This window comes from Ylistrum balloti, unplaced genomic scaffold (genome assembly GCF_031769215.1).
Source record: "Ylistrum balloti isolate Yb309-2 unplaced genomic scaffold, AGI_CSIRO_Ybal_v1 Utg369652, whole genome shotgun sequence".
NCBI classification, from domain to species: domain Eukaryota; kingdom Metazoa; phylum Mollusca; class Bivalvia; order Pectinida; family Pectinidae; genus Ylistrum; species Ylistrum balloti.
In genome coordinates this window covers 1427965-1547021 of record NW_026781907.1, presented here as the reverse complement: position 1 = coordinate 1547021, position 119057 = coordinate 1427965, and the positions used below count along the sequence as shown (strand labels likewise).

The 119057-nt window shown below is 36.6% G+C and overlaps 7 protein-coding genes across 7 annotated transcripts; 2 read left to right on the top strand and 5 right to left on the bottom strand.

The window, feature by feature from the left end:
• Positions 1–8993: 8993 nt before the first annotated feature.
• Positions 8994–15128, bottom strand: LOC132556832 (growth/differentiation factor 8-like). Its single transcript, XM_060221272.1, has 3 exons — positions 14361–15128; positions 10001–10558; positions 8994–9736 (listed from the first exon to the last, which is right to left on the bottom strand). The coding sequence occupies exons 1-3, from the start codon at positions 15079–15081 to the stop codon at positions 9534–9536; spliced, it is 1482 nt and encodes a 493-aa protein (XP_060077255.1). The 5' UTR covers positions 15082–15128; the 3' UTR covers positions 8994–9533.
• Positions 15129–29726: 14598 nt separating this feature from the next.
• LOC132557284 (beta-1,3-galactosyltransferase 1-like) lies at positions 29727–32589 on the bottom strand. The gene is made up of 2 exons (XM_060221775.1): positions 31111–32589; positions 29727–29934 (listed from the first exon to the last, which is right to left on the bottom strand). The coding sequence occupies exon 1, from the start codon at positions 32388–32390 to the stop codon at positions 31122–31124; it is 1269 nt and encodes a 422-aa protein (XP_060077758.1). The 5' UTR covers positions 32391–32589; the 3' UTR covers positions 29727–29934; positions 31111–31121.
• Positions 32590–39403: 6814 nt separating this feature from the next.
• LOC132557129 (uncharacterized) lies at positions 39404–47141 on the top strand. Its single transcript, XM_060221622.1, has 7 exons — positions 39404–39668; positions 40708–40865; positions 41212–41300; positions 41731–41828; positions 45074–45182; positions 45477–45579; positions 46962–47141. The coding sequence occupies exons 1-7, from the start codon at positions 39404–39406 to the stop codon at positions 47139–47141; spliced, it is 1002 nt and encodes a 333-aa protein (XP_060077605.1).
• Positions 47142–49136: 1995 nt separating this feature from the next.
• Positions 49137–54988, bottom strand: LOC132556843 (eukaryotic translation initiation factor 3 subunit H-like). The gene is made up of 6 exons (XM_060221282.1): positions 54929–54988; positions 53070–53226; positions 52154–52321; positions 50988–51237; positions 50421–50556; positions 49137–49532 (listed from the first exon to the last, which is right to left on the bottom strand). The coding sequence occupies exons 1-6, from the start codon at positions 54986–54988 to the stop codon at positions 49311–49313; spliced, it is 993 nt and encodes a 330-aa protein (XP_060077265.1). The 3' UTR covers positions 49137–49310.
• Positions 54989–55094: 106 nt separating this feature from the next.
• Positions 55095–61896, top strand: LOC132556853 (rRNA-processing protein UTP23 homolog). The gene is made up of 4 exons (XM_060221294.1): positions 55095–55129; positions 59770–60003; positions 60875–61017; positions 61444–61896. Exons 2-4 carry the CDS (start codon positions 59790–59792, stop codon positions 61849–61851), a joined length of 765 nt encoding a protein of 254 aa, XP_060077277.1. The 5' UTR covers positions 55095–55129; positions 59770–59789; the 3' UTR covers positions 61852–61896.
• Positions 61897–62644: 748 nt separating this feature from the next.
• LOC132556941 (DNA-directed RNA polymerase I subunit RPA1-like) lies at positions 62645–96299 on the bottom strand. Its single transcript, XM_060221407.1, has 33 exons — positions 96140–96299; positions 95870–95997; positions 95365–95587; positions 94714–94909; positions 90998–91313; positions 89854–90006; positions 89275–89415; positions 88226–88446; positions 87292–87424; positions 86365–86448; positions 81911–82049; positions 81022–81136; positions 80702–80810; positions 80229–80312; positions 79885–80046; positions 79203–79322; positions 78550–78761; positions 78249–78333; positions 77111–77311; positions 76551–76679; positions 75740–75895; positions 75227–75417; positions 73863–73992; positions 72980–73090; positions 72021–72245; positions 71663–71718; positions 71265–71435; positions 68449–68675; positions 67813–67928; positions 66579–66656; positions 65037–65201; positions 63781–63891; positions 62645–63551 (listed from the first exon to the last, which is right to left on the bottom strand). The coding sequence occupies exons 1-33, from the start codon at positions 96297–96299 to the stop codon at positions 63258–63260; spliced, it is 5142 nt and encodes a 1713-aa protein (XP_060077390.1). The 3' UTR covers positions 62645–63257.
• Positions 96300–104035: 7736 nt separating this feature from the next.
• On the bottom strand, positions 104036–108487 carry LOC132557227 (uncharacterized). The gene is made up of 3 exons (XM_060221727.1): positions 108417–108487; positions 107947–108032; positions 104036–107254 (listed from the first exon to the last, which is right to left on the bottom strand). Exons 1-3 carry the CDS (start codon positions 108434–108436, stop codon positions 106395–106397), a joined length of 966 nt encoding a protein of 321 aa, XP_060077710.1. The 5' UTR covers positions 108437–108487; the 3' UTR covers positions 104036–106394.
• Between the last annotated feature and the right edge of the window lie 10570 nt (positions 108488–119057).

Below are 119057 nucleotides of genomic sequence, written 5' to 3'. Positions count from 1 at the left end.
AGGTCCCAGTGTAATGTACACGTGGCTGTGAATCTTCCTGCAATCGTTTTAGATCCCAGTGTAATGTACACGTGACTGTGAATCTTTCTACCATCGTTTTAGGTCCCAGTGTAATGTACACGTGACTATGAATCTTTCTACCATCGTTTTAGGTCCCAGTGTAATGTACACGTGGCTGTGAATCTTCCTGCAATCGTTTTAGATCCCAGTGTAATGTACACGTGACTGTGAATCTTTCTACCATCGTTTTAGGTCCCAGTGTAATGCACACGTGACTATGAATCTTTCTACCATCGTTTTGGGCCCCAGTGTAATGTACACGTGACTATGAATCTTTCTACCATCGTTTTAGGTCCCAGTGTAATGTACACGTACCATCGTTTTGGGCCCCAGTGTAATGCACACGTGACTGTGAATCTTCCTACTATCGTTTTGGGGCCCAGTGTAATGTACACGTACCATCGTTTTAGGTCCCAGTGTAATGTACACGTGGCTGTGAATCTTCCTGCAATCGTTTTAGATCCCAGTGTAATGTACACGTGACTGTGAATCTTTCTACCATCGTTTTAGGTCCCAGTGTAATGTACACGTGACTATGAATCTTTCTACCATCGTTTTAGGTCCCAGTGTAATGTACACGTGGCTGTGAATCTTCCTGCAATCGTTTTAGATCCCAGTGTAATGTACACGTGACTGTGAATCTTTCTACCATCGTTTTAGGTCCCAGTGTAATGTACACGTGACTATGAATCTTTCTACCATCGTTTTAGGTCCCAGTGTAATGTACACGTACCATCGTTTTGGGCCCCAGTGTAATGCACACGTGACTGTGAATCTTCCTACTATCGTTTTGGGGCCCAGTGTAATGTACACGTACCATCGTTTTAGGTCCCAGTGTAATGTACACGTGGCTGTGAATCTTCCTGCAATCGTTTTAGATCCCAGTGTAATGTACACGTGACTGTGAATCTTTCTACCATCGTTTTAGGTCCCAGTGTAATGTACACGTGACTATGAATCTTTCTACCATCGTTTTAGGTCCCAGTGTAATGTACACGTGACTGTGAATCTTCCTGCAATCGTTTTAGGTCCCAGTGTAATGTACACGTACCATCGTTTTAGGTCCCAGTGTAATGTACACGTGACTATGAATCTTTCTACCATCATTTTAGGTCCCAGTGTAATGTACACGTGACTGTGAATCTTTCTACCATCGTTTTGGTTCCCAGTGTAATGCACACGTGACTATGAATCTTCCTACTATCGTTTTGGGCCCCAGTGTAATGCACACGTGACTAAATCTTCCTACCATCGTTTTGGGCCCCAGTGTAATGTACACGTGACTGTGAATCTTTCTACCATCGTTTTGGGCCCCAGTGTAATGTACACGTGACTGTGAATCTTTCTACCATCGTTTTGGGCCCCAGTGTAATGTACACGTGACTGTGAATCTTTCTACCATCGTTTTGGGCCCCAGTGTAATGCACACGTGACTAAATCTTCCTACCATCGTTTTGGGCCCCAGTGTAATGCACACGTGACTAAATCTTCCTACCATCGTTTTGGGCCCCAGTGTAATGTACACGTGACTGTGAATCTTCCTACCATCGTTTTGGGCCCCAGTGTAATGTACACGTGACTGTGAATCTTCCTACCATCGTTTTGGGCCCCAGTGTAATGTACACGTGACTATGAATCTTTCTACCATCGTTTTGGGCCCCAGTGTAATGTACACGTGACTGTGAATCTTCCTACCATCGTTTTTGGCCCCAGTGTAATGTACACGTGACTGTGAATCTTCCTACCATCGTTTTTGGCCCCAGTGTAATGTACACGTGACTATGAATCTTTCTACCATCGTTTTGGGCCCCAGTGTAATGTACACGTGACTGTGAATCTTTCTACCATCGTTTTGGGCCCCAGTGTAATGTACACGTGACTATGAATCTTTCTACCATCGTTTTGGGCCCCAGTGTAATGTACACGTGACTGTGAATCTTCCTACCATCGTTTTGGGCCCCAGTGTAATGTACACGTGACTGTGAATCTTTCTACCATCGTTTTGGGTCCCAGTGTAATGTACACGTGACTATGAATCTTTCTACCATCGTTTTGGGCCCCAGTGTAATGTACACGTGACTGTGAATCTTTCTACCATCGTTTTGGGCCCCAGTGTAATGTACACGTGACTGTGAATCTTCCTACCATCGTTTTTGGCCCCAGTGTAATGTACACGTGACTGTGAATCTTTCTACCATCGTTTTGGGCCCCAGTGTAATGTACACGTGACTATGAATCTTCCTACCATCGTTTTGGGCCCCAGTGTAATGTACACGTGACTGTGAATCTTCCTACCATCGTTTTGGGCCCCAGTGTAATGTACACGTGACTGTGAATCTTTCTACCATCGTTTTGGGCCCCAGTGTAATGTACACGTGACTGTGAATCTTCCTACCATCGTTTTGGGCCCCAGTGTAATGTACACGTGACTGTGAATCTTCCTACCATCGTTTTGGGCCCCAGTGTAATGCACACGTGACTATGAATCTTCCTACCATCGTTTTGGGCCCCAGTGTAATGTACACGTGACTGTGAATCTTTCTACCATCGTTTTGGGCCCCAGTGTAATGTACACGTGACTGTGAATCTTTCTACCATCGTTTTGGGCCCCAGTGTAATGTACACGTGACTAAATCTTTCTACCATCGTTTTTGGCCCCAGTGTAATGTACACGTGACTGTGAATCTTCCTACTATCGTTTTTGGCCCCAGTGTAATGTACACGTGACTGTGAATCTTCCTACCATCGTTTTTGGCCCCAGTGTAATGTACACGTGACTGTGAATCTTCCTACTATCGTTTTAGGTCCCAGTGTAATGTACACGTGACTGTGAATTTTTCTACCATCGTTTTAGGTCCCAGTGTAATGTACACGTACCATCGTTTTGGGCCCCAGTGTAATGCACACGTGACTATGAATCTTTCTACCATCGTTTTGGGCCCCAGTGTAATGTACACGTGACTGTGAATTTTTCTACCATCGTTTTAGGTCCCAGTGTAATGTAAACGTGACTATGAATCTTTCTACCATCGTTTTAGATCCCAGTGTAATGCACACGTGACTGTGAATCTTTCTACCATCGTTTTGGTTCCCAGTGTAATGTACACGTGACTGTGAATCTTCCTACTATCGTTTTAGGTCCCAGTGTAATGTACACGTGACTGTGAATCTTCCTACCATCGTTTTGGGCCCCAGTGTAATTTACACGTGACTGTGAATCTTCCTACTATCGTTTTAGGTCCCAGTGTAATGTACACGTACCATCGTTTTAGGTCCCAGTGTAATGTACACGTGACTATGAATCTTCCTACGATCGTTTTGGGCCCCAGTGTAATGTACACGTGACTGTGAATCTTCCTACCATCGTTTTGGGCCCCAGTGTAATGCACACGTGACTGTGAATCTTCCTACTATCGTTTTAGGTCCCAGTGTAATGCACACGTGACTGTGAATCTTTCTACCATCGTTTTGGGCCCCAGTGTAATGTACACGTGACTGTGAATCTTTCTACTATCGTTTTAGGTCCCAGTGTAATGCACACGTGACTATGAATCTTCCTACCATCGTTTTGGGCCCCAGTGTAACGTACAATAATAAACAGGACGAACAACAAAAGAAAAAATCACATTCAATGGAAACAGAAACGCCACATCACAGCCTCAATTCCTTACATTAAGTGGGTGACGGAGGCAATATCGAGCGAAAACATCAAATCAGACCTTATTACGACCATAACACCATCAAACAACTGTTATTACACTGCAAGGACACACTTGAAAAGTAGACAAAAGGGGCGTGGTTAACCAACTTCACAGTTACACCAGTGAAACTGGACTAAGATTTGGGACACGCCTCAAGGAACATCAGAAAGTTGTAGTTAGGTATACAAAAGATATTTTTCAACCACATCAAAGACTGGAGTAACTCGGGGTGCTAAAAATAGGGCATAATTGGAAACTGAAAGTGGTCAAGGACTCTGTCTGGTTAAGGTAGGAAGAACTGATAAACAGGGATGAAAGGAGGAGCTGAGTCATCTCTTTGGTCCATATCAACAGCCAATAAGGGGCGGAATGGATGAGACAGTCCCTTGGATTGCCTACATGCAGTATAAAATTGTGATACAGGGGCAAAAATGTGTCCTGACAATTTGACAGCTGACTTTCGTCCAATTCGCTGAGTAATAGTGAATAGTTCAGACTTAGTCAAACAGGCGTTTTCGAAAACAAGCAGAGAATGTTTGAATTGCTGTTTGTGCTAAAGATTGAAATGTAGAATAAATTTGTATCATATTAATAAAACAAAAATGATAAAAACAAAAAAAGGGGGAAGGGGAGGGGGTTATAGAAAAAGTCAACACCAGAAAGTGAATCTTCCTACAATTGTGTTAGACCCCAGTGTAATGTAAAAATGTACTTGACACGAGAATGTCAATATTCCTACAATAGTTTTAGACCCCAGTGTAATGTAAAAATGTGCTTAACACGAGAATGTGAACCTTCCGAGGATCATTGTAGGCACCAGTGTAATGCAAAAATGAGTTAACACGAGAATGTGAACCTTCCGAGGATCATTGTAGGCACCAGTGTAATGCAAAAATGAGTTAACACGAGAATGTGAATCTTCCAATGATCAATGTAGGCACAAACTCACGAACTTAGGTATATCTTTATTCAATGTTGTGACATACCTATTTTTTCTTGCAGCAATCTTGTATAAATTCAAGAAAATATTAGATCAGGGAATCACACAAGTCTACAAGGATACATAGTTATGACAAAAGAAAAAATATCAAAAGGAAACATGCTGTTTTATTAAACGACGAACATATCTAGAATGCAAGTTGTGATTTATCAAAAAATGTTCATTTCAAAACAAACAAAAAACCTAGAAGATATATGATTTATTGAGCAAAGGTACTCTCCTTTACAAACCTTTACAAAATAAACAAAATATAACAATAGACAAGAGTGATTACAAATTGCATTGATAGTCATCTCTGTTTACACTTCTCTGAGTCACATATCAGACGTGCATTGGTTGTGCGTGTAAATACCACTGAGACAAACACAAAGAAACGTGCATCTGTTTACACTTCTCTGAGTCACCTATCAGACGTGCACTGCGCGTGTAAATACCACAGAGACAAACACAAAGGAACTTGTGTCTAACAACACTGTTCTGAGTCACCTATCAGACGTGCATTGGTTGTGCGTGTAAATACCACAGAGACAAACACAAAGAAACGTGCATCTGTTTACACTTCTCTGAGTCACCTATCAGACGTGCACTGCGCGTGTAAATACCAAAGACAAACACAAAGGAACCTGTGTCTAATTACACTTCTCTAAGTCACCTATCAGACGTGCACTGCGCGTGTAAATACCAAAGACAAACACAAAGGAACCTGTGTCTAATTACACTTCTCTGAGTCACCTATCAGACGTGCACTGCGCGTGTAAATACGACAGAGACAAACACAAAGGAACTTGTGTCTAATTACACTGTTCTGAGTCACCTATCAGACGTGCACTGCGCGTGTATATACCACTGAGACAAACACAAAGGAACCTGTGTCTTATTACACTGTTTTGAGTCACCTATCACCTGTACCTGCTTACACTTCTCTGAGTCACCTTCCAGACGTGCATTGGTTGTGCGTGTAGATACGACAGAGACAAACACAAAGGAACTTGTGTCTAACATTACACTGATCATTTCCACTATTTCATAGGCATTGAATGAGGTAAAATGTCAGAGACAAACACAAAGGAACTTGTGTAAATATACAGGCAACACTGTTACAAAGTCACATTTGTAGACGTTACACTACACGATGCAATCCGTGAGACAAACACAAAGGAACTTGTGTCTAACACACTGTTTATCTTAAATATCTATTACACGATTGGTTGTGCTGTAAATATCTATTACACGAAATTATCTTAACACAAAGGAAATTGTCTCTAATTACACTTTCTGACACGAAATTATCCGTGCATATTTTTGCTTGAAATTATCTTAAATATCTATTAAAGGATTACCTGTGTATTATTACACTGTTTTGAAATATCTTTTACCTAAATTATCACCTATTTTACCTGCTTAAATTCTCTTAAATATCTATTACACGAAATTATCTTAAATATCTATTACACAAATTATCTTAAATATCTTTTATTATCCGAAATATTTTTGCTTGAAATTATCTTAAATATCTATTACACGAAATTATCTTACATTATTACGAAATTATCTTAAATATCTTCACAGGCATTGAATTTTTGTAAAATGTCTTAAATATCTATTACACGAAATTATCTTAAATATACCAAATTATCAAATATCTTTTACACGAAATTACAAATATTTTTGTAAATTATCATTAAATATCTATTAAACAAAATTATCTAAAATATCTATTACACGAAATTATCTTAAATATCTTTTACACGAAATTATCCGAAATATTTTTGCTTGAAATTATCTTAAATATCTATTACACGAAATTATCTTAAATATCTATTACACGAAATTATCTTAAATATCTATTACACGAAATTATCTTAAATATCTTTTACACGAAATTATCTTAAATATCTATTACACGAAATTATCTGAAATATCTATTACACGAAATTATCTTAAATAGTTTTGCTTGAAATTATCTAAAATATCTTTTACACGAAATTATCTGAAATATCTATTACACGAAATTATCTTAAATATCTACTACACAATGAAAGCTGTGACATCTATTACGTAATAAAACCTGATAACACAATATTGATCAGACATAAATATTACATGATGTCATCTGACCCCGAGACACCAGTTATATTTTATCGGAGTATTAATCGCCATTTTATCGTCGACATACAACATCACACATAACTACAGTTGAAAACAGTCCTTGATATTCACCTAGAACCATCTCGGTCATTCTCAATTTAATGTGAAATTATGAAATAAGAGATATTTTCATTGAGCCTGTAATGTTTGTCATACAAATAATTTCGCTTTGACCCACCTTACGCCTTACAGAATTTGAATGAATTCTTGTCACTTTCAAGTCATGTCCGCAAACAAAATGTGCATTGCACTACCAAAAAAAAAAATACATCGTCATTTCATTACAGTATACAGAGAGCATTGAAATCACTTACTTTGTCATTATGATAGTTTTTTCAATGTCAATTGGTAACTTGGTAACCCAAAGCAACAAACTAACTTTGATCACTGTGCCCTTGGCAGGACGTCAAGCCATTTACATAGTACCATAAAGACATTCATTGTTGTAGGCCTTTGGGCTATGAGGAAGGAGGTTAAAACAAAGCAATTTATCTTAACACAATTGCATTCATAGAAAATAATTAGTCAGGTAGACACCTACCTGCTACTGTAGTACAAGCTAAATTGCCCTATTGATTTCTAATAGATGTAGGAATGTAGTGAAAATCTACTGTCCATAACGACACAGAACCTAACCCTACCATAAGTGTTTAAACAATCGTGTTGAAATTATATAATGTTCGCTTACACACGTGATTCCGTAATCATTATGTCAAATAGTGACAACATGCTAATATACTTTGATCGCTTCCTACAGACACATACGATGGCAGTTACACAGAGCCACATACGGTGGTCGTTACAGACAAATACATACGGTGGTCGCTACACACAGCTACATACGGTGGTCTATACACACAGCCAAATACGGTGGTCGCTAAACACAGACACATACGATGGTCGATACACACAGCTACATACGGTGGCATCTACACACAGTCACATACGGTGGTCGTTACAGACAAATACATACGGTGGTCGCTACACACAGCTACATACGGTGGTCTATACACACAGCCAAATACGGTGGTCGCTAAACACAGACACATACATGGTCGATACACACAGCTACATACGGTGGCATCTACACACAGTCACATACACACAAATACATACGGTGGTCGCTACACACAGCTACATACGGTGGTCTATACACACAGCCAAATACGGTGGTCGCTAAACACAGACACATACGATGGTCGATACACACAGCTACATACGGTGGCATCTACACACAGTCACATACGGTGGTCGCTGCACACAAATACATATGGTGGTCGCTACACACAGTTACATTAGGTGGTCGATACACACAGCCACGTACGATGGTCGCTACACAGCCACATACGATGGTCGCTACACGCAGACACATACGGTGGTCGATACACACAGCAACATACGGTGGCAGCTACACACAATCACATACGGTGGCAGCTAAACACAACCACATACGGTGACCGCTACACACAGTAACATAAGGTGGCCGCTACACACAGCCACATACGGTGGTCGATACACAGTCACATACGGTGGTCGATACACAAACATACATACGGTGGTCGCTACACACAGACACATACGGTGGTCGCTACACACAGACACATACGGTGGTCGATGCACACAGCTACATACGGTGGCCGATACACACAGCCACATACGGTGACCGCTACACACAGTCACACACGGTGACAGTCACATACGGTGGTCGCTACACACAGCTACATACCCAGGTCGCTACACACAGACACATACGGTGGTCGATACACACAGCTACATACCCAGGTCGCTACACACAGACATAAGGTGGTCGATACACACAGCTACATACGGTGGCAGCTACACACAGCCACATACGGTGACCGCTACACACAGTCACATACGGTGACCGCTACACACAGTCACATACGGTGACAGTCACATACGGTGGTCGCTACACACAGCTACATACCCAGGTCGCTACACACAGACACATACGGTGGTCGATACACACAGCTACATATCCACACACAGACATAAGGTGGTCGCACAGCTACACACAGACATAACCGGTCACATACGGTGGTCGATACACACATACGGGTGGTCGATACACACAGCTACATACGGTGGCAGCTACACACAGCCACATACGGTGACCGCTACACACAGTCACATACGGTGGCCGCTACACAGAGCTACATACGGTGGTCGCTACACAAAGACACACACGATGTCTGCTAAACACAGCCAAATACACATCCCGTATCATACATTCAGCCAAACATCGCAATTAAAATCAGCACATGGACGGCTGTCGCTGCTAACCATAACCATTCATCGTAGTGAATATGCAACATGTGCAATTGTCACTACTAGACATGCAAGCATAGGAGCAACTGGTACATAGCCACAAATGACAGACACCTGCGCATTCTCCACCACCCCTACACACATCCATTTACTGAAGCCACCTGCACCTAGACGACCACCAATATGTCACACAGCTACAAAAATAGTTACTTGCACATTAAAGCATTAGAGCAACAACTAGGACACAGTTATACATCGTAGTCACTGTACCTGACTACCCCTACTCAAAAGTAACCAATCAAAGCCAGTCTATAAGGCAGCAAGCACTTGTTTGTTCACACACATCCACATGCCGTGGCCACCAGGTTGGGGACGAAATCTACCTGTAAGTCATTGTTTACGATGTACATGATGGACATCGAGCTGTACGAAATTGGAGCACAACATGGCCTCAACTGTCTCATCGTGTTCCATTCTTCTTGGTTCCACCGATGGTCCTGTATCATCTGGGTGTGGTTATAGTGAGCCTGGTGCTGGCCTGCAATATACAATAAATGTTGTATCATACTCCTGTGGCAATAGATAACTAAAAGATAAACAAGTCACTACAAACACAACAGGCAATTCAATGTGAATTAAAGGCGGCCTTTCGGCCTTTCAGTGAACGATCAGCAAACAAGACCTGGCATTAAAATGCATTTTGTCAGACCTCAAATTGTTTTTATACGAGTGTAGTCGACACAAGAAATAATCAGTACTGAGTTAAATTTTCTACATGAATACACGTTTTATATATCATTACCTTCGCATGAACCGTAACAGTAGTTTGCTTGGAACGACACGGGGCTGATTACGCTGTCCCAGCCGATATCGTTGAAGTTGATGGTAAGGGGTTTCATACAACACTCTGTCGACCTCTCCGTACAAATGCGTGGCGTGCTTCTTGTATGTCGAACATTGTGTCCTTTCTTGGTCGTTATTACCAAAAATGGCCTGGTATCACTTTTAAAACTGAATATTGTCCTTGGATTCTTTCGTATACAACTTCTACAGACAATGGCGATCCCGTGATTTTGTCGTGGCTTCTGGAGCCAGCGAATGACCGACCTTTTCACTTTTATTTTGAGCCAGCCGTATTTTACAGAGGTTTCGACCCTATTTACCATGTTTTTAGGGCGGCGCCTACCCTGATTGTCTTGTTTCAGTTCGGATACAATGAATGTTTGGATATGGGGATCATGATGGTGGAAAAGCTTGTAAATCCAGATCTCCGCTGAAAAGATGTCGTTAGGGTTTACCTTTCCATCCACGTCAAAATGGTAGCATCCGGCACCCTTCTTGTTTGTACATTCGACTGTCACTGGAACCACAAATAGCCATATATAAACAATCAATCACAGCTTTAGCAATGAGAGAAACATCTGGCAATGAATTTGAAATATTCTAACAAAAACAAAGAACAATGACTTTTCGGTTATTCTAGTCACGTGGTTAATAGTGTATGTACTAGAAGCCTAAGACAACGAGTCTCTAAAATAATGTTCCGGTGAACAAACAAACAAGGTTACGATAAATATTCTTCTCGAAAACAAATAAAACCTAACCATACACAACAAATGTGTAATGTATATGATATCACATAACAATAATTGGGTATAGGAAACATTACGAACCCGAACAGAGTAGAATTCCATACTATCGGATTTCAGAATTTCCCTTAAGTATGAGATCGTACTCGAACGCGTTATGGACGAACTGCATTCTTTCCAATGGCCCCAAATATTTAATATTGGAGGCCCTAAATATTGAATATTGCAGGAACTAGGACGTTTCCAATATTTATTATTGCTGAATTTCAATCTAAACTACATTATCAAAATGAATCAGCGCTTCATATTAATCTTTGATAAACATAGACGCGTACATATAACTGCATGTTAATCAACATTTGTCAATGACCTCTTGGCTCGATAACCTTTCACATATGGGCTAGAACTCAGAAACGTGTTACTCCAAATATAGGATTTTAAAATCATCATACAGCGTTTCTGATTAAAAAGGGGAGAAGTATTAATTTTTCCAGTAGCGTTGGATGATTGTAGTATCACAAACTTGTTTCTACAGACAGCGAGTCAACAGCCTTAACAGCATGTCGGTGGCACCCGACTACTCCTTATGATTAATGTCTTATTTGTCCTTGAAAACAAGGATCGACAAAGCATGTGTGCTGTCATCTTTCCCACAGATGTTTAGCAATAAAACCTGTCGACAAGTTGATAGCAATCACAAAAATTTGGGGTAAACGGTGCGTGCTCAGCTGTATCGTGTTTCATAACGGACGCGTTAACATTTACAGGGTACAAAGTCCTGTTCAGCGAGACAAATATAATAGGAGAGCACACCATTCACGTCCTATAGGGTCCTCCCATGTTCGCTTCATGGAAGCGTGGTAGCGATGCGGGATCGGAAAAATTAACCGGTTCTCTCCGCCGGCCTCTGGAGCTCTTTAAGGTTGGAACATAAAGTCTTACACACGTGCCAAAAAGAGCTTTCACATCTGACCTCGATTTTGCGCACCGGTGTCCAGTATGCGGCTCAAAATCCATAATATTTGGATTATAATATATAGGATTAAAACAACGTGATATTGTCTCTAGCATACCTATGTTGGCGTATGACGAGTCGACCTTAGCAGTATTGTATATCCTACCATTCACATCGAACAATTCGTTTATATTTTAAAACCAGCGTTTTTTATCATATTTTTGTTGATTAAATATTGTAAAACTGGTATTTGTGTCGTTAATTTTGTGTTTTATGTGTTAAAGTTGTGTTTTCTATAATTGATATTGAGATTAACGTGCCGTTTATTTTAATTTGAATTGTAATTCAGGTAGAATCGTCACAACTGTTATGCAATGCTTTGGTTTTGCATTATTTGTGACCTCCAACCCTATACCATGCCTTGAATTTTGGTTCACAGTGTAAAAGGTCTCGAACTCCCTAGTGTGGAACATCTATACAAAACTACAATTTTATTGTAATATCGATCACAAAAATTAAAAACTTTTGAATATGAATTACAATGACAGTGTTGAATACATATCATGAGATTTAGCATTCAAACAATAAAACATTCAATCTGCTTTTAAAATATCAAACAATACAACGTTCCTACCCATTTGTTTTGTCATTTCGTTATACACTACTTTTGAATGGAAATTGTTGATACATTTTTTTTCAACCTACACCATAATCGGTTGAGCCAAAACATACCAACAGGCAATACCATAACTACCAAATACAAGTAATTATTCAATAAAAACTGATTGAGTGTCGTCATGGTTACCCATCGACGTATCTCTTCTTGTGTTGAACATTTCGGCCTCATTGTCTAATGCCTCGTACAAAATCACCTATAAACCCCATTTCACTTTTTACTACGTTTTTTTCTTTTTATCACTTTTTTCGTCGCTTCCACTCTAATATAGTTCAGTATTTTGTCACGTTTGTTGTTTTGACCTTGAATGAAGGTCAATATGGGTAATATATATGAAGTGAATAGTCACACTTGGATCATCCCCTACGTACATTTCAATATTTCCTCATATTGATTTCGACCTCCAGGATTCCAATAATCTGGTCTTTAGTAATACAAGACAAGATGTATTTAAAACAAGAGATAAACTTAAAGAAAATAAATAGATTTTGATAGCTCATATCAAAGTTCATGCAAAATTATTCCTGAAAAACTTTCATGTTTGATAAAGTAATAACCGTTGGCGTTATGTTTCAATAAGATAATGGCGGTGTAACATTTATCTTTTTTCACCGTAACCCAGGTAATTTGTCAGTGAGGTCATCATTTCTAAAATTGCCTTATTTTGTATCTTTGATTCTTGTAGTTTTAACAGTTTGTCTACGTTTCAATGTCTAAATCCGTTATCATGAAGGTCATGACGCAAGTCCTAGTGTTGATCACAATAAAATACTAGTTCGTGCGGTGCGTGCATGAAACACTGCACCACGGCATATCCTGATCACATGCTGTTTAAAGGACCGAGTCCAACGGTCAGCTTTGCGACGCTGTGTTGATTTGGCGCGTGCAAACTCAGAGTTTTAGCAAGTTTTTTTCCGCCACACATTTTGACGCTGGAACATTACATCGTTCTATTTATACATCAGCCACGCCCCAAATTTCGTTAATTACCTAGAAATCATGGTCGTTGTTCATGAACAACGCGTGCTCTTGTCGTGAAGAAACACGATATCACAGCAAACAAGCCGAGTGTTCTTCATAGGGTTTACTAACCAAATCAATCAATTTCAACTGAAAATTTCAAAGTGATTAATGCGGTTGACAATCTGGTTTCCCCCGCTTACAATATATACAAGAGGGCATATTTTTAATTTTAAAGCATTTGTCTACATAAACCAAGGAATATGTTTTATAAATTATTAACAAAACTACATGTTTAATGAATAACACAGCTGTCACAGATGTCGGATCCTTAATTGACAATTTTTTCTAATTTGTCAAATTCCTATTAAATATACACATATTGTATATTCCACACACAAACCAAAAATTGTGAAAGAATTTGAACATTGTGTTGCGTTAATTTGGACAATGACAATGAAAGGGGTGAGAGACACCATGTGTATTCCGGTAACATCACGACTGACATCAGTCTTTTCATCAGAAACTTCGCATGAATAGATTGACTGGGCAGCACAGTTTTGTCAACGCCTGTGCATGTTTACGTCACGCACCCCACAAAGTAAAGGACAGTCGAACCTGACGGAACAAAACTTAGATAATCCGTTTATTGAAGTGTAAATCTAGTTTATAAATCCGCTAGACTTTAATTCTTCTTGAATATCAGTAAACCGCAAAGGCAAGGTCAAGGTCATACTAGTTTTAAGTCTACCCTTTGAGCGGAAAACTTCCAAAATGTCGTTTTAGATATTTGTGTACAGGGTTTGCTTACAGACAACTACTAAATACTGCCGAATTTATTTTATATTAATTTGTTATATACTATCAAACATGTTGTATGATATTAACATGTAATATTTTGATGATAGTAATGAATAAAATATAAGGAACACACAGAAAAATAACAAACTTTTAGATATTTAACCATACGTTTTTCACCTACCGTCTGATCCCGTTACAAGCACTTGTTTTTTCCTTGCGTAAAAGTTCGGATGTGCTCTTCGCCGTTTTCTCGCATCCGACCCATCGTTCATATACTCGTGCTGCAGGTATTTGAAAGGAAGTGCAGGTCGGGGACCGTGGAGTTGTGGAGGAGAGTCCATACGAAGCTTTTCTAAAACACGGCGCTTTATTTGCTCAATATGTTCCTGTTCCCGGAGTTTCATCACATCTACCGATTTTTCTGGGTTCGAATCCGTTCCCGTTTTCAGGTCCGCTTCAGCCAATACATTTTCATCACGTAGCGTTCTTATTCTCGGCTTGTGGCCATTTTTAAGAGCAGCACGTGCTTCGTTTTCTGAAAATGTTCTTTCTGTCGAATTCAATTTTGTATCGTTAATATCATCTAAAGTCTTACTTTGTGTGTAAACTTCTGTTTTGTTGATAACAGCGGTATTTGTTGAATCATAAGTACTTTTCTGATTGAGATTTCCTTCATCATCCACAAAAGTCTTTCTCCGTGTCTCATCCTCCGCGCCTGTATTGATTAAAGCCACTTTGTGGGTACCATGGTGTCGATTGGAGTCCGTTTGAGAATTGGCCTTGGAGCCAATAAATCTTATTTCAAATTGTTGTTTTTCTGAAGATCTTTCTGGAGCCGAGAGTATAAACCCGACAAAGGTTGAAAAATATAGAAATGTCACGAATACAGCCGCCTGTTCCATGGTCAATTAATGAAGGAGCGAAAAATCTGACCGACCAAAGCTAACGGTTCCTAGACAGTGTATGGTCTAACATGTGTGCCTGTGGGATAATTATACCAACAAACAGGGGTGTGTGGTGAATTGTCCAATCGAAACGGTTAGATTTAATCCTAGGGGACCATCAAAGGGTATCTACAAACGATGAAAGAATGTATTTACATTTTAATTTCAGACTGGTGTACGACGGTTTTTCTCCATACGACAGCAGTGGTAATTGTAGAATTACCGGATTACGAGATAGCAACACAATGAAAAGATTTCGCCGGCTCATGAAGAAACAGAATGTAAAGGGACGTTTTACCCATAGGTTTAGAGATATGCTCAATGGACCGGCGATTTGACCGATACGATCTATTTAGCGGTTGATTAAACTTTCTCATAAATCGCCTCGGATGTTCCTGTCAACTTACTACACTGTAATATATATCCTGAAAAAAAAAACAAATTATAGTCAAAGATTTTTTTTATTATTAATTTCTTCAACTCATAACTTTCATCGGTTCAATTATTATTTGATCTTTTTACACTGCAAAAAAATGAGAAGCTCTGCCTGTTGGTTTGAAAGCATTGGGTGAGAAAATCGGTCAACTCTGGAGTAGAGTTAATAAAGATGAAACTGGAACCCACTATATCATTACAGGAAACACAAGTGGTGACCTTGAACAGCACAGATTGAGTAGTACAGCGCTGTCAAGGATGATACTATTAAGACGTGATTTCTTACATATGTGCTTCCCATTTAGACGTCTGAGTATACACCAATTTGGCGGACTCTTTTGTAACAGACATCTTTGATATCGTCAGAGACATTTATATAATGATTCACGAGTTTCACCAGACATAGTCTTGTACAGTGCTGTCCATAGATTCCATGTAATATTACTGTTTAACGAGTTTCACCAGACATAGACTTGTACAGTGCTGTCCATAGTGTCCCTGTAATATCACTGTTTAACGAGTTTCACCAGACATAGACTTGTACAGTGCTGTCCATAGTGTCCATGTAATATTACTGTTTAACGAGTTTCACCAGACATAGACTTGTACAGTGCTGTCCATAGTGTCCCTGTAATATCACTGTTTAACGAGTTTCACCAGACATAGACTTGTACAGTGCTGTCCATAGTGTCCCTGTAATATCACTGTTTAACGAGTTTCACCAGACATAGACTTGTACAGTGCTGTCCATAGTGTCCATGTAATATTACTGTTTAACGAGTTTCACCAGACATAGACTTGTACAGTGCTGTCCATAGTGTCCATGTAATATTACTGTTTAACGAGTTTCACCAGACATAGACTTGTACAGTGCTGTCCATAGTGTCCCTGTAATATCACTGTTTAACGAGTTTCACCAGACATAGACTTGTACAGTGCTGTCCATAGTGTCCCTGTAATATCACTGTTTAACGAGTTTCACCAGACATAGACTTGTACAGTGCTGTCCATAGTGTCCATGTAATATTACTGTTTAACGAGTTTCACCAGATATAGACTTGTACAGTGCTGTCCATAGTGTCCTTGTAATATTACTGTTTAACGAGTTTCACCAGACATACAATACCACTGTCTAGTAACAAAGTGAACATTATACGTCATGTGTTCTTATGTCTAAACATTTGAAATTCAATAAAAGACTGCATAATAAAAAAATATATAGATAAATCATATTAGTCGATGAACAATATTGTTTTGTGACGTCATTACCATGTTGTAAGAGTATTTTTGATATCTAATGTTTAAGGGAAAATGTACGAAAATGGTGTCTGGCAGGTGAGTCACGAAATCAAATTTATCTGTGATTGATTTTATTAGCAGATCGATTCCGTCGTATTTGATATGCACATAAGTATGTAGATTCGTGTAAAGAGAAATGTGTTTGCATTTCAATAATGTTATGTAATCACCTTCATAGCTGGAGCTCCCTGTCTAGAGACAAACACGGCACTGGTTATTTTTTCAGAAATTACGTGTGATTACTGTACGTATAAAACGGACTGTGTGTATGTGAAGTCAAAAACCAGATGACATCTGTCTTAATACACCCCTCTAACACTTCATCCCCGACATACCTGTTGAATTATGTCACTTTAAGACTGTCTATACTGATAAACACATCATGTCCTACCACTTTAACGCCACCTCCTCTCGTGCACTCCTCATATCCTGACACTTTAACGCTGCTGATACACCCCTAAAATCTTATCACTTTAACACCACCTCCTCTCGTGCACTCCCCATATCCTGACACTTTAACGCTGCTGATACACCCCTAAAGTCTTATCACTTTTACACCGAATCACCGTATCCTGACACTGTAGCATTGATTCTTTTAATACAGTTCTCATATCCTGTTACTTTAATACCGCCTCTACTAACCCGCAGATACACCTTGACATCCGGTCACTTTAACACTGCCTTCGAATAAACCCTGATATCATGTTACTTTAGCACCGCCTCCACTGACATGTTCATCATACATGGATCATATCATTTTAGCACTGTTTTTACTGACAAACATCTTATATCCTGTCACTTTAATACCGCTCCTTCTGAGACACGTCACATACCCTGTCACTTTAACCAACCCCCACTCTCCCGATACACGTCACAAATCCTGTCACTTTAACCAACCCCCACTCTCCCGATACACGTCACAAATCCTGTCATTTTAACCAACCCCCACTCTCCCGATACACGTCACAAATCCTGTCACTTTAACCAACCCCCACTCTCCCGATACACGTCACATACCCTGTCACTTTAACCAACCCCCACCCTCCCGATACACGTCACATATCCTGTCACTTTAACCAACCCCCACCCTCCCGATACACGTCACAAATCCTGTCACTTTAACCAACCCCCACCCTCCCGATACACGTCACATATCCTGTCACTTTAACAGCTCCTCCCGGATACAGAATCAACCCACTCACTATGTTCTGATATTCGGTCACTTTAACGCTTGTCTCCCCTGATAAACCCTTCATATCTGGTCATTTAAAGACTACTTCCCGAAATACACCCCGCGTGTCCAGTTATTTTAGACTGATATTACTGTATTACTACCCCACTATGACTTCCTTCATATCCAGACACCTTAACACTGCATTCCGAGTTTTATTATGCCAGTTATCGACACCTTGTGCAAAGTTGTGATACCATTGAATATCGAATGAACAGACGTGTCAGCACGACATATTAGAGCAGCAGGAATATAACTATCTATAAATGGGAAATTCACAGTATGGAAGTCGAAATCATCACGCTTATCATAGATCTTTTTTGGAAAGTTGTCTCGGTTTTTTTTGTAGAAGGCAGAGACCGAGTTAAGGGGCTAATAAAGAAAAGTCCCGTGTCAGCGATTTCCGTTTCATTCCATGAATGAACATGGTCAACACTTTGTTTACATTAGTTAAAACGACACCAAGACATGCCGGGAAAATCTGAGCCGCAGCATGATGAAACTGTGGGCACTTGATAACCCTCAGAGCCCAAAGGTCAAGTACACCAAAATGTGGCGTTCAGAAGAAAGCTAAATATGTATTGTTATTTTATGTCACGTGTCATACGAACCGTAGACGCGTGGAAGGGGAGGTCTTGCATCAGTCAGGAGTCAAAAGTGCATTCTCACCCGAGTTCACGGATTTGCTTCTCTTTATTAAGCAACTGATAAACACATCATGTCATATCACTTTAACACCGCCTACCCTCGTGCACTCCCCATATCCTGACACTTTAACATCGCCTCTTCTGAAACATCCTTCGAGTCTTATCACTTTTACACCGAATCGATTCTTTTAATACAGTTCTCATATCCTGTTACTTTAATACCGCCTCTACTAACCCACAGATACACATTGATATCCGGTCACTGGTTTTACTGATAACACCCGATATCCTGTCACTTTAACACCGCTCACTCTGACACCTCCCTCTCCCCCTTCTCTGCCTTCCGATACACGTCACTAACCCTGTCACTTTAACACTGCTCCCTCTGACACCCCTCCCCCTTCTCTGCCTTCCGATACACGTCACTAACCCTGTCACTTTAACACCCCCTCCCCGATACAGAATCAAACCCACTCGCTATATCATTATACCCTGATAGTCGATCCTGCTGTACTACATAATAATGACCTTATATCCGGACACTTTCACACCGTGTTCCGAATTCTATATGTCTAGTTTTCGACACCTTGCACAAAATAGTGATATCATAAACAGTTTAGCCCTTGATATCGAATGAACTGGCGTGTCAGCACGACAGGTTCGGAAAGCAGGAGTATGACTATCTATAAATGGGAGATTCACAGTGGAGAAGTCGAAATCATCACGCTTATCATAGATCTTTCTAGAGAGTTGTCTTGGTTTGTTTTGTAGTAGGTAAAAGCCGAGTTAAGGGGCTAATGTAGAAAAGTCTCGTGTCAGCGATTTCCGTTAAATCAAACTGTATTACAGCATTAGTTAGAACGACACCAAGAAATGCCGGGAAAAATCTGAGCCGCAGCATGATGAAACTGTGGGCACTTGATAACCCTCAGAGCCCAAAGGTCAAGTACACCAAAATGTGGCGTTCAGAAGAAAGCTAAATATGTATTGTTATTTTATGTCACGTGTCATACGAACCGTAGACGCGTGGAAAGGGGAGGTCTTGCATCAGTCAGGAGTCAAAAGTGCATTCTCACCCGAGTTCACGGATTTGCTTCTCTTTATTAAGCAACTGATAAACACATCATGTCATATCACTTTAACACCGCCTACCCTCGTGCACTCCCCATATCCTGACACTTTAACATCGCCTCTTCTGAAACATCCTTCGAGTCTTATCACTTTTACACCGAATCGATTCTTTTAATACAGTTCTCATATACTGTTACTTTAATACCGCCTCTACTAACCCACAGATACACATTGATATCCGGTCACTGGTTTTACTGATAACACCCGATATCCTGTCACTTTAACACCGCTCACTCTGACACCTCCCTCTCACCCGAGTCCCACATCATGTCATATCACTTTAACTGCCTCATCATGTCATATCACTCGATACCTGACACTCACTAACCCTGTTTTAATACAGTTCTCATATACTGTTACTTTAATACACTTTAACTAACCCACAGATACACATTGATATCCGGTCACTGGTTTTACTAACACCCGATATCCTTTAACACCGCTCACTCTGACACCTCCCTCTCCCCTCCCCCCACTCCCACCCCACTTCTCCCCTCCCCCCACTCCCACCCCACTTCTCCCCTCCCGATACATGTCACTAACCCTGTCACTTTAACACTGCTCCCTCTGACACCCCTCCCCCTTCTCTGCCTTCCGATACACGTCACTAACCCTGTCACTTTAACACCACCTCCCCGATACAGAATCAAACCCACTCGCTATATCATTATACCCTGATAGTCGATCCTGCTGTACTACATAATAATGACCTTATATCCGGACACTTTCACACCGTGTTCCGAATTCTATATGTCTAGTTTTCGACACCTTGCACAAAATAGTGATGTCATAAACAGTTTAGCCCTTGATATCGAATGAACTGGCGTGTCAGCACGACAGGTTCGGAAAGCAGGAGTATGACTATCTATAAATGGGAGATTCACAGTGGAGAAGTCGAAATCATCACGCTTATCATAGATCTTTCTAGAGAGTTGTCTTGGTTTGTTTTGTAGTAGGTAAAAACCGAGTTAAGGGGCTAATGTAGAAAAGTCTCGTGTCAGCGATTTCCGTTAAATCAAACTGTATTACAGCATTAGTTTGAACGACACCAAGAAATGCCGGGAAAAATCTGAGCCGCAGCATGATGAAACTGTGGGCACTTGATAACCCTCAGAGCCCAAAGGTCAAGTACACCAAAATGTGGCGTTCAGAAGAAAGCTAAATATGTATTGTTATTTTATGTCACGTGTCATACGAACCGTAGACGCGTGGAAAGGGGAGGTCTTGCATCAGTCAGGAGTCAAAAGTGCATTCTCACCCGAGTTCACGGAGTTACTTCTCTTTATTAAGCCACTCATGAGCAAAGCCGGATTGTTACTACTACATGTAGCTGTTCCGTGGTGTTCGTCAGACGGATTGCATCAGCACACCTTTGTCGAACGCGTACTCCAAACGCATTTTTTATACAACAATGAGGCCTAAATGTATTCAAGTCTGTTGGTCGTTAATGCCACTAATACGTCTGATGAGTCATAGCTAAGATATCCGTTAAACATTGGAATGCCGGCGTGGTATTGAATGTGTTATTGATCTTAGTTTTAAAATTACACCTATGTACAAAACACTAGGTTACCATATCTTGTCATTTCTCTTTACCTCCATAGAACTTCACGTTTCCTTTCAACAATTCTGTAAACTGACTCCTCAGTATGAAGAAATATGCCTGGTCTGGAGGAAAAAAAATCAAAATTGATATCTATCGAAAATTGTCCTCATCATATTTGTATATAATTGTATATAATTAATCGTATTTGAGAATGAGCCATGATGCATATCACGAGAGAAGTGATAGTCAACCTGTATTACACAAAGTTGTGTCACAAAATGTTGAAAAACAAATTTGGTTTAATCATATCGAGCCACGATACATATCACAAAGCGAGGGTGAACTGTTACACAAAAACCCGTGTCACTACAAATTTAAAAGTGTGTGGTAATAACCAGACGAGCAAAAATACATGATTTCATACTCCTTATCTACAGATTATGGGAGTTTTCTTTACAAAGAAAGGACAACGGCAATATCACTATCTGGTAACAAATTGCGGGTATTTGAAATTTGTAAAAAATAACGTCAACATTCTACAAATATTGATTATTTTACATTTGTATATATTTTTAATTTTTCTTTAAATAACAAGAAATTTATTTTGACTAAATCCATCGTATGAGAGGACACAACGGACTTTTCTTCATCAGCCGCTGAATTTCTTCATACAGTCACGATGGACAACTCTCCAATAAGCTGCATAAGCGTGATAATTCCGAAACTGGGAATTTTCTTTTTCAAAAAGAAAATATCACAGACCTGACTCGTGTTATCTTGGTCGAGTATGCTGGTACCTAGATCTTCAAACAGACAGCTGGTGTAGCCTTGGTTACCAACAAAGACACAAATAAGTTAATAACCAATGATATCAGGATGGTGACATCAAAACCTCGCAGTAGTCTTCATCAATCTGCATCTCAAAGCATTTGGAATGAGCCGATCAGTTTGTTGTCGACATCCTTGACAAAAATCGTGATACTTGGATCAATAGTCAGTTTCGAATTAATTGCGAAATCTTACCACCGTAGGTTGGGTTATGCTCTAGACATGAAAATCGTTCAAAATGAACACCTGTCAACATTTGGATATCGGAAACTCAAATAATCAATATTCATAGAATCTACTTCTTTAAAAAGCATTTTAACCTAAATTATAATTAAAAAAAAATCAAAACGGAGCGAGAGAAAACCAACCAACGTCCTGGCTGTCTTCAGTTGTCGATCGGATCGAGAAGGAATCGACTTATTATAATATTAATATTTTGTTCTTAAGGCAAAGAACAGTCATAATACTAAACCATTTTAAATCAGAATTAACATTTCCTCTTTAAAACACAAACCGTAACTTGATGTTCGGTTGAACGTCAAGTAGACAACACTTGATACCCTACTTCAATTGTTAAAGTGCGCCAAGCATGCAGGACGATTATCACGCAGTTCGGCACAATCGGAACCATTCATAAATAACTCCGAAATCAAGATTCTTCCTTAAAAACTCTTTATTACTCCTTATTCTATGTGACGAGGAGAGGGTTATATAATGCAGTATTGTCTGGTTTATGTACAGTGGTACAAGTTCAACGTTCTTGGAATGCAAAAATATGTTAATGGGAGACAACCCTTACACATATATAGTGTGAGCTATCACGTTCCTGCCCTTGTCGGGATAAATTGACAAAAAGTTATTGTCAAACTAGTTTTTACAATGGAATCAAATGCAGCCTCTGGTACGTTTTACTCCTAATGAAAGTTTACTACCAGCGGTCATACTAATAACAAGATACTTACTTCTACACTCGCTTTGTAAGCCAAGTAATATACCTGCTAGAGAAAAGTTGAACCTAAAACAAAATCTTAGTTCCTAGAAAGCAACAGCATTTAGAGCAAGATGTGAAGACATTGGATGTAAATTCTATAATACTCATAATTTTTTGATAACATGCTGTAAAATAGTACACAAGGAACTTCTTCTCTGTAAATTATTTGACACTTATCACTTTCTCCCGTAAAACATTGTTATGTCATTTGTGTGACTTGTGACACTCACGAGACTGTAAACTGAAAAAAACACTTGGGAGAAAATGAAATATTGTAAGAGTCTGACAGTTATAGAATTTAGAATAAGATTATAATATTAATGGGGTCATAGAATTGTTACAATTAGAGCAAGGAGTCAAAAGTCCAACAGAGTGATGAATCAAAATTCTGACAGTCAGACTGAGGAGTCAAAATTCTGACAGTCAGGGTGATGAGTCAAAATTCTGACAGTCAGGGTGACGAGTCAAAATTCTGACAGTCAGGGTGACGAGTCAAAATTCGGACAGTCAGGGTGATTAGTCAAAATTCGGACAGTCAGGGTGACGAGTCAAAATTCTGACACTCAGGGTGACGAGTCAAAATTCTGACACTCAGGGTGACGAGTCAAAATTCTGACAGTCAGGGTGATGAGTCAAAATTCTGACAGTCAGAGTGATGAGTCAAAATTCTGACAGTCCGAGTGATGAGTCAAAATTCTGACAATCAGAGTGATTGGTCAAAAGTCTGACAGTCAAGGTAACCAGTCAAAATTCTGACAGTCAGAGTGAGGAGTCAAAATTCTGACAGTCAAAGTGATGAGTCGAAATTCTGACAGTCACAGTATTGAGTCAAAATTCTGACAGTCAGGGTGATGAGTCAAAAACCCTAAAGAGTGATATGTCTGAAAGCAAAGGATAAAAATTCCAACAGTCAAAATAAATCTGACAGAAGTATATCAACAGGTCGCTCTTTCTACAGTCCCTGCAAAAGGTTAAATTCTAACAATGTGAGCCTTAACTGAACAATTTTGACATCAATGCTTTGAGCAATGTGTAAAAGATTTCTGACACTCAATGCAACAAGAGTAAAACAGAATTGTAACATGTTATGAACAGTGAGATACTGAACCTACAGACCTAACAAATTCCTCAGATCATGTCCAATTTCTTTAAGGTGAACATCTATTACTTTGCTACTTCTGTAGCTTAGTCCTTACATAAAATCCTCACAACTTAATAACATACAACAGTGAAACTACAAATTCAAATAGAGCACAATTTCATAACAGGGTCAGGAAAAAATCCTACTGATTTAGTGCAGAGCTGATCACTACCACTTAAACAGGGTTATAGTGTTAGTTACGGTATTGACTATAGACTCTGGAAACTGACTGGCTACAAAGTATAGCAATAGATATCGACAGTTCTGAGTATATTTGGTTAAAATGAATTTTCGCTACACACCTTTAGCTTCCGTCATCATACAAGTAGCACTTTTATTGTATATTATAAACAGTAGCCTTCAAAAACAACAGAAAAGTCTGAGAGACATTCCAATACGTTCTATATAAAGTAGTAAAATAAGCTAAAAACAAGTGAAAAATGAAAAACAGAGACATTTTTCCATTATTCTGCACCAATATTAATCCATAGTTTTCCTCTCTACACCTACTTAAAAGAATCAACATAATATTTACAGAATGTTTCACATGACTGATAAGATTGAAAGTCAGTGTATTCAAGACCAGTTCCCTTTCCAGAATCATAATCTCATTTTAACACTTTGACAAAGAAATTAATAAAACAAGTGATTATCACAGTTCATAGACCAACACCACACTCAAATGCATGAAGTAAAAATATTGCCCTAACTTCAAACAAAACTGTGTAGAGGAGACTAGATAAGCCTAAGATATTCCAACAATTTAAAACTTTAAAGCTTTTTTACAATCAAATACACTTCACCAAATCCTTCTTTCTTTACGTACGCTTTAGACAACGCCTTAAAAAATTTAACAGGTTGCTTGGGTTACAGAATACTTTAAAGCTCTCCCACAGTGTGTAGTAGACAGGAATGATATGCAGAAATCCAACACCTTTAGTGTATTCTGAATATACAAACACATCGATCTTACTAACAACACTTAACTTGTTATCTACTTGGATATTAAGCTACAGAACCAGCATGTTATGACATTCTAAAACACTTACCTGACGTGGGGAAAATATTACAAGCATAATCAATATCATAAACAAAGTGCAAACCAAATAGGTGATTAACATTCAAAATTACATTAAGATTAAATTAAAAAAAAAAAAACTCCTTTAAAAACATGTTTGTTCCCTTGTTAAAAATAGAAACTTGAAAAATTAGCATTAACATGAATTACTGGTGTTACATATTCTTTATAAGCTACAAGACTTTATTACATTTTGTTTGTAGAAAAACACAGTTATATAAAAAAAAAATTAAAATGTTTTGTGCAAACATACTGAACCCGAACTATTTTTTTTTTTTTAAAAATCATGCAAGTCGCATATTGTTATCGGAGGTGATGGGAGGCATATATATAAATTACAAATATGTCCTTTTATCATTAACAATCAACATCACACATGTCAACACCTACACCAGTACAGAGATCTATCAACTAAAAATAGACTACAAACTTAACACACATCTAATGCACTAAGTGACCTAGCTAGAGTCAAGAGTTAATAGTTAACAACAGCCAACAGAAACAATATCGAAAGGCATTGCAAAGGAACTCCAGTAGAGTTAGAGTGAGAGATGTACACCTCTATATTTACACTTGTTTTTATATTCAAATTGACCTTAAATCACACCACATTGCTAAAACTACTAGTGCCAAAGGAGTTATGCACCTTTACATGACAATATTCGGATAGTCTGACTTCCTTGTCATGTCTCAGCCTTACATATTCCATCACCCCTATGTCATACACTATGTCATAGTATCAAGCAAATTAAAAGTTAGCTATCCCTGACAATGATCTGATGTGGTAAATCAAACAAAAAAAAAAAAAAACAGGACAAAGTTGAATCTTGTCATCAAAAATATACTTATAAAACCAGATAGCTTTCAATATAAATACAGATGAATTAGGGAGATTCATAGCCTCATCAATATATTAATTCAGAGCCTGTCAGTGACCCTGAATCAAGTCACTATGTCATTCTCTCTAGATGGTTTTCTTCTAAAAATCCTGTATCTTTGACTCATATTTGTTCTGCCCCTATGACAATTCTATGGTGTTCAATACGACAACAGCAGAACAAGACTTTTTAAATCATCTGTTACATTTGTGTTTGTGTTTCCAGTATCGAATGCAATGTTCATCCATCAGACATAACAAAAAAAGAAATTCAAAAGAAATTCAAAACTCTGTAGAAAACTATGACTCTGTCTGCCACACAAAAGCAAATTATGACGTTTTGATATAAAATCATACAAAAATGCCTACCAAACATTTGCACAAGTTTAACCTAGTCAACCAATACAAATGTAAGTTTTCGGGTACAAATATGTCTCATTGACGATATAACTGAAATAAGGACCATTATATCAGTATGAGTTACCATTAAGTCAAAGTCTTGGGGACAGAAGATAATTAGATGTAGCAAAGCTTGCCAATCTGATCAAATCACTCTAACACAGTATTTCAATGATTTGACGAAAAACAAAGTGAGCAGAGGCTCACATAGATACACCCCAATCTGTTTATCTCTTTATTCTCTGAGTTGTAAAGTGTGACCCTTGACCCTTAAACTTAACCAATGACCGTTAAATCAGGTATATGACTGAGTCCACTTAAAACTTGATGGTAATTCATATTACTAAAGATGCTAAACCAGCTGAGAAGATCATGAGATTTTTTGCATTCAGGCTTCCGAATTTCAAATTCTATAACATATGATCTTGGAACCTTTAAGTTTGATCCCAGACCAGGTGTGGCACAAAATTTTACGTACAATGATATTGTGTGGATGTCATATTCACACCATACCATCACATCAAGTTCTAAAACTAATAAGATTTTAACGGTTTTCAGTCAAACTTAAAGATTCCAAGATCACATGCATTTTTTGTTTTACAGATGCACACACAAACCAAACACAGACTCGCAGTAAATAATTTTCATAATTGAATACAATTACAGATAATGTTGTACCAGACACAATAATAAATGTTTGTGAAGTTAGCAGTGAAACCTTTCAAACCAAAGTATTGGTTTAAATGATACTAAAGTGGTTGTCTAATTGTCTAAAGTGTGTACCAACAGCCTTAGAGGATTACATATCAGATCAGCAAATTAGTGTACTGCGTGCACCATGCGACTTCTCGGCATCTGGCCTTCTCCAGGCATTGTCTGTGATATTTTGGTCTTCCAATAAGAACGAATCTAATTTACTTTGATAAAATTCAAAACTTTCCGATAATTAGAACCAAAGTCAAAATCTAGACTGTGCTAAGATCTTACATATAAGGACTAATTTGAAAATGAATATGCGGTGGTCACACCCATACTACCATACAATTACCCCAATCTGACTTTTTTACCACAAATTTTCATCATTAATTTGGCTATGGTTCTAAAGTTAATCATCCATATTAAATTTGGTCATTTATATATATCCTTGGTATGCTGACCAAGGTTTAATACACAGTCTAGTTTTGGCTACTGGTTATGAAGTTCCACAAACTCTTACTATTCTCCTCAAATCAAGAAAAACTAACCAAAAACAGCAACCAAAAACTGAAGTAGCAGTACTGTAGTGTGGAATTTCATGTCCGGTAGATTTTATCATTATTCTGTTATTAAAAAATCTGCTTTCTTTTTCAGGAGAAAGTGATCATTTCTTAAAAGGTTCAATCCTGATATTACAACAACTATGCTTTGTAGCAGAAAAATAAAAATAAGAGTTCAGAGTTTGGAACCAACATCAGGATGCCAAGAAGTTTCAGCTACACTTAAGTACCTTGCTGTCTGTGTGGATACCTTCAGGTATGTAGGGACGTTGTAAAAGAAAGTGGATGTAATGAAATATACAACCACAACACACCTCCGCATTTTTTTGTATTTAATTTGCTGCATTAGGGTGGTTAACCAGTTTTCCATTGTAGGTGATGCTTCATTAGAATTGCTTTTACAGAGAAATATTGAATTTCAAAGTTTAGTTAGTTAAGGCGGTGAAGTAGGTCAAAAATAGTTGTACACAGACGCTATAAATAGAACATAAGTAGAAAATATCTAAAGAGAATTTTAAAGTCATTATTGTTTAAACACAGGGTTCATAGTGAACAAATGTTGATATATTTATACAAAACATAAAGTTTGTAGTAGTGAAGGTTATAATTGATCAGTCATTAGAATATTTTGTAGACATGGTTTCCAGTGTGGTGTTCCTTTGTAAGGTTCTCATCGAGGCAGATGTTGTCTGTGCTGTCTGACTCTTGTGGTTCTTTTCATGAATGTGCGTAACTCAGAGAGAGGTTCACAACATTTCACTTTAAAAACAGTTCTGATGAAGCATCACCAAAAATGTGAAACCGGTCGCCCGCCATAACATAAATTACATACAAAAAACCGCTGAGATGTGTTGTGATTGTATTTCATTGCATCCACAGGGAGATAACAATATATACTTAATGCATTGTTTAAACTTATGAACACAATATGGCTGTGTGTCTTTCATTTCTTACATATATATAATATTCATTCTCATGGATTTTAACATTCAATTTACCAGGAACTTAATATTCAGTACATTACTGGACAGGACTCAAGACAAAAAAAAGGGAAAAAAAGTTACAAGGATATTTTCACTGATATGACCTTCAGTGTCTAAAATAGCAGTTTTGAGGACTTCATCTATTTCAAAATCACATCAACCATCAAAATTTATCACGATTCCAATTAAGAAGATCATTCAACTAATTTTTACACTGAGAAAAACTGAAATGTCTAATATTCAAATAAGTTGTATTTCATATTATCTAAAAAAACTCATGAAAAAAATACCATCTTAGATTGCAGCTGTCATATTATGCTTCACTTCGTATGTACATATTAAATTGTTTTATGAAATCTCATTTCCTGACATTGTAAACCAGTAACCATTGTAGTACTACATACTATGTGTTGTATAACATATTATTAGGTTGTGTAAACACTCACAAATTATTTCAAACAAAACACAATAAGTTGATATTCAAAAACATAGAATGGTATAAATTTGCCACACAATCTGTATAAAACTATTCCTGGAGAGAGTTAAATGTACATACATAGTGTATATCCTTATTAGGTCCAACTTAATACATGTATTTTGTAGAGCACAACAATTTATTGTATAAAATCAAATATTACAGAAAAAAACATAATCCTTACAAGTTTGTATCTAAAGTTGAAAGGTAGTTACAATGCATTATACAACTGTAAAACCAGTTGTAAACAGATGTAACTGAACAATACAAACTCCTTGATGTCCAGTACAAATCTACAACTATGCTGTCTGGTCCTAATGTACAGGAAAGTTCTGCCAAATCCATCCTGAGGTCTGAAGGTGATTATGATCTCTATATAACTGAGAGTCATCCATCAGTTCTGGGTGTAATTATATATACACAACATTTGAAGTGTTTTTGGAGGCTGCATTTAGTCCACGATCACAATTAATACCATTTCTGCCCAGTCAAACCTATGAAAAAAAAAACAGACATCAATGGAATTACACCTTTCCTGACAAGGATATAGACTTTTTTATTTATTTAACAATAACATGATGAACTTCAACACCTCAAAAAATGTCCTTAATGTAAATCAGTGAAGTCTTAATTAAACCTGCAGTGAAAGAAGATGGTCTCCCGAGCTGTCATTCAAGCTTCGTAAAAAGATTTAAGTTGATTTCATTTGAACATCTATAGTATGTGCCGGTAGTAAGATAAATAAAAAAATAAATAAATAAAGTTGATATCTGTATTTATTCATGTAATAAGGTACAGACAAGGAAACTCTCTGATAATAAGACGTGACTGGTCACATTTTTGTGTATCAATAAGATAAAATTAATTAATCAATGATAAATGAGCCTTCATTTCCGGGTGAAAAGTAACATACATAACAATGCCTCTACGTTTTCATTTAGTAATAAGCGATTTTTTGTACTCTGTCTACCTTTACCCTACATGTAATTCTTTGTGTCTTCCAATACCCTTGTTCCAAGTGAATCTTTCTAAATTGTACTTACCAACAGTGTTTATACCATAGTTCCACATAAATATTTAGGAAGTGTACCTACCAGCTGTATCTCTCTGTACCATAGTTCCTGGTGTCTTTGCACATGTACCCAAGTTCCTAATGTCTACCTGAACCTAGCTAGTTCCTGGTGTCTACATGTACCTAGCTAGTTCCTGGTATCTACATGTACCTAGCTAGTTCCTGGTGTCTACATGTACCTAGCTAGTTCCTGGTGTCTACCTGTACCTAGCTAGTTCTTGTTGTTTACCTGTACCTAGCTAGTTCCTGGTGTCTACCTGTACCTAGCTAGTTCCTGGTGTCTATGTACATGTACTCTTGTTCCTGGTGTCTACCTGTTCCTAGCTAGTTCCTGGTGTCTACCTGTACCTAGCTAGTTCCTGGTGTCTATGGTACCAGTACCAAGCTAGTTCAGGTGTCTACCTGTACCTAGCTAGTTCAGGTGTCTACCTGTACCTAGCTAGTTCCTGGTGTCTACCTGTACCTAGCTAGTTCCTGGCGTCTACACATACCCTTTTTAAAGTGTACCTACACCAGCTGTGTCTATCTGTACTGTTGTTCCAGGTGAAAGTTTATGAACCTGTCATGGTTCTAGGTGAACTATACAACATATACCTACCAGTGTATGGTCTAGTTCCAGGTGAGTCGCTGCTCATTAGGTGTGGGTGTACACAAATGACTGGTTCTGGCTCTTATGGTGTTGTTAAGCATGTCCTCCTGTTGGTCGGGCAGCACCTTATGGATCACCACTAGGTAGAGGTAATTACACAGCGTCCAGCCTATGCTCATCAGCGTGAACCGGCCGCTTTGTAAAGGCTTCACATCAATGTCTTGTGCAAGGATTCCTATGTAGGCATCCTCATTAGGAATGGGTATTCTATATCGGCTCACGTCTATAAGTCTAGTCACTACATCAGAGGACAACAGATAGCCAGCCCCGCTGGCGTACCTAGGATAAAAATTTTCAGCATACAACTCTTCCGACACATACCACACACTGTTTGGGTCTCTCAGCACCTCATGTTGTTTACTAGATACACTACCTATGTACAGGTTCATAGCATCTCTATGATGCAGTATGAGTATATGTAACAGGTGAGTATTGACGAAACAATCGTCATCTGTCTTCAGCACGAACTCTGTAGGACATGACCTGCTGGCCCAATGAAGTCCATGTAGTACCTTATAGGTGAGATTCCTGTAAGAATCAATGTAGCTGCCTTTGAGAATATCATTGTAGGTTTTAATTTCCAGATCTATTCGTTGATCCACTGTTTCTCTGTTCGGTTCCTGTTGTGAACCAACTCCTAAAAGAAAGACACATCCCCAGGCATCCGAAGGCAGATTGTATCTCTGAGGTCGGCACCAGGAGTTTCTTATTGCAATTCGACGTTCAAACTCTGTCCTAGTTGACACTATGATCACTAAATACTGAAATTTCTGTCTACATAACTTGGTATTGTCTAAATTATTATTAAAATCATAATTTGATATATTCCATTTTGGAGGTCTATATTTTATTTCTGAAGTCACATAGTCACTTGGGTCTAGGTCCATGGGCCTGGGTATAAGTTTTGGCCTGTGATGAGTGTGGAACTGACTGCGTATCCGCTCCCATTCCTCAGGTACATAAGGCACAGTGTTGGAGAAATACTTCAACAGAATAGTATACAATACTATGAATCCGATAGTCACCACCAAAACCGTTGTAATGCTAGCCTTAAGTAAAACTTGTGGAGATGTTCTTCGTCTTCGCATCACCGTAACAGATACCATAAACGATGCTAGACCCTTCCGACTACTATTTTCACTACTTCCTGTCGAAGTTTTGTGATTCTCATTTGGATCGATATCATGTTGGCCCTTACAAAGTAAATCGGTCAACTTGGAGGAACTCATGACTGATGGAGAAGGACAATGGTGTGAAGCAATGAAAGAAGTCCTTGTCAGAACATACAAAGGACCTCAGGCTCTCAGATGACCAATGTCCACGTGGGTCAATCATCTTTCCGCACAATTCCAGCAACTATCATCCATACCATCATGAAGCGATCATAACTTTCTGTATAAGGAATGTTGTCAGTCAATATTCACTTCATCTTGTTCCTGTAAAAGACATGATAAATCATCTTTATACCATTTAACAGATTTGGTACAATCAGTATATATATTTACTTTTGAATGGGAAGCCAGAAAATGGCAATGATGTTATTGGCTGCCTATAAAAATGGCATCAAAATCCTGTTTCACAAATTCGAAAATTTTCAATTCTATACAAATACTGAATAATTCTCTATTTTTTTTGTTATAAAATAACATTTATTATACATCCGATAAAATTTGAAAATATTGTTATTACTATAATTGTCAAGTTCTTAAATTTTGCTGGGCTGATATTTTGAAGTTTTCATTGTTTGAGCTTATTAAATGGTTATCAAATTTTACACATATCTATTAACTGGTGTCCATGTATACATAGAAAGAAATATTTTCTGAGGTTTTCATTAACTGCAGAAATCTCTGCTAGGTATTTGATTTTGCCTTATATATATGGACTACAAATGTAGGGAAATCAAATCCCCTGCATATATCACCACCTATACAATACTATCTGTATTTACCTGAAAAGCTAATCATTCAAATCAATTAAAAAGTAGAGCAAAATTTTAATGTAACATCTTTTGCCAAATCACTGTTTTTCATATCATGAAATTATTTACATAAATCATAATGAATTATTAATGAAGTAAAAACACCTGGCAATTTATCTATCAAATTTGATCAATTTACGTTTTGGCAATACCACAGGTTAAAAAAAGGTAGGTTTTTAAATGGATACACAAGTGTTTATAAAACATTTGATAAGTGAACAGACTACAAGGAGACAAGACCTTTTAACACCAGTAGTTATTTTGTTCAAACATTTAAACATAGTCTCTTAAAAACTAGGTATTCAGCACGTCTGACAAAAAAAAACTCTCTTCTTCGCAAAAATCATGTTTGCAGTCCATTTCTGTCCTCAATCCTACAACTGCAGCTTAAATATATGTGAAATTGCCACGTCAACATGACAGCTTGACAGCAATACAGTTACTTTCTTTAGCACACCTGTGAACTTTTGTGTATAGTAACAATGCAATCCTTTGCATCCAACTAGTAACGTAGGAACAGTTGAGTAACTCTTCCGATATCAGCACTTGATCATGACAATGGCTACAACTCATTAACAACAATTGCGACTCTCCTCATTCATGTACATCTATGCAGCAAAGTTTCACTATGTAAAGTTACTGGATATAATAAATTCTAGGGTATAAAGTTGCATTTGTAAGCTTTTAGTGGACGTCCAGTGCAAGAAACCTAAAGTATCAATGACTACAACCCAAGCAGAAGCTGTTGAATCCTAATCTCCTTACGTACATGCATTTTACACAATTTGAAGCTGTTGATTTCTGGTATTGGGCAAGAGCACAAGATAAAACATATAAGAACATGATTATCCGATACATTTTTTGTTTACCAAACATTTTCATAAAACTTCAGTCATATCAGGAGATATATCTATGGGATACCTATAAAAAAAGTGTCACAAGACTGGACAGATCTAGATATACTGGATAAAGAGGAATCCAAATGACCAGCAGGGGGATCCACATTTAGTCATCTCCTATATGATTTTTATCAGATATACAGACACAGAAGGTCATATTCATAACATACTGATCAGATATACAGACACAGAAGGTCATATTCATAACATTCATCAATATACAGACACAGAAGGTCATATTCATAACATTCTATCATGATATACAGACACAGAAGGTCATATTCATAACATTCTATCAGATATACAGACAAAGAAGGTCATATTCATAACATTCTATCAGATATACAGACACAGAAGGTCATATTCATAACATTCTAATCAGATATACAGACACAGAAGGTCATATTCATAACATTCTATCAGATATACAGACACAGAAGGTCATATTCATAACATTCTATCAGATATACAGACACAGAAGGTCATATTCATAACATTCTATCAGATATACAGACACAGAAGGTCATATTCATAACATTCTAATCAGATATACAGACACAGAAGGTCATATTCATAACATTCTATCAGATATACAGACACAGAAGGTCATATTCATAACATTCTATCAGATATACAGACACAGAAGGTCATATTCATAACATTCTTATCAGATATACAGACACAGAAGGTCATATTCATAACATTCTATCAGATATACAGACACAGAAGGTCATATTCATAACATTCTAATCAGATATACAGACACAGAAGGTCATATTCATAACATTCTAATCAGATATACAGACACAGAGGGTCATATTCATAACATTCTAATCAGATATACAGACACAGAAGGTCATATTCATAACATTCTAATCAGATATACAGACACAGAAGGTCATATTCATAACATTCTAATCAGATATACAGACACAGAAGGTCATATTCATAACATTCTAATCAGATATACAGACACAGAAGGTCATATTCATAACATTCTAATCAGATATACAGACACAGAAGGTCATATTCATAACATTCTAATCAGATATAGAGACACAGAAGGTCATATTCATAACATTCTAATCAGATATAGAGACACAGAAGGTCATATTCATAACATTCTAATCAGATATACAGACACAGAAGGTCATATTCATAACATTCTAATATACAGATATACAGACACAGAAGGTCATATTCATAACATTCTAATATACAGACACAGAAGGTATACAGACACAGAAGGTCATATTCATAACATTCTAATCAGATATACAGACACAGAAGGTCATATTCATAACATTCTATCAGATATACAGACACAGAAGGTCATATTCATAACATTCTATCAGATATACAGACACAGAAGGTCATATTCATAACATTCTATCAGATTTACAGACACAGAAGGTCATATTCATAACATTCTAAACAGATATACAGACACAGAAGGTCATATTCATAACATTCTAATCAGATATACAGACACAGAAGGTCATATTCATAACATTCTATCAGATATACAGACACAGAAGGTCATATTCATAACATTCTTGGGCTCTCAATGACAATTACATGGTCCTGCAGAAGATGGAGATGGGGCAACAATTTGTCTTCTACAATCAGATATAGCAAGCACATCTTAAACAACAGCTACCTAGTACCATTGTATTAACATGTTATACAGATACTGAAAATCACTTCTTTTGTAAATATCACTGTTGATACTTGCATTACTTAATGTAGTTTTTTCAATAGATTTCATCAGTAATAGGTCAGTTCAAAATTTCAAAGTATTGCACTCTGCATTTCATACACTTTATTCACATTTCATTTCATTGTGTACTTCATAACCAGAAAAATAGGTATCAGATTTAGGAAGATGTCATTTAAGTTACCTTATACATTAAAAGCGGCTCTCAGACTCACCTTAGTATTACAAAGTAAAATTTATTTTATAACCTGTACTCCTTTAGGCCTATAAATATGCTTGCTTGTCAGCCAATTTATTACCCAGCAACATGTTGACTACTGTTAAAAGTAAGTAGGGTGGCTGTCATCTATAGAGTCACAATAGACACAGGCTAGGTTTATAATAGTGGGTACAGTTGTGATTTGGTAATGGCACATTTTTTAGACCATGCAGGGTAAATATCATACTGGTTGGGGATCCATCACCATGATGCCATAATGTATGTGCACTTTGTTACAATTTTGTAGATAAAAAGGATGACACATCTTTGATCTATCAAATCAAATTTTATCGCTATGCATTATTTTTAGGAACAGTTGAAGTTTTACCTTAGAAATGTAACATCAGTCGAAGGGAGTATGTACAGTGCTTTAATCCGCTATATAAAGCTTTCTCTCATTATCTTCCATTTATCCAGGAAAACTAACAGAAAATGTAATTGCAGTGATTGACAAACAAAAAAGGGCAGCAGTGTCTTCTTCATTAGTCATTTATGTGCTTTTTCACATGAAAATCATCTAAAAGTAACACACAATATTTGCTTTGGTTTTTTTTTCATTGAAATCGACACTTACAGTATGTGAGTAAATTACATAACTTCAATTCAAGTAATGCCTAGAATACGATATCAAGCACAATGAATATCTGTAATATTTCTGAAATTGCATTTTAATCCAGACTCTTCATTAGCAGACATTTACCCAGTGCTTGACATCGCACTGTCTGATATGTTCTGGAAAAACATCAATATTCTCTTCAAAATATACCAACATAAATTTCACAAATATCGCAATACAATACAATATTAGAGTTACGGGCAAGATAATCCTTTTTCATGCCAAATTCAAACGACTTTATTTTTTACAAAGGTCTTGTCAGTTTACAAAAATACTACGCTATTTAATTTGATATTGCTTGGTAAAGATAACGTTTACCACAAAAATCTCATACTGAATCCATGAATTTGGATAAAAATAAACACTACATTTTCCCCAAAAATGGGTTCCCATGAGCCTTCTCCATTTTCAGTCAATGATTTTGATATTACTGTGAAATTCGTGAAAACATTATCATAATGTAGCGTGTTACCCTTTTCAACGGACCGAAAAGAGATAAATAAATAAACAAAATTGTGTTGGCATTTGCATTGTCTTCGATTGACTGACGCGAACATGACCACGATTCATTTCCCGCTTGTATCGCTGTGTGTTGAAGACTAAAATTCTTTGAATAATATACTCGCTTACAGGAATACATTCTTACAATAAAAGATTACAGTATCAAACACTTTCAGACGAATTAGGTCGATTTTACCTACCTATTTGGCCACGTTTAGTCCACAATTATGCCACCGCAACTTGTATCGTATGATTACCCCATGTCAAGGTCGGAAGGGGCTATAACTCGGGACACACCTCCACACATTAAAACTCTAGGTTGCAATACACTAATTTAGACTCGAAATCAATATTTAAACCAGAATATAGAATTTTTTAAAGATACTTACATTAGCATCGCAACATTTATTTTAATCAGAGTGAACTAAAAATATGGATACAATGGAATATTTATTACATGCATAATTGTTCATCGAATTTACGTCGATAAATAACAGTCGATAGAACGGGTCATAATAATTCGGACTGAATACTCGTAAGAAGGAACACGGTTTGTTTAGTTTATTTTTTATTTACGAAGGCAGATATGACAATAGGATTGGTCAGTAAGTATCTTAATACTGATATAAGACCATCTCTATTTTCTGTAACCATCATAAAACAGCCAATTGAAGCTAGAATAACTTCACGTAAATACAGTTTACAAACAACTCTAGTATGCCATGATGACACTTCAAAATTTAACGAAATAGCCTATTGAATAAATAAATAAATAAATAAATAAATAAATAAATAAATAAATAACTTGTTTCCGTTGAACTTGGGAGGACACCGTGTTTTCAAAATTACAAGTTTTTCATTGTCGCATTTCATGACAAAGAAAAAAACAAAAATCGGTTTCCAATACGCGGAGTAGGAGCATGGGGAGCAACATTAAAGAATGATTCAGACCCACCTTACATGCAATTTCTATGTTTCATCGGGAACGTGTGAAAATTATTCCCTTACCCGTTGTCCTTTCATTTGATTGGACTCATACCCAACAATCTTATCGCACGTCGCTATCACACTGATAAGTCTACAGAGTTCAATGACAAAGCAGTGATATAAAAGTTATTGTCTGTATAAATATATATAGTCAAGGCCAGTTGCTGAAATTCGACGGTGTCATTTTTTGTTTGTTTTTGTTTTCTTGTTGTTGTTGTTGGGGTTTTGTGTGTGTGTTTTTGTGTGTGTGTGTGTGTGTGTTTGTGTGTGTGTGTTTTTTATGTTGTTATTATTCTTACACGTAAACATCGGGTTATTTAACAAAAAATAATACCAAGAAGTTCGAATCTTTTTAACAATACTGTCACGAAATAGACGTGTTTTGCGGGATCTTGCTCCTGAACAAGACAATGGCAGTGACAGGGGTACCAATCATTGTCACGAAGGTCACATCTACGTCACAGATTATAAAAAAAAATGATAAGATGATCAAGGAAGAGTGATAATTTCTAGATCGAGGTTGTCTTTGTGGATTGGAATAGAACGCAGAATATCACCTTTGAACCACCGTCTTCATGATTTCCTTTTCCGTGAGGTATTTGTGAAATGAAATGATTATATATTTTTTTTTTTTTGCCTTTTTTATTTATTGCCTTTCTTGCAAGGTATACTGAACTCATGACGCTATGAAGTTATGATGTCACGCTCTCGATACAATGGAAACCTACAGCCAATCACAGACCTGCTATGTATCATTACATCTGTAATGATAACAAATTACCCTAATAAGTGTTAATATACTTATGATAGCATAATTATTCATTTATTTCTTTATTTCAGAATTTTACTAGTCTGTATCTTCCAATCCATTAAACGAGGAAAAAAAATACAATAATGTCTGATACATCACAAATGATGTGAATTATCTATATATAAACAATGTGCCTCGTGCTTCCTATTTGTTATCTAATCACGTGCCGAGCCGTGAGGCTACATATCTGTTTGTACATGGTCATTATTCGGTACACCTCGAATGGTTAAGGACATCACACATCAGTGTATTACACGTGTGTTTAGATATGTCCATAGCTTTAACTTATGTCTACGGCAACACATTATTCTTTCTTCAGAACAGGAATGGTTACGAGGCGGGAACTGACTTATGGACATGGTTTATGTCACATTGTCAGATTTGTGAAATTTAGTGAAGTTTAAAATCAGAAAGATTTGAAAATTCAAATATAGATTTCAATTGGAGATTCGCAAGTGTTTTGCCCTACAAATGGCATCCCTTCACGACTCTTCTTTTTACTGTATAAGTGAACATGAGCTTCCACAGCAGAAAAGACTCGTGTACACCATTATAAGTCTCCTCTCAGCGTCTTTAGGAATTTTCGGTGCTTCCTGGCAGATAATCACTTACGGTCCGGAGACACAGGACTTTCTGAGGCGGATCAACAACAAAGAGAAACAGCAACGACACTCGATACAGCCAAACCCAATGATAGTATTGTTCCTGGCGGTCACAAATCTCACCTCATGTGTCGGTATGTGACTCTTACATTGTTGTGTCTGACACCAATCTCACTTCGTGTTAACATCCCTGTGATGGTGTTGTGTCTGACACCAATCTCACCTCGTGTTACCATCCCTGTGATAGTGTTGTGTCTGACACCAATCTCACCTCGTGTTACCATCCCTGTGATAGTGTTGTGTCTGACACCAATCTCATCTCGTGTTACCATCCCTGTGATAGTGTTGTGTCTGACACCAATCACATCTCGTGTTACCATCCCTGTGATAGTGTTGTGTCTGACACCAATCACACCTCGTGTTACCATCCCTGTGATAGTGTTGTGTCTGACACCAATCACACCTCGTGTTACCATCCCTGTGATAGTGTTGTGTCTGACACCAATCACACCTCGTGTTACCATCCCTGTGATAGTGTTGTGTCTGACACCAATCACATCTCGTGTTACCATTCCTGTGATAGTGTTGTGTCTGACACCAATCACACCTCGTGTTACCATCCCTGTGATAGTGTTGTGATAGTGTTGTGTCTGACACCAATCTAACCTCGTGTTACCATCCCTGTGATAGTGTTGTGTCTGACACCAATCTAACCTCGTGTTACCATCCCTGTGATAGTGTTGTGTCTGACACCAATCTCATCTCGTGTTACCATCCCTGTGATAGTGTTGTGTCTGACACCAATCTAACCTCGTGTTACCATCCCTGTGATAGTGTTGTGTCTGACACCAATCTAACCTCGTGTTACCATCCCTGTGATAGTGTTGTGTCTGACACCAATCACACCTCGTGTTACCATCCCTGTGATAGTGTTGTGTCTGACACCAATCACATCTCGTGTTACCATTCCTGTGATAGTGTTGTGTCTGACACCAATCTAACCTCGTGTTACCATCCCTGTGACAGTGTTGTCTGACACCAATCTCACCCCGTGTTACCATCCCTGTGATACTGTGGTTTCTGACAACAAACTGACCTCGTGGTCGGATAGATTCGACACCGTTGTGATATTTTAAAGTTTGATAATCTTGTTAACCTCGGTTATAATTCCAGGTTCTGTGTTGCGGTCTGTGGCTACCTTTGTCGTGAAACCTCCATCTATGGCGGATTCGACAAATACGACTTTGACATCCACATGCCCTACTTATGGTGATACTTCGTTCATTCCTATGGTCAGCAAAGAGGTCAAGGTCGCCGGTGGCATTTTAGAGGTGAAGAATTCATTAACTAAGCGAAGCATTCCTTCCTCGTTATTTTGAATGGTTAAAATACAAGTTGACTTGAAATGAAATAAATGATCACAATTTCCCGTTTGACAGAGGTAGAAAATTTGGCATACAATATATAGTATTCGATTTTACGTGTTTGTTTGCAGTCTAATCACTTGTCTACTGTGTAGGAATGTATGTCATTTTCTTACGTCCAAATTGTAAACTGCCACCGTAAATGGGGGCTATATCTGAAATCATACGAAAATCTGGTGTGTTTGTTTTTTTGTTTGTTTGTTTGTTTGTTTTTTGTCTGTTTCTTTGATTTGATTTTTTTCTTCTCCCCTAGGCCTTTACTGACTTCAGTTACGTGGCGTCCGCCATGTGGACACTCTCATTTGCTATTAACATATATTCTCAGCTAGTAGGTAGACATATGTAAGTATCTCACTATAACTCTGTCAATACAAAACTAGATCTATTTTCCATATACACTAGTACCTATAAATATATTTCATGTTTACCTACAATCTATATTAATCTCTCAGTGTAATCTGTATAGTGTTTTATACACGTGTTGATGAATCATATGCACTCGAGATTGATTGATAGTCCGATGTAATTTACAATTCTGCTTTTTATCGACCGAATTTAAAAGGTTTTAATCTATTTCAGTTACAAAAAAAATAAAATCACTTAAGGGGTTATGCTACCACTTCGTTCGCCATTTACATTGTAGAACAAGGTAATACAAAATATGTAAGATTTCATCAAACTTCAAGAAGTCTATGTCATAAGACGATAAAAAATGTTTAAAGGAAGAATATCTTGCAATTTTAATGTACACATCATTATTTACATGACTTAGTCAAATGAAGCTGTTCCATCTGTGGACGTGGTCAGTGTCCAGCGCATATCTTGCAATTTTAATGTACACATCAGTTATTTACATGAGGTGTCCCGGATGTGATATGTATTCAGTGTATTCTGTACTGGAAAGCATGTGATGTATGTATATCATTTTGTAGGGGTATGTGATATGTATTCAGTGTAATATGTATTCAGTGTAGAAATCAATAATTCCTTTGTATGTGATATGTATTGAATTCAGTGTCAAACGGACGTGGTGATATGTATTCAGTGTAAGAGGTATGTGATATGTATTCTGTGTGTGCTATGTATTCAGTGTCGGGGTATGTGATATGTATTCAGTGTCGAGGTATGTGATATGTATTCAGTTGGGGTATGTGATATGTATTCAGTGTAAACAAAGTATTCAGTGTAGGGGTATGTGATATGTATTCAGTGTCGGGGTATGTGATATGTATTCAGTGTAGAATTATGTGATATGTAGTCAGTTGAGAGTTATGTGATATGTATTCAGTGTCGGGGTATGTGATATGTATTCAGTGTCGGGGTATGTGATATATATTCAGTGTCGGGGTATGTGATATGTATTCAGTGTAGAGGTATGTGATATGTATTCAGTGTCGGGGTATGTGATATGTATTCAGTGTCGGGGTATGTGATATGTATTCAGTGTCGGGGTATGTGATATGTATTCAGTGTCGGGGTATGTGATATGTATTCAGTGTAGAGGTATGTGATATGTATTCAGTGTCGGGGTATGTGATATGTATTCAGTGTAGAGGTATATGATATGTATTCAGTGTAGAGGTATGTGATATGTATTCAGTGTAGAGGTATGTGATATGTATTCAGTGTCGGGGTATGTGATATATATTCAGTGTAGAGGTATGTGATATGTATTCAGTGTAGGGGTATGTGATATGTATTCAGTGTCGGGGTATGTGATATGTATTCAGTGTCGGGGTATGTGATATGTATTCAGTGTAGAGGTATGTGATATGTATTCAGTGTAGTGGTATGTGATATGTATTCAGTGTCGGGGTATGTGATATGTATTCAGTGTAGAGGTATGTGATATGTATTCAGTGTCGGGTATGTGATATGTATTCAGTGTCGGGTATGTGATATGTATTCAGTGTCGGGTATGTGATATGTATTCAGTGTCGGGTATGTGACATATATTCAGTGTCGGGGTATGTGATATATATTCAGTGTCGGGGTATGTGATATGTATTCAGTGTCGGGTATGTGATATGTATTCAGTGTCGGGTATGTGATATGTATTCAGTGTAGAGGTATGTGATATGTATTCAGTGTCGGGGTATGTGATATGTATTCAGTGTCGGGTATGTGATATGTATTCAGTGTCGGGTATGTGATATGTATTCAGTGTCGGGGTATGTGATATGTATTCAGTGTCGGGGTATGTGATATGTATTCAGTGTCGGGGTATGTGATATGTATTCAGTGTCAGTGTCGGGGTATGTGATATATATTTAGTGTCGGTATGTGATATGTATTCAGTGTAGAGGTATGTGATATGTATTCAGTGTCGCGGTATGTGATATGTATTCAGTGTCGGGTATGTGATATATATTCAGTGTCGGGGTATGTGATATGTATTCAGTGTCGGGGTATGTGATATGTATTCAGTGTCGGGTATGTGATATGTATTCAGTGTCGGGGTATGTGATATGTATTCAGTGTCGTGATATGTATTCAGTGTAGGGTATGTGATATGTATTCAGTGTCAGTGGTGATATGTATTCAGTGTATGTGATATGTATTCAGTGTCGGGGTATGTGATATGTATTCAGTGTCGGGTATGTGATATGTATTCAGTGTCGGGGTATGTGATATGTATTCAGTGTCGGGGTATGTGATATGTATTCAGTGTCAGGGTATGTGATATGTATTCAGTGTCGGGGTATGTGATATGTATTCAGTGTCGGGGTATGTGATATGTATTCAGTGTAGGGGTATGTGATATGTATTCAGTGTGTGATATATATTCAGGTCGTATGTGATATGTATTCAGTGTCGGTGATATGTATTCAGGTATGTGATATGTATTCAGTGTCGGGTATGTGATATGTATTCAGTGTCGAGGTATGTGATATGTATTCAGTGGGTATGTGATATGTATTCAGTGTAGAGGTATGTGATATGTGATATATATTCAGTGTCGGGGTATGTGATATGTATTCAGTGTAGAGGTATGTGATATGTATTCAGTGTCGGGTATGTATGTATTCAGATATGTATTCAGTGTAGGGGTATGTGATATGTATGTGATGTGATATGTATTCAGTGTAGAGGTATGTGATATGTATTCAGTCATGTGATATGTTCAGTGTAGGTATATGTGATATGTATTCAGTGTCGGGGTATGTGATATGTATTCAGTGTCGGGGTATGTGATATGTATTCAGTGTCGGGGTATGTGATATGTATTCAGTGTCGGGGTATGTGATATGTATTCAGTGTAGAGGTATGTGATATGTATTCAGTGTCGGGGTATGTGATATGTATTCAGTGTCGGGGTATGTGATATGTATTCAGTGTAGAGGTATGTGATATGTATTCAGTGTCGGGGTATGTGATATGTATTCAGTGTAGAGGTATGTGATATGTATTCAGTGTCGGGGTATGTGATATGTATTCAGTGTAGAGGTATGTGATATGTATTCAGTGTAGTGGTATGTGATATATATTCAGTGTCGGGGTATGTGATATGTATTCAGTGTCGGGGTATGTGATATGTATTCAGTGTAGAGGTATGTGATATGTATTCAGTGTCGGGGTATGTGATATGTATTCAGTGTAGAGGTATGTGATATATATTCAGTGTCGGGGTATGTGATATGTATTCAGTGTCGGGGTATGTGATATGTATTCAGTGTAGAGGTATGTGATATGTATTCAGTGTCGGGTATGTGATATGTATTCAGTGTCGGGTATGTGATATGTATTCAGTGTCGGGGTATGTGATATGTATTCAGTGTAGAGGTATGTGATATGTATTCAGTGTCGGGGTATGTGATATGTATTCAGTGTCGGGGTATGTGATATGTATTCAGTGTAGAGGTATGTGATATGTATTCAGTGTCGGGGTATGTGATATGTATTCAGTGTAGAAGTATGTGATATGTATTCAGTGTCGGGGTATGTGATATGTATTCAGTGTAGTGTATATATATTCAATTGAGTTTTATTATATATTCTTATGTGATATGTATTCAGTGTCGGGTATGTGATATGTATTCAGTATGGATGGATATACTAACTATTATATGATAATTACATCATGTCTTAATTATAATTTGTTTTAAATATTTCAGTATCTTTATTGTTTACTAAACTTACTGCAACAGTTGGTCGTGAAGAGCGAGCTATTATCCAGCGGTTGAGAATACGATTTTTCTGGATCGTGTTTTTCTTTGCGTTATGGTACGTAACTAGATAGGATTATCACTTTCTTCTCAGACAGGTTAATCATATACCTACATGAAACATCGTGTTACATTTTCTTTTGATAAATTCGGCCTCGTCCCCCCGCCCCCTATAGAAATCCTCAGACCCCTTCCCATTTTTAAATGCAGTTTTTCAATACTTTTACTTCCTCGAAGAGGGGTTTGACCTTCATGTATTAGACACAGCTGTGTCATTCTCCCCGATCGGGGGAGGGGAGATTTAATTTTTAACGTATTTTTTCAATGCGCCATTTTGGCTTTGATTTTTCAGCTGGCTCCCAAACATTGTCGACTGTTTCTTCCATATAGACCTCCTGACACGGGAATGCCTGTACCAGTTGGACAGCTGGTTGTTTCCATTGTGGATCATAGAGGTAGGTGTAAACAGTCTCAAGTCTAGCTAAAAATTGTATCCAATCTGTCAAAATATAAAACAGTCTCACACAGACTCCTCTCCATCGTCTCAAGAAGTATCACATCATTCTGATCTCACTGTACTATATACTTAGTCTCACAAAATACCATTCTCTCACTGCACTCTACACTTAGTCTCACAAAATACCATTCTCTCACTGTACTTTATACTTAGTCTAAAAAAAATGTCTCACTGCACTACATATTTAGTCTCACAAAAAACCGTCCTCTCACTGCACTATATACTTAGTCTTATAAAATACCATTCTCTCACTGCACTCTACACTTAGTCTCACAAAATACCATTCTCTCACTGCACTAGATACTTAGTCTCACAAAATATCATTCTCTCACTGCACTTTGTACTTCTCTCATTTATATACTTAGTCTCACAAAATATCATTCTCTCACTGCACTTTGTACTTAGTCTCATGAAATACCATTCTCTCACTGTACTATATACTTAGTCTCACAAAACATCATTCTCTCACTGTACTATTTACTTAGTCTCAAAAAATATCATTCTCTCACTCCACTCTACACTTAGTCTCACAAAATACCATTCTCTCACTGCACTCTACACTTAGTCTTATAAAATACCATTCTCTCACTGTACTATTTACTTGATCTCACAAAATCCATTCTCTCACTGCACTCTACACTTAGTCTCACAAAATACCATTCTCTCACTGCACTTTATACTTAGTCTCATAAAATACCATTCTCTCACTGTACTATATACTTAGTCTCACAAAATATCATTCTCTCACTGTACTATTTACTTAGTCTCATAAAATATCATTCTCTCACTGCACTCTACACTTAGTCTCACAAAATACCATTCTCTCACTGCACTCTACACTTAGTCTTATAAAATACCATTCTCTCACTGTACTATTTACTTGGTCTCACAAAATCCATTCTCTCACTGCACTCGACACTTAGTCTCATAAAATATCATTCTCTCCCTGCACTTTATACTTAGTCTCATAAAATACCATTCTCTCACTGTACTATATACTTAGTCTCACAAAATATCATTCTCTCACTGTATTATTTACTTAGTCTCATAAAATATCATTCTCTCACTGCACTCTACACTTAGTCTCACAAAATACCATTCTCTCACTGCACTCTACACTTAGTCTTATAAAATACCATTCTCTCACGGTACTATATACTTAGTCTCACAAAACATCAAATAACAGTATGGTATGGTTACCTTTTTCCTATTTCTACACTCAGGTTGCCGAAGTTGTTGCTTTATTTGATTTTGACTGACAAGTTGTTACTGTTGCCCGACATGGCATTCACTTATAACAATACTTTGTATCTGTTTCAGGCACTGATGAATCCGCTTCAAGGACTCTTTAACTGTTTTTTGTATGGACGAAAGTGTTCCTGTAAACCGTTTGTGATCACTGCCCGTACTAGGAGACATTATACTCAGATAGTAGACATAGAAACAGACAGATCCTATACTGGTCTGTTAAACAACTCATCGTACACTACAAGTCCGTGACACAATGATAACACGCTGTTCACGTCCAGTACGTGACACACACAGTAACATGTTATACACGTCCAGGGTGTGACACACATAATAACACATTGTACGCGTCCAATGATTGACAAACACAATAACACGCTGTATACGTCCTTGACACGACACACATAATAACACGCTGTATACGTCCAGTACATGACACACATAATAACATGCCGTACACACCAAGTACGTGACACACACAATAACATGTTATACACGTCCAGTGCGTGACACACACAATAACATGCCGTACACGTCCTGTATTTGACACACACAACATGCTGTACACGTCGATAACGTGACACACACACAATAACATGTTATACACGTCCAGAACGTGACACACACAATAACATGTTATACACGTCCAGTACGTGACACACACAATAACATGTTATACACCTCCAGTACGTGACACACACAATATCACGCTGTACACATTCAGTGTGTGACACACACAATAACATGTTATACACCTCCAGTACGTGACACACACAATATCACGCTGTACACATTCAGTGTGTGACACACACAATAACATGTTATACACGTCCAGTACGTGACACACACAATAACATGTTATACACCTCCAGTACGTGACACACACAATATCACGCTGTACACATTCAGTGTGTGACACACACAATAACATGTTATACACGTCCAGTACGTGACACACACAATAACATGTTATACACGTCCAGTACATGACACACACAATAACACGCTGTACACGTCCACTACGTGACACACATGCTGAACAACTCACTTTACACGTCCAGTAGGTCATAGATTTTACCTCCTTTCTGTGTTTACAATATTTAAACAAGCTTGTGGCGTTACTCTACCGTTTGTGGTGTTTTACTTCTTTGGTAAAACATGTATTTCACAAGTCAGAATAAACACAGCGATTTTGCTTTATTTAAAAATACGGGTAACCGGTACCCGTGTACTGCTACAAAAGGTAATACTGATATTATATTGAGTAAAGAGTGGAGAAACCAATGTATTATGATATTTTGCATTATAAATGTTGAATTATTCATTCCATTATCAATGATCTTATCATTACTGTACTAGTTTTGGTGAACATGTGACTATGATCTCATCTGTTGAAAATATATGTACATTTAGATGTGAAATGTATCGAAACGTATTAAATTTGCATTTTATGCAGTTACTAAAAAGATGTTTAATGTCATATTTAAAACCAGACATACACAGAGATATTACTGAGTGTTTATCTCTGCCAAGAAGTGTAGGCATCCAAATGTAATTAAATCAGTGTTATTCTGAAAAGCTGTGACAAGTGATACGTAAACACTACAGTAACAAACAGGTGGTTGGTAGTAACAGTTATTTAAACAGATGACAATTTGGGTAGCTATGGTAACAACAGAGATTGTTTGTAGTAACAGTTATTTACATAGATGACAAACAGAGATTGTTTGTAGCAAGAGTTATTTAAACAGATGACAGTCTTGGTAGTAACAGTAACAACAGAGATTATTTGTAGTAAATAGTTATTTAAACAGATGTTATTTTTGGTAGCTACGGTAACAACAGAGATTGTTTGTAGTAACAGTTATTTAAACAGATGACAGTTTTGGTAGCTACGGTAACAACAGAGATTGTTTGTAGCAAGAGTTATTTAAACAGATGACAGTTTTGGTAGCTATGGTAACAACAGGTATTGTTTGTAGTAAGTTATTTAAACAGATGACAGTTTTGGTAGCTACGGTAACAACAGAGATTGTTTGTAGTAACAGTTATTTAAGGAGGCAGATGATAGTTTTGGTAACTATGGTAACAACAAAGCTAGTTTGTAGTTACAGTAATTTTGCAGTGACAGATGAAAATTTAGGTTACTATGGTAACAACAGATAGTTGAAGTAACAGCAATTTTACTGTGACAGATGATAGTTTAAGTTACTATGGTAACAACAACAATAAACAACTGAGACAATATTCATTTGGAAATAATTTATTTTCCATCTCACAGCTTTCATATTTTGTGTTGTAATATCTAGTTTGTAAAATGGTGATGGCATTATCATGTCAGATGGTCTATCTAAGTTTGTTGCACCGTTCCTTTCTCCAGGTATAAAATTTATTCTCAGAGGTCAAGATCAATTATAATGTCTAATTATCGGCAGGTTTATTTTTCAAGCTTTCAGACAAGAACAATTTTCCTAAGCTCTGAGATGCAAAGTCCCCAACTTGTGCACAATAGTTGTCAATCTGTCCAGCCAGGAGAAGGCTGTTGAGGCGTTCCATGGGCTGAAGAGGTTTGAACAATTTATTGATGTCCTCATCAGGAAGTGGAGGTTCGCCATGCTGTGCTCTCTGGGCATTCTCCTGTGTCTGTTGGAGATCAAACATGTTACATTATCGATTAATATCTTAGACAGTATGTTCAATGTTATTCTCATAAATACAATAGGAAACAACTACACTGTACAGAACTTCATTAGGAATGTCTCCTGACTTTTGATAAAAAACAACACCACTGTACAGAACTTCATTAGGAATGTCTCCTGACTTTTGATAAGAAACAACACCACTGTACAGAACTTCATTAGGAATGTCTCCTGACTTTTGATAAGAAACAACACCACTGTACAGAACTTCATTAGGAATGTCTCCTGACTTCTGATAAGAAACAACTACACTGTCCAGAACTTCATTAGGAATGTCTCCTGACTTTTGATAAGAAACAACACCACTGTACAGAACTTCATTAGGAATTTCTTCTGACTTTTGATAAGAAACAACACCACTGTACAGAACTTCATTAGGAATGTCTCCTGACTTTTGATAATAAACAACACCACTGTACAGAACTTCATTAGGAATGTCTCCTGACTTTTGATAAGAAACAACTACAGTGAAATGTATTACATTAGGAATGTCTCTTAACATTTAATAAGGAACAAGTAAAATGGAACAAAAGTTCAAGGTGAAAAGGTATAAGCCAATTAGGAGCAGGAAAATGGCAGTCATCTTGCCATAAAATGGAAGTTGTTTGATGAAATCTGGATGAAGATCCAACTCATAGTTTTGAAGAAGAAGAATTTAAGAAGAAGAAGAAGAACAACAACAACAAGAATAAGGGTTAAAACTATAAATCTGTATCTAACATGGAGACTTGATAAGGGAAACAGGGTCAAGAAGTAAAGCAATAACCATGATGCTTACTAAGACGTGATGGTAGAAAGTTAATTGAATATATATAGGACAGCCCATACATACCCTTTTCTGCAGGTATTGTGCTTTTTGTAGCTTCTGTTTTGCAGCTTGTCTCTGGAAATTGAGGTAGCGGTTAGCATCCATGGCCACATCGTCTACACATTCCATCAACTGACGGAGATTCTTCTCCAGCATGGAGCTGTAATAGAGGTTGTTAATTGTTTCAACTGATCTCACTAAAGAGAAGTTCTTTCTAACCATGCTACAGTGCAGCTTCTACTGCAATCAATACAATCATATCGCGCACGAAAATGCTCCAAGATAAAAACAATACTCAACTTCTGAGGAAACGTTCACCATTTCAAATTATAAGGAACATTCTACTGCAGACCCTTTGCATATATGGAAGCATCTGATCATCAGCAGTGTATCTCTAATGATATATCACACAGAATGCTAATACAAGTTAGAGCTTAATATTTAAATCATATATTACAGCACCTAAGAAAATTGTTATATAGGTTGAACAAAATTTTACTAATACAGCAATTTATCAGCATAATTAAATAAGCTAATTATATAATCACAGCATTTTAAAACTATAAATATCAGGAATTTACGAGTACTTACCTTGTTGCAAGGTCAAGAAAGTTAAATTTCTGACTGGAATTCAAGCTCTGATCAACTTCACAAAGAAGGCTGTTACAAAGATGTGAATTTCTTATGATGACTGGGATTTCTTCAAGCATATTTTTGAAGCTGATGCCTGCATCCTTGAGACTGTCTGGAGTGAAGTCACCTTCCCTATAGAAGTCCATCATCTCCTTAGTTAATCTGTATGCTTTTAATGACAGATATCCCTTTGTGGTTCTTAATGGATCTGAAATGTCGACACATTGTATTTATTCATCTTCCAATGCAAACAAACTACAAAGTTGTGCATGGATGCAGAGAGAATGACTAATATATAATTCTTAAAATTGAAAAACAATCATCTGACAATATTTGACTTTCACCAAAATCCACTTTCAACTAGAATGTCTAGTATTAAAACCTATTATTTTACTTTAGATCTGTGGTCTTGTTGTAAATTTGTTTCCAAATGTTTAAGTACATGGAGACATAACATGATATGAAACCTATCAACCATCTTGATCTTCAGCCAGAGAAATGAATAAATGCTTGCAGCACTACTGCTTCTACATTATATGTACAAAGGCATTAGTTTCTTTCCCTCTGTCTTATCCTACACCTTAGCTTGATTCTTGACATTTTATCACATTTTGGAATTAATCAAATTCCCCACTATGTGCATGTATCAATATTCTATTATAGTTCAAATAAGAAAACTGAGGTTGTGTGGGATATCCCTGTCTAAGATGTGTACCCCTGTCTGAGCTGTGTGGGATATTCCTTGTCTGAGATGTGTACCCCTGTCTGAGCTGTGTGGGATATCCCTGTCTGAGATGTGTACCCCTGTCTGAGCTGCGTGGGATATCCCTGTCAGATCGAGAGCCCTGTAAATTAATCAAATTCCCCACTATGTGCATGTATCAATATTCTATTATAGTTCAAATAAGGAAACTGAGGTTGTGTGGGATATCCCTGTCTGAGATGTGTACCCCTGCCTGAGCTGTGTGGGATATCCCTGTCTGAGATGTGTATCCGTCTGAGCTGTGTGGGATATCCCTGTCTGAGATGTGTACCCCTGTCTGAGCTGTGTGGGATATTCCTGTCTGGGATTGTGGAATATCTGTCTAAGGTGTGTGGAATATCTGGCTTCCCATCAAACATACCATAAATCAGGACGACAGATTCCTCTATTGAGTGTTGGTAGTTGAACTGCGAATCAAGGAAAAGTCTATTGATGAAGGAACCGAAGTATGTACTTTGATACCATCCTACGTGCAGATGGTCAATGTTGACATGGCGGAGATTCCTCATCATTTCCATCTGGTACTGGACTGTAAACAAATCCATCACACAAATAAAGAAACATAATATATGTTAACTAAATAACAAAACACTGTACAGTGAGCAATTAATAGTGCCTGGATCTGGGTCAACCTTGGAAATAAAACCAGAGTAATGGACCATAATTTTGCATATCAATATTACAGGGAATAAAAAATAACTTGTAATAGTAAAACTGTTATTATAGGAAGTATATAATATACTAACATGTAAATTTCTGATAATGTTAGAGATGAATATCTATGAAGAAAGCGACGCACTGATTGCTAGCTTTATACCTGAAGACACTTCCAACTTAAACCTATAGCTCCATTTAACTTATGTATGGGGAGTTCTATGTTAAACATGCAAAACCATGCAGATTACAACAAAATGGTTAAATTAAGACCAAACTATATGAATATCCATAAGAAATGGTCAGCAGCAAAACTCTAAGTAACAACAAATCAAATATTTCTTCATTTAGCAATAAGAAGAAAATGTGAAAGATCTGAAAACATCCAACAAAGATTATATCCTGTTTCCTATCATAGACAGTTCAAATGGTTTCACTAGATTATTACTGATATAGTACTATTTTTTAAAAATTGAGCAATTTAATAAGCACAGAGTGTAGAATTTTAATCTTTTGATTGAATCCAAATGACTGAAATATTTATTATTCAAATCCTTGTGTTCTACAGTGTTACAAAATGTCTTTAAACCATACATTCACAATACTTAGATTTTGTTACAAACCTTCATCAAAATCCTCATCCTCATTATGTCTGGGGAATGGGAAGCAATTTGTGATCTCAAGTCGATTCTCCACCACCAGTCCCAGTAACACTCCCTGGACCAAATCTGTGCCCCCTGCACCCTCCTCTTGACAATGTTTGATCACTTTCAGCACAACCTGGAGTACAAAACTAAGTTTATTAATAATATGTTGATATCAAATCCATTTCATTTGGCAAGAAAAAACATACACCAGTTTCTACAAAAAATCAAGCAAAATAAGGGCTGGTCTGCAAGGAAATCTTTTTGTTTTTTCAAAGATTTCAAAAATGAATTTTGACATTCTAGAATTTGTTTTTAGTTAGTCAGTTCTCCTTCTTTCTCATTTTATATCAGACTCTTGTTGTAAAGATAATGTTGGGTTGTAGCATCTATATATCTGTAATCATTCCTTTTCTTCTTCCAATCATAATAATCAGGTATTGAAGCTCTGGTATATTAAGCTACATTGATTTAATTATTTGGCTATCTGCTCATCTTTGACACTGCATTAAATAAAACAGAACTACAAGTAAACAAATAAGTTGTATATCTGTTTGTAGAAATGTAGCAGAATATTATGATGGACAGCACAAGCTTTGCAAACAAATCACTTTTACATATTCTTAATTTTTGAAGACTTAATTGAATTTCTTCGCTGAAATTCTTAGTCTTCATGTTCATTATCCCTATCCTACCCATTCAGTTGTTAAATTCTTATATTGATACTTATCAATGGGAATGTGGATATGGACCCTAATTTTTTTCAGAACAGCATGAGAATCAAAGAATCATTTTATTATTAGATTTTATGTGGAGAAAGTAAATATCTGATTTGACCACCAAGATGAATTCTTCTTTTCAGTGTTAAGAGAACTGCAAAAAACCTCTAAAAACTGCTTTCACTAATCAGACAAAGGTTTTTTTTTCTACTTACATGGTATTAATTACTGATATATTGACCTTGGCAAAGTTTTTCTCTATGCTGATTTTAAGACAATGGTAGAATGTTGGAAAGTATTTATTTTTAACATCACACATTATCTGTCATGACTACTATTCACTGTGTTTTATTTCATGATTAGCTAGCTTTGTATTAGATTACTGTAAGGATGTCCCATTTTACCAGTCAATGATTATTATACTAGACCAATATCCAAATGAGATGTAAAGCTTAATAACTTAGAATTAAAATTTTGATTGTGTTCTTGTAGAAACCTATTTGACAACACAATAATAAATACAACAAAAACGTAATGTTGTCAAGAGCTAAACATTGCAGATACATGTAGATCTCATCTGCAAACTGTCTCTAGTACTTGGTACTTAAGAATGTCGGGATTCCAAAACTAGGAACTGATAATCCCACAAATATAAGGATTTAACATTCATAAAGCTGTTATATAGTCTGTGAAACAATGGTGCAATATATTTTCCAACAATATACTAAGTGCAGTAGAATATTTTTGAAGAAATTACTTTTTTCACATCAAGCCGGTTACATTATTATTCTTTGCCGGCATTTATACATGTGTACAATTGTAATTCTAATCTTAGTGGACAACTTCTTTGCGGACAACTTTCGGGTATAGATTTTGTTTATAGGATTGTTCATAGAGATGAATTGCTTCCGACAATAAGTTTTTAAAAAAGTCATTCAGGCCTAATTAAACCGGGAAACTAAGACAGTAATAATGTAAGAATGGATAGCTGAAAAGGCGTTCTTCAAAATCCTTCAAAAACGACATTTCTGAATACAATTTAGGAATTAGAAGGTTAAACATTAATTGCAACATTACATTAGTCATGTGAGCTAGATTTGTGGTAGAAATATGACTTACAAGTCCATCGATCTGGACATATTGCACTGCTGAACTCAACGTGGGTCTTGCCATCGCCATTTTGACTAAATGAAAGGATACTATGGTCTCTAAAATGTTTTAGTCCAACGAGTGTGAAATGTATTATAACAAGCGTATCTTTGACATAGATTTATCAGTAGCATGCTGTTGGGGGCCCATCCGTAAGTCTATATTGATACGGTGAGTAATATAAACTTGAGTTTAAGGTGGTAGTTTTAATAAGTAGGACCCATACCCTATTTCTATACTCCGCCCAATATACCTACCGGCCCATCTTTCCCAACTCTCCCTATAGCCTTCCTTTCCTATCACCCCTACCCTTTAACCAGAGACGTATAGGCTATATGTGATATATACGTCTCTGCTTTAACGCACGAAGTTGACAATTATCCCATATATGACACTCACTCGGCCAATAAGTAACCACGTAACAAGTCTATTTATTAGCCACTTCGTAAACTCCTTCTAACACACCCAGCCTATCCCAATGCTAACCTCGTAATCACAAAATATAATCATATAAATGCTGGAAAGTGAACAGCTACATGAAGAAAGGAACAGTATGGATTTACAGAAAGTATAAGCATTGATAAAGTGAACAGTTTGTGGAATCAGAGAGGCAGAAAGACAAGTTATACTTTACTAACAACTTACCAACAGTCCGTCAAATGGGACTTAAAATGGTGGCCAACTTGCACAATATAGGTCCCTTATCAATTATAGGACCCTTATATCTTCCTCTTTGTTCTTAACTGGTCCTTTTACTGCAGCATGCTTAGCATTAGTTTAGGTCTTCATTTCTAAGGCCAAGTGGTGGTCGTCTAAATTATAGTTAAAGAAAAGGTCAGGTAGTATAGATGACCCCTCTCTACCTCACCTCTGTATCCCACTCTCTCCCAATGCTTCCTGTTTTCCCCTTTCTACCCATTTTCCTATCTCTTTTTGTCTCCCTAAAGGCCGAATGGCTGTAACAGTGGACGTAAAACCTGTCAAATAAATAAATAAGTGCTTGTTTTATATAGAAGAAAAGCCTTTGTGTTTAATTGGTTCTGAATTGAATGACCCCTTCCTTATGTCACCAGGGACCTGAGAATTGATTCAGCTTATATTAGGTTAATATTTAGTCTGAAGGGTTGATTTCCACAAGAAGAAACAATAAGGTGAGATCAACGATAAAAAGTCAGAATCCTCCGGGCTGATTAATGTTAATCATCACAAAACATTGCATAACAGGATGTATAATGCCTATAATAATTCTCAGAGTTCCTGTGCTTAAAATCTTTTTTTGTTGTATATGTTTCATTTTTGAAAAAAAAATCACATATAGTACATATCATAAGGATGATACATATAATATAAACTTTATTTATTTTACAACAATTGCGAAACAAGTTATGTCAACTTATACTAATCACTCTTGTTGGCCCGGATGTAAGCGTGCGAGGGGTCTTATTGTGGGAGGAAACCAGAGTGCCCGGGGAAAACCCACGTGGTCGGGCAGGTGACCCCTTACCTTTTCACGTCCGTTCCGGGAATCAAACCCCGGTCGGCTAGGTGAAAGGCGAGTGCATTACCACTGCGCCACCCGACCACCCAGTGATGATACATATAAGGATGGTACATCTATAATACATCATCATCATCATCATCATTGCAAAAACAAATCATTTTCAATATCATTACATAATTTTATCAAAATCATGAAGACTATAGAACTATCTGGAAAACAAACCTGAGGAAGACAAATAGTACATGTGAAAAGTTCTAATTTGAAATAGATTTTGTCTTGAAGTGAGTACAACGAGATGAATAAGCTGCATATTACGCTGTGAAAAAAAACAAAAAATGGTAGCATACATTAATTTCCAGTCATTATTGCATACATTGTGCATTGATTGAGTTCTATTTCTGCAACATACTTGCTATAGAATAAATTCACAGTAATATTGTAGGATATTTTCTATGTGAATCCATGGTTCTTTGTATCATTTAAAAAATTTTGATGAGTTCCACTTCTCAGAGATATACAGTTGTGAGGTCTGAAAATATATACATGTGTGTGTCTCATAGTAAAAGCCTGAGTCCACAGGAACTAAAAATTTACTGATTACACATGTACATGAATGCTTGGAAAGGATATTATATAGGACAAGGTAATTTTGTTAACTGAGCTAATCAACAGGTTGGAAGTGCACAGTCCATGAAACTTTGAAAGTTTCAGTGATCTAAAGGTACATGGAGCTGCCAAGCTAAATAGCAGATCACAGATGGAAGGACATTCTTGATATGAAGTGTAAAAGATTAGAATAGCTAGTATCAGCATTAAATGTAAATAAATGCCATCAAAAATAGCTATGGAGAAACACTGCAAAAAACAAGAGCTCCTTTCTAAGAACAGAGCCAAAGTCATAACATAAACTTAATCACATGTGTGTTTCATTGGAGTCTGATATGAAGAAATTGTTCTGTACCAGAAATAAACTTGATTTATATCGGTATATAGTTCACAGAGTTTAGTTGAGTTGTTTAAATCACATTTGATTTTCTTTCCTAACTGTACTCTATGAATTTAGTAACTGTGTGAATTTTTAGTTTGTCTCAAACTTGATTTGCATATCTAACACATGAAAGCGCGGCATCTTTCTGGGGTATAGTTTCATAAGAGCATTGAATTAGATATGTATATGTTTGTGATAAAATCTGCATAAACCATTTTTAAAAAAACCAACAAATAACATTTTTATATTTCAAGTGTTAATGAAGATCTGCACTGACAAAGTCTACCAGATAGATGTAAGGACACATATTTGTGATGTATGAAATCTCCCACAATCTTGTTGCTTTGAATAATGAAATCTATCTTAAACCAAAGCTCTTTCAGACTCTACTCTGTTTCTCCTTCTCCTATCCAACACTATTGTAGAACCAACAGCCCAAAATAGTCTTTTTTCCCCTGAAACTACCCCAGACTGGAACAAATTACCACCAGATTTGGCGACAGCTGATACCCTGTGAAGGTTTAAAACCCACTTCCAGACTGCTTAACAGTGACAGGTCTGTTTCTCACTTCTTCTGCACATACTAAGCACACATCAATTTATCAACATTTCAATATGGTGGAGGTCAGTCTGTACTTAGAAATAGGTAGTTGTGGAAGTAAAAATTCATTCTATATTCAATGAAAAACTATTAAGTAGTTTATTTCCTTGTTTGGAAAATAGAACTTAATTGAATGAATATGACCCAAGATCATTTATCTAGAGCAAATATCCTTTGTCTTGTTTGTTCATATCCTTTGCACTGTTTGTTCAAATTCCATTTGATGCCTGCTGTCTTGGTAGGAGATACTTTTTAATAACTGTGAAAGAAGAGTCTACATATATAACTTATTTTGTATAAACCTGGCCCCAAACAGATTTAATCATGAAGTGGTGATATCCATAACCTCTAAAGATGAGACATGATTTATTGGTGTCATCTTCTCTTTCAGTCCGTCCGTCCGTCCATTTCTTGTGAATGAAACTCCTCCTAAACTAATCATCAGATTTTCATGAAACTTGCTCAATGTCACTACTACAATGGGTAGATGTGCATGAAGGGGCGATTTTTTGGTTTGTTGATTTTGGTAAGATTTATGCCATTTTCAACTTTGTATCTGTAGCTTGCTCATAGTGGAGCCTCGTGAACGCAACTCCTCCTAAACTAATGATCAGATTTTCATAAAACTTGCTCAATGTCACTAATACAATGGTTCAATGTGCATGGAGGTGTGATTTTTCGGTTCATTGATTTTGTAAGATTTATGATACAGACATGTTAAAAGCGATAATTAAAAGGACCAATTTTGATCTTTATATTTTTTGGCGACGTATATTGTGTCCATGGCACTCGTTATCTATGGGTTTGAAAAAAAAAACTACAACCTAGAGAGTGTTTCTCAACTAAGGTGTGTGACAGGACTCACTGAAACCAAAATTACTGCTGTGATAATGTTGTATGTTCTGTATACACTATCTAGTGGTAATCATGTAGGATCTTAAGAAATTGTGAGCTGAAACACAGGGATTTGGCACGAATTCCCGACCCACTATGTATCATAGTCACTATATTTTATGAACCGTGGGTCAGGAATTTGTACCAGATCCCTGTGAGGTGAAATATATAGCTGTGTATTTACGAAGCAAATAGGTTTTTGAAACATGTGACAATTCATCTTGTTCACCTGTCTATCAGTCAGTCAGCAAAAATCACAAAGAATTATCTGTGTTTCCTGTGTGATAGACTTCTTATCTATGTTAAGGACTAAAGAATTGTTTTCCTTCTGCCTTTAACAAAAAAAAAAAAAATACAAAATTATAGTCAGCTGCAGATTTGTGGTATTGTAAGGTATAGATAGGTTCACACTGAATTTTTTTCGATATACAATAAGGATGAATATACTGCTATCTACTATACATCCACATGGACATGCACGCATTTTGTAGGTCACTGTGACCTGTATTTACATGTATGTTTTTTAAGAAAATTATGTACATTTCAGATTTTGCTACATAATGTTCTAACCCTGGAAATTTGTCTTTAGAAATTGCATGTGTAATTGTCTAAGATGATCTTGTAAACATACATGCTTTTAACCATAGTCTAAATTTACACTTTTTTTTGTGGTGAATGTATTATGGTGAATGCAGTTTCCAGATACTGTAAAAACGTACTGTTTAGTTATTATTGTGGATGCTCAAATTCATCATTGCACTAATTTGCCAAAAATAACAATTCACATGAAGCAAGTTTACCTTAATTCATATAATGTGTATTTACAGGTTCATGGTTCTAGATCAAAATGAGGAAAAGACAGAAGAGAGTGCGAAAGCTTATCAGTTTCTACAAGAACAATTTTGGACTTGAAACTCCTTACAATATCCTAGTGGATGGAACATTTAGTAAGTCAGCACTGACATTTAAGGTCAACATAAGTGATCAGATGCCACGTTACTTGGAGGGAGAGGTCAACGTTATAACAACTGAATGTATTAAAGAAGAATGTGCGGCTTTCGGTAAGATTTCATAGTGACAATATATCCATATCATTTTATACTGTGTCATTTTTTAACTTATAGTGTGTTCTGTATGTCATGACTTTTACCAGGGTGACTGACATCATGTCAGAACTATGTTGTAGACTCTTTTTGTAGCAATATTATAGTGTGTTCACAAACTTTATTTAGGTAGTGAATCACTTTGTCATTTGTAATCATGTAATTTTAAGTTGACAAATAATCTGATGCAAATTTGAACTTGTTCAGTCAGATCTGTATTTTATTGAAAGAACTTGTTTTGTTTTCAGTTTTCAAATATCTGTGATAAAATAACTTTATATTTTTAATACATTATGAAATGTCTGCAGAGATACCAGTGCTATACATTGAACCAAACACATAGCAACCACAATGTATTTCCTTTAAAAAGCTGATGCATGGTACTAGGAACAAATGCTAGATTTAAAAAATTTTGTTCATTCAGGTACACATTGTATGGTCCTCTGATACAGGTACACTTTTGTATGGTCCTCTGATACAGGTACACTTTTGTATGGTCCTCTGATACAGGTACACTTTTGTATGGTCCTCTGATACAGGTACACTTTTGTATGGTCCTCTGATACAGGTACACTTTTGTATGGTCCTCTGATACAGGTACACTTTTGTATGGTCCTCTGATACAGGTACACTTTTGTATGGGCCTCTGATACAGGTACACTTTTGTATGGTCCTCTGATACAGGTACACTTTTGTATGGTCCCCTGATACAGGTACACTTTTGTATGGTCCTCTGATACAGGTACACTTCTGTATGGTCCTCTGATACAGGTACACTTCTGTATGGTCCTCTGATACAGGTATGCTTTTGTATGTTCCTCTGATACAGGTACACTTCTGTATGGGCCTCTGAAGATTCTGCAGCAGTTTAAAGTCCAGCAATGTAAACATAAGAAACCAGTCAAGGCAGCCACGTGTATCCAGTCGATTGTGAATAAAAGTCCACCAGGGAAACTTCTGATTGCTACTCAGGTATGTCACATTTAATTGTTATTTGTAGAGAGCCCTGCATACTTTTTGGTATCCTTCTGGGACCTTGTCGGTGAACTTTCCCTTATTTACACTGAATGGACGTTGGTTCTTGTCTTTGAGTTATTTTGTTATTTGTAGAGAGTTTAAGACCTCTAATTCTAAACAGGTTTGCGGAATGACATCTCAAGTTTGCCCCCTAATTTGATAATTTTTATATGTATAAGAATTAATATATTTGAACTTTTTATTGCAACATCACAATAAAGATATAAATTCTCATCTATGGAGTGGCATTTGGAGATCTGTAACACCAAAACGGTAATCTGGAATTTACTGAAATGTTCAGACATCATAAGTTTATCTCACATTGATTTTCTGTTACATCATATTTTTAGAGATGTTAAGCAAGTATTGTGTTTTTTCCAGGATCACGAACTAAGAGAAATGTTGAGAGAGACCCACCCTGGCGTACCGCTCTTGTTCATGGCTTATAATGCTATCAACATGGAATCTCCCACTGAACTGTCCAAAGGAAAGGCAGACGAGGAGTTACAAGCACGCATTGCTCCCGCAGAGCATCATATGGAAGTATTGAAAAAACTCAAAGTTCAGGCATTTGGAGAACAACCTGTGACGAAAAAATTCAAAAGAAAAGGACCTAAGGGGCCAAACCCATTGTCCTGTAAAAAGTCGAAAAAGGCAGAAAAGAACAAAGCAAAAAAATCATTTCTAGAAAGTGCAGTTGACAAAAGAAAGCGGAGAAAAAGAAATCGTGTGAAACATTTGAAAAACTCTGAACTTAGTGTACATTTGAGTGATGCAGTGAAGAGCTAACGTAGGTGTATTTGTTAATAAAGGTATATTTTATGTAAAAGAATGTTTGATAGTCTGTTAGTTCATATGATTATAAAACAGAAACTAACACCAGTCCCCTGTACATATACATGTGTCTACAACGTAAAGTCTCCCTGATTTCAGAATGGGGTGAATACTTGCCCAGTGTCATACATGTAATTTTATTTTAATTAATTTCTTAAAACCAGTAATGTGTTTGCATTATAAGTGTCCTCTAAATTTATCTAAGATACAAGAAGTCTGTGGAGATTGGCACAGTGTTTACTGTATCCTTGTTTGGGAAATCTACATTTACCTGACAAAACTTAAATGTATCTCTGTCTTCTCTTCATAAAATAACCTTAATACATAAATTACCCATTGATGTACATGTAGCCTGCATACACTGAATCTAATAACAAATTCATCTCAGATAAGATCTTTCATATACATGCATCTAACACGGCATACATGCTCTGAACCAATTCCCATAAGGACACTGAAGACAAACAGGGACTAAGCTTCAAACTGGGCAATGAATCATTCGTTTACGCTTCTCAAGAGTTCATCCCAGAAGTAATTGTCATGGATTCCACTGCTTTATGACCGTGACTATCTCAGTTGGTAAGAATGTTAAGACTTTTCATGGAAAGATCTAATGTGTTTGGTGCGATCAAAATAAAAAAAAAATTAAGACACAATATTCTCCAAATTCTTTACTAAACATCAACATGGACTTTCAAGGTGATACAAAATAAATTTATACATACAGTCATTTACAATTTGCTTTTAAAATTTACCTCAATGTTTCCTTTAATTTGAAAAAGTGTTGAAAATATTACATGTATCACAAGAGTTGTTAAAGAATAGCACAGCTTGCATAGCTGAAAAATAATCGAAAGATTCAAGTTTGTAAAAATTCTAAACCAATCCAATAGCTTTAATTCCTCTACTTATTATGGGTCTCTGGAAAGTTGTGAATCTAGCAGTTCAAGGAACCAAGGAATCTTTAGTCAGTTATTCAACAGCTAGGCATATTGATTATTTAAATGGTATTCAAAGAATTAAACAAAGTTAACTCCAACACTGAAAGGGGATGAAGATATGTATCCCTTTATTTTAGCATGCGAACAACCCAAAATGGTAAAAACAGGCTCCTTGGTCAAAAGGAGACACCAATCAGTTAAATAAGAAATAATTATTTCCCCTCTTAAATAGGCGAAAAATTCAATTATTAAACTTAAGTTCCTGAAGTGGAACATTTTTTTTCGAACACAGCTCCAGCTGAAAGACAATATATTCAAACTTAACAGTTCACTTATCATTATGATGTTATATACACTACTCAAACTTAACAATTTAATTGAACACAAATCTTCACAGCTTCTGTAGTGGAGGTCTAGCACTTAGCAGAAGGGTTGTAAGATTTCAAACGTCCCAGTGCCACAGGACACAAGTCTTCCAGCAACCAACTGGGATGACGGGTTTCTGAGACTGTCCTTGTTGCCATGGATACTGGCCTTCACAAGGAAATGCATTGTAGTCTCAAATGACATCTTCTGTAAGGGCGAGCTGCTGGTCTCCATAGCTTTCCTGTTGAATGGTTTGTAGGAGCCTTCAAACGTCATGTAGTCAGCCAGAAGACAGAGGTGACGATAGTCTACCTCTATTCCATAGGCACCAAACACATTCTGAATTTCCTGTAGGAAGTACATATGAATATTTGTGAATTCTTGTTATCTTTTGAAAAAAAGAACATTATATCATACTCTTGGTGGTAAAATACATTAATTAAGTTTTACCTTTGAATTTAAGTTTTAACAATGAAATTTTGACAGTGAACCTGCAAGGGATATGTTACTGACTGGTAACCTGACCTTTACTGACCTCGACCGTGACCCTTAAGGAATACTCTTGACCTTTACTTACCTTGACAATGACCCTGGAAGCAGCCTCAATTCCATATGTAGCGGCCATGGCATGGATATCATTGGTGTAGAGCTGAGAGATGTCCAATATGTCTGCATACTTGTATATTTCCTACAAGGTTTTATAGACTTAATGTATTCAACATATTTCCAGACAGATCATGATTCAAATACATTAGTCCTTTTCTTTAATCAATAAGTTTATCTTCTTTTTTAAAATGTTTCTATATTCACAATCAATTCAAATATATTAGCACAATAAATGTCATTCAACAGCTTGTATTATCTATATTATGAATTAAGTTACACCTTATGACTGCACCTGTGTACTTCACAGATACATATGAAGGAGAGAATGGGGAAAGTCATGAATAGTTGTGTACAGAGACAAATTTAGAAAGTCATGAATAGTTGTGTACAGAGACAAATTTTCAACACTTGGTACCTGTTTTATGACATACGATTAACAGAAATGAAGAAGTTTGTTACAGTGTTATATGTTAAGAAATAGGTGGGTACATGTTAATGTGAACATGATATCACAAATCAGTATTTCTTCCCCTGATCAGAATTGACACTGATGACGGGTCAAACTAGTGATTAATCTCAGGTTAAATTGTATAGGCAAAGAAGCATTTTATGAACTTCGAATAGAATTAATAAATCAATATTAAAATAAATTGTACGGTATACTAATTTTCTATTCATAGTAACATTGACCTTGACCTCTGACCGTGAACAGCAATCTAAGCAAGAACAAATGGTGTGAGAGGAAGCACCGTATGAAATAAATGAAATTGTCCGAAGAGAATTTCAGATATTTTGCAAAAATGGAAATGCTGTGATTGTAAGTATGATTGCTTCTGAAATTTCTCTGTATGGATAAAGATATCGCAGATCTAGATAAAACAATCTGTCATAATTCTATTCAAACAAAGAGGTTTAGAGTGTGAAGAAGAAACGGATGAAAATGACGAGCCATTGGTAGCTCTGAAAGGTCCACATGCAGCACATGTAACAAAAATGTACATGTAAACCTGTGATAATGAAAGTGTGTCTGACACATCTACTGATAATGTTGTCAACAGTATGGTATGTCGTACACAACTTCAAGTTATGAAAGAGATCTCAAGTTCTCAGTTCTAAAATGTTCAGTTTGTTTTGAACAGATGAGCTTGAAAGATTCAGATTTGTAAAAAAGTTCCAGTGAGTGAGAATGAGTTAGGTATCTCATGCCACCCCATGAATTTGTCATACCTGTATGTTTATGCCGTCTGTCTTAAGGTGGAGCTCCCGTCGTTCTGCTCCTTTCTGCTCTGTTAAGTAACACTTGTTGATGCCTGGAATCTGGTGTACTATGACTGTTTTAGCATCAGTCTCCAGCAGAGAAGAAACATCCACTTTACTGTTCTGTATACCAAACTAAAACAAAGACGTGGAATATCTCTCATTATATATCATTCTGTGAGATAATTACTTTTTCTGGTCTCTTTTTGTTTTGACACACATATCAGTTATATTTGCAGTAGACATCTTATAATAAGATGACACTATTTATAGTGTATTAAAGTACATGTTTACTTTATTCTGTTTTAATGTCCAGACTTTGTTAAATAAATAAACTCTAGTTATGTATTTACAAAAACCGTGAAACAAGCTTTAAGCTTATATTAGTCATTCTTGTTGGCCCGAATGAAGGTGCATGCCGGGAGGTGAGTGTTACTGTGGGAGGAAAACCGGAGAACCAGGGGAAATCCCAAGTGGTCAGGCAGTTCATCCCATACATTTTCATGTCCATTCCCAGAATCGAACCCAGGATGGCTAGTTGAAAGGCAAGTGTGTTACCACTGTGCAACCTGACACCCAACAGACTTTGTTCTTTTAACAATTTTCTTTGAGAAATGTTCCATTTTGAGAATACTTCTAAAAGCAGGCGGTTAATACAACAGCATTTAACTTCATAAATTATCATAGTTGATATAAATGTAACATCACATAGCCTTGATTTTTAATAATACTTTGATGACTACCTTATATCATTTTCATGAATGCTTATCTGAAACATTAACCAAACTGTACGAATGTGTACAATACTCTATGTCTGAACATGTTGGATGTATATAACTGTGTTTGTATGTTAGGTGTATAGAACAATATTGGAATGCTTGAAGTGTATGTAACCATGTTTGAGAGTAAAAGGAGCAAAGAGCTATGTTTGAATGTGTACAGAAATATGTTTTAATATGTTAGGTGTACAGTATTATGTTTGAAGGTGTACAGAAACATATTTTAATATGTTTGGTGTACAGAGTTATGTTTGAAGGTGTAAAGAAATATGTTTTAATGTGTTAGGAAAAGAGAACTATGTTTGAAGGTGTACTGATCTATGATTGAAGATGTACAGAACAGAGTTTTAAAATGTTGGTTACCATTGACCTTACCTGGAGTTTAACTTTGACCTTACCTGGAGTTTAACTTTGACCTTACCTGGAGTTTAACTTTGACCTTACCTGAAGTTTAACTTTGACCTTTCCTGGACATTAACTTTGACCTTACCTGGAGTTTAACTTTGACCTTACCTGGAATTTAACTTTGACCTTACCTGGAATTTAACTTTGACCTTATCTTTGACCTTACCTGGAGTTTAACTTTGACCTTACCTAGAGTTTAACTTTGACCTTACCTTTGACCTTACCTGTAGTTTAACTTTGACCTTACCTGGAGTTTAACTTTGACCTTACCTGGAATTTAACTTTGACCTTACCTTTGACCTTACCTGGAGTTTAACTTTGACCTTACCTGGAGTTTAACTTGACACCATTCCTGCTTTTTCTGATCAAATTTGTACTCCGCAACATTAGATGACTTTAAGACATTCTGAAATGTGATTTGTTTGCAAAATAAGACATTAACACTATATATTAAATACTTACAAACAGAACTAATGTATGTATTGGTTCAAACAAAATTGAAAGAAGCTTGGGTTTCTTAATGCTTGAAGGGAAAAATCCAATGATTTGGCTACACTAAGTTAATACTCCAACCCAGAGTTAATGTGGCTGACCATTACTGACCCTACTTGACTGCGACTAAAGTTCACCGTAGTTATATTGTTAATGAAGCCGTATTTACATGTAGGTCATCCTGTTTAACTTTCTACGTATTTCCTCTTAGGTCAATTTTGAGTCGACCATGGTCAGGTACGTGTGTGATTGTAAAATGTACTGTATCTTTCCATGATATATAATAAAAATCTACAAGGCCAAACAAGCATGTTTCATCAGTTGAGTGACAGAGACCATATTAACACTATGCTTGTCCCATCAGCTGAGTGACAGAGACCTTATTAATACTATGCTTGTTCTGTCAGCTAAGTGACAGAGACCATATTAACACTATGCTTGTCCCATTAGCTGAGTGACAGAGACCTTATTAACATTGCACTTGTTCCATCAGCTGAGTGACAGAGACCTTATTAATGCTATGCATGTTCCATCAGCTGAGTGACAAAGACCTTATAAACACTTTGTACAAACCACAATCACTCTTTTTTCACAAATATATAAGTGTCTCTATACTAGACAACTTCATTATTTATAATTACTTGAATATTTTGTCCTTTATAACTACCCTGTATAAGCCCAACCCTCTGCCCTCTATGAAATTAGCCATTTCCTGAGTGTATCCTAACCCTAACCTTAAGCTTGTTGCCCTTTTTTCTAATTATCAAACAGTTCAGGACATGTTGAATGACATTACCCAATTTCAATATATCATATTCAATATCATGTTCTAGTCCTATCCTAAGGAACAGCGAAATGTTGTGTAGGTCTTTCAACTCCTTTTTGCCATCAAATTGTTGTCAAGTTTGACTATGATTTAATTACATATGGTAGACCCCTAAATGAAGGTGAAAATATTTAAACATTTACACACGAGGGTAGATGAAGAACAATCAGATAAAGTTAATCTAAAGCCCCTGCCAGGTGACAACTTTTCAGTCGACAGTTTATCGTTCTTTAAATCTACCTACACTTATCCTAATGGCTGCTGTTGTTTTATCTGTTGTTTGGCTGTCCTCTTCCCGAGTTTCCATGTCATCCTGAACAGCGAAGCTTGTCTCTTCATCACTATCCTCGTCCATGGTGACTACAAACCAAAACAATTATTGATTCTAGGACAATCATGAAGGTTCAGGAATTGGTTAAGTATCAGAAGGAATGATCTCAACACTTCTCTGTCAATATACACATTCTAGAGTTTTATCTAGCTGGGTGAGTTCTTGAGGATAACATTCCACACACCTTCTTTTCATCATGAGTATACAGTAAACATATCATCAGTTTCAATGTATATACTGATGTACTGTTTCTGAAATTTGACTCACTAAATATATTCTAGATTTTTAATTTCATTCTATTCTTTATAACTGTGCCAACCATGCAGCATATTCTTTTAATAAATATTGTGAATTTAATTCTTTGTCCTTCTCCTTTGAGCTTGATATTTACTGTCTGTGACCATTGTTTCAACTTTCCTAATCTCTCAATAACATAATCAATGTTTCTCTGTAGATCTCTTCTATATAGAGTCTTCTAAAATATCCAGTCCTTCTGATATACAAACACCCATGCCTGTCATAAATCACAATTTTTGTTTCCTCACATACCCTGCTCTTCCAATTCTTCAGGCTTAGCATCCTCTTCATTCATATCTTCATCGTATTCTTTCTCTTCGTCGTGTCGTTTCTTTTCCTTGTCGGCCACAGCGTTACCATCTCCAGTCATGTCCTCCATATCGGAGTCTCCCTGATCAACAGTAGCATCTACCTTAGAGCTCTCTTCTGTGTCCTCATCTGGAACGTTTCTCTTCAGTAATCGTCCTGATGTCAAAATCCTTTTTACAAAATAGAAATTTTTGTTGTTGTTATTTCTAAATAAATCTCTACTTTTGTTATTGACAAAAGTTCCTAACAGATTATTTTTCACAGGTAACTAATATTTAATTAATATTTTCTTTCAGGAAATCTTAACAAAGATGAAATAAATTACACAAATTCTTAATAAACCTCTGCCTTCTATGAGGATTTTGACATCCCCTTGATTGTTATTTTCTGCAGATAATTCAGTGAGAGAGATTTCCTTTAGATCAGTTCAACATTTTTGTAGGAAAAATGTGAGTTTTCAACAGATCTTCATTGAGTAAGACCATTACACTAGATCTGTGAGTGATCTTTTCAATGAAATAATAAAATGATTATCAGTTTTGTACAAATTATCATGATTTGTCTCCCTTTTTTCCTGAATCTGCGAACATTTCTTTACAAAAAATAAACATCACATGCCCATTTTAAAATTAAGTTTCATGTAATTTTAAAAACTAAATGTTTAGAAACTTGATTATATACCAAACATAAAATTTTGGTAAACACTGGTAGTAAACACACAGATACACACACCATTATGATAATGAATATTGAATTGGGAGGTGATAAGAACCAGTAACTTGACCTAGCATAGATCATGAGTAAATTGGCCCTTAAATCAGTAAATTAAACCATTTCTGTTCATCTGATCAGTGAGTCATCATTTTGGTGATCTGATCAGTGAGTCAACATTTTGGTGATCTGATCAGTAAGTCAACATTTTGGTGACCTGATCAGTGAGTCATCGTTTTGGTGATCTGATCAGTGAGTTATCATTTTGGTGATCTGATCAGTGAGTTATCATTTTGGTGATCTGATCAGTGAGTCATCGTTTTGGTGATCTGATCAGTGAGTCATCGTTTCTGGTGATCTGATCAGTGAATCATGGTTTTGGTGATCTGATCAGTGAGTCATCGTTTTGGTGATCTGAGCAGTGAGTCATTGTTTTGGTGATCTGATCAGTGAGTCATCGTTTTGGTGATCTGATCAGTGAGTCATCATTTTGGTGATCTGATCAGTGAGTCATTGTTTTGGTGATCTGATCAGTGAGTCATCGTTTTGGTGATCTGATCAGTGAGTCATTGTTTCTGGTGATCTGATCAGCGAATCATGGTTTTGGTGATCTGATCAGTGAGTCATCGTTTTGGTGATCTGGTGATCTGATCAGTGAGTCATCATTTTGGTGATCTGATAAGTGAATCATGGTTTTAGTGATCTGAACAGTGAGTCATCATTTTGGTGATCTGATCAGTGAGTCATCGTTTCAGTTGATCTGATCAGTGAGTCAACATTTTGGTGATCTGATCAGTGAGTCATCGTTTTGGTGATCTGAACAGTGAGTCATCATTTTGGTGATCTCATCAGTGAGTCATCGTTTCAGTTGATCTGATCAGTGAGTCGTCGTTTCTGTTGATCTGATCAGTGAGTCAACATTTTGGTGATCTGATCAGTGAGTCATCGTTTCTGGTGATCTGATCAGTGAGTCATCGTTTTGGTGATCTGATCAGTGAGTCATCGTTTCTGGTGATCTGATCAGTGAATCATGGTTTTGGTGATCTGATCAGTGAGTCATCGTTTTGGTGATCTGAGCAGTGAGTCAGTGGTGATCTGATCAGTGAGTCATCGTTTTGGTGATCTGATCAGTGAGTCATCATTTTGGTGATCTGATCAGTGAGTCATCGTTTTGGTGATCTGATCAGTGAGTCATCGTTTTGGTGATCTGATCAGTGAGTCATTGTTTCTGGTGATCTGATCAGCGAATCATGGTTTTGGTGATCTGATCAGTGAGTCATCGTTTTGGTGATCTGATCAGTGAGTCATCATTTTGGTGATCTGATCAGTGAGTCATCATTTTGGTGATCTGATAAGTGAATCATGGTTTTGGTGATCTGAACAGTGAGTCATCATTTTGGTGATCTGATCAGTGAGTCATCGTTTCAGTTGATCTGATCAGTGAGTCAACATTTTGGTGATCTGATCAGTGAGTCATCGTTTTGGTGATCTGAACAGTGAGTCATCATTTTGGTGATCTCATCAGTGAGTCATCGTTTCAGTTGATCTGATCAGTGAGTCTTCGTTTCTGTTGATCTGATCAGTGAGTCAACATTTTGGTGATCTGATCAGTGAGTCATCGTTTCTGGTGATCTGATCAGTGAATCATGGTTTTGGTGATCTGATCAGTGAGTCATCGTTTTGGTGATCTGATCAGTGAGTCAACATTTTGGTGATCTGATCAGTGAGTCATCATTTTGGTGATCTGATCAGTGAGCTTTGGTTTCTGTAAGTAAGTTACACAACTTTCAAGCAAATCAAATGATAAATTAATGAGAACTTTTAAAAAGCAAACCATATTGTTGACCTTGATCTAGTGGTCAAGAGTGCCAACAACCTAGCATTTTGATAATGAGCTCAACTTTATATGGTTACAATGGGGGTACAAATTACAAATATTTACACAAATAAGGCCTAGTGCAGCTATTAGTGTGTGGTACTCTGTGACAGAAATTTCTATGTACATGAATACCTACAATAAGACTTTAGGACTTTTAAGTCAACCCTACCTGCTTTTTCTAGTACCCTCACTTATCTTCCTCTTAATGAGAAGAATGATCCTTTTGATGTAAGTTTTCTCTATGAAGGCAAGAATGGAGGCTGGAGTAACTCCGAGGCGTTCTCTATACAGTCTGTACGGCAGGAACTTAAAACGAATCTCAAACACTCGTTGTCTCCCACTATTATATGTAAAATAAAACATTCAGAAAAACACTTTGTATTGTAGCATCTAAGTAGTGATCGCATACATTTCAGATGAATACCATATTGATGGTAAAATTTATATAATATCACATTGACAGCCAATAAATATAGTCATTTATAAATAAAAGTTTACACAAATCTGCAGACTTTTTCAAATTCAGAGGAAATATATATGGCATTATTGAGTCTAATTTTAACTCACCTCAGCGATTTTCCTTTGATAACTGTATATTCTGTTATGTTGATATCTTCAAGCACCTTGAAATAGAAAATCAAAACAAAATCAAATTCATTCTTTTATTTTACATGATAGGAATTCCGCAACAGGTAGTGGTCATGTCACTACCAGATACTTAAAGAATTCTATAACACACATGAAAACATTATAAATAATCAGATACCAGAACTGTATACCACTTTAACCTGATATCGGACACACCAATACCATGAAAGTGGGTGTTTCTATATCCATGTCAAAATACCTTACTTATGAAAAAGAGGAACAGACAGGTTTTTCAAAGTCTAATTTATTATAATCTGAAAATAGAACAATGAAGTACCTCCGCTAGGGTGACCTTGTTGAAAAGTAGCTGTATTGTCTTGGCGGTCTGTCGTGCCTGAGGATTAGGGTACACAGGAATATCCATACTAGGGGTCTTTATATTGGCACTGGCTACCATGAGTATCTCACGTAGACGAGGAATTCCCAAAGTCACATTCATCTCACCTCGCCCAGCAAAATGAAAAGTATTCAATGTCATCTGTGTAGAAGGCTCTCCAATCGACTGTGAATAGAACAGATATCTAAGAACTAGACTGGTTATTTATTTTTGTAAATTACAACCTTACTCAGGACTGTTTATTCGACTTAAAACAGTAAATATTTTTGATTTTGTTTGTGTATTAAGTACTATAAACCTGATTTTAGGTTATTTTTATCCTGACAATGATATCAACTATCATGATACAGAACCAAAAGTAATTATGATTCAATAAGTATTATTAAAAGATATCATGTATTACATTTTACAAGTATTTTGTTTTGTATAATATCTACACTGGTAGCTAGTTCTGAGCAGGAACAAGAATATACCCTGATACCATAATTGAACTCTTGTTAATATATAAAGTATGCATTCCTTTCTCAGCATTTCCAAGGTTTTCTTAAGCATGAACACCCATGTGTTTTACTGAGTGAACGTATAAGTTATATCTGATGTGTACTGGGAGAACACATGAGCTATCTCTGATGAGTACTGGGAGAACACATGAGCTATCTCTGATGAGTACTGGGTGAACACAGGAGCTATCTCTGATGAGTACTGGGTGAACACAGGAGCTATCTCTGATGAGTACTGGGTGAACACAGGAGCTATCTCTGATGAGTACTGGGTGAACACAGGAGCTATCTCTGATGAGTACTGGGTGAACACAGGAGCTATCTCTGATGAGTACTGGGTAAACACATGAGCTATCTCTGATGAGAGACAGAATACATTTGTTATAATACAATACCTACCTGAGCACACAGGGCCCCTACAGACTCCCCAGGTTCTACCAGGGATTTCATCAGCTTTTGTTTCATCAATGTGTTAAATTGTGCCGGCCCCACTGATTCATCCTTTACTGTCTGTAAACATTACCAGAAATACTGAAGTTAGTATTTATTTAAATATAAAGTTTCTATTGTACTTTTGTAATCAATTAATAAATACGACTGGACTCAGGTAACTGGAAGCTCGTGGTAAAGCTGGTTTATTTGTAAACTTTACAGTTAGTTGAATTGTTAATTAACCCCTGATAACCTGAAACAAAATGAAAAGTCCAGCCTTATACCTACACTTTTCCTTATCCATTAACATGCACTTTCATTTTGATCCAGTAATAGTTTAAAGACCCCTTAATAATGAAAACATTCAATTTGGCAGCCTAAAAATTGCTATCATGAACCAGCCTATTGTTTCAACTGAACAACAGACTTTAGACATATCTCATTTGCTAAATATTTAATTCCTACGTTTGTATTTTATTGAGATCTAATAAAAGAATACAATCAATATTTTCATAAAAACTGACATGAAAGATCATACTGTGTATAGGTATATTGAAATGTGTGAAATCTGAGCCCAATTTGTGATATGATAACGTTTCATGGGAGTCATTCATTCATAACTCACACATATCACTAACATAAGGATAAGAAATACTGATGAGTTCATTGATCTGCTGTAATTATAGTGGTACCCAAACCTTAATAACAGTAGTCTGTTGAGAAGACTTTGTTATTTTACAAAGATTTCTACTGTACAGCTGTCCTCGTTTTGAACTTTATGAGCTATTCAAAACCATCTCACCCTCTAAAACTGTATTTCAACATCTGTAGTACTTCCTTTAATGCCTACCTTTTTCAATTCATTGATGGAAAAATCCTTGACTATGGACTCAAACTTTTCTGGGTAGACACCACCTTGTTGGTAGGGGAAGTAGACGGCTGTAGCTGGGTCAGGACATCGCCCAGTGTACTTGGTATATCTGAAGTTCACACAACATCTGTCAGTCATGTTTTCAAAGTGAACCATTCAAACACACATACAACCCAATATAAAGGACAGCTGGGAACCTAACTGGTTGATCAAAATATGCATGGGGATTCACTACAGTAAGGGCAGTAACTCTACATAAACAATAAACATGGTGCTTATATTAATGTATGCTACTAGCTGTACTTGGTACACAACTTCAGCAATCACACAAAGGAAAGGTTACAGGTTCCTACATACTTGCTACTCCAAGGATTACAACCATATTTGCTCTCTGCATCCCTGGAACATGTCATGGCAAAATTGAAGGTTTCATAAGTGACACCTTGTGAACAAGATGGAAAGACTAGTTTGATCCTTTGATGTACATCAAACAAATCTCGAGGTCGCGTAAGGGTATATTGTACTGGCTTTGAAGTTGGATGTCACATGTTTTTAATCTTCAGCGTAAAAGCATGTGATTGGTCAGTTTTTTTAATCCTGGACCCAATCAAATTACTTCGCTTGTGCAATCAATTTTGCCATGACATATTCCAGGGGTGCAGAGAGCGAAAGTGATCGTGACCCCTGGAGTAACAAGGATATGGTTCCTATTGTGTGTTTCTACATTGAGTACAGAATTTGGGAGTGCATAGAAGTGTGACCTTTGACCCTGTTGATTAAACCTCTGACATTACTAATGACAACATACACTGAAAGTAGTGATTTGCTTGGGACTCCTGCTGTCTATTGCACAGGAAAAAACCCAAAAAGTCAGCTTGAGTTACTTTGTATTGATATTTGGCCATTCTAATCAATTCTACATCAGACTTCATCAATGGGCAGATAGATGTCTTGATCACCTTCTAAAGAGAAAACCTTGTTGGAACCCCTAGCCTCTAGGTCATGCTACAAAAGTGATTCTAATTTTTTAAGACATTTGAGCCCTTTGACCTCTCAGGTCATTTATAACAGCCATGATAGCCAACATTACAACATGCTACTTTGCTGAATACCAAGACCTGGGCCTCTTGGTTAAATATCTTACCCTTTAACCTTTAATATAGGTCAAGGTCATTCACCCCAGCATGCTCCTGTTAGTCAATTATGACTTTTGGCCTTTTAGTTAATATCAACATATAATTTTCATAACTATTTAACCACATACTTGACCTTTAACCTTTCTCCTAGCTCAACATCTATTTCCAAGCCACTGTGTTATTGATAAACAACATTGCTGTACTTACTTTTGTTTTGCCTTATCATCAAGAGCTCTCCATTCACTGCACGCGAGGCATGCCCCAACAGTACGCCCATTTTTCTCCAAACGTTTGTCATGTGATCCAGGTAAATCAGACTTCTTGCAAAAGTTCAGAAATCCCGAATTTCTCCCACATGTTGTACTTTTCTTTTTGGCATGTTTCCTCCATTTCAGAATCTGATAATAGAAATGAGTTTTTAAAATGATTTTAAACATTTTTTTCACCGAAAATGAATGCGAATAAACAGTAATTCATTGGCTTATGACACCAGCGGTGGATCGCTACCTTAATTACCTCCCCTGACAGGACAGCTGTGGATTGTTATCTTAATTACCTCCCCTGACAGAACAGCTGTGGATCGCTACCTTAGTTACCTCCCCTGACAGAACAGCTGTGGACTGTTATCATTATTACCTACTCTGACAAAACAGCTGTGGATTGTTACCTTGGTTACCTCCCCTGACACTTGCCTCGTAGAACACAGATTTTATTACATACCTTCTTGGTCCATTTGCGTACTCCTTTATCACTGGTTTGACTCTGGTTATCATTGTGAGTTGTCCACACTGACTTGTTATCCAGGAGAAAAGGGTACATCTTGGCAGTAATGAATCCAGTCTTTGAGATGTCCAGTCCATCCTCACCATAATAGAACTGACAAAAAATGCATCCTCATCATCATAAAACTAACAAAAATACACCCTGTAATGATAATTAATGATTATTTTTGTTTCTTTCCTACTTTGCTATTAAACAAATACCATGACTTAGACCCTATCCGTTATCCAACAGAGGCCATTTAAGTGTTTTAAGACATTTTACCTCTGTGACCTTTAAATTCAGTCTTTCATTTGTACAAACTTGTTAGCCTTTCAGCCCAGCGTGCTACAGGACCAATATCTGTATCCTGGGCCTCCTGGTCATTGAGGAGAAGCTGTTTAAGGTTTTAGCACATTTGATTCCTGTGACTTTTCACTAGGAGCATGCTCCTAGTTCCCCACAGAAGGACTTTTCTGCACAAGAAATGGCCCAACTTTTACACTGATCGCAGAGCTGCCTCAATTTCCAATCTGGTCTAGCAAGGCAAATACCTTAGTGTCAACCCCTGAATACCCGCTCTAGGTGTTTAACCTGACTATGATCTAGTTACCTGGATAATACGGCAATCACTGATGTCAGATTGTAGTTAACAAAAGGCCTATCTACAAATACCCTATCTACAAACACCCTATCTACAAATACCCTATCTACAAACACCCTACCTACAAACACCCTATCTGCGTGTTTAACCCCACTATGACCTAATTACCTGGATAATGCTGCCATCGCTGTCCCTGACGGTCAGATCATAGTTAACAAACACTCCTTCTAAGTGTTTAACAAGACACCGCTGTAGGTAGCCACTGCGACTTGTCTTCACAGCTGTGTCAATAAGACCCTGTAAAAATGTAATAGTTATGATTGCCGTCATGCTCCTATTTATTACAAGTTAATTTCATTCTATATCATTTTAACTGGCTAGATAACAAAACTGTTCATTATCCTAGGTACATTTAGACCCTAGAATGTGGTCTGTTTATCAAGGGCACTCTATATAAACTTGGGCTCTATAAATGAAGGGGTCAACAAAGTGTTTCCATGATGTTCCTCAACTTCCTCAGGTCTTGATATAGTGCTTAATCACTTTTTACATTAAGATCATGAATGATTTCACTTTCTTATCAATTACTGTATAATGTATAACCTGTGATTCTGAAATCACTTAAAGTGACTATAGGTCTAATACATGATGGAACCCTAAAGATAAATCTCTGTCAGAAGTCATTGACATAAACATCAGACATTTTTCCCAAAGAGAAGTGGACAAACCTCTCGTCCGGCCATGCAATGGAAGAAGTACTCCTGAGGTCGTATACCAGTGAGGAAACGTCCCGACACAAACCCTCCTGCACGTGGTGAGGTGTCGTATGCCATGAATGACGGTAGTGTCTTTCCACTAAGCATGGGTCTGGGGCGACGCCCTTCCAACTCTATCTGACCAAGCAGGCAAGATATCTGCATGCAGTTTACCTGTAATATATATACAGAAATGTAATGGTAGACGAGACAATACAAATCCATTCCTCCAATTACTGTTTACTATAGCACTGAAGAAATACAGCATATATTTAATGTGTCAAATTATAGAGACAGATTTATATAAATCAACAATTTTTTTCTGAATCTGATTCATTTTGATTGGTCTCATATCTTAATGTATATGTATATAGATATGAATGAAATAAAGTTTTAGTTAACTTTAAGCCTTATAAGCCGTATATAGAGATAGAATGTTGATAGAAAGTTCCATATATCATAAATGTGATAAGATTAACATCTTGGACTTAACATCAATCACATAAGCTATAATTAAAACCAATCAAGAAACAAACTTTGTGTCAATAGATTACAGACTTTTGGAAGATAAAACATTCTAAAACAAGTCAGTAACCTGAAACACCGATTGAGTAGAGTGGTATGTACTAGTGTTGTTCCGATTAATCGAGTTAATCGAGTATCACTTGTTTGAGATGTTTGATCAACTAATCGAGTAAGAAATCTGTAATCGATCATCGTGATGTATGAAAATAGATTATTTCAACATTGAAATTATTTTCAACATTAATAAAATTATTTAAAAAAAAACGACATTTGTTTATATCAAAAAGTATTCTGTGCAATAAACGAATAACAAGCACACAAAATGATGGTGTAGGTACAACAGTTTTAGTTATTACGTGAATTGCTGTTAAAACATAACACAAAATACATATTTAGACTTGAATAATATCCAAAAACAGACAATTAAGAATTAATCGATTTTAATCGATCATCGATCGGTTACACAAAGTTGATGATCGATCAGGAAATCTCAACCGATTCCCAACACTAGTATGTACACAGTCGTCCATTAGGAAAATGGGTATCGAATCCATTACAGATAAACTTGAGAATACCCAGTACTTACCGAAGATCCTTTTGCTCCTGACTGCACCATCAGCTGTAGATTATTTTTAGGGAATAATTTTTCTAATCCTTTTGGCATACATGCTCTGTAACAGAGATTTTTAAAAAAAATTTAGGTCCACCTCAAGAGTTTGCATAATATTTTCAAATATGAAAGCCTTTACATACATCTGTCTTATATCATATACTTACAATGTATATTCATACAAGTCTGACTTAAACGAACCCTTAAACATATCCAATAATTAATGGTCTACATTTTCCTGACTAGTTACTTATGTAAAATACCTACTGATACTTACTTAACAATGGCGTTCTGAACCTCATCCGTCCTCGTCTTTGTGCTGTGGTCCAGCATCTGTAGCCCAACATCATCAGAGTTAAAGTGGGCTTTCTTCATTGCCTTCAATAAGGTCGCTGTATCAGCCTCCTTGTCCAGGGTCAGGGCCTCTTTAGCAGAGTCATCCCCACATTGTGTTGATTCTATAATAGTCTGGTGTCTCTTCTGGTCAGCCTGAATATATCAACACATCACAGTAAATAACTGAGACCAGTACATGCATCTATACAATGTACCTACATGTGATGGAATGCTGAATTAGAAACACATACAATATTGACCAGCTACAGATTCAACACTTTTGCTGATGCAATATAGAAGATGTTATAAATCAAGGATTTTTTCATTAGAATATTTCTTTTCAGGGCTTTTCAGTACCGGTAAACTACAACACATGTGAAAGAACAGGGAAAGCAACATTCCTGTCAAGCGCCCCAACCAGGAATCGAACCTAGGTCCCTAGCGTGATAATCAACCAGCTCTACCATCAGAACCAAAGAAGCATGCACCGTCAGCTGAGTGACTGAAACTATTTAAACACTCTATACAAGCTACACTGACCCGCTCCATTTACATACACTTAGCTATTATATATATACAAATAAAGTGACTTACAGGTGCTGTGACTAGGATATCTTCCACTCCAAGTGTGAAACCTCGAATCATCTGCAGGAAGTTGGTGAACAAACGTCCAAAATAGGTCAACAGCTTTCCAGCTATAGCCCCACCATATAACTGTAACAAGTGGATCAGATCAGAATCAAGTTTGACAGGGCCTGGTGAGTGATCTGATCACAAGAAAATGGCAAATAGATTCATACCATTAACGACGATATGGGTTGTCATCATAACCTCAACTACTCAACACGTTTTGGTTAACAAGGTATGCTGTCCTCCAGAAAATCTCATCAGACCAGTGTACAAGTCTGTAACAGTCTGTAGTGATTCTCATTAGACCAGTGTACAAGTCTGTAACAGTCTGTAGTGATTCTCATTAGACCAGTGTACAAGTCTGTAACAGTCTGTAGTGACCCTTGTACAAGTCTGTAACAGTCTGTAGTGATTCTCATTAGACCAGTGTACAAGTCTGTAACAGTCTGTAGTGACCCTTGTCGTGACTACATAATTACCTCGTAACAGCAGTGTACAAGTCTGTAACAGTCTGTAGTGACCCTTGTCGTGACTACATAATTACCTCGTAACAGCAGTGTACAAGTCTGTAACAGTCTGCAGTGACCATCATTAGACTGGTGTACAGGTCAGTCTGTAGTGACTCTTGTCATGATTACATAATTACCTCGTAACAGCAGTGTACAAGTCCATAACAGGTAGGTCCGTAGTGACCCTTATCCAGTACACCACAGAGGAGCTCTCCGCCTCTGATAATCACCCAACTCTCTCCCATCTCCTCCATTATCTCTTTGGGTAGGTCTACATTGGTGTTGGATGTCAACCAACTCTGCATTGTAAAAAAAAAAAAAATTACTTGGGTACATAAGTCAGATGTTTTTGGTATGAACACTTTGTCACAATATTTTCACTCCTTTTGGTGATCTAATACTTAAAAGTCAAGGAATATCAAAACATGATTGCTGTTGAGTATTTAGAAATGAAAACTAGTGGCCAATCAAAAATATTTACCTTTTCTGAAATCTTTGATTTCCCTGTGATGTTGAGGGCTGCCTTACCAGCTGGTATAGTGTTCAAAATAATGGTTGAGAGAACCTGGAAGGCCAGAAAAGTCTGAGATAGATCAACTGTACACAAATATTGTACCAGGTATATTGGCAAGCTTGGTCAAAAAGATGTGTTTCGCTCACAGTACACTGACTTCTGTAGCTGAGATGTTGAGCAGCCGACTGGCGTAACTTTTTTCTTGACTACCAAAATGATCAGCCATCTGATGTGGCAGTTCACCTGACCTCTGATATGATCAGCCATCTGATGCGGCAGTACACCTGACCACTTACATGATCAGTCATCTGATGCGGCAGTACACCTGACCACTTACATGATCAGCCATCTGATATAACTGTTTGCCTAACCACCATACTGACCAGCTCTCCGACACAACTGTTTTCTTGACCATTATACTGACCACCTTTTTGACGTACCTGTTTCCCAGACCACAATTGGCAGGGTTTAATAATTGAGGGTGGTAAGGTCTTTACTGGGCCTTTCCTGTCTACCAGGGCCGAGAACACCAACTGGCAATACTCTTGTCTGTTAAAAAAAAACACCAATACATTACTTCAGTGGACACTGATTAAAACTTTACAAGTCTATGAGAATTTAAACAATTCACAGGGCAGAACTGAAGAAGTGACTATTGTCAACTCTCAAGGTCAGTTATTGATTTTTCATGAGTTATAAAACTCTTTCCATAAATATACTTCCTAGTAAATTAGTTTCTGTGGAGAGTATGTTACACTACCTGGTGAAGAAACGTCCACGGAGAGTTAGATTGACACCTGACACCATGTGGTCCTGTATAAGTCCAGCCAATGGTGTGCCATCTTTAGGTACCAGATATTGGAAATCTGTACTGGCTGAAATAAAATTCACATTACATATCACAACCCTAGTCAGCACAGCACATAGTCTTGTTTATATGGTTTACAGTCATCAAAGTAATCTCTTCAGATTTGCATGAATATCAAAAAAATATTATACAATGTTAAATTCCTTCTATCATGTAAATCTGACATTTTTTATATGTCACTATCAACTTCCCTTTAACTCTATCTTCTATATCCATGTATCATTTTAATCTCTCTGTCCTAAAAAGTAATTCTTTCTTCATCAAATAATCTTGGTAAACATTATATTAGTTTTCCCCACATATATCTGTACTGCTCTGAAGTGAATTTTTGAAGCCAATCTTTGAAATAAAAGGAAATTGGGTTTTTGAACATAGGTTTCTGTGAAGGACAACTCCGAATTGAGCGATCCTTAACTGAATTTCTTTCCAATTGTTTTGTTATTTGTACTCTACCTGCTATCCAGTGAATTCGCCAATATGATATATTTACATATATGTCAGTAGTGTAATGTACCCTGAAGTGTTTTCATTGGCTGTGTCAGTAGGAAATTGGTTGTGATTTCATTAAATGGACAATGACATTATGTTGGCTTTCCTGCTGTTTGATACTGTTTTTTTTTAATTTAAAACCTGTTAAAATGTCATTTTCCTGAGTCAAAAGATTAGAAGTATCTTAAGTTTGTTTTCATTTTGTAAAAGATTTTATGAAAACGGGTCTTTGAAGTTGAACTTTTTTAGTCTTGGACATCAAATCATAGAAAATACTGAGCCTTATCCTCACCTATTGTGTAAGCCTCTGCTCTCGCCAATTCATTTTGTGGAAAATGAGCATTCATCTCATCTCCATCAAAGTCTGCATTGTAAGCCTTACAGTTGGCGTAGTGCAATCTCAGGGTTTTCTCTCCAGGTAACACTCGTGCCTACAATAAACAGGGAGACATATTATGAAAATACTAGTTATTTGATAACTTTCAGAACCTTCAATTTATTCAACATTGAGTCTGTATACTGGGTCTGTGTAGTGTTTACCTTGTGTGTCTGTATACTGGGTCTGTGTTGTGTTTACCTTGTGTGTCTGTATACTGGGTCTGTGTAGTGTTTACCTTGTGTGTCTGTATACTGGGTCTGTGTAGTGTTTACCTTGTGTGTCTGTATACTGGGTCTGTGTAGTGTTTACCTTGTGTGTCTGTATACTGGGTCTGTGTAGTGTTTACCTTGTGTGTCTGTATACTAGGTCTGAGTAGTGTTTACCTTGTGTGTCTGTATACTGGGTCTGTGTAGTGTTTACCTTGTGTGTCTGTATACTAGGTCTGTGTAGTGTTTACCTTGTGCATCTGTATACTAGGTCTGTGTAGTGTTTACCTTGTGTGTCTGTATACTAGGTCTGTGTAGTGTTTACCTTGTGTGTCTGTATACTGGGTCTGTGTAGTGTTAACCTTGTGTGTCTGTATACTGGGTCTGTGTAGTGTTTACCATGTGTGTCTATATACTGGGTCTGTGTAGTGTTTACCTTGTGTGTCTGTATAGTAGGTCTGTGTAGTGTTTACCTTGTGTGTCTGTATACTGGGTCTGTGTAGTGTTTACCTTGTGTGTCTGTATACTAGGTCTGTGTAGTGTTTACCTTATGTGTCTATATACTGGGTCTGTGTAGTGTTTACCTTGTGTGCCTGTATACTGGGTCTGTGTAGTGTTTACCTTGTGTGTCTGTATACTAGGTCTGTGTAGTGTTTACCTTATGTGTCTGTATACTAGGTCTGTGTAGTGTTTACCTTATGAGCCTGTATACTGGGTCTGTGTAGTGTTTACCTTGTGTGTCTGTATACTGGGTCTGTGTTGTGTTTACCTTATGAGCCTGTATACTGGGTCTGTGTAGTGATTACCTTGTGTGTCTGTATACTAAGTCTGTGTAGTGTTTACCTTGTGTGTCTGTACACTGGGTCTGTGTAGTGTTTACCTTATGAGCCTGTATACTGGGTCTGTGTAGTGTTTACCTTGTGTGCCTGTATACTGGGTCTGTGTAGTGTTTACCTTGTGTGTCTGTATACTGGGTCCGTGTAGTGTTTACCTTGTGTGTCTGTATAGCAGGTCTGTGTAGTGTTTACCTTGTGTGTCTGTATACTAGGTCAGTTTGTGTGTCTGTATACTAGGTCTGTGTAGTGTTTATATTGTGTGTCTGTATACTAGGTCTGTGTAGTGTTTACCTTGTGTGTCTGTATACTGGGTCTGTGTAATGTTTACCTTGTGTGTCTGTATACTGGATCAGTGAGGTGTTTACCTTGTGTGTCTGTATACTGGGTCTGTGTAATGTTTACCTTGTGTGTCTGTATACTGGATCAGTGAGGTGTTTACCTTGTGTGTCTGTATACTGGATCAGTGTAGTGTTTACCGTGTGTGTTTGTACACTGTGTCTGTGTAGTGGTTACCTTATGAGCCTGTATACTGGGTTAGTGAGATGGTTACCTTGTGTGCCTGTATACTGGGTCTGTGTAGTGTTTACCTTGTGTGTCTGTATACTGGGTCTGTGTAGTGTTTACCTTGTGTGTCTGTATACTGGGTCTGTGTAGTGTTTACCTTGTGTGTCTGTATACTAGGTCTGAGTAGTGTTTACCTTGTGTGTCTGTATACTGGGTCTGTGTAGTGTTTACCTTGTGTGTCTGTATACTGGGTCTGTTTAGTGTTTACCTTGTGTGTCTGTATACTGGGTCTGTGTAGTGTTTACCTTGTGTGCCTGTATACTGGGTCTGTGTAGCGTTTACCTTATGAGCCTGTATACTAGGTCTGTGTAGTGTTTACCTTATGAGCCTGTATACTGGGTCTGTGTAGTGTTTACCATGTGTGTCTATATACTGGGTCTGTGTAGTGTTTACCTTGTGTGTCTGTATACTGGGTCTGTGTAGTGATTACCTCATGAGCCTGTATACTGGGTCTGTGTAGTGTTTACCATGTGTGTCTATATACTGGGTCTGTGTAGTGTTTACCTTGTGTGTCTGTATACTGGGTCTGTGTAGTGATTACCTTATGAGCCTGTATACTGGGTCTGTGTAGTGTTTACCATGTGTGTCTATATACTGGGTCTGTGTAGTGTTTACCTTGTGTGCCTGTATACTGGGTCTGTGTAGCGTTTACCTTGTGTGTCTGTATACTAGGTCTGTGTAGTGTTTACCTTATGAGCCTGTATACTGGGTCTGTGTAGTGTTTACCATGTGTGTCTATATACTGGGTCTGTGTAGTGTTTACCTTGTGTGTCTGTATACTGGGTCTGTGTAGTATTTACCTTGTGTGTCTGTATACTGGGTCTGTGTAGTGTTTACCTTGTGTGTCTATATACTGGGTCTGTGTAGTGTTTACCTTGTGTGTCTGTATACTGGGTCTGTGTAGCGTTTACCTTATGAGCCTGTATACTAGGTCTGTGTAGCGTTTACCTTATGAGCCTGTATACTAGGTCTGTGTAGCGTTTACCTTATGAGCCTGTATACTAGGTCTGTGTAGTGTTTACCTTATGAGCCTGTATACTGGGTCTGTGTAGTGTTTACCATGTGTGTCTATATACTGGGTCTGTGTAGTGTTTACCTTGTGTGTCTGTATACTGGGTCTGTGTAGTGATTACCTTATGAGCCTGTATACTGGGTCTGTGTAGTGTTTACCATGTGTGTCTATATACTGGGTCTGTGTAGTGTTTACCTTGTGTGTCTGTATACTGGGTCTGTGTAGTGATTACCTTATGAGCCTGTATACTGGGTCTGTGTAGTGTTTACCTTGTGTGTCTGTATACTGGGTCTGTGTAGTGTTTACCTTGTGTGTCTGTATACTGGGTCTGTGTAGTGTTTACCTTGTGTGTCTGTATACTGGGTCTGTTTAGTGTTTACCTTGTGTGTCTGTATACTGGGTCTGTGTAGTATTTACCTTGTGTGTCTGTATACTGGGTCTGTGTAGTGTTTACCTTGTGTGTCTGTATACTGGGTCTGTGTAGTGTTTACCTTGTGTGTCTGTATACTGGGTCTGTGTAGTGTTTACCTTATGAGTCTGTATACTGGGTCTGTGTAGTGTTTACCTTGTGTGCCTGTATACTGGGTCTGTGTAGTGTTTACCTTGTGTGTCTGTATACTGGGTCTGTGTAGCGTTTACCTTATGAGCCTGTATACTAGGTCTGTGTAGCGTTTACCTTATGAGCCTGTATACTAGGTCTGTGTAGTGTTTACCTTATGAGCCTGTATACTAGGTCTGTGTAGTGTTTACCTTATGAGCCTGTATACTGGGTCTGTGTAGTGTTTACCATGTGTGTCTATATACTGGGTCTGTGTAGTGTTTACCTTGTGTGTCTGTATACTGGGTCTGTGTAGTGATTACCTTATGAGCCTGTATACTGGGTCTGTGTAGTGTTTACCATGTGTGTCTATATACTGGGTCTGTGTAGTGTTTACCTTGTGTGTCTGTATACTGGGTCTGTGTAGTGATTACCTTATGAGCCTGTATACTGGGTCTGTGTAGTGTTTACCTTGTGTGTCTGTATACTGGGTCTGTGTAGTGTTTACCTTGTGTGTCTGTATACTGGGTCTGTGTAGTGTTTACCTTGTGTGTCTGTATACTGGGTCTGTTTAGTGTTTACCTTGTGTGTCTGTATACTGGGTCTGTGTAGTATTTACCTTGTGTGTCTGTATACTGGGTCTGTGTAGTGTTTACCTTGTGTGTCTGTATACTGGGTCTGTGTAGTGTTTACCTTGTGTGTCTGTATACTGGGTCTGTGTAGTGTTTACCTTATGAGTCTGTATACTGGGTCTGTGTAGTGTTTACCTTGTGTGCCTGTATACTGGGTCTGTGTAGTGTTTACCTTGTGTGTCTGTATACTGGGTCTGTGTAGTGTTTACCTTGTGTGTCTGTATACTGGGTCTGTGTAGTGTTTACCTTGTGTGTCTGTATACTAGGTCTGAGTAGTGTTTACCTTGTGTGTCTGTATACTGGGTCTGTGTAGTGTTTACCTTGTGTGTCTGTATACTGGGTCTGTTTAGTGTTTACCTTGTGTGTCTGTATACTGGGTCTGTGTAGTATTTACCTTGTGTGTCTGTATACTGGGTCTGTGTAGTGTTTACCTTGTGTGTCTGTATACTGGGTCTGTGTAGTGTTTACCTTGTGTGCCTGTATACTGGGTCTGTGTAGTGTTTACCTTATGAGCCTGTATACTGGGTCTGTGTAGTGTTTACCTTGTGTGTCTGTATACTGGGTCTGTGTATTGATTACCTTATGAGCCTGTATACTAGGTCTGTGTAGAGTGGGCTGGCGATTTAGCAGCATCACATCTCCATTCTTTAAGTGACGATATACCTGTGTATTATAATAAATATATTGTGAAGCCAGGACTCTGATAGGAATAAATCAAATTATAACACAGACAGTACTAAGAAACATTTATGAACTTAATTTGATGATTTGTTTGATGTTTGCATGGACACTTTTCTAGCATTGTTTATCAGTTTAACAAATTCACATTTTAAAACATTTGTTACCATTATCAGTATGAGCTTGAAATAACAATATTAATCACTTTAATCCTATTGTCATCATAAATGCTATTAAACTGGACAATTTTATAAGCTAATAATTCCTATGATGAGGTTTCACAATCAGAAGATTGTTATAACCCTTAAACGCACAGTTATTAATTAGCATACTTTAATTGCTAGCACGAAACATATCTGACCCATGCAAACTAACAGAGTGATTATATTAATGTATAAGGTTGATGACAAAAAGTTTCAAACAAATTCATTTACTTTCACAATTTCATAAAACAACCTCCATGTTTGACCCCTATTTCAACCAAAATGAAGTTGCATCTAAAACATTCCAGAAACTGTTTCTTTTTTTAAATTCCAGTTTTCTGTGTACCATCCATGTTAGACACCTAAAGAAGTGTTTAGTATCAACATCCTAAAACAATTATTAAGTGAATGGTATACAATTACAAACTTTTAACCAAGATCATAACCAAAAGTTTCTGACAGACAAACAGAAGCAGATAAAATCTTTAGTCCTTCCTGGTTTACCAGAAAGGGTATCAATTGGCTCCAAGTACATGACATTATTCCTCTACAATATAAACCAACTACAAGGAAGGAATGGTCCAGGTTTATTACTATTGCTGCCAAGAAAAATGTAATGCCTCACCTTCTTACACTCTCTATAAGCTAGAGGGTTTGCTCCAGGAGTGAGGAGTTGCTTAGCAACAGCTTCTCTCTGAGTTTTGTCCTTGGCACTTAGCATAGTCTTGAATCCATCTTCATTCATGACAAAACAAGCCCTGTAGAGAGATATATTTTCTATAAATCTCAAATTCGTAAAAAAAAATGGCTGCGAGATCGTTATCCAGTGGGCTGAACTCCATCTATTACAGAATGTAACCCTTCACAGAACTTCTTCATAGAACTCCACTTTAAATTTCATCCTAACAAACCTTGACTATTTACATACTGGTTGGGCTAAATAACAATATGTGGTCTTAACTCTTTCACAGAACTTCATTTTGACATTACAAGACATACGCAACTCTTCAGTAATTTTTCTAATCATTTATGGTATCAAAACTGAAATTTGATTAGAAAATAGAACTAATACAAAAAATCGGAATCACTGATATCCTTTTTTTAACTCTAACACAAACTACGGCAAGAAATACACAATAACCAAGATACCAGTAAGTTAAACAACAAGTGAAGGGATTAGCATGATTTCTGAAAAACACTGACAATATATATATAATCTTCTTTGTGTCAATATTAAGTGTGACCCTCCCTGGTAAACAATTATTTAATAATAAACAATAAGTTTTTGTATCCAATCTGCAAAATTAGATCCAAAATGATCGCAAAAAATATTGAACTTACCGGTAATATATCTTAATTAAAGCATTATTTACAATAAACATTTATTTGGTAAGAACTTTTAATTATAAAGAAGATGTCTATAAATCAATTATTACAGACAAAGACAGAAACAAAAATGACTTCATCCTTAAGAATAGGAGTATATGGTTACTTATGTGTTTACAAAACAACAGAAAGCTTGGCTGCAGGATATCAAATATGTATGAGGTAACATTTACCCAGGATGGACGTCGGGTCCATTGATGACCATCTGACGCAGCTCTTGGATATTCCACGGTGTGACAGGCTGAGCATAGGTCAACTTCTTTGCGAAAACCTCAGGAATGCCAATTTCATTTGTGTTGATACAGGGATCAGGGGAGATAACTGATCTGGCAGCATAATTCACTCGCTTTCCCATCATGTTTTTTCTGAACAAGCCTTCTTTTTTTTCTAACAGCTACAAAATCAATGATCACCTTTGAGTCTATATATCTAGTAAAGGATGAAATATATGCACTGATACTACCTGGCACTTTCTGGTCTACAAAATGTACATATCTAAGTGATAATCTTATCTCAGTGCTTTTTGTACTAAAATATGATTGCAACAATGGTCGCTTATGTGTATTACCAGTACCTATTACATGTAGCAACTATTCATGATGTGTGAGTTTATCACTACACTAAATTGCCAAGAAAGTAGCCAAGAAATATGCCAAGAAACTGCCTTAGAAAGATTTACACAGTACAGTGGCAAGATAAGGTAAGGACAGAAGATCTTTGGGAAAGAATTAAAATGAGACCAATAAGGAAGATGAAAAGCCGCAGATGGGAAATAATTGGGTATATTATGAGGCAGGGCAAGAACAACAACTGTTATGATGCAGAAGGAAAAGAGAAAAGAGGACACTCAAAAGATGACATGGAGGAAAACGGTAGAGGAGGAGAGCGATGAAACAGGCTGGATATCCTGAAACGAAGTATGAACAGTGGAAGCAGAGACCGGGAGAGATTGAAAAGCTTTGTCAAGGCATTATGTGACAGGAGACATGAAGTGGATAGGTAACAGGTAAATAAATTGCCAAAAAACAGAAAATGTGCTAAATTTTATTAACTAAATCAAGTATATTTACACTATACCTATATCAAGGCTGATTTATTTACACCATACATAACATTGTAGTATGATACAATTTCGTTTTAAACATAACTTTGAATATTCCTTTATTTCTAAGCCATAAACTACATTATAACTGTTCTAACACACCAAAATTAATAAACCTACCTGTTTAACCCCTGGAAATTTGTCCTTGGCCAGTTTGTCAAGGTCACAATCCAAGACTGAGTTGGCATGGTTCTGCATCTGGATCCAACAGCTTTGTAATTTCTCCATCAGTGTGTTCCCACTAATCAGAGATAACACACCCTGGCAACATAAGAGACATTTTAATTTTGCCTGTCAGACTGACCAATTTCATTAAAATGTCTTCAGATTTTATATAAGTATAACAAGACCTTTTCAAGTGTATGATTTTTATAGTGCCATGATAGTCATAGACCGAAAATGGTATGTTTTATAAAACATAGTCTTTGTTCTATATCATATATATAGGCATGATCAACTGATGATTGATTTGGTGAAATCAATGACCGATCAACGTTTTGGAATCAATTTCTATTACTACTGAAGGACATAAGACAAACAGTGTTGTCTGATATTTCAATAAAAAAGTCGCCTTAACCCCAGTGTAGACAACACAATTCTTCAAATGGGTGGTTGAGTGTGGGCAGTGTAGTGTAGCCCTCTTTCAATTTTAAGAACATTTTTAAACCTATATATAGAAAAACAAGAATGTTACATTACTTTGGTGAGTTCTTCCTCAACAGAGCCATCCTGTTTATCCTTCTTTTTATCGAGAACTCCCAACAGCTGCCTCATATGAGAAGCATCCACTAACAGATTGCACAGGTTGGCAGTCTGAGGATTTTCAAACTTCCTTCCATTCATCATAGAGACCTGAAAGCAACAGAATGATGAATTATAAGGAGTTGGTGTGATGAAGACCTTGTCATTGAGATATACATTGTAGCTTATCCCATAGTTAATGATCCGCAGAAATTCTCTATGATAAACATTTGTAGTTCATGTGTACTTTCAAAATATTTATGTCACTCAGGCGTTTATCATAAAATGTACAATTTTCTGGTTTTTCAACCTAACAATGAATGGATACTGATGACTTTACTTGTCTCCTGTGCTAGATTTCAAAAATGTTCCTATCTTGAATTTATTTATCAATCAAATTAGGTTAAAGTCATCAGACTATAAGTATCTAAGTGTAGCAGTGATAGGAAAAATAATTCAATGTTTAAAATATATCAGAATATTTTTTGTAGTCAAGGCAAAAACCGCTCCTAATTTCAATTTCTCAACATTACTACAATATTTCAACTCAATGACACCAGAAAAATGGTGGAAAAGTTTAAAATGTGTTTTTAAACATGGCAGCCATATAGGATTTCAGACTGATGGTGACTGGTTGTCATGGTTGAACCTTGACCTTTTTTCAAGAAACATCAGTGGGACTCGGGTAAATCTTGTCTGAAACGACCCTTAGATTCGAGTCAGTTCAAAATTCAATGTGGACAGTAAGGCCAAAAAGACATCTTGAAAATCTTTTCAAGGCCTAGTGGCCTAGGTGTGGAAAGTACTAATGAGAGAAATTTCAAGATTGGAACAACAAAATTGACAGTTTCCTGTAGGTAAATTGTATGCTTTTTTTCAAATATTCAAATTGCTGTAACAAGCGATTGTAAATTTTATTACCTTATTGTAGTAAAGGGAGACAATTCTAGACTCCAGCTTGAATAAGAGTACACGTACAAAATGATACAACAACCAGAACTTTAAGAAAATTTCATATTTAAATTCTATTTTAAAATGAAACCAAGAAATCCATTGGTCCAAAATCAAATAAAATATTGAAAGGAAGTAACACAGCACTGACCGGCCGAAATCTTGATGGGGGCACTGGGATGATTTGTAGGAAGAAAATATCAGGTGAGTCATCTGCAGCCTTGGCCAAAGAATGAAAAAGATACTTGAGGATGACTCTGTCCTGTTTCCACAACAGTCGTAGATGATCACGGGCTTGGCTGGGAGATATGTATGTCTGCTCTACATTATCAAATGAAACCATGGTCTGGTCATCTCCCTCCTCCTCCTCCAGTTGTGTTGTCTGTATTTCTGGCATTTCCATCAAGCTATTCTCGTCATCATTTTTAGACTTAGAATTTCCAGTGGAATTCTTCGTTATTGCATTTCTGAAGTTTACAAGAATTAGTGATCAGCTGATGTTCTATTGACATCCAATCCCTTTGTGAGGTTTTCTGGATAGCTTTGCAGATCTCTGCTTAGATGCAACAAAACATCAACAAAGCATCACACATGATATATATACCATTGTGTCTCAAATTTGTAAATTCAAACCTACATGTGTTCACAGACATCACCTCTTGCAACATTTCACATTTATGCCTTCTGCAGTGCAAATGTAGGTGACGGTTACAATAAAATAAAAATTTTTGCTGATTTCTATCTATAGTATCAGCGACCTAGTTTTTGACTGCACAAGGTTTGAATTTGAACTCGTATGAAAAGTGATGTTTTTGATCATGTGTGTGGAGTTTTGTACCAATATGTTTATAAACGCAGTCTGTAGAGCAGTGACATAAAAAGTTTTATTGAGTTCTATTTATAGTATCAGCGACCTAGTTTTTGACTGCACAAGGTTTGAAGTTGAACTCATACAAAAGGTGTTTGTAATTATGTGTGTGGAATTTTGTGACATTTGGATGAAAGATGATATAGCCTATAGGGCAGTGGCATCATTTTTTCACGAACAAACATGAACGTACAAGCACATGTCCTTATGTATGTATATGGGATATTCCTCCCTTGAGAAGTCATTGTAAGGGTATAAATATCACCGATATGAGTTGACTGTGGTGCCCTTTGGTAGAAAAACAGGACACATGATATTTAAATATTTTTCTTTGTCACAGATGTTATTCATGGTTAACCGTCCTTGCAGGATGTTTGTTAGTATTAACAGTACAAGATATCATTCACAGTTTACTTGATGACATCAACAAGCACTGAACTTTCAACACTTGATACTTACAGGTCATGAGTCAAAAACATTCTACCTTATCTTATTAAAGAAAACAGATTTTTTTTTGTGTGAACAAAAACATGTCTCCACTTGATGGCAAAGAACCAATTTCCTGTTTCAAGAAAAATATTTATGATTTCAAAGATACAAAACTAAACTTTTATGTTTGATCCATACTGTTGGTCCATGATAATATATTGTAACAGCTCATTATATCTTTCATCTTTGATTTGATCATAACATATCAAATTATTTAGAAAGTTTGACCTTGCCCCTCCCTTGGATCAAGCACTTACTATATATTGTAACAAAATTTTTCATATGAAGAAAACTAATACTTGCTAAACTTCTATTTTTAGTAACAGTTACTACAACCTTAAGCTGAAAGCTACATTCACTCAATTACAGAGTTATGAACTATGTCTGTTGACAATGGACCTGTACATCCTGTAAAGGAGTGGAAAAAATGCATGCATGGCCAGGATTCAAACCTGCGACTTTCAAAAGTCCTGATGGATACTATCATTTGAGCTACCTGACCATCAACGATGACCTAGTCCAGTTTTCTGCTACATTATTCCCTCCTTTTACCAAGTCTTCACCCTTAAAGACACATCTTTTTACAACCCAGGTTCGGCTCTCCTCTTGTCTAGTATTAACCTACTTTCAACAAGAGTTTATCATAAGTACCAGATATAACAGGAACATATCAAATTGCACGGCAAGCATGTGGTTCGAACCCATGACCCTCCTAACTCCAAAAATACATTCTACTAATTGAGCTACCTGCAGGTCACCAATGATGAACCCAGTCCAGTTCCACTACACAAAGGACATATCAACTGGTTCAGACGTATGTTGGAAAACATTCTAATGAAAATTTTGATCTTGTTTGACTTTTAAAATTAATGATGAAAGTCACAGTGACCTAATATCAGTGACTAGCACATGCCTGTGGAAGAGAGTTAAAAGTTGAAGTTTTCCGTCTCATCAAGATATATTGCACAACTGGATGTACAAAATATGATATTTGCTTTTAATCAATACATATATTGTATTACTCATACAATGAGATCAATCAATTTGGAAGCTGTCATATCTATCACAAAGAAGAGTATTGTCATCACAGTAATTTGGAGTTTGTTATAAAACCTGATTGTTATTTTGGTCTGTTGTCAAATTAAAGAATTTTTTACAGTATCAGTCATAGAATAATATCTAAACATGACTTCAAATACTTCATATGCACTAGTCAGTAGATACCTCCACACCATCAACATTAGTAATTCAAAAAGGTTAAAAAACTGTAGCTGTAGTAAAAAAAAACTGGGGAATTGATCTTTCTTGGTTTTTTTTTTAGTCTTTTTGATCTACTTAGAGAGACGAACTTATTCAACATTCCATGAACAAGTAAATAGTTGTTTCTATATTACCAAATACAGAACGAATGTAGAGAGGAATTACTAATGTTGATGGTGTGGAGGTATCTACTGACTAGTGCATATGATCCTATACATAATTTTTAATGAAACCATCCATGTTTCATGTTTGGAATTTGAAAAGGCTTTTAGTTACAGGTGAATTTTGTTTTTCTACCAGAACTGACCATAATAAATATCCATACTGACAGACCTTTTATCCCAATATTCATTATTGTTATGTTATTCTTTAATCCAAAGATTGTATACAGATAAACTGTAATGTTTATTTGTTACAATATGATAAATATAAATAAGAAAACAATGAAGGGAGCATGTAAAGGACTGGTATCTCATCAAACACCACTAAACTAATATAATGTTTCTTATTCCATAAAATGTTGTTACTTAGGGGGAAGAAGCAATCTTTGGGGGGTGGGGTGGTAGGGAGGGGTGGGCACAGAGGGGGTGTTGTGATGTAAAATGCTGTCAATTTCTATTTACATATGTATAGTAACAACAACCATCTCTTTGACTGCAGAAGGTTGAAACGAAAATTCATACCAGAAGGAATATTTGTGAACACACGTATGATGTGACTGGTATGTATTTAATATCCAGCGGCATAATCTGAAAGTAATCTTTTTATATTCCTGTAGAATATTGCTAAAAATGTTTATACATTGTAATATTTATCTAAATCACAATCTGATAAAGATCAAATCAATCTAAATGAGTTAGAAACATGAAGCACTTACAACACATGTGATAGCAGGCTTCAATATTTCATTTGAAAGGTAATACTGTATGGCCATACTAATGGGGAGTATGCACAATATACAGGCTTTATACCATTATCTCAAGAACAACAAATCTGATGAATTCAAACATTAAATGATCAGCCCCAGGACTTTGTCTCAACTTGTAATTTCTTCTGATATTTTTAATTAATGACCGAATCTTTACATTTGTGATATATTGGTCATACTAATATGATAAATCGGGAGTGTACACCATGCCTGGAACATAAGTGCATCAGCCAATCAGAAATCAGAGCACAACAATGTTAGGTATTCCCTCCGAGACACTGGTGCTCTGTTATAGCCCGATATATCACAAAATTTTACTTACCTCACTTTTTCAAGTCTTTTCCCCGCCAGTAGAAATTTAACATTGTTTTCTTGTTTAATTGGCCTTTTCTTGTTTGAACAATGAGGACAGGCAATTGATATCGTCATCAACTTGCCACGAATAAAATTTGTGATTTCCGAGTTTTTGAATGCTTCAACATTTTTCACAGAAGCACATTCTTCAAGTTTTCCAGTTTCTGTAATAAGAAAGAGCGGAAGTTTTCTACTTGTTTTACTTTCTGCTTACTCCAAGTAAAAATATAGGATGACTTATAGCTGGGTTCACCAGTGTTCGAATGTGTCTTGTTAGGAAACATACTGTAAAATGATATATTTTTGTGATGCTGAATTTTTGAGGTTTTCAAAAAAAAATCCTATTTCTTGGACACTTGAATTTTCATATAAATAAAGCTCAATATTATTTTAACAGTTCAATCAATTTATGGATTAATAGTACCAATGGAATCCATGAAAATAAATTCCCGACCAAATTGAATGATTTTAATGTAAATAGAATTATGAACCAATCATGAACATTTGATTTAGATCAGAATAAATCACTCCTTAATCCTTACTATAAGGTGAATTTTGGCATGAAATATGTTTACTTTAAACATAGTCTGAGGTAAGGCTTTATGTTCTCGAAAATTACCTGCCAACCACATTTCCACTTTCCTTTCTATATTTTTAGTGATCACTTCCAGAGCAGCAGTATTTTTTCCAAATTCCTCTGTCTGGTTGGCTATAAAATCCTCCAGCTCTCCAGCAGCTGCCAGAAGGCCATGATTTAGAAGGTCCATCTTCTTCACAAATGCAATTGTGGACAGAGTTGAGACTGCCAGACGATGGCAGCTGAAGCAGGAGCCACGAAGTATCTGCAGTATCGAAGTGGACATGTTAAATCTGTGCCACTTACATCATTCCAGCTGTTTGTAATTATTAATTACCTTTGATGCTAGTGATATAGTGATATTGAACTTGAAATTAAATTATCCATGCTTGAATGGTTCTAAAGCCTTTCTTAATACAGTTATGTGGTAAAGAATTCCTAAAAAGAAAAAAACAAGTGTTCAGAATATGTTTGTCCCTGGTGAAATCTCATCACAAGATATTAGTTCTTTTAACCAAGATGGAAAATGTGGTGACTTTGACCTTACCTGATAGAGAGTAGAGAAGTAGACAGGATTGTAGACAGGAAGGGGTAGTACTATGTGACCCATATGTCCAGGGCAGTGGACAAAGTTTTGTCCACATGTTCCACACACATCATCTCTATCTGTTGGTCCTGAAATGACAAAATATGTTCTGGTTCTGGCACTAGTGCTAGTAATTGTAAAACAAAATCCATGCTTCTCTTGATCAACTTGAAAACATCATACAGGTATATGTATATATATCTGAGTTAAAAAGTCTTAATGTAAACTTACCAAGAGCTGCATCATAGAGTCCACCAGAACATGGATGGGCCAGTGAGTCGAATGTCTGAGTATTGGTTATTTCTTTTACACTAAGGTTCTGAATCTCAGACTCCAAGTAGAAGCGGAAATCCAGGCTCTCTAGCCTTTGAACAGCAATTTCTGTATCCATATTGATCTACAAAGTCGAATCAAATCAATATTCAACAGTTAAGAGAGAGTAATTGAAACAAAAAAAAACAATTGGGATTCTAAGTCAAACTCAAGCCTCTAATTGAGCTACTTCATCTTAGTCATCAGTATTTATGGTCATCCGCCTAATACTGCTATGAATTCATTGATTTTCGTAACTCAAATATTTGAGTCCCTCAGTCATATTTTCCTGTGGGACACACGCAATTCTTTAGAAACCACTATAACTTTTTGAAACTGGAAACGGTGCTCTGGACTCACCAAAAATCTTACAAAAATACTGATGTTTAAGATAAAGTACGACGGCTAAAGACACATACCATTTTTTCTAAAAACTATCAGTTATATACAAGCACCCGAGATCGGCAGCTGTCCCTAGCGGATCAGACAATCGTCATCTAATATGCGCTTCTTCTAATCGTAATTGGAGACATATATAACACGTGTTATATACGTCTCTGTCGTAATGTAAGATGGTGGCAGGGAACCACGCCAGTAGCATTATTTGTAGATGTTTTTCTATAGAAAATGTGCGAATATGAATACTTACGATAAATAGTTTTATCTAGCCATCTATATTTCTTTGCAAATAACAGTTCGTCCAAAATACGAACACGTGGGACGATGGAAATCACAACAATCTGTGTAATAAAATTAACGTTGAACTTCGCTGTCACAAACCTCCGATTCAAACACTTTACTGATTATGATCAATGATGGTGGGAAAAAATAAAAGGGAAAAGCGACCAGTACAAGATTTATCCGGACGGAAAATATATTCCGCAACTAATCCATCGAAAATAAATAAATAAATATAAAGGATGTAAAATATTTGTATTTCTATGGAAAACTGAATTATAAATACTCAATATATGGTTAACGTGACGTAAGATGGGGAAAACCCAAAACCTATAACGGCCACCTGGTCGTAATATAGCAGACTCCTCAATGGTCAGTAACACTTTTTACACCCTAATCTTTAGGTCTATGCGGAACTTAGACCAAACGCCTGATAAACCATTTTACAATTGTAACCGGTGTCACATAACAACACAACCAGATGGCAAATGTAATAATGCGACTCATACTGAAATTGCAACTGATCCCACTGTACAATGACGTCACAATGCCATTGACTTATGGGATTTATTATTATTATTATTACTATTATTACATTTTTAACGGTCCGTCAACACATAAAAGGCCATTAGGGCCATCAAACGGTAAAACACACAGCGATCCAAAAGGAAATTACGTTAAACAAACCAAATGGTAAAAGACAAATATCAAAAATCTAAAATGGGCATGTCAACACAAAAGATTAAAATGGTACGTCATAGTCCATTATATCGACCAGTATCTTTCAGGTAATGTAGAATTTTACAAATCTCAAAAGTTTCAAAAAGGGATTTTAGACATGTAATGTTACGATAAAAACGTTCTCGAGTAAACAGAAAGTTAATATATTGGTATATATAATCCAATTCTCCTGCCACTGAGCTTTTAAAATTTGTTTAATAAATGATTTGAAATCGGTAATGAAGTTTAAAAACAACAGTTGGAAGCGATAAAGCTTCCTTTGCGGCACGATCTGCTTTTTCATTGCCTGGTATTTCCATGTGCCCAGGAACCCAGCAAAAAGCAACATGAAAGTTAAAGGCAAATTCATGATATAGTATTAAGGTATTACGAATGAAAATATTTTCGATATTTCTATTGCTAATACTTTGTAGAACAGAAAGAGAGTCTGAATGGATAACAACTCTCATTACTTTGTTTCTTTGAAAATATTCAAGGGCGAAGTAGATAGCTCGCGCTTCTGCCGAGAATATTGAGGCGTTGTTCGGTAGCCGGCATCCATAGGTTTCATCTTGTGTAACCATGGCCGCAGCAACCTTATCATTATCTTTTGAATCATCAGTATATAAATGTAGAAATGTTTCATATTTCAACCACAATTTCGAGAAGGATGAACGAAAGGTGTAACACTGTCTGATTTAACCATTCCATGAAGTGTAAAGTCAACTTCAGGTGAATTCACGAGGGACTAAACTGCATCGTATAAGTTAAGATTTCGCTCGATGAATAATAAAGAATTTTCCGAATTTTATTAGTCAATATATTCCTTACACTTTAGCGGATTTCGTTCGATTGCAAAGGTATCACTTGTAATTATATGGACTAAATTCTCATTCAGAAAAAAAGAAAAAGACGAAAAAAAATATATTCTTGTGTATAAAGTAATTTCCTTTTAATGTATTCTTTAAGAACTTAAAAGAGCTTTTGGTTAAAATTGTAAATAAACTCCTGCAAAAACGAGAGTTCCCTTTTAGAGAATTTTCGCTACTGTACACTACCATTCTCTATTCCAAATTAAATGAAAACGTTCGTCCTATGGTATAAAATGAGAACATGAATTCTTTATGAAGAAAGACGAACGACGGTACAAGTAAAAAGAATATGGTTGTGACCAATAATGGAATGTAATGCAGATAATTTATCATTCTACATACTTGCTATAGTTATATATATCATACAATTGAGAACCAATCAACCATATACATGTAACAGTTACAGTACAGGGGAGTTAACTCTAGTGTTATGTTTGTTGAACTCTTCAGGAAGGAAATAAAAAAAAGTTGTTAAAGTTAAGTCTGTGAAAAGAACTGAAGACACGTGTTATCTGCACTCTTTGCAAAGCTCCCAAACTACATACTATATTTTAATTGTTTATATCTTACTAATCACTGTCTGTTCGCTTTCCTGTGTTTATTGTCCGTTTCTGGCTTCTCAATGCCAATCACTCATATCAACAGCGTTTATCGCTGAAGTCTAGTTATCAATGCTACTTACTATCATTCTCGGTGCTATAAAATCAGTTTATTATTGTGATGCTGTGTTACTCAAGAAGCGGAATTAATGGTATGTGGATATTTAAGAACTCAAAAAAGGTTTTGGCGAATCTTCAACACGCATCCTCTTCTACAGACATTTCTTCATTAAGAACATTTCACTTTTTTGACTTTACAAACTATCATATCCCATTTTAAACTGAAGAAACGCCCTCGTTCTATTCAATGTTGTGAGACATTTCTTTCCAAACCAGATGAACAACACTGAAACGTATTTCGTGAAAATGCAAGGATGAGAGCATGAAAATAACTGACAACATCTTCAACAGACTATTTTCATATCTATAAACAAACTTTGTTCTGTCTTGATTGACTTTTTTTCATGAGGGATTGAATTTATCCCAGACCTTATCAAAACAGGCCACAAAGCCCATATAAAGTCTTTCAATTTTACTTTCACAGAAATTGATGCCATCTTGTCTTTAAAGTATATACCCACCAGAGCTAGATATCAATGACACAGCAGTTGGGACAGTTTTTCCACCAAGCTGTTTGATTTTCCCTATGGTGAATTTTTCGTTCCTGACAGCAACATGCCCGTATTCCCAACCTAGGGTGTTTCCATGTCGTAGTTGTTTCGGTATGTTCCGCGTATCAATATTTCGTACAAGATTATGAGGATGTTTTATTGTCGTCAGAGTGACCTCTTTGTAAAATATTATATTTCTTTGTGTGACATGAAGTTGGACTTGGTCGATGTTCGTTAGTGGGTCTAGTCTTTCCGTTGTTGTTTACCTTGTTCTCATTTAGGGACACGACATTTCTTTCCTGGATTGACCGTCGTTGATGAAACAGAAGACATTTACCTTCCGGCACATCTCGTCTTATTCAGAGTGCTGCTATCCAGAAATGGAAAATTCGTTGGAGGCAAATATCGAGATAAGCGACTAATGTAGAACTCATTTTCGCCACAATAGATTGTGTTGATGTCTAGTGTCAAGTATCTACTTACATAATGCTAATTTTTCCTAAGTTTATGTCAGAAGAAAATAATTCATCTTGATTGTTTTCCAAAATGATATTCTTCACATCAATACAAAGAAAAAAAATCCACCCGCAGTGTAAGGTTAACATCCATTGTCTGCTATCTTTAAATATCACGATGTCAGAAGAGATAGTATTACTACGCTTCGCCAACAAAGAGACTATGCTAGTTAATGTTAACTCTGCTGTAATTCCCATTCACCTTCGTGGTAGGCCTTATATACCGTTTTCCTATAAGGGTTGCGTTCATTTCCTCATCCCGTGACCTTGTTATGCTAATAAAGGTTAATTTCTCCTTCACTCGCTTCCTGGCTTTTTTAGTGTCTATATTTCACCAAATATTCAAACCTAAATTTGAGATTCATTATTGGTACATGATATAATCGATTGCAACAGATAATCGATTTTGTATTAATAATGCCGCGGTTCTTGGTCTTTCTGTCAGCTGTCTGGTATGTATAACACAGACTTGTTGTGAATGTGTCAACAATTTAACAGAGATTATCTCCAAACCTTAACAGCGAACTGACATTTCTAGTAACCTTTATAAACTTGTATAGGTGGTGTAATGTTCATTATAATTGGTAGTCATATTTTCCATGTCTCCTAATCCCAAGCCATGTCCTTCCATAATCTACTTAGTTTATATATTCTTTTTCAGGTTCTAAAGAAAGGGCTTTCAAAGGCTACAAGACTAAGTGCCATAATCTATCCTATTCACGACTAAAGGATTGTTTTTTTTCTTTCATTATTTATGAGAAATTTCTTCACAAATGATTGTGCAAGATAACACAATTGATTAATGTTTTCCAACACATTACAATTATACTTTTAGTGAATTCCGCAATTAATCGTATCAAAGTTGAAATCAAAGTGACTAATCAAGATCAGTCGAGACAAATGTCAAATAACAGATTAGTATATGCACTAACTCCACATGATTGTGTATCATAATGAACCATATTTCTTTAATAACATAAGCCAAGATGAAATATACTTTCGACGAAACCGTGAGAATGATTTCATTTCTAGATGGCATTATCTCCGTTGGCTGTAGTAGTAAGAACATCCAACAGACTTTTGACATACTTATGGGAGCAAATCTACTATGTTTACATAGGAGGCTGATTTTGTCGAAAAGTTCTTCAGAGCATGTGATGAAGACCTTGCAAAGAGCTTCCAATTTCATTTTCGGTACATTGAAATGTCATGTGTTTAAAAACTAAAAAATAAAACAAAAATTATATATCTTGGTGGCTGATGACGGTCATCTCGTGTTGTCGCCCTTGTCGGCTGGTCGTAGTAACAAGATAAGAGAGCACGGGCTTTTACATATTGTTTATGTAACGTCTATCAGAACTTTTAATCAAGTCTACAACATTCTCTTTTCCCGCTGGTACTTTATCTAAGGTTTATTTACAACATTTACAACGCATCCACCAAATACAGCCTATCACTAAAGTGTATTATTGTGAAATCCTGTTTCCTCGACCTATGGTGTTGATATGTCTCGCCATGATTCTAATTATATTAAAGAGTTTTGTTCACACTATCACAATTTCTTTACAAATTACAAAGTTTTGAGAGACGAAGGTTTTTGACCACTGTGAGGTAGCTTTAGGTCAAAACATTTATCACATTGGAAAATATCTTTCTTCGTGAAACTGAGGCTGCTACGTATGCCTGGTGGGTTTGTTGTTGTTAATCCAGATCTAAAATTTTGAACGCGAATTTGACTTGGATTTAAACAACAGGTATCAACGATGTAGCAAAGACGCTTAACATTCCGCAACATCTGAACCTTTGAACGTCTCATCATAATCTTTGTTCATATATAGCTCTCTCGTGATCGAATGTGAATGTCGAAGATTTCACGTCAGCTATTATTCGCCTTCTACTTTTTCTTTTGATGATATTTTGCTCTAGATTCATTAACTTTGTCTTAGGATTGGGATTCTGTTAATCTGTTGTTATTTTCTCTTTGTTGTTCATGCCCCGAATGCAATACTTGGGATGTTGGATCGTTTCCGTGAAATGTATTGGACATGCTAATATAACGATTTATGGAGATATACTTTTAAGTTAAATAGCTAGCCTTCATGGCTATGTTCCGATGAATAGCAAAGGTCAGCACCTGGACGGACGACATTGAGATTGAATGGATTACGCGAATGCCTGACTGTCTCCATTTAAGTGGCCTTAGGACTTAATTGGCACAATTATGCATTAAATTTTCACTCATTGATAATAATTGATGGTAGTTTTCTTCTTTTTATTATTGTTTTAGAATCATATTCTAGATTCTAATATTCCGGTCTCATTGTTATCTAATATCCTTCTGTGATGTACTGAGCATTTGATTGATTTGCCTGTATACGTATTTATGTTAATGGAGTGGGCTTTCATAGGCTGTACCTTTTGCCCAATTTTCTTTGTCTTCAGGATCTTGTCAATAAAATATTCTAAAAATAAATAAAATAATATCTAAAGTATATCTGGTCTGGGTCTTTCGTTAAGATAATAAAAACTTCAGAATAAGTTTTAAAACTTTCCGATCCATACCATGATTGTACCGCGGTTTCTTCATTCTCCTCAGTAATGCTTGCGAAAGGAATCAAGAGTACAAAGAAAAGGGTTCAGTATAAAACATGAATTCCTAACACTTTATCAACACACAGAATAAAACAAATGACAGCGGTAGTGTTAAGCGTCCTGTATACCAGATTCTAGTGCACAGTTTGCTCTCCTTCGTGTTCAATATTCGCATTAGATTGCAGGTTCGTAAAAATGTATAAAAAACGGTGACTATCAATGACAACTTTGACCAAAATACTATAATTAAGTTAACTTTAATTCATAACGTACAGAAACATCAACAATATATATATATATATTGAAAAAAAAGATACACTAGTTAATCACACATTCAAATATAATATTTAGAATACAATACAGTTGGTACAAATTATTAATTAAACTGCACCATATCCAGCTGTTTCGTCCTTCTAAGACCCATTAGTGATGCCTAGGGGTCTAAATGTTGAAATCTAGGAGACGACTGTGTTAAATCAAAATTAACCGAAAGAAATGTAGAAATATAGATTGGAAGGCGCACTTGCCCATATAATTACATAAATAACGTAATTTCTTGCCTGATAATTACAGAATAACGACACGTTTTTTTGTCAGTAAGAGTGTTTGATAATGAAATGCCAGGTACATGTTTAATCTCTGAACTTTGCTGTTATTTGGGAGAATTAAAAATGGCATGCAGGAGGTTATGAGAAGTATTCGCAGCTGTGTCTACTACCTGCAATATTGAAGATTATATTAAAAAAACATACAAGTCAATTATACATTTCAATACAAGTGTAAATGAAAGAAATATTCAAATACCCTAACACGTCTCATTCGCTTAAACTGTAAATCATCCCCAAGTCGTTGAGCTCTAAAGTAATTTTTGCAGGTTTTTTTTTTCAAATCCGTTCAAGTAAAGTAAAAGAAACGTTTGTAACTTCATGGCAGGTTCAAGCGTGTATCACTTAGGAAAGTTGAAAAAAAATAGACGCTAAAACGCTGCTAAAATAGATGTCAGATCTCGAGACATTTTACGAAGTTGCCATAAATTTATACGAGATCTTAAATTGACGATAAAATACGAATTGCTATGTCTTTTACATGCATCAATTTTATCTATGGTTAGAAACAATTCCACTCGTGATGAAGCACAATGCAACAAATTAGATGGTAAAACAACATATAGAATAATCAACAAAGTACAAATCAGTTTTAATCAATTGAACTAAAACAAATTCTCCGCTCTCGAAATCATTAACAACACGCCTGTAAATGCTATTTTTTCAAAATCAAATTCTGTACATTTTCATGGGTCTAATTTTGAAATTTTCTTTCAAAACGATTAAATGTTTATTTGAGTGAATTAAAATTACTGTTGTTAGCCTTGATGTTTCACAATTCACAATCCTGAAACATCAACATCACACACAAACATCGGCATTATGTATATAGCAGAAAAAGCAAGCTGAAGATATACAACAACAACAACAGCAGCAACAACAACAACAGCAACAGCAGCAGCAACAACAACAGCAACAGCAGCAGCAACAACAACAGCACTACCACTGACAAAACAACAAACACAACAACAAAATCAAACACAACAATAAAAAACAAACACAACAACCAAATAACAACAAAAAACAACAAATAACAACAAGAACGACAACGACAACAACACATAGCAAAAACAATGTAGAAGTTTCTTGTTATATTAAAGAACCCTCTCCTCAGATTTTTTTAAATTGAATTCATTACTTATATTCAGCTAAATCATATTGATTACATGCTGATTGATAGGTGTAAATCGCACAATATCACTTACTCTCTAGCACAATGATTAAACGAGCGCCATGTTTGTTATATCAATCGAAACAGATAACAATTGCATCTGCCATTATCATTCGCACACCTTTATCGTTTTTCCCCAAACGATTCGATGACTTACTGCAGAATGTTCCGCAAAAAGTTATTATTGGAAATATACATATATCCAGATTATTTGTAAGGTTCTGTAATGTAAACCGAATAATAAAAATATGGATTTAAAACCAGATGTAGTTCAAGTGCCAATGATGCCATTTCTAGTTTGCCAGTGCGACGTAAACAATAATGTTCGCATGTCAGTAGGTAGTGTGTGAAGCACCATGCGTGTTGTTTACCACAATACAAAGGTCAACAGGACGTTGCAGCTGCAATAAAACATATTACATGGAAATTAAAGAAAACACACGGTGCGAGCGGGTAACATTCTAGCAGTAAGCCATCGATATCTTTATATGCCTTTACACAATATCCGTTTGTTTTTTCCAAAATATACTACACACGAATATTGATATTTCACTGGTCTAGAAGAAGACACGATAAAATGCTCCTTGTATTGTGCAAAGAAGAAACACGAACGGCGTCACAATATACCATAGTCTTAGTCTACCGATCTCAAAATCACACGCTACAAAGTATACCCTTCATTAATCATGGATATCAGGCTTAATCCACCCTATAGGCAATAATCGCTACAGAAATATGTCTGATAGTCCAGCATTGTCTGTGGAAAGCTAAAAAATATATTATTGAAGACAAAAAGAAAAAAAAATATGTTCCCTGTTTCTGTCTAAAAATGTTGTCTGCATGTATTTTATAAGGACTTTAAAAAAGTTATTACTGCATAATCACTTGGGAATTGTTTATACTGATGTAGTAGGTTTGTTTACTGCCCCATGTGTGTATCATAAAATATTTATCAAATGAACATCACATCATCTACGAGGAATTGAGTGAGATTCTATTTACTTTCGTGGGAAACTATGCTGAAAACCATTATCATACTGATATTAATATTTTGCTTTGTTTGTCTTTGTTTTGTTTGTGATGGCAACACTAACAGACAATTGCTTAGTGATGTGATATTTTCTCCTACTACTGACTACTGATGTAACCTATTAAAATATTTAAAGTAAGTTTACGTTGTGTCTAAATGGCCTTATATCATAAAAATCAAATTCCAACAATTGAACTTTTCCTTTTCTATGTACACTATAGTATAGATATTATCATTAATGATCGTGTAGATATTTATCCGTACTTGTGCAGAGTTTCAATGCAATTCCATCAGACAGTGTAGGAAGTATTGCGCTAATAAGGTTCTGTGCAGATAGAAATACAGACAATGTAATTCCATTATGTACACCCTCCCCAAACTTCTTTGTGGGGGATAAAAAATGAAAAAAAAACATGGGCAAAAAGAAGTTTGGTCAAGTAATTTGATTGATTTCAGGAGACGAAAAAAAAACTAACCAATCACAGGCTGATATGCTTCTTTTGAAGATTACAAAGGAGCGACTCCCAACTGCAAAGCCATTACAATATACCGTTGTGCGACCTCGAGATTCGTTTGATGTACATCAAAGGATCAAACTAGTTTTTTTGTTTTGTCCACAAGGTGTCACACATGGAACATTAAGTTTTGCCATGATTTTTATTTCAATTGAAGTACTGTTTGATGTATAGAAAACGCCATTAATTGTTAGCCTGCACAGGTAGAATCGCTAGCAAAATATCGAAAAAGTTTGGGAAACATGAGTATTAGTATTACTTTTTCATCAGACTACAGTAATTGTTACTCGTCTTTTCGAAACATTGGTTCTGTCGTTTTTCAGGGAGACACATGACGTCACCGACAAAGCAGACAATGATACCTGTTTTCTGATTTTGCTGCCAACATTGGTCTCCCTAAGTCCTACCATGACATCTATGTCTGGTGACGGTTTCAGGAACGTAGGCATATCTCCAAACGTGTCTCGTGGAGCGAGAACAACAATCGGCCGAGTGTCTCTTTCGATGGATGATTTTGATTTCAGCTGCAGGGGATGAACGGTACTTCTAAAACGTGGAATGGTGCTAAGCAGGCATCCTGTCTGTATGACATTTGGTAGGATATAACAAGCTAGTATAAGGGAATGAAATATTTCATTATTCGGGAGATAGTGTGAGGCGACGATGAAGCAGAGACGTAAGATGACTGCACAGACGACAGCCATGTTAAGTATTGGTAGCAGTAGTGTTGATCTCACTTGTCCTGTTGATATGCATCGAACAGAGTTTTGTGACGGTTCAGATTCACAATTTGTCCGGATTACATCATTTTGGAGGACACAAGTCTGACAACAACATGAGGACGGGCTGGATTTCTCTGGAAAGCGGACAAACGCCAGGTCCGTGGACAGGAAATAGGCGGGGCTTCGATCGTAATCTAGTTGTTTAGGACAATAATTACCATCTCTACCCAAGACGGAATTCTTCAACGATAACAACGAAAGCAGGAAAGTGACGACACAGGGTGCAGACAATACCGCTAGATTTGTACTAACGGCTAGCCATTCACTATTTATGTAGCACGAGTGCAGTCCTTCAAAGTGTTCAAAGTGAATTCTTTTAATCTTCGGCAACAATGCAATCAAAACTGAAACATCAGAAAATGAAACAAATTCTTACACTCGCTGAAGGTCATATGTTCAACTTATCTTAAATTTCGTCGTTTTTGTTGTTCGTAATGCTTAAATCGGTTAATCCGTTAGCGTCTTTGCTTTCATGAAATATCCTTATTAAAGGATTTATACAATTAATAAATACTAGCAAAGCTGACGTAAATGTACGGTTAGGAATCACCCTACAAGTAAGGCCAAAGAGTAGGGATGGCGACTAGATAATTTAAGGTATTCATGGAACGCAGAAGAAAAGAAGGGATTACAACGGTATTCAAGGAATCAGCTAGTGCCGAGGAAAAGGATGGGTTACAAGGTTATTCAAGGAATAAAGTCTATCTATTACGCGAAGGAAAGGAATAGGCTATAAGGGTAATCAAGGAATCGGGTAATGCCTAGGAAAAGGATGGGTTATAAGGTTATTCAAGGAATTATGTCAAACAATAACGCCGAAGAAAGGCATTTAAGGAACTAAAAAACCACCGTGGTAAGAAAAGGGTTACTAGGTTATTGCAGGAATTAAGTATTACCAAGGAAAGTGAAGGGTTACTAGGTTATTTAAGGAATGAAATATTACCGTGGAAAGTAAAGGGCTACTAGGTTATTCAAGGAATGAAGTAAAGCCATGAAAATTGAAAGGTCACTAGGTTTCTGAAGAAATCAAACCTACCAGCAATACCGAGGAAGATGAGCGAGATAACGATCCCAGTTCCGAGTGTGATTTTCATTCCATGTCGCTTTACCAAGAGAGAGCGTCTGAAACGAAAATTTTGACTGAAAACATATTGTTGGTATATAAATAGCGAAAAACAACATTTGAAAAAAACAACATATTTCAGCGGTTTACTTCATAGCGAAATAGGCACAACAGTTCGCCACATGATTTAACGGATACTGGAAAATCCATCCTTTTCGTGACTTCTTGGGAACATGTTATCTACGAATTCAAATGTCCATGAACTGTTAAATTAGTATAAGTATTGTGCTAAATTTATCAAGCGTCCATGAAATATATTGAAAAGAAAATTGAGCCCGCAAAAATTAATGATTTCACAGTAGATTTTTATATATTATTAGCGAAAATAAAAAGTAGCACTATTAGATGGATAAAATAATATTGATCGCATACAGGTCACAAACCTTTCAAATGCAAGCATCATCCTTAGTAAGCAGGACGTGGTACTGAAGATTTCAACAGCCAATCCCTGAACGAGACAGAAAGAGTCACTCAGTACCCAACCATTGGTAATGAGGGAGAATGCAACCACAAGCGGGAGAAGAAGCACCAGGAATATATCGCAAAGCAGCATCTGTATGAGCAGATCACCTGCGAAAAACAAGGTAAAATGAGAAAAACTGGTTTTACAGCTATGAGAAGGTAATCATTAAAATATAAGATACTCGATATTACGAATAACAAATCTTCTAGAGGGTGGTATCTTTGGATAAGACGTAAATATTAAAAACAACCACATGAATGTACAAAAGACCCTTAAATAATTAACATTGGCCTTATTAAATTTGTAAATAACGATGATGCAAAACATATGTTTGAAAACAAGTAAGGATATATGATAGTTTCAAATCAACTTACATTATCATCGTACCAATAAAACCTTTACTATGGAACTGCAGGCACAAAATGTCACTCATCAGAAAATCTTATATATGTTTAAAACCTTTACTATGAAACTTCAGGCACTAAATGTCACTCATCAGAAAATCTTATATATGTTTAAAACCTTTACTATGAAACTTCAGGCACTAAATGTCACTCATCAGAAAATCTTATATATGTTTAAAACCTTTACTATGAAACTTCAGGCACTAAATGTCACTCATCAGAAAATCTTATATATATTTATATTCGCCATCAATTTCAATGACACACATTGGGACAATACTCATCCGAATTTCTGATCATCCATCTGTTTCCGTGGCACTCACTAACTCAGTAATACGCAATGGGGTAGCAGAAACAAATTTTGAAGTCAGCTGTTTCAGAAGGGGTTACTTATAATCGTAACTTAACATATTTCTTTATTTTACAAGATTTATATTAATGCCTCTGGAACATTTCTTATTAACTACCTATTTGATAATCTTTGGCATTATCAATTCTTAAAACCTGGATTCTAAACACAAGTCCACGATAAGGTGTTCATTTCTTACCTGTTAAGGTACGCGAAGGTCTCCTGCGAATGTCAATCATTACCAGCAAGTTTCCTACAGCTACCATTAAAACGCACATTATCAGGGTGAGTCCACCCACGTTGGACCACAATTGATCATGGAAAGTCTACAATGAAAGAAAAAACACTTAATGATTGATAATTGTACGTTTTCTGTCTCATATTGTACGACATTATAAAATTACATTTCGTAGCTCTGATAACATATTTAAAGTACGTGCGCATGCCCGTGCGTGTTTGTATGTATGTGTATGTTTACAGACACAAAAGCGTGTGATATAAAATTTGACAATGCTATGAACAATTATTACATTAATGTATGTATATAACGTTACAAAAAATGTTATCTCTCGCTCTCTGAACATAAAATGTTTTCAAGTTATTATGTTATCAAACTCATGATCAATTCATTTCGTGTAGGAATAAAACTATGCATCATTATTTAATGAGCTGGAGGAACTTGGGTGCCCTCAGTGTGGCAATGAAGGCAAGGAAATGACATAGAACTCAAACGATGTTCGTTAAACCTAAAAACAGTGAAATCTCTTTTCGGCCCTGTTTTCAGTCCATGTATTATAGATCCCTGACAATGTGTTATTATTAATTAAACTAGGAAAACGTTATCATAGTGGGACAATGCTATTGCTATCTGTTAACATAACAAGCTATATCACTCACAATCGCCACCAACATTATTATTAAGTTTTTCATGCTTTAACATATACTAATCAATATATACAAGAATATAATGATTTTTGTAACATGCAATCAAGCGAATTTTGCTCAACATCATAACATTTTCCAAGTCTTGCTTGTCTATTATATACTAGAATCACTTAATGTTTTAAAAGAATAACTAGATGACAAGCTACAAGTGGATGTTCTGGTCAGTATCCTTTAGGTAGAGTGGAATCTGTTACGGATGTTCTGGTCAGTATCCTATAGGTAGAGTGGAATCTGTTACGGATGTTCTAGTCAGTATCCTTTAGGTAGAGTGGAATCTGTTATGGGAGTTCTGGTCAGTATCCTTTAGGTAGAGTGGAATCTGTTATGGATGTTCTGGTCAGTATCCATTAGGTAGAGTGGAATCTGTTATAGATGTTCTGGTCGGTATCCTATAGGTAGAGTGGAATCTGTTATGGGAGTTCTGGTCAGTATCCTATAGGTAGAGTGGAATCTGTTATAGATGTTCTGGTCAGTATCCTTTAGGTAGAGTGGAATCTGTTATGGGTGTTCTGGTCAGTATCCTATAGGTAGAGTGGAATCTGTTATGGATGTTCTGGTCAGTATCCTTTAGGTAGAGTGGAATCTGTTATGGATGTTCTGGTCAGTATCCTATAGGTAGAGTGGAATCTGGTATGGGTTTTCTGTTCAGTATCCTATAGGTGGAGGAGTATTTGTTCTGGTCGGCATCATGTAGGTGGAGGAGTATTTCTTCGGGTCGGTATCCTGTAGATGGAGGAGTATTTGGTCTGGTCGGTATCATGTAGGTGGAGGAGTATTTGTTCTGGTCGGCATCCTGTAGGTGGAGGAGTATTTGTTCTGGTCGGCATCCTGTAGGCGGAGGAGTATTTGTTCGGGTCGGTATCCTGTAGGTGGAGGAGTATTTGTTCGGGTCGTTATCCTGTAGGTGGAGGAGTATTTGTTCGGGTCGGTATCCTGTAGGTGGAGGAGTATTTGTTCGGGTCGGTATCCTGTAGGTGGAGGAGTATTTGTTCGGGTCGGTATCCCAGATGTTGAGGGAAATTGCTCACATACAGTATTTCTATCTTCTTGAAATAATTATGGTACCGTTAATCAAAGAAATCTTATAACTATACTAATTGACGAAATATCTCGCTACACTTACAGTTTTGTCTCTTGTTCTCTCCAGTTGTTTATGTAACGTGTATATTTGTGTAATTGCATTGACATCAGTACGAAGTCTAGTACACAAAGCAAGGTAATGATTTCGCTAAATGATTGTGTAACAATGGCTTGTCCTTCAAAACGTTACGTAAAACGATACACGTACGTGCCAACGCGCGTGTATCTGTGGATGTGCACGTACATTTGTATTTTGTGTGAATAAATATTTGCTTTGTGATGCAAAACAAAACAAGGTTAAATGTATATGTTAATATTTTTAAAGTGTCTAATGTACATGCATAACTGCGTGACTGCGTAATCAGGTTCGTAGAATGGAAAGACATTATGAATGTTTGGTAATATACCAAGGGTATTCACACGTGTGCAAAAATATTGCTTTGCATTATAGATTGCAGCAGGCGTATATGCAAATGTCAATGTAAGCCATGTTTACATATAGGTTTTGGAAAGAAACTAGTTAAAGATTTATAAGACGTGAATGTCTCATTCCTGCATAACTAAGTGTGTATGTAAACACTCTCGATCGAAGGCCACAATTATATATTTAAATGTAATGAGTAGATCGGACTTCTTGTTATGAATATATGGCTGAGCGAAAATAAACTACGTGTGTCGCCAGCTCCTCAAAGATATGATATTGATTCGGAACAGCATTCGACTTCACGGACAGGTCGATGGATGGATGGATGTAGAGATGGACGGACGGACGAATAGACAGGGGCAGCACTATTTGTCCCCGTAGAACAGTGTGTGACACATTGAGATTATTGAGATGCACTTTGAAATGTTAAAGAACTTTATTTTTTGCTTGCTAGATTTGTTGCCTCGTCAAAAAATATGAGTCTTTCTTTATTAGACAAGAGCCCCTCCTGGTAGTTATCATGATATATATATATATACAATAAATGGATCGCCTGAAGATGGCCGTTAGGCCTGAAAACGTTAGCGGAATACATTTGTCGTGTTGATTTGATTTTGTTCAACTATATATATACATTATCTTATTCTTATTTCTTACATATATTTCTTATTTGGGAGTTTTAATCTTTGCCGTTTCGATCAGTGAGTCTCCTCTGCCCCTTTTCCATTTCAGTCTTGTGTGTTTCTGAACGGTACAGTATTGTCTCGGCATTTCGAGGGTATAAACACCAGGTAGAGCTACGAAATGTTACTTTCCTCTTCAACAGATTAAATATACTTTCTCGTCAAATCCATCTGCTCTCAGCTGGTAATTTGAAATAGCTGTATATCCTTGACCAACCGGTCACGCCTAGTTCTCTCAATGACCCAGTTAATGAATCACATTTAAAATTCAAGATGAAATTAACTCTTGTATAAAAGAAATGAAGGAATATATGCATGACACCTACGTCAAGCAATTTTTTTATGAATGTAGTTTATCCATACACAATTTAGGCCATTTCCTTAGGAACAAAATTACATGAAAGTATCTCTGAAGTATCAGAGCAAGGAGTAGTAATATAGAAACAACTAGAAGGGGAAAAATGGAGAGCGGAATTCCCGAATCGTTCCATCGATGGAATTTCAGCAGCGACATTGGGATGCGAGAATTGGAAAATATGAATATCTTCGATCCTGAAGTCAGTTAAGATGAAGAAAAAAAATCGCAATCTGTTTGACGATTGCAGTCATTGATGCTGTATATATCAGAGACAAGTAGGCTGATGAATTAGATATTGGCAATATTCAGGAGCTGGAAAAGATCCCTAACCAAGAAATCTGTTAATTTCTAGACGTCACAAACATGACAGCTTGTGTGTTAAATTGTTAATGCAGGAATCTTTCTAAATCACCTTCCAGTGACCTTCCGATCGCTGGCATATTTTCACAAACGCTTTGGAAATGGATCCACGAAACACAGGTAAAATTAGTGAAATGTAGTGCTACTTTCCAGAGACGACTGGAGAAAAGAATGGATGACCTTGGCAATACCATACGCTTAGTGATTTCCTTTATGTCGATAAAGCATAAGACGAGATGCTTTGATACACAAGAATTCATGTGGCCGTCATTTGTTATCTGGTTGTTTGATCTAGGTTTCCGTGTCACAGTGTCGCGTATTTCTACTTTCAAAATCCTGGGATGATAAGCTCTATTGGTAGAACAGAAGGTCTTACAACACAACCAGTTGAAAATTTATGTGTGACAATTCAATAACTACACGGTCACCTTTATCAGGCAAATGATCAGTGTTAAGCGTACTAGTACTGACGTATGTAGTGTACAAGATGGCACAGAATCGGCCATTTTTTCGGCTGTACTTTTATCCCATTTAAATGTCCACTAATGTATAAATTATTGGGACGAGATTGCAAAGAGGTATAGAAAAAGGACACAAGATGATAGCAATGCACTGTAGGCAGGAGATTCGGGGTCCGACTTGATGAACTTCAGAAAGACGCGGAATCTCAAGAAGGCAGGACATTCCACACACTAAAATTATATCATCGACTGGGAAAATGTCAAAATAGCTGACAGGCTAAACAATATTTTCAGACGGCTGGTCAAGGAGGCCGTCTGGATATGCCGCAGCGGACCAGTACTAAACAGGGACGAGGGGAACCACACACTCTCGAACATCTATGACCAAGTGTTTAAATGTGCGATTCTATAAATTAAACACAATAAGAGGTCAACACTTATCTAAAATACTTTCGTATGACAATAACAATCCAAAGAGTCAGGTGCAAGTATTTATCTTATGTTATTTTTTTACATTCACAAGAGCTGCATTTTGAATAAAATATATACATGCTACTTATTGCATTGATAGGTAATATATTAATTAATCTATATTTACATGAAGTTGAGGTATTGGGACAAAATATTTAAATAGAAAATATGAATGATCACGGGATGTGATGCGTACAAAGACAGGTAAAGAAAGTTGGTGAACTGTGTCACATGTCTTCATTGTTATAGGATGCTCGTATCCAACGAATATATTTTGAATTTGACAACAAGGTATCCTACAAGAAATATCAGGAAACATATGGATGTCTTGATAGTTGGTCTTTAATGTGTAAGATTTCAAAGTATAGTGGCACGGATCAGAATATAATCATATACTTTTCCTTCTAAAAGTAAACTGTATCAGACATATGAAAATAACGAAATTTATTGTATTATTGGGGCAGTGAACTTCCCTATCTGGATTTTTTATGTTTTTTTTTATCCCTTTTGACTTTCCTCAGTCGCCTTCTAGGCTTCTAAATTTGGACCCCTAGCATTACTGACGAGTCTTAGAAGGACGAATCAGCTGTATGATGTAACATCACTGACGAGTCCTAGAAGGACGAAACAGCTGTATGATGTAACATCACTGACAGGTCCTTAGATGACGAAACAGCTGTATGATGTGACATCACTGACGGGTCCTAGAAGGACGAAACAGGTTTATGATATAGCATCACTGACGAGTCCTAGAAGGACGAAACAGCTGTGTGGTGCAGTTGTTTGGCTTTAATTAAAATTTCTAATTGGTGTTATTCACTTCTGTGTCCTTTAAACAATTTAGACTCATTGCATGATGATATAGGCACTTTTCGGCACTCATTTTAAGATGGCTAGTGCAATGAACAAAGGTAAAGAGCGAGTAAACTTAGTCGATATTATCTAAATCAGTTTAAATTGTTGATATATAGGATCTCAGTCACCCAGATAGTTCTTCTCCGTAACTTAAGAACGTATTAAAAACAATTAAAAATCAACTTGGTAAAGACATAAAGATTTCCCTGTGACGCCGACAGTGAACTCTGGACATTTTACGAGACGGTGACAATGTTTTACACTTTTGAGTCATTATTTTACCTTTATTATTATTAATGAATGGTAATGATACATGCGACTCTATATAAAGGTATTCTGCCACATACTGTCAAAGTGACTTAGGTATGTAACAGCATGCATGTTATGGACCACTGATACAATAATGTAAGTTCTTAAAAAAGTTAGAATATGTGCCTTTAATGCGACATCACGGTAAAACAACTTTTAAATTTATTTATCATTATCATTATTATTTTTTTATTATTATTGCAAAGACAACTAGAGTGTATCACCTTATCAACAATGGCAGATGGTTTTTCGCTGAAATATGTGCATAAAGAGGTTGATTAATAATTATAAAGAGAAAATTCTTATCTTGTTAATCAATAGCCTGGATATGTGATTTCTTGTGGCATATATGATAACGCATGCGCACAAAACGCCGTCGCCTATACATGAAAATGGCTTCCCGCCCGAATCGGTCGAGAAGATGTTGGCGATTATTGTTAGTTATTTCGTAATTTTGAATGGACATAAAGTTATCAAATAAAATTTTGCCAATTCCATAACAAAATATGGCGCTGAAAAATGGGATTTTATTTACTGTGTCCCAACAACACTCAATCAGGTGTTCGTGTTTTACAAAATAAACCACCTCGTTTTCAAAAATAATACTTCGCGTTATCAGCACTAACATTAAGGAAGGTTATCCGGACCAAGAAAGTGGTAAAGCTGGACATTGTAAAAGATTGTGAATATCAGGATAGCATAGAAACGTAAATATGTAAAGTAAGTACAGTCAATAACAAAATTAATGTTTTTTCAAGTAAGCGCCAATTTGCTCTTTAGATGAAAAAAAAAAAAAAAACTGAAGAGTTTATTAAATATCGACATGATAACAAACCTGTAGTTATACATCGATAAAGCGAAAGCAACAGGTAAGTAAGTGATTTACACGGAAAGCACTTGAAATGTGAAAGGAATATAGACCAGCTGTTCCGGAAGAGCAAGCGTCTTTTGTTTCTAAATCAATGCAAATAATTCTGTGTTTATAAGAAACAGATATATGGCAATGAATCCGATAGACATGCTGATTATAAATGGTCACCTCAAACTTCATATCCATCAAGTAAACAGAATATTTATATAACATTAACATAAAGCTTATCTTAGCCGAGAGCATCCTCCCTCTCAAACAGTACCATTACCTTACCTCTCATACAGTACTAAACAAATTACTCTTAAACAGTATTAATATCTAAACTCAGTAATTTGAAAGAAATTCACCAAAATTTACAGGATCATTAAGTCGAGAACAAGGAAATGAGTTTCATTTTGAAATAATACGCGTGAATTATCAAAAATGTACTACCAACAGTTTTTGTTTTTTAAAATGCATCACTCACCTCGTTCGATGTTGTATTTTGAGACATGTTCGAGATCATCTTGACGTTGACATGCGACCTGTACTTTTGATAGCACCAAAGATAATGACAATTGAATACCAGTGCAGGAAACCATTCCCACGTCATGTCAGGAGCTGTGATCAACACATCAACTACTTGGGTTATTTTAAAAGAATGGGCAGCTATAAAATTGCTATTTATATGTAAATACAACCGTTAAAAATTAACACGTTTATACAAGGGTAGAGATGTACGTCATTCTCTACAACACCAGACCTTCTGACAGGAAACGCATCTACCAGAACAACGATATAACCACCGACAGTTATAAAGTAATATTCTCACAAGTTTTTACTGTTTCAATACTATATATATATAAAGGCCGCCAATTAACACACTACACTAAATAGTCTTTTCATTTCCATGTACATGTAATTAAATGAATTTAATGAAATAAAAAGAGGGCTGTGGCCCTTAACGGTCATGTGACAATCGACAAATGGATGGACAAATCACAGAACTCGTTGATGGTGGTTTGCCAAATCTGATGAATTCAAATTTTGAACATTCCTAGAAAGTAACAGAAACTCATAGAAGGCATAACTAGATCACAGCAACCGACGAACGGTTTTTTTTTTTAACATAGTGTCTTTAATGGTGTCAGGTCCTACTGCTTCGTTGATATTTAAGGACTGAACGATAACGTCATAAATCTCAAAATGTATATCTAGAGAAATCCTTTCTAATATCAATGGTCGGTACATCAATGTTTAAGGAAGGGTAATTCCGGCCACGTTGTGTTTTATCTTAACTCGAAATTTCGAGTTGCTATCTCAAAATTTCGCGTTGCTATTTCGATATTTCGGGTTAATATATCAAAATTTCGGATAACTAACTCGAAATTTCGAATTGCTATCTCGAAATTTCGAGATAAAATAAAACACAACGTGGCCGGAATACACTTCCGTAAATGGTAGAGTCGTCAGTCGTTGATAATGATACCAAATAGCCGTTTAATAAGATTGCTTGTGTCGTCGGAGAATTCGATATCGCCGGTTGTCAAGTTTTTATGTAGTGGAATGTTGTTTGTAGTATTTGATGTCTTAATTGGGTTGCGAACTTTTTCCCTGAATTTTCAGGGTGAGTGTCTGTTAAGGTTACAAACTATTGTTTGTATGCTTATTCTAAAATTTCGAAAACTTTTTTTCTTAATTTCGCGTCGTCTCACTCTCTAACACGCAATAACTTATCACCCTTAAAAGTCCAGCAAATTCAAGTAAACATGCACAAATTCTCTTCTGATTTTTTAAATTCCAAAAATGAAATGACTTTTATACACCAATAATAACTGGGCTGATTGATAAGTTGTGAGCCTTGTATTGAATAAGTAAAGTCGGGATGTCCTTTTTCAAATCTACTATTTTCTGACTAGTTAAGGCTGTGTACCCGAAGACTAATGTCATTTGGTCAGTTTAAAGAGATAGCACGGAAAGTGACTTTTGCAAAATGGACAAAATCACTGAAAGATCAGTGATTCAATATTGACATAGAAAGGTCTAGCACCTCCATACTGATATGGTAGCAACACTAGGGAATGTTGCTCCTTCATATGCTATAGTGAAAAGGTGAGTGGCGGAATTTAAGCGTGGCAGGCAGAGCCTTGGGGATGACGCCCGTCCTGGAAGGCTTGTCACTGTTGCTTCCCTAGGAATAGTCAATGAAGTCCATGATATTGTAATGGCTGACAGGTGAGTTACACAGAAATATTTAGCCAGTGCAGTTGGGATTTCTATTTTTACGAAAGGTCTTACAACGAGAAAGATCTCAGTCCGTTGGCTACCAAGACTTCTGACAGTTTATCAAAAGCACACCAGGCGGACTTTGTCGCGTGCTTATCTTAACCTTTTAGAGGCAGGCCCTGCTAACTTTCTGCAGGGGTTTGTCACTATGGGAAAAAACGTGGGTCCATTTTACTCGAGAGGCCAAAAAACAGACTTAACAATAGAAGCATCTTGGTTCAACCCGCCAAAGAAGGCAAAGCCTGTTCCATCAGCTGTGAAGATATGGCCTCAGTTTTCTGGGGTGCTGATGGTATTATGATGATATATTTTCAAAGAATCAATGGTGCATGTCATGCTCCACTTCTTGGGCATTTAAGAGAAAACATTAAACTCAAGCGTCGCGGAAAACTCCGTAAAGATGTGTTGTTTATTAGAACAATGCCACTGTTCACATGTCATTGCCATGGCTGCCAATAACGATTGTGGCTTTGAATTGATTGAGCACCGCCTTATTCTCCTGTACTTGCTCCATCAGACTGTCATCTATTTCCAAAATTTAGAAAGGCCATTTCTGATAATCACTTTCAATCAGATGATGACTGCATACATGCAGTGGAGGACTTTCTGAACAGTCAAGAAAAGGGCTTCTTTAAGAAATGGCATTGAGGTTCTTAAACATCGCTGTCAGAAGTGCATAGATATTGAAAGGGATTATGTCGAAAAATAATGAAAGATGTCCGCCAA

What these genes read in the sequence shown, in the direction of transcription:
- LOC132556832 (XM_060221272.1), bottom strand. Translation starts at nt 15,081, where the DNA reads ATGGAACAGGCGGCTGTATTCGTGACATTTCTATATTTTTCAACCTTT. An exon ending in GCTTGTAACGGGATCAGACG is followed by an intron (nt 10,559 to 14,360) that starts GTAGGTGAAAAA and finishes TTGTGGTTCCAG; the next exon opens with TGACAGTCGAATGTACAAAC. An exon ending in CTGTTACGGTTCATGCGAAG is followed by an intron (nt 9,737 to 10,000) that starts GTAATGATATAT and finishes TGTATATTGCAG; the next exon opens with GCCAGCACCAGGCTCACTAT.
- LOC132557284 (XM_060221775.1), bottom strand. Translation starts at nt 32,390, where the DNA reads ATGAGTTCCTCCAAGTTGACCGATTTACTTTGTAAGGGCCAACATGAT.
- LOC132557129 (XM_060221622.1), top strand. Translation starts at nt 39,404, where the DNA reads ATGGCATCCCTTCACGACTCTTCTTTTTACTGTATAAGTGAACATGAG. An exon ending in CAGCTAGTAGGTAGACATAT is followed by an intron (nt 41,301 to 41,730) that starts GTAAGTATCTCA and finishes TACATGACTTAG; the next exon opens with TCAAATGAAGCTGTTCCATC. An exon ending in TTACATGAGGTGTCCCGGAT is followed by an intron (nt 41,829 to 45,073) that starts GTGATATGTATT and finishes TAAATATTTCAG; the next exon opens with TATCTTTATTGTTTACTAAA.
- LOC132556843 (XM_060221282.1), bottom strand. Translation starts at nt 54,988, where the DNA reads ATGGCGATGGCAAGACCCACGTTGAGTTCAGCAGTGCAATATGTCCAG. An exon ending in GGATGAGGATTTTGATGAAG is followed by an intron (nt 52,322 to 53,069) that starts GTTTGTAACAAA and finishes ATTTGTTTACAG; the next exon opens with TCCAGTACCAGATGGAAATG. An exon ending in ATCTGTCGTCCTGATTTATG is followed by an intron (nt 51,238 to 52,153) that starts GTATGTTTGATG and finishes TCGACATTTCAG; the next exon opens with ATCCATTAAGAACCACAAAG.
- LOC132556853 (XM_060221294.1), top strand. Translation starts at nt 59,790, where the DNA reads ATGAGGAAAAGACAGAAGAGAGTGCGAAAGCTTATCAGTTTCTACAAG. An exon ending in AGAAGAATGTGCGGCTTTCG is followed by an intron (nt 60,004 to 60,874) that starts GTAAGATTTCAT and finishes CCTCTGATACAG; the next exon opens with GTACACTTCTGTATGGGCCT. An exon ending in AACTTCTGATTGCTACTCAG is followed by an intron (nt 61,018 to 61,443) that starts GTATGTCACATT and finishes TGTTTTTTCCAG; the next exon opens with GATCACGAACTAAGAGAAAT.
- LOC132556941 (XM_060221407.1), bottom strand. Translation starts at nt 96,299, where the DNA reads ATGGATACAGAAATTGCTGTTCAAAGGCTAGAGAGCCTGGATTTCCGC. An exon ending in ACTCTATGATGCAGCTCTTG is followed by an intron (nt 95,998 to 96,139) that starts GTAAGTTTACAT and finishes TTGTCATTTCAG; the next exon opens with GACCAACAGATAGAGATGAT. An exon ending in AGCAGAGGCTTACACAATAG is followed by an intron (nt 81,137 to 81,910) that starts GTGAGGATAAGG and finishes ATTTTATTTCAG; the next exon opens with CCAGTACAGATTTCCAATAT.
- LOC132557227 (XM_060221727.1), bottom strand. Translation starts at nt 108,436, where the DNA reads ATGATGCTTGCATTTGAAAG. An exon ending in ATGATGCTTGCATTTGAAAG is followed by an intron (nt 108,033 to 108,416) that starts GTTTGTGACCTG and finishes TTTTCGTTTCAG; the next exon opens with ACGCTCTCTCTTGGTAAAGC. An exon ending in CATCTTCCTCGGTATTGCTG is followed by an intron (nt 107,255 to 107,946) that starts GTAGGTTTGATT and finishes CTGATGTTTCAG; the next exon opens with TTTTGATTGCATTGTTGCCG.